Genomic DNA, 143792 nt, shown 5'->3' on the forward strand with positions numbered 1-143792 from the left:
TGTATTGTTCCAATTTTAGTATGTGTGCTGCCGAAGCGAGCACCATCCTAAGGTTTTACATGAACAATTTACACACTAACTCAGATGCCTAGGGTACATTCCAGGGAGGAAGGGGAGGTCGAGTTTCTGCAGTTGTCTCACCTCATCTCACTGCCAGCCAGTCGATTCTGGCTCATAGTGACCCTGTGGGACAGATGACAACTGTCCTAGTAGATTTCTGAGCCGGGACTTCTTTAAGGGAGCAGAAAACCTCATCTTTCTTCCTAGGAGCGGCTGGTGGTTTCCAATTGCTGACTATGCAGTTAGCAACCATGGGAGTCAGATGCTTTTATGCCAACTTGACAGTTTACGACAGTGTAGGGGTAGAGTCCAACCTGCCATTTAGGTCACGGCCTGCTGATGGCTCCTCAGAAGAAGAAACTGGGAACTTCTCTGTCTTTCTCTCTGAGACTCCACCTTCTGCTCGCCAGGACTCTGCCACCCAGCCCTGAGACTGTTGGTGCCGTGTTGTTTCTACCAACTTTGGATCCATGTGGCTCTGCACCCACCTGCCCGTGACCTTTCCTTCCCAGTTCACCATTCTGCATCACCAGCATGAGTCTGAAGAGGGACTCGGGGCCTATTATCAGACGTAGGGACATGAGTTGGACTGGGCTGGGATACTTTTTTTTTGGGATATAAGATTACCCGTTGATCTCAAGAAAGCTCTTTCTCATACACAAATGGACTTGTTTCTCTAGACAACCCGGATTAAGACACAGCCCCAGTAGTAATCCACTCTGTCACCAGGACTCCCTTTCTGCAGTTGCAGGGAGCTAAAACCTATCCACACTTGCCTGCTGCATTGATCACAGTTTAGATTTCAGCTCTGCAGCTGCGGGGCACTACAGCCTACAATGTGATCGATGCAGCAGGCATGTGGGAATTCATTAAAGATCCCTCTCCATTTGCACGAGGCCATAATGATGCCCAAGGCTTTACAGCTATACGTAGTCTTAAATAAAGCATGGAACACAAAGGAACCTGTCATAAATTCGTGACTCGTGGCACATCAATATGTCAGTTACAGGTGGGACGACAGAAGCAGGAACAGGACCATGATTGGGATGTACACAATATTATATATTAAATTGCTTAAAAGATCAGATCGGTCCCAGGCCTTCTGACCAAGGCACTCAGGGCTAAAGACCCCCAGTAGAGTGCTGTCCATCTAAGCCACACCCAAGCAAGCCCCACGGGAGACTGCCCCTCCCAGGGCTGCCTGGAAGTGGTGGGGGTGTAGATAATCCACTTTCCAAGCACTCTGCATGAGGGCAAGACTATTCACATCCTAGGTCCATGGCCAGAAGGAATTCAGTTGAGGCTTCATCCTTGTGGGGATGATTTCGGGTTTTCACTGTCCGAAGCTTTCTCTGAATGGAGTACACAGTGATATGAGTCAGTATCTACTCAATGGCCTTGATGTGTGGGTTTTTGCCCGTGATTATAATCCCATTTGAGCATGGGCTGTTATTATGAGGAGGAGACAGGATTATTGTCCAATGGTTTGAAACATTGTTTACAAAGATATGCCCCAACACCCATTGCCATGGAGTGGATGCTGATTCATTGTGAGACTGTAAATCTCTGCAGGACCAGAGATCCTCATCTGTCCTCTGAAGAGTGCCTGGTAGATTTGAACCACCAACCTTGAGTTAGCCTAACCTGCACACCTAACAGGGAACTGCCGGACGTTCAGGCCAGATTCAAAAGAGGATGCGGAACAAGGGATATCATTACTGATGTTAGATAGATCTTGGCTCAAAGCAGAAAATAACAGAAAGATGTTTATTTGTGTTTCATTGACTATGCAAAGGTATTTGAGTGTGTGGACCTGTGGATCACCTTGAGAATACCCCGTGGATGACCTTGAGAAGAATGGGAATTCCAGAACACTTCATTGTGCTCACGAGGAACTTGCACATAGTGCAGGAGGCAGTTGTGGGAACAGAACAAGGGGACACTGCACGATTTAGAATCAGAAAAAGCGTGTGTCAGGGTTGTATCCTCTCACCACGCTTGTTCAATCTTTATGCTGTGCAAGTCATCAGAGAACCTAGCTCATATGAAGAAGAATGTGGTATCAGGATTGGAGAAAGACTTAGGAACAACTTGCGATCTGCAAATGACACAACTGTGCTTGCTGAAAATGAGGAGGAATTGAAGCACTTGCTGACGAAGGTCAAGGACTGTAGCCCTCGGTATGGATTACAACTCAATGTAAGGAAGACCAAAATCCCCACAACTAGACTAATAGGTAGCATCATGATAAATGGAGAAAAGGTTGAAATTATCAAGGATTTTGCCTTGCTTGTATCCACAATCAACGCTTATAGAAGTGTTCGATATCTGGCGTGGTTTACCTCGGTTCTGGCATCTCAACACTGAAAGAATCATTCGGCAGAAACACTTTTATAAATCCAAGTGCCGTTTATGAGGGAAAGGGAAGTTTTGGTAGTACAGTCTCAGGTAGTATACCCATCTCTGGAAACTGGGCAAGGTCGCATGGCAGGGCCGTGGGAAAGTCCACAACCGAAAACGGCCACTTCAGGGGATCGCCAAAAACCACGTGGAAAAATGGCCCTTATGAGGAGTCCACAGAACCAAAGCGGAGTTCCAGAACCAACAAAAGAAAAGAGAGCGTTCAGACCCTGAGAGGGCTTGCTCATGCGCACCACGCACGTGGGGGAACCGCACGCTCTGCCTGCACGAGAGGGACCTGGAGACACGGGCGGCTTGCCCTCAGTCTGCCATTTAGCCCCTCCTGTCCCCACTGGCTGGGGAGGCGTGGTTGAGGGTATTGGCTGATCTTGTTGCCTGAGTTCAGGCGCACCTGTGTGACATCATATTGCTGGTGCCTAATGTGGGTGTGCACAGGTTGGCTTCCCCTTGGGCCTAGGTGGTCTGGGTCTGCACATGTCCAGTTTGGGTTTACCCATAAGTGTCTTAATGTGTCCTTGCTTTCTTTGCATTATTCTGGCATTTGGTGGAGAAAGCCCCTTTGTCCCTAATCTATCTACCTGACAGAAACACCAGTCAAGAGACCAAAAGACGCCTGCCATTAGGTAACCCTGCTGCACAAGACTTCTGTAGAGTCTTGAAGAGTAAGGGTGTTACTCTGAAGACTAAGGGGTGCCTGACCCAAGCAGGGTAGTTTTCATTGCATCATATGCATGTGAAAGTTGGACACTGAATAAGAAAGACTGTAGAAGAATAGACATATTTGAATTGTGGTGCTGGGGGAGAAAATTGTAAGGACCAAGGGCTACTAATCGGAGTGCGTTAGTCTGGGTACATTAGAGAAACTCGTGTATAAGAGAGAGTTTTATATAAAGGTTAACTGTGCATCAAGAAAACATCCCAACCCAGTGCTGTCCAAGCCCACAAGTCCAACATTAACCCATATGTCCAACACCATCTCACAAAACAGACGCAATGATGCCGACTGCAGGAGGAAAGCCGAGTCAGTGAACGTGTAAGCATCTTAGTGCTGGCAGGGGTCTCCACACGGCTGCTCCAGCACCCAGGGCTGCATCGGGGCAGGTCCATGTGGCTTCTTCTCAGGGACGTCCTGCAAGAAGTGAGCCTTGCCAGCTGAAGCAGGGAACTGGCTAAGGCACCTTGATCCGACCACCGGAAAGCAAGAGACCCAAGAAGTAGAAAGGCGAGGCTCACTGAGGCATTTATCCCTCCGCCCTTCAATTAACCCCACATGTGTTTATCAGCCAGGTTGGCGCAATAGACTAACTACCTCAAGGACACACTGATCTGTGGTAGAAGAAGTAAGGCCAGAGAGCTCCTTAGAGGTAAGGATGGCAAGACATTGCCTTAGATACTTTGGACATGTTGTCAGGAGAGACCAGTCCCTGGAGAAGGACATCATGTTTAGTGAAGTGGAAGGGAAGTGACAAAGAGGAAGGCCTTCAACAAGATATATTGACACAGTGGCTCCATCAATGGGCTCAGGCATAGGAACACTTGGGTGGCTGGTGCAGTGTTTCCTTCTGTTGTGTCTAGGGTCGCTATGGGTCAGAGCTGACTCAATGGCACCTCACAAAAACAACAAGGACAACACACACCGACCTCCAAGGATCTTTGAGATGTAAAAGAGATGAAATGCAAGCTAGCCAGCAGAGATGGGAGAAGAAAGAAGCCACATGAAGATCGCCCAGAAGCAGAAGCTCAGATGATACAAGAGCCGACAGAAAAGTCTTCCCTGAGAGCAGGCACCCTGAATTCAGACTTCTAGCCTCCTACACCGAGAGCAGGACCCCTGCTGGTGTAATGGGCTAGGGATTGAGCTGCTAACCACAGTATCAAGGGTTCAAACCCACCAGTGTCCCCGAAGGAAAAAGATAAGGCTGTCTACTCTTATAAAAGCCTCAGAAACCTAGAGGGGCAGTTTGGCTTTGTCCTATAGGGTCACGGAGTTGGAATTACCTCAGTAGCAGTGAATCTGGGTCTGAGAAACTGTGAGACCAAAAACTTTAGGTTGTTACAACTGTCTCCGTGTGGTATTTCTGTTCCAGGAGCACTAGATAGCTAAGACACTCCCTCTTCAGCTTCCTTTCTCTCCTCATTTGCACCCAACACACCCTCTCCAGAAGCAGTTCCCCTTTCTCACATCTGTACTTTCTCACAGAAAAATCTTTCTGCCTGGAATGTTTCTTCCTTGATTGCCTGGAAACTGACTCAACTCTATTAGGGCAGAGCAAAGCACTTCTGTTTGTGTGTGTGTGTGTGTGTGTGTGTGTGTGTGTGTGTGTGTGTGTGATATTTGCACAAAAACGGGCATTCTGATATAGGCTGTTTGGCTAACGGAATCAAAGCAGCCACAATGCCAAACCTCTACATCAAAATGTAGAAACATATTGCCTTGCAGCCAGCGTTGCCAGACAGGAATGCTGCCCCTCCCCTCTCCCCCCTTGTTCCTTCTGCTCATTCCCGATGGATAGAGATTCTTTTAGCCTCTAATGAAATGTCAGAGCCATTCCATAGGCGGCAGATACTATTAACAAGAATGAGATGTTTATGTCTGGCAGGGCATCCCATCTGAATAATCTGAAAATGGCAAGTCCGCTGTTGTTGATGAATGTCAAGATCTTGCACCGCTCCCAGTGGATAGAGCCAGAACGATGTTATCCTGACCTTTAGCACCTTGGAGCCCGACACAGACATTGCTCACCGTACACAGCCCCCTTCCTCCTGCTGCTGCCTCCCACCCGAGAGGCTGGGCAGCTAGATACATGATTTCCTGCCCGCCTTTGTAGCTCGGGGGTGAGCCATGTGACTCAGTTCTGGTGAATTGTAAGAGGAAGTCTGGGGGAGCTCCTGGGAATACTTTTGCTTTTCTGGTAAAAGGAGCAGCCAAGGATTGGGAAGCTTCTCTCCCCCTTTCCTGCACTGAAAGAGGCTGTGAGACCTGGGCTCTAGTGACCACCTTGTGACCAGGAGGTGATGAGTATGATCAGGGGTTCTCAAATCACCTGAGGGACTCTTAAAACCCAGATTGCTGGTCCCTATCCCCAAGACCCTCAAGGATGTGCATCAACAGAGTGTCTGCTACCTGGGCTCAAGCAGAACAATTGTGAGGGTGACGCAGGCCCGGGCAGTGTGCCCCTCTTTCCCACAAAGGATCGCCGTGAGTCAGAACTCACTGGCTGCCTCCTGGGAGCAACATCCCTAAGACTTTGATTTAACAGGTCTAGGGTGGGCTGGAGCATTTGCTTTCTAATACATTTCCAGGTGCTGCTGCTGGTCTGGGGTCCCAGAGGTTGGAGAACCCCTGCGCATGAAGAGGGGCAGCCAATGGCTCAGGGTGATATGGATTATCTGGACGCTGGTAGTCTTGTCAAGAAGCTGAATCAACATAAGCCACAGTCTTACCCCTGGGTTTCTGGTTCTGTGGGAAAACGGGCCTCGCTTTGTTTCAGCCCCAGGTAGCTGGATTTCTTGACTTACGTTGCCAACCATTCTGAACTTAGCGAGAAGTGGACGGGCGGTGGAGGGAAGGCAGAAGGAGAGAAAAGACCAGAGGAATGCTGACTCCGTGTGTAGTGAAGACGGCAGCGCGGGATCGGTTTTACCTCGTTTCCTAGTGCAAAGATTGCCATCTATTTCACTGCACACGGGCTGATCAATATGAGTGCATGGCTTTATAGAAAGTGAATTTTGCATTTTTATCCAAGTGAAACACAGGCGTAGTTTTCAAAGGCAGCGAACACTGCATGGCTCATAATGACAAACAATGTGGCCTGCCTCAGCCCCTCTCCCTCGGGCCCCCTCCCCTGAGTTAACTGTTTTCATCTCTTGAAGCTTTCTCTGGAATTTACACGTTTCCCTCGACTTCTCAGAGCGTGCGCAACGCTCCATGACTTCCCTGTGCGGGTTTGATTCTTTATTCCCTGCCATGGAAGATAAGGAGTTCGATTTCTCTAAAGACACATCCACACATTCCGTCTTTTCCCACTTTCTCCCAATATAACGGAATGGACCCTTTTGGTGATTGTTAAATTAATATTTAATGTTTACAATATTGTGACCGTAAATGTTCTCAGGGGCGATCGTGGTTCAGGTAGAACTCTTGCTTTCCATATGGCTGCTGTTCCTGGCCAGCCCAGCTCGGCGACGCCACCCGCCCGGTCAGGAGAGGCTATGTGTGTTGCTGTCACGCTCCACTGATTTCACTGGCGCTTTTAGACTAAGGAGAGCAGAGGAAAGACCTGGTGATCTCGTTCTCACAAATCACGAATGAAATACCTGTGGATCCTAAAGGTTCAACGCCACTGCCAGGAGTCAGGAGAGACTAGATTCCAGCTAACAATAACAACTGCTACGTACAGCCGCTTCTTGCTTCTTGTATTTATTTATTTATTCCTTTATGATCTAGTTAAATATCGTGTTGATCTCAGGGTCAATAATTCTTCCATTTAAAAATCTGATTCATAATCTATGATTTTAAAATTATTTTAAAATCAAAAGTTGTATTGTGACTTAAGTGGAGGAGGGTAAGCATCTATAATTTTTCTATGAATCTATGATTAATTCATCCCCAAGTCTCTGCCAGAAGAGAATGTCCTCTTAATCAGGTCAGATGCATCAGCTAAGCTATAAATTTCTTCCTTTTGTTTTCTTAGCACTTTCCACTCTGAAGTTTCTGCCCTCCTGCTCCCGTCTGTACCAGGCATTCTGCAACATGACAGTCACCCAGGAATTCCCTTCACCAGAATACTGGGAGTCGCCTTATCTTTCTCCTGGGCAGACGACTCTGTCTTCCAGATGTTGTTTTTCCCTACTTCTTGGTTTAATCTCTCACTTGTGATAAAGTGTTTATGGGAGGTGAGTCAGTCAGCAGTCCAACGGGGTAAAAAAAAAAACCCCAAACCCAAACTCACCGCCATGGAGTTGATGCCCACTGATAGCGACCTTATAGGACAGGTTAGAACTGTCCCTGTGGGCTTTCAAGACTGTACCTGTTTATGGGAGTAGAAAGCCCTGGGTTCCTCCCGAAAATGGCCAATTCCAAACAGGAAGTTGAAGAGTTTACTGAACAAACAAATCATTTTCCAAAGTGTGGGTAGGGTTAAAGAAAACCAGCAAGGGGCATAAAAGAGGAAGCCCTTATCCATGAAGTCTGAAAAGGGGTAAGGGGAGAGGCTGTTGTCAGAATCTAGCGTGAACCGTAGCTCTAAGAGACTGGCTACCAACAGGCACTCTGGCTGTCACTTGAGGAATGCAGAGGCTCTGCCAGGCAGGGAGAGAGCAGAGGAAATAAATAATCCAACCTCTCTCTTCTTCTGACCCCTGGTTTCCTGCTTATGCCTCCCATTGGCTGAATCCAGCCAGAAGCCAGGCTGTGAGGGAGCCTGGGTTGATGCAGTCCACGGATAGACTGATGTCGACTCTGCGGGCACAGAGCAGGATGGGAGGTGGCTCTTAAGATTTTGTCACTTCCCTCAGAGTTCTACTATTTCAAGATCATGCACTTTGGTATTTTTCTAGCATTATGCTATAGGGGTCCCTGGATTAGGTGCTGGACAGGTACACCTGTGGAATGCCTCTATGCCCCGGAACTGTAGACAATACTAACAAGTGCCCAGCCTCCTGCATCAGTACACGGTTGCATTAACAACTGTTCATGAAGGATATCCCAAGCCAAACTCGCTGCCATTAAGTCAATGCTGACTCCTAGCGACGGACCCCTGTGGGTTTCAGACTGTAAGAGTGGGTAGAAAGCCCAGTTTTTCTCCTGAGGAGCTGCTGGTGGTTTCAAACTGCCCACCATTCAGATCGCAGCCCAACTCATAACCACTGCTCTGTCAGGGTTCCTACATTCGTGAATGCTACCGGGCCGTTATTATAAACCCATGGCTAGTGCAGGAGTTGCTGGGTGGTGCATATGGTGACTGCGCTCTGGCTAACTGAAAGATGGGTCCTTTGAGTTCACTCAGAAGTGGTTCAGAAGAAGAGCCTTCTCAGCTACTTCTGAATGATCAGGCATTGAAACTGCTGTGAGGCACAGTTCTACTGTGACACTCAGGCTCCTCAGGCCCTTGCAATTGGACCTGAGCCCCTGTGGATAGAGCAAAAGGTACACATGATCCAAACTGCCTATAAGAAAGACATTGTGAGACTTCACAGGTATTTTAAATATCACATCACTCCTCTTTTAGAAATGAGCCAAATCCAAGTAATCTGCTCAAAGTCACACAGGAGGAAGTAGTAGAACTGAGAATTTAAACTCAGTCACTCCGCCTCTATAGTCTGTGTGCTTAACCAGCAGACTCTTTCTCCCTAGGCTGAAATTTTTTGAAAAGCAACATCATAGAAGACAGAGTCTTTGAAGTCTTCTAAGTGAAAGAGTGTGAGAGCATAATTCAACCAGCTTTCCACTGATGATGGTGGGAGGAACTGATTTAACTAGGGTTAGACCAAGACAAGGGAGCCATCTGCACAGTAAACAAGGAGATGAGGAGGATGTGAGTTAAGGCAAAACCATCACAATCAATTGGCTAATCTTGGGCCTCTGTTTCATTAACTGAAAAATACACGGAATATCTAGGTTGGTGGTTTATTCTGAGGCTTGCAGGAAGTACCATAAGCAAAACCCCTGACAATATTAAGGTTCTACTATCCTAGAATTGCTAGGCACATCTGCTACACAGACATCAAAGTGCTGATGAGCAAGGATGTCACTTTGAGAACGCAAGTGCTGTTGATTCAGACCATGGCATTTTCTATGGCCTGATATGCATGTGAAAGTTGGATCCTGACTAAGGAACACTGAAGCAGCTTTGATACATGCGAATTATGATGTTAGCAAGGAATAGGGAAACACACCATGAACTGCCAGAAGGAAAACAAATCTGTCTTGGAAGAAGTAAAACCTGGGTCCTCCTTAGAAGTAAGGATTTTGAGATTTTTGTCTCACATATTTTGAGAATATTGTCAGGAGAGGCCAGCCCCTGGAAAAGGAAAATTGAAATATGCTTGGGAAAATAGAAGGTCAGTGGAAACAAGGAAGCTCCTCAATGAGATGAGTGACACGGGACTGTGCCCACGGACTCACATAGAACAGCCACAGTTAGGACCTTACGGACAACCGGACAAGCCAGCGCCTCGTCCGCACTGGGCTCGACTCGACACATCTAACGACAACGAAAATAATCACAGAGAGCGAGGTCAAAATCCCAGCTTCGCCACTTACGAAATGACAGAGTTGTTTATTAACATCTCTAAGTTTTTGTTTGCTCATTTGTGATATGGGTATTAAAGTAAGAAAATTAAGTTAGTAAAAGAAAAAGAAATACAAACTGTGGGTTGAGATCATTGGTTTGGATGCCATCAGAATCCCTTCTGGAGAAAGAACTAAAGCTGTGTTTGAGAGAAACACCTTAATGACCTTGAGCATTTATGACAGTCAAGTCTCTCGGGGTATAGCTAGAAGAAAGAGATGGAGGAGAATGACATGGCTCTTCTTAATAAAGTAATAGACAATTTTAGCTTTCCTCTGATTCCACGGGGATTTTGAGATCTAGGAATCAAAGAGATGGAGTCAGGAACCATAGAGGTGCTGTGTGGCTAAGCATTGGGCTGCCAACTGCAAGGTTGGATGGAGGTCTGGGGTTCAAACTCACCAGGGACCTGGCGAGAGAAACATTGTCCCATTCCCTCCAGTGAACAAGAGGTAGACCTTCGGATCGACACAGCGGCTACAACAATGGGCTCATAACAAAAATTGTCAGGAGGCACAGGGCCCAACAGTGGTTCCCTCTCTTGTACATTGGCTCGCTGTGAACCCAACTCACTGCCATCAAGTTGATTGTGACTCATAGTGACTCTAGAGGACAGAGGAGATCTGCCCTTGCCTCATCTGTCTCCCATGGAGCAGCTAGTGAGTTTGAACTACTGATCTTGTGATTAGCAGTTCAACGTGTAACCAGCCCTTTGGCATAGTGGGTTACGAGTTGGGCTGCTACTGCAAGGTCAATAGTTAGAAAGCACCAGCAGCTCTGTGGGAGAAAGAGGAGGCTTTCTACTCCTGTAAAGATCAACAGTCTCGGAGACCAACCGGGGGCAGTTCTGCTCTGCCCTATGAGGTTACTGCTTCAGAATTGCCTGAGGACATTCATTTTGCTTTATGAGTTATGAATCAGAACCGACTTGAAGGCACCTGACAATGAGTTGCATTCTATTCCACGGCATTGTTTTTGTTGTTTGTTTGTTTTTTAGTAGATAGTCTTGCCATCTTTCATGATCCAGTCTATTTCTCCTGTGGCAGCCAAGGTGATCTTACAACCCTGATTATCTACCCAAGGTCTTCTCTGCTCCCTTAGTATAGTACCTGATGCTTTGACATTTCTTTTCTTTTTTGAGTTCAAGGGCTGTTTGTTGACCTTTAGGAGTATTTTCCAGTCAAGTCTGTTGGGTGCCAAGCCCTGACCCCAAAGTCTATTTTGGTATTCCCTGGGGACTTCGTTGCTCTGTTTCCTTGCTGTTCTGTTGTACACCCTTAGTGTTTTGTCTCAGTGTGGTGGGATCAGATAGGGCAGAATTCCCACACTGTGTCTCCAGTGTTTCCCCCTGTAGGGCTATGGGTCAATGAGGAATGTCACGTCTCATAGTGGTCTTCTTAGACACTTCTTGTTAACAATTTGTTGAGTGAATGAAGGGATGATTGCATAAACTGTTATTTAAACCCGATGACAGGTTGATTTCTAAAGAAAAGGACAGCCTCTGAGAAATTCTCCAGAGCAGGAGTGGCTTTGGACAAATATGTTTCCTTTTTGTTTTAAAGCAGTTGCCGTTCTGTGCTAAGCTGTAACCATGCTCTCCCCCCCCCCCCATCCCTCAGTAGCCTTCTGCAAAAGTCTCTGACTCATAACTGCATCTTTCTGGGGGGAAAGAAAGGGATGAGAGTGCCTAGAGCCAGGCAAAGCAATGTCCAAAATGCCAATCTCCAGAAGAGGAAAGCTAATGAATAGGACCACTCGCCGTAAGCGAGCGGTTACCAGATCATCTGTGGTGCTCTCCTTATTCTGGGTTAGTCGAGGAGCCCTGGTGGTGTAGTGGTTAAGCAGTTGGGCTGTAGCCTCAAGGTCAGCAGTTTGAAACCACCAGCTATTCTGTGGGCTGAAGTGAGGCTTTCTACAGTCTTGGAAACCCATGGGGGCAGTTCTACGCTGTCCTGTGTGTTGGAATGGACTCGGTGGCAATGAGTTTGAGGGTTTTGATCGTGGGCTCTTCTACAGGAAAGAGCAAGCTGGAGGACTTTGGGTTACCTGATTATTAGGTCACATCAGGTTACATAAAGGCTGATAAAGTTTTGAGGATTAACTGAGACAACGCACGTAGAGCGCTCGGCAAGGTGCCTGGCACATAGTAAGAGCTCAGTAGATGTTAGTTGTTGCTTTCCCTCCTTTCCTTTGACTCCCTCGGTTCCTTTTCTACCAGGCTCCATTCATTCTTTTCCAAGGACATGCTGGGGGCGTGTCCACTGCTCCCACCGCCCACTGGGCTAAGCCCCACCCCTCACTTCTCCCGCGATTGGCTCCAGAGAGGCGGAGCCCCGCGAAGAGCCCACTACAAAGTGGTAGGGGCGGGGCGCATGCGCGGGCCAGGCTGGGTGGAGGTGGGGAGGAAGAGCTGCCGGAAGTAGGCGGCGGAGGTGGTGGCCGAGCAGGCGGCAGCTGCCAGGGAAACCGAGCCGCCGGCTGGCGGACGGCACGACCAGCAGACCGGCGGGCCGGGGGGCTTCCCTGCGTCGTGCCCTCAGGAGGACCTCGCCCTTCGCCCGCGCGGCCGGTGCCTGGTCCAGCAGGCTGCTCGGGTCGCGGGCCTCCTCCCTCCGCCAGGGGGCGCCGCTCTGAGGGGCTGCAGCGTGGGGGTCGGGCGGCTGGAGCCAAGGCAGGGGCGCCGGACCCGTCGTGCCGAGGGTGCTCTCCCCCGCTCGGGAGGTGCCCCTGGGCGGGGGGCGCGGAGTCCTCTCACCCGGACTGACTGAGATAGGGGCATCTGGGGCGAGGAGGGCGCACAGCCCCCTGCCCCTGCCGGCACCCTGGCCATGACAGGCAAGTCGGTGAAGGACGTGGATCGGTACCAGGCGGTCCTGGCCAACCTGCTGCTGGAAGAAGATAACAAGTTTTGTGCGGACTGCCAGTCTAAAGGTAGCGCATCTCTCGGCAGGCGGGGGAGGGGTCCGGCTTCGGGGCCGCGCCGTGGGGGCGGGGTGGGTGGGGAGGGGGCTCCAGCAGCGGAGGCCGCCCCGGTCGTCTTTAAAGCGTCACGAGCTGCGGGGCTGGCTGGGCCGAGGTTCCGAGGGCGAGTGTGTGCGGGGGGCACGGGGGGGGGAAGGGTATGGAAGCGGCGAGATGTGTGTTGGCGAGAACGTCCGTCTGTCTGGAGAACGTCTGTCTGTCTGTATTTTAGAGCTCTGAAGGAGTTAACCCGGCAGTCCAAAGGTAGCCCCAAGCTTTTAGCTGCTCATTTGCAAACCTGGGGCTCAGTGTGTGTGTGTGTGTGTGTGTGCGCGCGTGTGTGCGCGCGCGCGTGTTAAGAAGGGAGGGGGAGGACGGAAGTGAGATGACGAGGACAAAAACTGCTTAGATGCTTTTCCAGGGAAGTGATTGTTGCTGCCTCGCTCTTTGGTTGAGCAACTACTGTCATGAACAGGATTGCGACCGCTAGCAGCGCGTACAGGGCTGTGTTCACAGGGGAGCTGCCTTATGCGGTGACACAGTGCGGATTTCTAGACAGTGTATGGGGAACGTTGGAGGCTGTGTGTGTGTGTGTGTGTGTGTGTGTGTGTGTGTGTGTGTGTGTGTGTGTGGCGGCAGGAATGAGCAGGGTTGCATTTAGTCGGTGGGGAGAAAGGAAGCCAGAGATGCACCCCCATGCGTTGCTTCATGGTGGCTGCACTTGTAAGGGTGAAATGGCATCATTGGAAACTGGAAGAACCATTGAGTCTGTTTTCTGTGCCCTCAAAGATTTCAGAGTCTAATACAGCTAAACATCATTATGATCAGAAAACCCGGTTATTAATTAAATGTGTGCATGCAAAATTTACTGCTACATAAATATCTTAGATACATATTTTGTTTCCTAAAGTCTTGCTGAATTCTTGGGTCTATATTGGGAGGTGTTGGGAAACCCCCCCCCTTTTTGGATGAGGAAAAGGGGAGAGTTATATTTTGAGGACTGTTGTCATTTCACTTTTGTTCATAATGCAGTGACTTTGCCCGGGTTCTTTGCCGTATAGCATAATGGGTATATGGCATCAAACAACAATTCAGATTTGTGTATTTATCTGTATCGAGAAAGGTGTTACACACTTAATATTTATCTGTAATCACCTTTCACTGCAGAAAAATAAGGTTACGCAAGGAGAATTGGAGAATAACACATTGACTCAGGCCCCTAACAGTATATTTTAGTGACCTCTGTCAATAGGTAAATGGCATGTGTCCAACAGAAAAGCAAGTCTCCAAGGCTTCTTTCCGGAATTTTTGTATTAGCAAGAATTCATTTTAAAAAGTAGTGTGGAGTAGACTAGGTTTTATGGTGACCAGGTTGGTTTCTTATAGCTGATTCTTATTAGATTTTATTCTAGATCTTTTGGAAAATTTGGCTGAGAATTTTAGAGTGTACTTGCTTACTCTCAGGTGGACATTCATAGAAGCAGCCCATTGGTGTAAGCATGGCTGCATTTGGAAAGTCAGATGCCATTTTGATTGGTACCCCTCCACCCCCCATTGCTGATCTCACGCTCATAGCTACTCAGCATATGGAAGCAATCGAGCATATGGAAGAGGGAGTTTGAGTTCCCATTTCTTCCTCCAAATTTTCCATTGCTCTTTATCAATGGCATTACTTAATTCTAACCCAAACACTAGTTAATCCTTAAGGAGAACTAGGAACTGCTGACTTGTAACTGTATTAACTGTTGTGATGGTAGAATCCTGGTACCCAGAATAATCTCTTTTCGAAAATCAGTTTTAAATTTTAGCATGTTGACTTCAGTGAGGTGACCATTATGTCAAAAATGAGATGACAATGCATTAGTCATTTTTTAGTTCAGTACATAAGACATCTGTTGACGTTGCTGTTCATACTGTTTGTGAATTGTCTAGCCCCTTCTTTCATTCTTTCAAACCCTCTGAATCACCCCCCCTCTTTCTAACTTTTGTTGTTGTAGTGATCATGTGAACAACTATCCTATCGTGTAAGAAACACTTACATTGATCAATTAAGTTACCTGTTAGGTCTGGTAAAAAAAATACATTTAGTTGGGACAGAACTTTTAAAACTATTGCTAAAATGAGACTTATATTTTAATTTATGTTTCTAATGTCCATTATAACTTAGAAAATTGAAATCTAGCTGTGGTGATTGATTGGTAATCCATTAAATCCGATGATGTACCCCTAGACTATAGACTGATAGACAAGTAGTTGTGTAATGTTCCCAAAATAAATCTTTGGCGGTGACTTTTCTTTTAAAAACCTTGCATTTATTTTAAGATGATATTTCTACTAAATGATTCTTCAATTTGAGCATCAGAATAAAAAAGAAATTTGTAGGAAGAAGAACAACAGAAAACATGGGGAGAGGGAGACAGTGATCAGTGTGAGAGATGAAAATAATAATAATGTATAATCTATCAGGGGGATTATGAGGGTGAGGGGGGAGGAAAAAAAGAGCTGGTACCGAGGGCTCAATAGAAAGTAAATGTCTAGAAGAGAATGAGGGCAACATATGTACAAACATGCCTGATTCCATTGATGTATGGATTGTGATAAGAGTTGCACGAGCCCCCAATAAAATGATTTTTAAAAAGAAGAAGAAAAGGAACATTTATTCTCTTTATGAGTAGACATTTTATTGGCTCTGGGGTGTTGGAGCCTTGCCACATCAGAAATACCACAAGTGGATGGCCTTAACAAACAAATTTATTTTCTCAGTTTAGGAGGCTAGAAATCTAATTCAGAGCTTCATGGTGGCCACACTTTAAAAGGTGAAATGTGTGGGGGAGGAGGGGAGGAAGAAAATGTTCTAAAATTCATTGTGGTAATGATTGTACAACTGTTCTTGATGTGATTGAACTATTGAATTGTGATATGTGGATTAAGTGCCAATAAAATTGTTAAAAATTCTTTTAAAAAAATAAAAGGTGAGATGCACTCCTAGGTGAAGGCGTCCTTTCTCTGTAAGCACCAGAGGAAGTTCTTTCTCTTCACCTACTTCTTGGTTCCTTAGAGCGCTCCAACTGTCATTTTCTATCTCACCCTGTATCTTCTTTCTCTTGCTTTTAAAATTTATTTTATATTTGAAGAGATTGATTTAAGATATACCCTACACTAATGCTGTATTCTGAACATAACAAAGCCAAACCATTCCTAAATTGAATTATAACAATGGACATAGAAGTTAGGATTGACCATACGTATTTTTTTGAGGACGCTATTCAACCCATACCATGGGCTTTTAATTTTCTTGGGCTCATCTGTTTTGAGACCTTTAAGTGGTCAGAATGATTCTAGTGTGGGAAGGAGAGCTATTTTGATAGAGCTTAAAAAAAGAAGATATCTCTTGCTCCCACCAGTCATCCGACGGTTTGTGGTATCGTGGTGGCGTGTGGGCTGCTATGATGGTAGAAGCTATCAAAGACCAGCAGGGCCACCCATGGTAGACAGTGAGCTTTAAGACTAACACAGGCGCCGGGCCTAACATAGACGTAAAATCGACCTCTGAAAACCTTATGTGCAACACTGGAACTGATACAGTGCCACAAGACGAACCTCTCATGTGGTCCACTGTGTTGGGGAGGACATGCCGAAGAGGAGCAAGGTCGCATTCATCATCAGAAAGAACATTCTAAGATTTATACTGAAAGGAAACACTGTCAGTGATAGGGCGGTATCCATCTGCCTATCGGAAGACGAGTTATTACAACTGTTATCCCGATTTGTGCACCAACTATTAATGTCAACGTTGAAGAAACTGCAGGCTTTTACCAACTTCTGCAGTACAAAGTTGATTGAATATGCAATTAAGTTGCATTGGTAATTACCAGTGACAGGAATGCAAAAAGTTGGAAACAAAGAGGAAAGATGAGTAGTTTGATCGTATGGTTTTGCTGATGAACATGAACCTGGAGATCATATGATCAGAGTCTTGCAAGACCAATTGCATCTTCATTGCAAATACCTTTTTATCAGAAGTATAAATGGTTACTATACACATGGGTCTTGCCAGGTAGAATACTCAGGAATCAAATAGATTACATCTGTGCAAAGAGACAGAGAAGAAGCTCAAAATCATTAGGCAGAATTAAGTCAGGTGCTGTCTGTGGAACAGACCACAAATTTATGAAAATTCAAGTTGAAATTGAAGTAAATTAAAGCGTCACATTCACAAATGTCCAAATACAACCTTGAGTCTAACCCATCTGAATTTAGAGACTATCTGAAGAATAGATTTTACACATTGAACACTAATGGCAAAGAACAGATGAACTGTGTGATAACATCAGACTCATCATATATGAAGAAAGCAAAATGTTATTAAAAGAAAGAAAAGACCGAAATGGATGTAAGACGAGCTCTGGAAATAGATTTTGAACATAAAGTAGCTAACACAAGAGGAAGATATGAAGTAAAAGAGCTGAACGGATGATTACAAAGGGCGACTTGGAAAGACAGTACTATAATGATCTAGAGTTAGAAACCACCATGGAAGAACATGCTCAGTATTTCTCAAACTGAACAAATTGAAGAAATAAAAAAATTCAAGCCTGAGTTAAATATTGATGGATCCTGTGGACAAAGTATTGAACCATAGGAAAGATCAAGAGGAGATGGAAGGAATGGCCAGTTATTACACCAAAAAGACTTGGTCACTATGCAACCATTTCAGGAGGTAGCCCAGAATCAAGAGATGATGTGACTGAAGAAAGAATCCAGGTTGCCCTGAAGGCACCGGCAGAAACAAGGCTCCAGGGATAATGGAAAGCAATTCAGAAGTTTTAATAAATGGTCCTTACAATGCCGAAAATGCTCACTCATCTGTGCCAAGAAATTTGGAAGACAGTTACCTGGCCAACTGACTGGACGAGATCCATATTGATGTCCACTCCAAAGGAAGGTGACCCAGTGGAATTTGGAAATTATCTAGCAATATCATTAGTATTATCCATAAGTAAACTGTTGCTGAAGATAGGATATATTTGAATTATATATATCTCTCTATATATTATTTACCTCTTACTTAAAAACATCAACAAGGAACTTCCAGAAACTCAAGCCAGAGTAGAAGATATAGAACGAGGGATCTCATTGTTGATGTCAGATGGATCTTAGTTGAAAGCAGAGAATACCAGAGAGATGTTGACCTGTGTTTTTATCAACGATGAAAAGACATTTAACTGTGTGGCTCTTAACAAACTGTGGCTAATATTGCAAAGTGACAACTCTAGAATACTTATTGGGCTTTTGAGGAGCATATACACAACCCAGAGGCAGTTGCTTGAACAGAACAGGGAGATCCTACATGGTTCAAAATTAGGACACGTGTGTTGGGTTTGTATCCTTCCACCAAGCTTATTCAATCTGAGCAAATGCTATAAATACTGAAGTCAATTATTTCATTTTACTAGGGTTCACAACATCCATGGAAGCAGAGGTCAGGAAATAAAATGACATACTACACTGGGAAAATCTGTTGCAAAAGACCTCTTTGAAGTGTTAAGCAAGATGTTACTTTGAGGACAAACCAGGGCTTTTTCAGTTGCCTCCTGTTTGTGAAAGGTGGGCAGTGGGTATGAGCCATCAGAGGACACGTGGTGTCTTTGAATGACAGCGTTGACCATCACACGGACTGCCCGAAGAACGAGTCTTGAGGGAGCACGGCCAGAATGCTCTGGGAAGGAGGAAGGCAAGACACTTAGGGCATGTTGTCAGGAGGGTCCAGTCCCTGGAGAAGGACAGCATGTTTGGCAGAGGGGCAGCGGCAACGAGAGAGATCTTCAACAAGATGCATTGGCAGTGACTGTGCCAATAGGCTAAAACATAGCAATGCTTTGTGAACATTGAACAAGACCAGGCGGCGGATGATTCTTTATCCACAGGGTCTCTGTGTGTTGGAGCTGACTGGCCAGTACCTAACAGCCTACCTAACAACAAATCACTTGCTCGAGGCCCACAGATGTCGTTTCTTCTTACTCAAAGGCCTCACATTAATGTGACCTTGGAGGTAAAATTTTTAACGGATTTAAACAGTGATTGAACACAGTATGAACATACTAAAAAGTTAAGCCATGTCAATGGTAACTCCGGCCCCTTAGTGGGATTATATTGATTATATTGCTCCATGGTTTGGTCTTTTTCTCTGCCACCCCAGATTTTATCCATTTGCCTGGAATACCTCATAAACAAATTCTTTTGAGACTATGGTTTAAACTAGACACTTATTTACCATTAAGGGATCTCTACTTTTCTCATGACCTGAATACTTGTGTCTCCTATTGGGATTGTCCTTTCTCGGTATCAAAGTTTGCAAAGAAATAAGAACTGTTAAACGAGCTAAGACTCAGAATGGAAGAAGCTTTGGTGGTCTTGAAGAATACTTCTTTCAGGCTGTGAAACATATGGGATTCTTGAGCCTAACAAAAACTTTGTACTAACTTTTCACTTGCCGCCTGTTCTACTGCATCCTGTCTCTGACCCGTCTGTCGTTTCACCTCAAATTACCTAACCGCCGCTTCTATTCCAGCTTCCATTAGTCCTGTTGAATTTAAATGTACTCTTTGATAAGAGCATACTTTTATGTAGTTCAAAATTCAGTAGGTCCAAAAGGGAATGTGTACAGTGAAAAGTGGTACACCTGTCCCACATCCTTAGCCACCATTTTCCCTTTAAGTTTTTTTTTTTTTTGGTATTTCAGAGGTAATCTATGCATATGCAAGCAACTATGTTTAAATATAGCCCTCTTCAGGGCTTTTATGCAAATAGCATATTACCCATATTCATTATACCTGGTGTTTTCAGGCAACAGTATCACATGGAGAGTTTTAAAATTTCCATGCGCACTGAAGAGCTTCTTCATTCTTTCACGATGTTTTCTAAGGCTGTTCTCAGGCTATCTTAAGTCGAAAGATGAATTTTATGAGGTGGTTAAGGGATTTGGAAGACATCTGTTCTCTCTGAGGGTACCTTAGAAAGTATCCTCGGTCCATCCAGAGCTCACAGAAACCCAGCTTTTGAAGTAGCAAACAAGGAGTGGGAGGCTCTGTAGACTTGTGTTGGGAATGTGCAGGTAAACTCTTACCGAGGTATAGCTGTGTGACCTTCAGCATACCTAACTCTGTTAATTTTCCTCTTTTGAAAAGTGAAAATGCCTTGTCAACTGTACAAATGCAAACACTATAATTAGCATGGTTGAGCTCATTGATTTTATCTTGATTTTTACTAGTTTCACATTCTGACATGCATTCTAATTTAATTCAGAGTGACTCTCTGGAGGTAACAAAGAACTTAGGTGCTGTAAGGTTTGCATAGCTCCTGTTGGCATTTTATTAACCCAATATGTCGTGGATGGAGATCTGGATTTTTGAAAAGTCAAATCGAGACAATGGGAGACTGCCCTTGTACCTGCTGCTATTATATTTAAAGCTGATGAAATAAATCAGCTCAACTTGTAGTTAAACAAACGGCCATCTAGCAGGAAAGCAACGAAGTCCACATGGAAGAAGCATAGCAGCCTGTGTGATCATGTGTCAATTGGAAAAGGTATCAGAAGTTCAAAAACAAGCAACCAAATTAGTGTGAAGGGGCAAGGATGTAGTGGAGACCCCAAACCCATCTGTAAGATCATTGGGCGGGTCCCCCTCTAAAAGGCCACATGGAAGGGATGATAAATCCAGGGTGTGATATAGCACTGATGAACCACATAACTATCCTCTAGGTCTTCAGTATTTCCTCCCATTACTGTTATGTTTTTCATTTGTCTTACCTCATTAATCATGTTATATTTACATAGGTTCATTTGTATATTTAAGATCGTTTGACACATGAAAGCCAAGATAAATAACCCTTCTTAAACAGTAACAGGAGTAATGATTCACTGAGGGTATGGGAAAGGTGTGTGTGTGAACTAGGGAGCTGATAGCATTGATGACTGTATAACCTATTAGTGGGATTGTGTGAATGGATATATTGTGTGTGAATGGATATATTGGATTTGTGTGTGAATGGATATATTGGATGTATAAGATGCAGCAAAAATATAAACGAATAATGATTAATGGTTCTTGGATGGTAGGGTGGGATTGGGAGGGGATAAAGGGGAGCTGATATTAAGGAGTTCAAGAAGAAAGAAAATGTTTTGCAACTGATGTGGTTGCAATTATACTGTACTGCTTGAGGTGATGGAACAATGGAATGTTACAATATCTGTAAGAGCTCCCAATAAAAGGATTAAAAAAATTCAAAATCAATCAGCTCACCAATTCAGAGCTTTGCTTCCCGAATGAATTTCAAATACAGTTTTAAAACCAGTTTATTCCCTTAAAATCCTCTGATTACTGAAAGCAGCACTTAAAATGACTGCCTCAGTAATTCCTTACTGTTTAAGCCCAAACCATTTCCTCTTGTGGAGGTTTGGGAATTTTTTGCAAGCATATATGGGGAACTCGAAGGTAGTCTCTGCGTGTTTGCTGACTCGAGACTTGTGCACCGATTAGGTCAGGGACTTCTTGTCTGTAGAAACTTTCTACTAGTAGTCCTGGATTTTAAATATTTTAACTTTAAATAATTTATGTATTTATTTAATCTTAAATGATTAATTTATTTTAGCTGTGCCCTTGGCACTTTTGGAGAGGAAAGGGGCAGGGGGCGGGGAAGCCATGAGGAGGAGATCTGCTTTCATTTCCCCCTTTCCCGGCCAAATCAAATCATTTTCTGGGATTTTATAGCTAGTGTGCTTTAAAGCTGACAGTTGTAGTGAAGTTGACACAGTTTGACTGAAATTAACTTTCCAAGTCCCCATTAGGTTGCCTTTTCATCTGTCAGTGAGTGAAACCCGTTCCCTGGGAGGTCCTTTCCCGTTTATTCCTGGGCTTTAAAGGTCATTTTGCGGCAGCAGATAGAGAACACAAAAGGCCATTTGCCTTTGCCCGTCTGAGACCCCACACCACTGATATTCAGAAACTGTTTCTTGAGCATCTGCTCTGTGTCAGACACTATCTCAGAAAGCTGCCACTGTCAAGTAGCTTCCAACTGCCCAGCCCTGTGCACAACAGAACAAAGCAGCCTCACAGTGCCGCTGGGATTGAGCCATTGTGTCAGTCCATCTTGTCCAGGGTCTTTGTCTTTACTGCTGGCCGTGCACTTGACCAAACATGATGTCCTTTTCCAAGGACTCGGTACTCCTGATGACAAGCCCAAAGTATGGAAGAGGAAATCCTACCACCTTTGCTTCTTAGGAGCATTCTGGGTTACTGCTTCCAAGACAGCCCCCAGTATAGTCCACGTTTTGTCCAATACCATACTTCCCTTGGTCTTCCTTTACTCATTGCCTCGCTTTTACCCGCATGCGAGGTGATTGAAACCACCATGGCATGGACCACCTTAGTGCTCAGAATGCCAGCCCTGCTTGTGAGCAGTTGTTTTTGTGGCAGATACGCCCAGTGTAATATGTAGTTTGATTTCCTGACTGCTGCTTCCATGGGCCTGCCTCTACCAGGATATATAGCTTAAACGATAGGGTCCTTGGTCTGAAGCATTTTACACATTAGCGAAGAAGCAGATGTGTAAACAGAAAAATGGTGCAGGAGAGGAATTATTATTACGGCGTTGTATACAGGGAGAAATGACAGCCCTGAAGACGGTGCAAGTCGACCTGGGAAGTCATGGCTTTCATGACACAATTAGACTGGATCTCAAAGGATGAACATGAGCTTGCCATGTTTAGGGGACTTTGCAATCTAGGCAGAGGAAATAGAATGTGTAGCGGCTCCAAGCAGCACTGTGTTGTGGTTGTGTGTGTGTGAGAGAGAAAATTCTTTAGTATATTTTGACTATATGTTGGGAAGTGACAAGAGGTAAGGTTTGACTGGTAGGCAGGAGCCAATAAGGGTAAAACCCTAGCCCTGCAGTTAACTTCTTCTATGGTATTGAGATTAGGAATATGCGCGGTGCTTTCGAGGCCTGTTATAGAAGACGCCCATAGCATTGGAGGTCCATTTGCTCCTCAAGTGTAATTTTAAGTATTACAGACCTGCAGTGCTTCCTAATTGCTGAGCAGTAAGGAAGGTCTAAGTACCATGCCCGCCAGATTGCCTTGGAAATGTCTTGAAAACCTCCCTGGGTACATTAAATTAGCTTAGAAAAATGTAGTGAAACGCCAGCAATAGATATTATGTCATCTGTAAAGTTGATTGGAGCCCTGGTTGTGTAGCGGTTACGAGTTGGGCTGTGATCCACATGGTCAGCAGTTCAAAACCACCAGCTGCTCTTCAGGAGAAAGACTGGACTTTCTACTCCCATAAACAGCTACAGTATCAGAAACCCACAGGAGATCGATCGCTATGAGTCAAAATTGACTCAATGGCAGTGAGTAAGTAGAGTTAATGGAGGAGCCCTGCTGGCGTAGTAGTTTGCATTGGGCTGCTAACTGCAAAGTCAGTGTTCGAAACCACCACCTGCTCCACAAAAGAAAGATGAGGCTTTCTACTCCCATTAAGAGGTACAGTCTTGGAAACACCCCACGCCCCCGGGAAGTTCTACTTTGTCCTGTAGGGTCACTGGGTCGGAATCCACTCAATGGCAGTGAGTTTGGTTGGTTTCTGAGGGACGTCGATGATGTTGATTTTGGAAGCTGCCCACCATTTTGTATATTCTTTGCATGGTCTTGGTTGCTCTGTATTTAGGATGCATGTGCAGTTGCTGGAGCCACATCTTCCAGTACAGTTTTCAGCAAATACATTGCTTCCATGTGTATCAGAAAACTCCTCTTGCTGCATTTTTCATCTGATGTAATTATGGTGTGTAGGTGGTAGCTTTCTTGGGCCCAGTTGTCCCTATAACTGTTTGCCTCATGAGTCATGGCTCTGCTCTTCCACCTGAAAACTCCATCTGGAAACAGTGCCATGCCTGTTGGTGACTGTAACACTGTACTCACATGGAGAGTGCTGCTGCATTGCATGCTGTGTTGACGGGTTCTCCCGGTGCCATCGAGAAGGGATAAAGGGACATTGAGCCAGACTTAACTCCTCCAAATGATATCCCCCCCCCTAAAAAAAGGGTACCAAGCAAGGTGCTGCCCAAGAACAAGGTTATATGGCCTAACTTCTATTTTCGTTTCTGCTTGATTCCTCATCACAGTGGTACTCCTGGTCGGGCAAGAGGCCATGTCAGTAGCTAATACCTTTGAAGCAGTTCTGTGTTGGTCCCGGGACTGTGATAGTTGAGCGACCACATCGAAAAGGGGGGAACCAAGTCTGTGTAGAGGAGAACATCCTAAAATACATGCTTCCTAATGGCTCTCTTGTTAAAGCAAGCTTCCTTTATTGGCTGATCTTTGGGGATTGGAATTTGCCACAACTGGCATGCCCACTAGAAAGCAAGCCCCACAGAGCAGAGGTTGGTGCCTGTCTTGTTCACAATGGTATTTCCAGCACTGAAATCATTGCTTGGTACTGAGCAGATGTTGTGTGTATTGATCTAAGTGAGTAGATTTTGTCACATGTAAATCTTTTGCTTCGCACCAGAAGAAGTTTTTTGCAGGGTACCTGAATAATTGCTTCATTCTTAGGAAATCTGGTGGTTTTCTGAAAAGCAAGTTCAAAATAGGTCAGGCAGGGAGCAGTCAGGGAGACAGAAGCCAGCATGGTTCTTAGAAGCAGATGGACTTTAAAATAGGGAGTAGAGTACTGAGGACTGGGGAGGCATCCAGGAGATTAGCAACACCTAGAAGCTGCTGTGCCCAGAACAAGAGAAGGTGCAAGCGCCACTGTAGGGCCAGGAGCCTGAGCCAGAAACAACAGGGGGGCTGGTGGCAGCTAGAGCCCAGGCAGAGCCAAAGTGGGAACATAAGGCGAGCATTTCCCTTCTTCCTGTGCTTTTTCCTCTTCAGTCCTCCAATGCCCCATTTGGCTGACACAGAAGTCGGTTGGCAAGGGGGCCTGGGAAATGTAGTTCCCTGCAATACAGAGAGAAGCAAGGGAGTCTGAGCACAAACAAACAAAGGCTTAAAAAATGAAAAGAACTAATACCATATTGAGTTGATTTCAACTCATAACGACTGGTCCTATAGGACAAGGTAGAACTGCCCCACTGGGTTGCATCGACAGTAAGTCTTTAGAGGAGCAGACTGCCTCATCTTTCTCCCATGGAGGCTGGCTTTGAACTGCCAAACCCACAGTGAGCAGCCCAGTGCTTAACTCACTGTGGCACCAGGGCTTCTTACAAAAATCCCTTAAGATGTAATTCTTTCTCCTTGTACTTGAAATGCCTTGGACAAGAGATAGGAGTTTTGGGGTTTATTTTTCTTTCTGGTCAGTACAACCTCACGTGCTTCTGAAAGATTAACTGCTGCTGAAACAATCATCAGTCCCAGGAAATACTATAACAACCTAGCTGCAGCCTATATAATTAGGTCTATATAATTAGCTGCAAATCGGCTTCTGTTAGACATACATTTGACTGTTGGCTGCTGTCGGGAGCAATTATCATTTGGTTACTCAGAAAATTAGTTCCCACCCTGTCAGTTCTGAGAAGCCTTAGGCACGATATAATATCTTTTTGTCCCATCTACTCCATCTGGACAACTGGAGTCAGTGACACATAAGATGTACAAGGAGAATTTTGACGATCGTATCCTTAAAACACAACAGCTCGGTCTTTCCTTGATAGTTAAAGTAGCTGAGTGAGAAGAAATATTTCTTACACTACATACCCTTTAACCCCTTCAGATAGGTTGGCAGTGGGAGAGGGAGGTGAGATTCTCGGGGGGTGGTTCTTCCACACTGGACCTATAGTGTGTTGTGCAGGAAGGGAGGTTGCTGCTGCTGAGTTCAAAGGCAAAGCTTCCCAAGTTGTTTCAGCGACCTTTCTTCTTGATTGTAAAACCGTGTAATGAATTAGATGATAGAAGTTGAGCACTTTCTAGAGTTGCTTTTTTTGTCAATCGGGTCACCTGCATCTGGGCCCTTGCTACGTTGGTAGAACGGAACTAGGCCAGCAAAGGATTTTGTGGAGTGTGAGTGTGTTTGCTTTTAGGCGATGCTTCGTGAAGGCCACAGAAGAGGGGGCGGCATGGTTTGAGTGAAGTTAGGAACTGTAAGCCGGGTAGAGGTTTCGTCATTTTCTTCTCCCAAATTAACTTCTTGGCAAGTTATATTTACACATATGTGACGTTATATTCCACAGATGTAATTACAATGCAATTGCTCATTTCAAAAGGCATATACAGCTGTTTCCCAGCACATCAGCCCTTTTAGCCAGTCTGTTTCAGCCGAGGAGGTACAGGGACGCCTTTTTGAAGCCTCGTGTCTGTTCCCATACTGAATTTGATGCTTCTCTTTCCCACACTGTCTCTGTTCCTACCCCATTCTTCTGGCTCCTGTATTTCCCCACAGGCTCTGTGGATGCTGGTCCGTTGGAGACTGAAGCAGGCTCCCCCCTGCCCACCTCCAGTGGGAAACCCCCTGAGAGGAGCCAAATCTACCTCCAGCTGTGGCCATCCATCAGTGTAAGGCTGCCCTGCCACTTCCTCTGTCCCCATGCTCCTCATGTGTGGCTGGAATTGCCCTGACAGCCCACCCTTGTCACATTTTGAGTAGTGTGGGACTTTACTTATTGCTTCTGCTTTTTACTTTCAATTAATGTTAAATGATTGTCTACAACAATGTTTCACTCACCACAGCCATCTTTCCCCCAAATTTGGTTCCTATCTGGTCATTTGGGTATTCTGTTTAGCTTTTCATTATATGTGGAATACAGTTTATGTATAGATTACTGGCTTTCATAAAAGGAGCCTTGTGGCATAGTGGGTTATGTGATGGGCTGCTAACTGCACAGTGAACAGTTTGAATCCATCAGCCGCTCTGTGGGAGCGCAGTGAGGCTGTCCGCTCTCATCAAGAACCCCAGAGGGCAGTTCCACCTGCCCCAGAGGGTCTCCCTGGGTTGGAAAGGACTCGTTGGCAGTGAGTTTGGCGTTTTTGACTTTCATAAACCCACTTGGAGAATGCTTTTAACTCTCCTCTGCCACCCCAACTTCCATTCTTAGCTTTCCAAATGAAATGTCTTAATCGAAAATAGTGAAAATCAAGTCTCCTCAGGCTTCAGGTTTGTTTCCTCATAAAAAAACAACAAAACAAAACAAGTATGTAAACGTTCTCATTTTGTTATGTATTGAAAACAGTGACGTGGAGGAGTGATGCCTGTCCTCCACTGTAGCTGATCAGCCCATCCTGGATTAGTAGTTTTGAGCAAATAGAGCACCTTTTCCTCTTTCAAGTTGCCACTCTGCCTTTTGCAGCAGTTGCTAGTGATTGAGAGGCCACGAGTCCCCAAGTCTCTAACCTAGAGCTTACCTCTTTATCTTGTTTCCTCCGGCATTTTACTGACAAAACTCACTCATTCCAATGTATCCTACAATTCTGCTGTTCAGTCCCCTTGGGTGGGGCTCTACAGTCATCAGTGCTGTCAACCGCCCTCTCCGCCCAGAGCGTACATATTTAGATGTGGTTTCATGCGAAGCCTGCAATAGTACCTCCCTCTTTGCCTGAGGTGCACACACAGTACACTTTTAACTTCTTCCTCTTTTCTGGCTTGCCTGGAATCCCCCAATGTGTGACTTTAGAATTGAGTTCTCTGCTGTTTTTAGCTTTTAGTTAAGAATTCCATCTTAAGATGTATTAGTTAGATGATTATTTTGTGTTCTTAGGCCTTTGAAGCGTAAGTTCTGAGAGAATTTTCCAGTAGAACGGATCACATCCGCTGCAGTGTGAAGTTCAGGGTGCTGGTTGTTGTGGTAACTTTTTTTTTTGACCCAGCTCTCAGACGAGAAATAGGAAGGAAACTCCTTGTTCTCACCGTGTTGCTCTTCTCTGTCCGCTCTTCAAAATAGCCGTGAACAACAGAGCAGCTGACTTGAGAAAGAAAGAATTGAGAGTCAAGCTGTTCGCCTGTGCTGAGAAGCATTTTCCCTAAAAGACTGGTTGTTGGAACTGGGGTTGGGCGTTGTCTTTCTGAAGGTAGGCACAAGTTTGGTGAAGAACAAGTCCTTCAGACCAACGTGAAATTTGAGAAAATGCCTGCCCTTCACATGGCATGATGGCTGGATCCGTCCCTGATGGTTGCTATCACTCTGTTCACGTGCACGCTTGCCAACTCTGGAGTATTTGGGGGTTTCCCAATTATAAACAGTTGTCAGGGTGACCCTCGAGGTGGGGGCCATATAGCAACAGTTGGTATAGGAGCTGTCGTTCCAAAATGCTTTATAGTGGGGAGCAGCTATTGGGGTAAGGAGTAGAGAGTTGGAGAGAGTCTAGTATTGATCATGAAGGACAGTTTTTGGGACATGATCACAACCAGGCGGGCCAGAACTCCCACACTACATGCCTGTGTGTAGAAGTAGTGTGCAGCAAATATTGCTGTGCTATATTGTTAATTAGTATCTTGTCTTGTCCACACAGGCTTCCTGCATTTAAATCCAGCCTGCTAGGACAGTCGATTCAAAGCACCCTGTGTTTGTTTTGTTTTATTTTTAGACAAAGCTTTCTTAGACTCTAAATTCCACAAGGACAGGAACCACATCCCGTGTGATCTGTAACCAGAGTGTCTGGAGCAGATCACCCGTGTTCCCTTCATAGAGAGTTTTAGTCGGCATGTGTGTTCAGGTCTGATTCTTTTGTTATGATTTTGACAGCCACTCAATTATGTTCATTCAAAGATTTGACAGGCCATGATGTTCCAGGAAGCTGGGCGGGTGGTCTCATAGTTGCTTGGTGGCAGTTGCCTCTTGGTGGCCATTCACTTGTGGGCTGTTGGTGTCTGTGCCGCATTGAAAGCTGGAGCCAGTGCTGGAGCTAGAGCTGTGTCCTCTCAGTGGGAGCTTGCGTGGTGTGCTACATCATCTTGGGAAAAAACTAGCAGGGAGTGTGAAACCGGAGGCCGAAATAGCAGCCCTTTAGCCCTTTTGTAGGATGGGAGTAAATATTTAGACACTGTTGTGAATAGTAGCCACCAGCAGCTCCGGATGCTGTCCCTGTACCCACTGGGACAGATTTGTTGAACTTGCAGAACCTTACTTTGGCTCTTTCAGAAGCTGTGATTGTTTTCCTAGACACCTGCCCAGAGCTCCTCTGCATAATGTTTCTTTTGCAGGATCTTCTGTCCACATGACGAGCGTCTCTGCCCCACTGCCTTCTGCCACATCTCCTGAACTTGCCTCTCACTGTACCCAACTCTGAAGCCCGTCCCTCTTATGCCAAGAAACACCTAGGTTTTGAAACATGTGGTGAATGTTTTCTCTTTGAAAGGGCAGGTAAGCTCCACCTTTGGCCCTCCTCCCGCAGCCAGGGCTACTTCAGGGACGGACATTATGCATGCCACTGTCCTTTGGTCCTGGATTTTGGCCTCAGAATCCATTTCTCTTCTGCTGTTTGTTTAGAAATGAAAGGTCTTCAGTTTGTTTGGCTATGGTGTGATTCAGCTAAACTGGCACTGATTTTTCAGACTGTTGGCCATGGCTTCCTCTGTTGTATCCGGAAAGCTACTGCAATCGTTGTGGGGAGAAGTTCACGTGGACAAGGGCTTGCACAAAGTCGGGTTTCCTGATTCGGAAGGTTTCATGAAACTTTTCTGCCTGGATGAAAGGCATGAACTTTCCTTGAAGCAATGGAAAGGCGAATTTGTCTGGCCACTGGTTACAAAGTAAGAGAAAAAGCCTCTCCACTCCACAGAATTGGTATATTCTTATGTACCACTTTTTGCTCACATGCTCTGAACTAAATGGCTTAACAGTGGTTCCTCTAGAGCAATGTTTCTCGACCCTGCACAATTGGTATGTTGGATAATTCTTTGTTGTTGGGGACTGTCCTGTATATTTTAAGGTGCTCAGAAGGGTTCCTGGCTTCTGCTTACTAGATTCCAGCAGTGGAATCTGGTTGTGACAGCACTGGTTGTGACAGGCAAACAAGTCTCCAGACACTGCCATTGCCCTGGAGGAGTACCAGTGCTTCCGAGGAAAGTACCAGTGCTTCCGAGCTGCCTTTAATGTCTGCATTGAGATCATTGCTCTACTGCTCTTTGCCTATTTATCAGCAAACATATTTTAAGTGCTGATGATATGTAAATGAATGCCAACACTTGATTATGTGGGAGTTTAATTATAATGGCAAGTTTTGAAATATCAGGTCCACCTGGCACACTGAAATAATTGCCTTGCAGTTAGCTGAGCCCTGCTTATCAGGGCTTCGAACCAGTTTGTACTGGTTCAATTATGGCTGATGAAGCAAAATTGGACAAAGTTTTTAAATTTGGGTGATCTAGAATGCTCATGGAAATGGGAAAAACTGAAGCCCTGGGATAAGAGATGCAGAAGGGGTATAGTGAGCTCATTCAGGAGCCTAGTGTGTGACACTGAATTGCTATCCAGCCATGGGGAGCAATACCCATTCCGAGCAGGGTAGTTGGCTGCCATCTTTGAGCTGGGCACCGTTTGGTACTTAGCCTGTCGAGAGATTTGGTTGTTATGCAATGAACATGCATGCTGCAGGGTTTCAACCCATAATTTTTCCCCTTTCCGGTTAGCATTCCAGTTTTCCCACATTTAACACTCGGGCCGTTCCTGTTGCTTCTTCATCTGCTACGGCCGGACTGAAACCTGCTGTTAGCTGTTGAGGTAACATTTGACGTCTATAAAAGCATTTACTTGTAAAGGTTATCAGGTCAGCCCCTGGCTTCATGAACTATGGACCAGGACCGAGTCTTAGACTTCTAGAATCTTCTCCCTTCCACTGTTTAGGAGAAGTTAATCCTGTTGTCAGTGTGACGAGGCAGGGTGGGGGTGCCTGGGACGGAGGATGAAGAGCACCTACCCTTCCATAGTAGCTTCTTCCAAAGATATGCACCCCTAAAGTAGGCAGCCCGGCTGACACAATGGGCTAAAATGCCGGCCTGTCAGGTTGGTGGTTTGAACCCACCAGTCACTCCATGAAGAAAGGTGAGGCAGTCTGCTTCCGTAAAAACCCTCTGGAACAGTTCTGCTCTGTGCCACAGGGTCACTGTGAGTCAGAATCAAGTTGAAAGTTAACTGAAAACAAATCTGGCGAGTGTTCCTTGTCCCCTGGTTAGCCCATGATATTTTGGCTCTAACCAGTTTCCTCTACGCAAAGATCCTGCTTAAAACATTCATGAATAAGCTAGAAGAGTAGCAGCTGAGACATGGCTTTTCTGGAAAGGGGAGGGAGGAAACAAACATAACTGCTTTCATTGGGGACAGGCAGGAGAGTTTTTCATTAGCAGCTAAACCATGAGACTGTCTCGGTATGAACAGTTGTTTGGCTTAAAGTCTCCATGTGGGCAGTTACTCCAGCAAAGGCCCAGTTGGGATGGGACTGAGAGCCTGTCAGGTCTCCGGGATAGGGACTGATACAGGCTTAAGTGTCTGACTCACACCTTTGGGACCCCAGAGCATCCTGGTAAGGATGCTCATAGAACATACTCTCCTCCAATCAGCAAATAGCAGCATTTTGAACTGGACCCAGTAGAGATGACTAGCTCAATGGCTAACAGCAGATTCTGGGGGGAAATAGGTATCTAGGGAGGGATTGCTAACACCTAGGAAACCATTTCATAGTCTGCATGGTGGGCCTGCCATTTCAGAAGTTGACCTTATTGTTAATTTCCTACTATAGTCCCTGGAGAGTGCAGATGTTGACATGCTCAACTGCTCACAAGAGATTTAAGTCCACTCAGAGATGCTTTGAAAGAAAAGACGAGCGATCAACTTTCCGAAACCAGCCATTGAAAACCCTGTAGAGAAGCGTTCTGGTCTGACACACAAGGAGTTGTCTTGAGTTGAAACTTATTGAATGACAGTTTTTTCTTCCCTTATCACCCATGGCCTCACTGTAGGTAACAGATGTTATGGTTAATAAAAGTTATTTTCTTTATCCCTTGGGCTATTTAATTCTTTACATATTTTAAGTTACTTCCAGTTAAAGATTTAACTTCCTCTTTGCAACAATTAACATCTACTCATAATCTGGGGGGAGACGGGAGGAGACTGAAGATGCAAAGTGATTGGCTCCCACTCAGAGCAACCCTACGTATGTCCAGCAGGACGAAGCGTTGCTGGTCCTGTGCCAGCCTCACGGTTGTTCTTATGTTTGAGCCCATGGGGGCAGCCACCGTGTCCATCAATCTCTTAGAGGGACTCCTCTTTTTTGCTGCCCTGCTACTTTACCACCATGATGTCCTTCCCTGAGGACTGGTCTCTGCTGACATGTCCAAATCCAGGATCCAAAGTTTCACCATCCTTGCCTCTGGGGTTCTACTTCGTCCAAGACAGATTTGTCTGTTCTTTTGGCAGTCCTTGGTACGTTCAATATTCTTCCCAAGCACCGTAATTAAAATGCATCGATTCTTCTTCGGTTTTCCTTATTCCATGCTCAACTTTCACATGCATATGAGGTCATTGAAAATATCATTGCTTGCGTCAGATACAGCTTATTCTTCAAAGTAACATCCTTGCTTTTCAATACTTTAAAGAGGTCTTATGCAGCAGATTTACCCAGTGCAATGCATCTTTTGATCTCTTGACTACTGTTTGCTTGAGCATTGATTGTGAATCCAAGCAAGACAAAAGTCCTTTACAACTTCAATCTTTTCTGTGTTTACCATGTTACCTACTTGTCCAGTTGTGAGTTTGTTTTCTTTTATTGAGTTGTAATCCAGACTGAAGGCTGCAATCCTTGATCTTCATTAGCAAGTACTTCAAGTCCTTCTATGACTTTCAGCAAACAAGATTGTGTCATCTGCATATCACGGGTTGTTAATAAGCCCTCTTTCAATCCTGGTGCCACATTCTTCTTCATATAAACCAGGTACACTTGTTATTTGCTCAGCATACAGATTGAGTAAGCATGGGGAGAAGGATGCAACCCTGTTGCACACCCCTCCTGATTTTAAGTCAAGCCGTTTGCCCTGGTTCTGTTTGCACAACTGCCTTTTGCTCTGTACAATGCTTAACGCACCTTTGTGTAATTCTCTAACAAGTGACTTAAAATACTCATATTAGTGTAGTATTGTGCTTTTGAAGTGTGCTAAAATAGGCAGCTATTCCCTTAAGGAGCTACCAAAAACAACAACAACCGCCACCCAGAACCCAAACCAATAGAGAGAACAACTCTCGGTGAGTGCCACAGAGGCAACACGGCGCCTTGGGAACCAAAATAGCAAAGAGAGAAGGTTTCCTGGAGAAAGTGGGTGGAGAAGATTTGAACAAAAAGACACTTTGCAGATAGAATAACTCTCAGAAAGCTATTTCTGAGAGATCCTAGGTTAATCAAGAAAAGTATAAGTAGCTTAGTTTTCCTTATTGGTCAAAACCTAGAGCCTCCAAGTGTGAATTCAGCTCGGAAAATAAACAAGGAGAGATGATCAGTTGACCAGTTGGCCATCCTGCCCTGCCCCTCTGCCCCACTTTGGGTTGCTCCACCTGGATTATTGATGTTTCTCTCACATTACTGCTTCTGCTCTAAAGCTGTCACTCATGTGAACACAAATGACCTCCCTGGCACATGTTTTCTTTAGGTTCATTGAGACCGTTCATTCATTCATTCAAGTACGAAGAGGGGACCAGGAAAAGGAATTTTCGCTAACTAGAAGAAACTGAAATGTTGACCCCCTTCTGCAGTCTGTAGCTAACTGTGCCTTAGGCTGCTCCGGTCCCTATTCCATGTCATGGTCCCGAGGTCTCTGCCCTAGCATTTCAGTACCAGTTTGCTCTTAATCTTGCTTGGTTCCTTTTTTACCTCACATCACGCCTTCCATATGAATGGTTCCATCTAATGATCTAGAAATGTATTTCCTGTAGAATTTTCCCTAAAGAAGCCCACCTGATCTTCCTGCTGTTTCCCACATCTCTCAGGCGATAGGCATGCAGGACTCTTCTCTGACTTAGGGCCCTGAGGAGGCAGCTCCTTCTCAGTCCCCTCAGGGAAGCATTTGACAAGAACCATGTAATGTTTCATTTAAGGAGGAACTTTTATTTTTACTGCATAAAATTTAGAAGTGCTTTAACAGCAACACGCGTTCTAAACAAGAGAACAAAACTTAAAGAAATGAAAAACCAAGAAATAAATGGTTGCAACATGTCAGCTCTCCTAAATTAATCTGTGAATTTAGAGCCTCACTGAGAAAAGTAAAATACAACTGTTTAAAATGGGTTGTTGTCCTTTTAGGTTTATTTGCTTTGCATCTTTTAAAAAATGAATCAAAACATATTGAGGTAAATATTCAGTTACTCTTTGTAGATTTCTTTTTTTAAAGATCATTTTATTGGGGTCTCGTACAGCTCTTAGAACAACCCACATATCAGCGGCATCAAGCATATTTGTACACACGCTGCCGTCGTCATTTCCTAAACATCACTTTCTGTTTGAGCCTTCTTTCAGTTTTCTAACAGCAGTTCTTTGCATATAAAATTATCCTTACTATGTATTTCAAGTGTCTCTTTCTGGTCATATCAACTTTCAATTAATGGTGTAAGTAATGATGGACCTTTTATTTCAAAGTAAATACTTACAGTATCCAATTGTAGAGGCTCAGATGAAGTACAAATGATCATGCTGTTTTATGAATTGCAGTAGGAGCAAATTAGTATCCGTTAAATGTCCTCAAGTAGACTAAAGAGAGAGAGCGCAAACTTCTTTTTTTGTAATTTGAAAGAAGCATTGACATACCATAGTTTAAAATTGAAGTCGAACACATTTTATAGATAAAGTGTGGTACATGCATACAGGAGTTATTCAGCCATAAAGAGAAAGTTCTGAACATGCCACCACTTGGAGGAACCCTAAGAACATGATGGCAAGGAAAGAAGGCAGAACAAAAGGACAGACATTATACACACACTTCCTTTTAAAGGGGAACGGGCAGAGGCATGGGGCCTTTTGTGGTTGTGGATGTTCAGAGGTTGGAGTGTGACCATGATGTCACTGGGGGTGATGTCGGTCAGTGTAAGACTCTCGGTGCCCCCTGACTGCTGGGCCTCTTTCTGCACCAGACCGTGCAGAATCCTTAATCATAGGATAAGATGTGAGAGAGTTATGCATCACTTAGTATTTCTTAGAATACTAACAAATTTTAAAGTATTTCTACATCGAATAACATTATTAATTACAACACTAGTAGTAACAGCAGAATTCCTTAAGAAAATATTTTTTCTCGTATTACTATTTGATCCTCCCCAGAGTTACAGATACAGGTTCACAAATAGTAATTGCCGTAATATTATTGCTGAACATGCAACAGTTTGACGAGCGCAGCAGCTATAAAAACATTGGCAGCAGTAACACGGACAGCTGATAGCATGGGAGTCAAAGGGGCATTGTATCGGGCAGTAATGACAGCTCTGGCCACAAAGCCTGTACATCTCACTGCTGCCCAAAGCATGTCAGCACAGAGGTTCAGCCATGTAGGTGCATTCGCACATGTGAGCTGAGCTGAACTGCAGGGACATTTCTATTTTAAAAAAGATGAGTTTCTGTCGCAACACTGCACAAGATTTTTCTGACAGTCATTTTGGGGTCCCTCCCCCTGACAGTGTCACCCAGAGCACACTCCCCACCACCCTGTGCAGATGCCGCAGCGACCCTCATAGCTGTCTTTGCTCCTCCCTGCCTTTGTGGGGATCGGATCATCCAGGAGATGCCCCCACCCTCTCTGGCGTCAGAGAGAGCAGGGACAAGAGAGCCTCTGGGATTGAAACTCTGCTTGAGCCAATTTTTGCCTCGTGATCATTTTTTTTAAGCTCCCTGAGCTTCCTCTCAGCCGACAGAGATGCCAACCAACATTCTTGGGCTTTTTTCTCATGGGACGGAATCTGATTTTGATAGCAGGACGTGGTTCCAATTCTTCCTCTGGTTTTTGGCTGTGTTTGTAAGACTCGTGTTTCTGGTAACTACTGCTGATGCTTTCTTCTGCTTTAGGAAGTTTTTGTTTTCTTCCCAAGCAGCAAGTCCCCTCCTTGAGTAACTTTCTACAGGTTCCCTGACATGTTCCTGGTGCGCTTCTGTCAGTATCTGGAAGTTTCAGTGGATGTTTTTCAGCGCCCTTTTCAGGCTATGCATTTTCAAACGGCAAAGATGCGTGTTCCCTTTGGAGCTTTTCGGTTTGACCTGAAAATAACCTTCCTTCATTTGATTTTCTTCAAATAATTAAAAAAAATGTTTCCCCTTCAAGACTTCTTAAGTGAACATTGACACTAACACCAGCAATGAGTTTTTCTTCATTTGTGTTTAATAGTCTAGGTCAGCGGTTCTCAACCTGTGGGTCGCCACCCCTTTGGGGGTCAAACGACCCTTTCACAGGGGTCACCCGATTCATCACAGTAGCCAAATGACAGTGATGAAGTAGCAAGGAAAATAATTTTATGGTTGGGAGGTCACCACAACATGAAGAACTGTATGAAAGGGTCGTGGCATAGGGAGGTTGAGAACCACCAGACTAGGTGGTCTCCATTTTCGGAATCACATATCTTGCTTAAATCCAGTTTGCTATCAACCAACAGGGCTTGGGTACTCTAGAGCCAACATGGAAATGCATCAACCCTGGCACAGTGTTAGCCCTGGGTGCTTAGCTAGCTCTCTTCATCAGCCTGTCCATCTGGGGGGTTGAGTTTTAAGATTTTTTTTTCCTCCTCCTCCTTCCTACTCTGTGCTTCCATCTTGCAGTTTCTTTTCAAAGCAGTTTTAACCTTTCTTGAAGAGGAGTGTTTCAACTATCCCATTATTTCTCTCTGAAGGCATTCTACATTCTTTTGAGATGCTTTTTAGGTGTTTGGGATTAGAGGGATATTAATGGATTTTTGAGTGACTTATCAGTCTGTAAAGGCAAGGAAGTCATCAACATTCAATGAAATAAATATTTAGGGGCTCATGTCTGCCCCTTTTTTGGGAGGCTACTATGGAAGTTTATTATTGGGGTCAGGAAGAGACACCAGATCTCCTTGGATGAGACAGAGTCATTGCTCTACTGGGACCGAGAGAAAACACCAGCTTAATGGAGAGAGGTTGCCCCAACCTCATATCTGGTTTCTTTCTTTCTTTTTTATTAAAATATTTTTAAAAATATTTTATTGGGGGCTCTTATAACAATACATACATCAGTTGCATCAAGCATATTTGTACATTTGTTGCCATCATTATTTTCTAAACATTTACTTTCTGTTGAGCCCTTGGTATCAGCTCCTCTTTTTCCCCTGCCCCTTGTGACCCCTTGATAAATTATTATTTTAATATCTTACACCGACCACTTTCTCCCCCATAGTTTCTGTTGTTCTTCCCCCTGAGGGGAGTGGTGGTGGTAGTGATGTGTTGATCATTGCAATTAGTTCCCCCTTCCTCCCCTCCTCTACCTACCTTCCTCTACCCTCCTAGTATCACTCCCATTCCTGTTCCTGGATTCTGGGCATCCTGAGTTCTTATCTCTTACCTGTACCTGTACACATGTAGGTCATTTTTGGAGAAGAGTTACAGTGGCCTCATGTGAAGAGGTGGACTTGCTCAGAGTTGTAGTAAGTGTTTCTACATAGTCAGTGCTTGTGATATTAGGAAACTGGCCACAGTAGAGAGGACTTGAGATCTTAATTGTCGTAGGTTCTCAGTCTCATCTTCTTGCTGACTTTCTGATACTCTTTAACCGGGGCAGGAAATCTTTTGGCTGGATCATTTTGTCTCCTTTAACTATGTTGGCTCTTGACTATAGAAACAATCATAACAGCATGTAACAGAATTTCCTGGGGAAACCTCAAGAGATTTGGGCTTTTTGTCAAGAGTTCAAATAGCACCACTGGAATACCATACAAGAGCTCCAGGATGGACGGGAAAGACATTTTCTCGTGGCGGCCAGGAGTTGCTCCATGACTCCAAAGGACACTGCAGTTCTGCCTCTGATTGTCAGTATCCCGGGGCCACAGCTGACCACCAGAACCCTGTGGAGCAGGCCACCTCTGACCCAAACAAGCGTTTGTTAAACGACCACCACACCAGCAGTGAGGCTGAGAAGGCCAGCTCGGTTCTATAGACTAATCTCTAACGTTGCTCTGCTTTCTGCACAAATAGAAAGTGGTAGTCTCTGGGCAGTGGTATAATTTGGGGAAGAGCAAAGGGCTGCCTGCAGCCAGAAACCATCTTGGCTGAACTCAGGCCATTCTAGGCCGTTTGGATATGGAGAACAGAGGCCCTGGCAAAGCTTGGCCGGGAAGGGAGGAGGTGGCCAAATGTCCTTAAGAAGTGAGGAGGGAGATTTTATTTTTATAATCTATTGATTTATTTTAAAAAGAAATGACCGTGCAGTTTGAAAGTTTATACCTTGGTTCTTAACTAAAACCATTCATACGTTGTTGGGGTGAAAACAAACAAAAAGACTGCAGAGCATTGTAGTTGGAACTCGAAGTTGTAAGTGGCAGGCACACAACTGGAAGTAGCGCAAGTAAAAAGGGGGGTTTAAAGTAAGACTATCGAGGTAGCCCACCAAATGGCAGATCTGCAGGATCCACGGCAGCCCCCAGATGCTTGGATTGGAATCAGGGATTCACCATGCTCAGAAGACTCTCTGTTTGTTGGTGTCTGTGGATCGGTAGAATTCGCCATCTTAGTTTCTCCATGTGGCAGGAACATACCAGCTTTCTTAGGGGGAAGGGATGTCATGTTGGCATATAGAAGTGAGAATAATCAGAATTGATTCTAGAAAGGCCTCGTTCATGGTGGCAGTGAGGGTCCAGTTGTGTGTCTCTGAAAGGGGCAGTGATATTTTGATCACATTTCTTTGGCAGAAAGACCTTTTCAGAATTTGTAGAAAATCCAGACTAAGACCTTGACCTATCCCTCCCAAAGTCTTCTGGGGAGCAGAGGTGAATAATAGTGGAGGAGGTTGTTTGGTGTGATAGTTCTTGGTCTACCAAAATATTGCATAGGTAGACCTTAAACCCAAACAAAACCCACTGCTATCAGGTTGATTGTGACCCACAGTTACCCTGTACGACTGAGCAGAATTTCCCCCTAGGATTTTCAAGACTGCAAATCTTTATGGAACAGCCGGCCACATGCTTCTCCTCCGGAGCTCCCCCATCCAGCTCCCTGTGTACACGTTAGTTACTGCTGGGATCGTCGAAAAGGGAGAGCTGCACTCCAGTTTACAATAAATCCCTCCCCATTACTAATAAACAGGGAAACAAGATTGGTGTTGGGCTAAAATTTACTGAAAGCTAATCTTTAATCATCTTTTAATCTTCTCAAAGGAGCTCGATGACTTCTAGAGATAGAATTGCTATCTTGATTTCAGAAGCCGTCTAACCAGGTTGCCACCACTTGCCTGTCAGTTTGTGGTCCTGTGGTAGCTTGCATATGGCCACGATGGTTGGAAGCTATGTCATCAGTATTCCCCAAACCAGCAGAGTCCCCCCAAGGTGAACAGACTTCATCAGAGCTTCCAGACTAGAGCAGACCATGAAACGGGACTAGTCTGTCCACCTCTGAGGGATTAGCTGCAGAAAATCTTACTGATAGTAGTGGAACCTTGTCAGATATCGTGAACAAATGACACGTTGTAGTGGGCACACCTGCTGCACAAGACCTCTTTCATGTGCTGAAGAGTAAGAATGTCACTTTGAATGGAGACTAATGTGTGCCTGACCCAAGCCACGGTATTTCCAGTTGCCTCACTGGACAGTGAATAAGAAAGTTCCAAGAAGAGTCGGTGAATTTGAATATAGTGTTGGTAACAAATCATAGGAGAGTTTCCAGAGCACAAACAAATTTGCCTTGGAGAAAGGGCAGCTAGGCTGCTCCATGGAAGTGAGAAGACAAGACTTCCGTCTCCTGTCTTTGGGACCTGTGATTAGGAGACATCATGCTGATAAAGTTGTAGGTCAGAGGAAAACACACCCTCAAGGAGATAGACTGATCCAGAGGCTGCAACAGGGTCTTGTCATTTGTGGTCCTCTCTTGCCCAGGGCTGAGCAGTCAGGGCAGATCCACCGTGTCAGCATTGGTAACCAAAGAAAAATGAAGACGGTCTTCCTTTCTTCCTCTAGACCCCAACTTGCTTCCTCTTTGATCTGAGTGTTACGGGCTTAGCACCTGTAGAGAAAAGCCATTTGAAGTCAGCTCCTGAGATGGCTTTAGATGTGGATTCATCAATTCTTTCATCACCCAATACTTGTAGCGTTCTATTTCAGTAACCTCTGTTTTCTGGTTACCTAGCACGTGGGTTATGTTGCTGTGCGTCATTTGTTCTGATGTGGTAGCACTCCAGTTGCTACATCTGTTATATCCAGGACTTCCAAGTGGTTTGAACTGGCTCAGACATGGCCAATGACGTGAAACTAGAGCCGATCGGAACTTTTTAAATGAGTGGTCTGGAATTCTAACTGTACAGGAGAACTTACTGGGCAGAACCCTGTGATGGAAGACTAAGAAGAGGTGTACTGAGCCCTTTTAGGAACCTGCTGCAGAACATTGGATTATTGCCAGAATTATAGAGGGTGGCACACATTTAAAGAGTTGCCGTGAGGACGCTCTTGAGCTGAGCGCCCTTGTTTTCAACTCAGCAGGTCTCGAGATATGATTGTTATGCAAAATGTGCATACTGTCCTTGTTTTATAAGAGAGAAATTAGGTGTCTACTCATAATTTTTTCTGTTCCAGTTATTCCAGTTAACTCATATTTTCAAAATTTGGGCCTGTTCCTTTGTTGCTTCCTTGGTCATGATGAAGCCCTGGTTATATCATTATCGCCTGCATTAAGCTGGCTCAACTGTTTTAGATTTTGGTTGAGTGTACGAGAAGTTGCTCTCCTGCTAGATTGCATAAGCCTCCATCTTAATAGTTTACACTTGGTATTTTATGTAAATATAGAAGAAGTGTAGAACTAGTACCAGGAAGTAGAAGCGGTAAGAAGACAGATGAGTGGGACTCTGTATAAGGAAGATAACTCTATCTAAGAGCTGAACTGCCTTCTGAAATGTGACCTAACTAACTTAACACTACAGAGATTCACCCACAGAAGGGGTGCCTTCAGTTTGTGGGAGGTTGGATTCAATGACTTCTAAAGTTCATTCTACCTTGACTTTTCTAATTAAAATTCTTTTGTAAAAGTAGTTACGTTTGTGTGAATTAATTTCATAAATGTCTAAATTTGCTTTGTCCCCAACATTAAAAAGCTTGTCTCAAGTTTTAAAACAACAATATCTTTTTTACTACACTCTTGCAAGATGGAGTGGATGGAAATGAACTTCTCTTGCTGAGCACTCTTAAGATCACAGTTTGATTGAGTAAGCTCTTAGTTTTGTCTCATGGTTCCTTAAAATGTTTGTCTTTCAGAAGTTCAAAGGATTGTTTACTATCTTAGAATAAGGAACTGGGTGAGTTTGCTCTTGGGTAGATGAAAACAAACTGACTGGTAACCCTACTTTTCAGCAGCCCTCTGTGCTTTCTCCACAGTGGCACTGGTGGTTCTGAGTATTCATCTTTGTGACGAATCAGGGAAGAACATAAGAGCTGAAAGAATTGAAAAAAGATTTTTAAAAACCAACCAATTTATAAATTATCAAGGGTTCAGGAGGGAGGGAAGGGGGAAATGAGGAGCTGATGCCAAGGGCTTAAGTAGGAAGAAAATGTTTTGAAAATGATGGCAACAAATGTACAAATGTGCTTGACACAATGGATGTATATATGGATTGTGATAAAAATTGTACGATTAAAAAAAAAAGAACTGATAGTACTGAAGGAAGAAGTCCAAGATGCACTGAAGGGAGGGATTGACAAAAAACAAAGCTCCGGAAATTGATGGAACATGGATTTAGATGTTTCAAAAACTGATACAATGCTAGAAAGGCTCGCTCATCCATGCTAAGAAATTTGTAAGACAGCTAGCTGGGCCAACTGACTGGAAAGGATCCATATATGCCAATTACAAAGAAAGGTAATTCAATGGAATGCAAAAGTCATTGAGTAATATAATTGATATTAAATGCAAATAATATTATACTGAAGATAATGCAAAACAGTTGCAGCAGTATATCAACAGAGAACAACAAGAAATTCAAGCTAGATTCTGAATTATGGTTTTGGTGAAGAACACTGAATTATACCATGGACTGGCAGAAGCACAGAGCAACTGATCTTGACGGAGGTACAGCCAGAATACTCATTAGAAGCCAAGACGAAGAGACTTGGTCTCACGTAGTTTGGATGTGTTATTCGGAAGGCTCGGTCCCTGGAGAAAGACCTCATGCTTAGTGAAATAGAGGGTCAGTGAACAAGAGGAAGGTCCTTAATGATACTGACACAGAGGCTGCAACAGTGGGCTCAAACTTGGTAGCAATTGTGAGAATGGCATCGGGCTGGGCAGTGTTTCCTTCTTTACTACACAACTCAATGGTACCTAACAACAGCACAAATAATGAAGAGCAAATGACTCAGTGTGTTTTGAGCCATAGAGAAGGTAAACCGTTATCCTACCAGAGGCCCTTGTACCGGAAGTTGAAGTGCGATAAGAGAATGGTGGGAGAAAGCCACGCCAGATAGGATGAATGGCAAGAGTAAGCTGTGAAGACATGAGTGCCTGGCATATTTTGGATCGATGACTCACCCAGCACTTATAAAGCTAAAGCACAGGCCTGGAAAAGGCTTCTAGATCATGTGAAGGAGTTTCCGCTTATCCTGTAGTCAATAAGGAACTCTGAAAGTTTATCTTGCTTTGAGAATGTTTACATTGTTTTTCCTGATTACAGAAGTAACACCAGCACATTGCAAACAGTCCACAGAGTATATAAAAATATAGAGAAGAAAATGTATATTTCAAATCTTATTCCCAGAAATAATAGCTTTCAATGTTTTATGTATATTCCTCTAGACATTTTGCTATGTATAGATGTACATGAACATTTTAAAACAAAAATATCATTACTATTTTAAAACTAGATAAAAAATTACCATATTGTGAAAATATTGTTCTATATAAGAGATTTATATATATTGTCCCTATTATATGGAGATAAAATTTCTACATACAATCTATTAATATTTCTAATTTTTATAAAGATATAATAGTTAAGTTGTCTAACATATTTCTCTCTGTGTTTTGGACTTGCTACCTCTCTAGATGAATTCATGTAAGTGGAAGATTTACTTACTTTTAACTAAATTTTGAACAAAATTTTCTTCCTGGCTATGGACAAAAGACTGTTATTAACCTGGGAATATGATGGTGAATGCACAGAGAAATGCCTCTTCTCTTAGGCATTTATATTTTAGTGGAATGAGATATTAAATGATCACATAAATAAATATTTCTAAATGTGGTACGAGTTAGGAAGAAAAGGGTATAATGAAACTTGATAAACTTTAAAAAGCTTTTATTTTTTGGAGATACAGGAAAGTTGAGAGTTTGTAGGGAAATGTAATGGAAAGACCGTGGAATCCCCACTCATGTTAAGGCCCTGTGCCTTCTGAGAAGGGCTTTGGTGGTCAGGGGTTACCTATCGGCCGGTGACCCTCACGGTCCGCAGTAGGAAACCAGCAGCTGCTCTGAGGGAGCAACTCACCAACAGTCTCAGGCACAGAGCAGTTCTACCCTGTCCTCCAGGGTCGCGAGGAATTGTCATCAACTCGATGGCAGTGACTTTGGTTGATTTGGTGCATGCTGAAGGCTTCAACAGATAAAGTGGTATGCTGTTTGAATTTTAATTCAAAATAAACCAGGGTGAAGAGGAAAAATTGCTGGAAATCTAGTTAAAACAAATTGACCAGGAATTGATCATTCATAAAGCTTGTGGTGCCTTATACTTTCATTTTATATGTTTGAAATTTCCCATAATAGTAAAAAACAAAAGAAAGACTGGAATCGTGGTTGAAGTCTGGTTTGGTTTGAGGTCGGCAAAAGGAGGACTTCATTGAGGAAGGAACGTTTTAGCTTATAGGACTTGGCTAGGCTTCAAGTGGTGATGGCGGTTGAGGGGGAGGGGGAAGTTCAAGACCTTGAGGAAGTAACACCTTGAGAGGCCTTGAGAGGAAATGAAAGAAGACTGGTGTCTCGGGAATGGAAGCTAGAGAAGTGGACTAGGTCAGAGCATATAGAAGGCTTTGGAGGGCACGTGAAGGAGTTTGTTCTGTTCCAGCAACAGTGGAAAGATGGCCTTCCACAGAAGAGTAGTGCTATGCAACACAAAGACGGTTGCTTGTTGGGCACCAGAGAGGAGTGAAAGTGGAGACATTAGGACATTCGCAACCCTAGTGATTTGGGATGAGAGAAATAAGGATATAGGGAAAAAAAGATACTAAATTTCTGATGGATGGAGATGTGATTTTCCAAGATAACTAATAATAGAGAAGAAGTATATTTTGCGCAAGAGATCAAGAGTTCAGTTTGGAATATTTAAAATATCTCTTCAGAAAATTTGTACCAATTTGTGATTACATGGAAGATTTACACTTAGGAACATGATCTGTATATTTGTGTTTTAGAAAGGTTATTCGGATGGGAGTATGGCGACGAGGCCATTACTAGTCTGTGGCTCTTTAAAACAGGAAATCTCATCTTTATTATCTCTGCCTTTGTATCCCGAGTACCTAGCACGCAGAACGCCTGGCCTATAGTAGATGTTCAGTAACTAACACTGAAAGAATGAATGCTTAAAGGTGAGAGATGAGAAGGTCTTGGGTGGACATGGAAAGGTCGTAGAATGATTTTCAAGGTAGATTCAATAGGACTTGGATATAAGATGGAAATTTCTCTCTCTTTCCCTGTGCCATCTCTGCCGAAGAGGTTGTCTACTGCTCCGTCATGTTGGAAAGTCTAAACTGGAAGTCCATAAGGAACTCCCACCCACAAAATGACGGCCTATTAAAGGAGCTCTAGTTATTGTCACAGGATCTTCAAGCATCTGAAACAACAGTTTTCCTCTTCTCTGCTGAGTTTCCAAGCCCACGACCCTTTTAAGTCTGGAAGCTCTATGATAGGGGAAGTTTTTATAGCAATTCAAATTTGTAGGAAAGCAGTCATGGTATCTAAAAGCGGTCTAGAAATTGAGTAAGTTAGTTATTATATATGGTTTTTTTTTTTACTAATAGAGAAGTCAGCCCCACAATCAACAGATTAAGGAAGCACAAGAAGGAGCTGGCGGTCCACTGTGAAAAGCTGTCCAGTGGCACCAGCAGGTTTTCTGTCTGACGCAGTGCTAGAAGGTGACTCTCTCGCGGGAAGACACCCAGAATACAACTGCGGAGGAGCTGCCCCTCAAAGTAGAGTTGACCTTAAGGGCACGATGGAGTGAAACTGTGGGAATCTTCATTTGCCGATGTGGCATAGTGCAAATGACAAGAATCAGCTGCAAACAGCCACTAAGAATTAGAACGTGGAATGTGTGACATACGAATCTAGGGAAACTGAAATTTATAAAACATGAAATGGAATAGGCATTCTAGAAGAGTGATAACCTAGGCTTCAGTGAGCTGAAATGGACGGGCATTGGCCACTTAGACTCAGACAGTCGTGCGGTATTGTGCCAGACAAAACGAAGAGGGATGGTGTCACACTCTTCATCAAGACCAGCATTTCAAGATCTGTCCTGAAATTCGTGCTGTCGGTCAACGATATGCCTTCACTAATGCCAAAGGGGAAGAAATGGAAGATTTTTATCACCTTCTGCAGTCTGAAATTGATTAAACCTGTAATCAAGATGTGTTGGTAATTACTGAAGTGCAAAAGTTGGAAACAGAGAAATATGGTCTTGGTGATAGGAACCTCAGGAAAGCACATGACAGAATTTTGCAAGACTAATTCCCTACCGGATATGCCTTTTTTTTCAGTGACATAAATAGCGACTATGTACACAGACCTTACTGGGAAAACACACAGGAATCAAAGCGACTGCATCTGTGGAAAGAGATGATGGACAAGTTCAATATCATCAGTCAGAACAAGGCCAGGGACCAGCTGTGGAATAGACTATCGACTGCTCACATACGAGTTCAAGGTGAAACTGAAGAAAATGAAAACAAATCCATGAGAGCCAAAGTATGACCTGGAGTGTATCCCACCTTACTTTAGAGACCATCTCAAGAATAGACTTGACACACAGAACCACCAATGTCTGAAGACAGATGACTTGTGGAATGAGATCAAACAAGAAGAAGCCAAATGTCATTTAAAAGACAGGAAAGAGGCATGCTACGCTCGCCCGCCAGACTCTTCCTTTGCCTTCTCTGCTCGCCCACTCTTCCTTGCCCACCATGGCCACCATTCAGCAGTGGAAGATGGCGCCTGGGAGACAGCAAAGGTTTCAATGAAAACATCGAGGAACTAGGAGTGGGACTGGCTCTTTGACAGATGGGTGCAATGGCCAAGCCTGACTGTGTCATCTCCAGTGATGGCCAAGTCCCCACCGTGAAAACGGAAAGCACGTTACAAACCCCAGGTTTCTTTAACTGGGAGAAAGGTGTGAAGAAACCACAGCTGACAGCAGAAGAGCCCAGACTGTCTGCAACTTTACAGATATGGTCCTTTGGCCCAACACCAGGAGTGGGGTGGGCAGGGGAGCATAGTAACAGAATACTGGAAGATGGAAAATTAGTGATGGCGTGTGCTGTGAACAATGTTTCCTGTACTCAGAGCTTTGAAGAAAGTAGAATACAAATTCTGTCCTCATTTGGACAAGAATTAGCTGTGAGAATGAACACGCTCAGTTCAATGAGCAAATCTTCGTACTTTAAAAAAATTTAGATCCCACTACTTCTATCACACACATTTTGCATGCAACTATTTCAAAGTGTTGATTTTATTAGGGTCATCCCATAGATTAATAAATGAATGTGTTTATGTAAAAAATAAAATAAGAGACAGGAAAGAAAGAAAAGACCAAAATGGATGTCAGAAGAGGCTCGAAACTCGGCTGCCGTAAGAACAAACGAATCTCCCTCGGGAGATCAGGAGAATGCTCCTTGCTAGCAAGAATAGTGAGGCTTTATCTCACATACCGTATATACTCGAGTATAAGCCAGCCCAAATATCAGCCGAGGCACCTAATTTTACCACAACAACGGCATTAAAAATGTGCTGAAAAACTCGGCTTATACGAGAGTATATACGGTAATTTGGACAGGTTATAAGGAGACAGGTTATAATAAGATCATTTTTTCCAGGGGCTTAAGTGGAGAGCAAATGTTTTGAGAATGAAGAGGGCAATGAATTGTATAAATGTGCTTTACACAATTGATGTATGTATGGATTGTGAGAAGAATTGTATGAACCCCTAATAAAATGATTTTAAAAAATCATTTTATTGGCTACTCTTACAACTCTTATTACAATCCATACATCAATTGCATCAGACGTGTTTGTACATATGTTGCCATCATTCTTTTCTAGACATTTACTTTCTATTGAGCCTTTGGTATCAGCTCCTCAACCCCCCTCCTGCCCCCATAACCCCTTGATCAATTATAAATTATTATTTTCATTTCTCACACCAACCACTGTCTCCATGTTTTCTGTTGCTCTTCCCCCTACCCTTCTGGTATCGCTCTTCCCACTCCTGTTCCTGGATTCTGTGCGTCGTGAGCCCCCACCTCTTATCTATACCTGTGCACATGCTCCGGTCTAGTAGTCTGAATTGAGAAGCAATACTGGGATCATGATGGTTGGAGGTGAGGGACAGGAATATTGTGTTTCATCAGTGCTTTACTGCACCCTGGTGACTCATCCTTTCCCCTCTGTGGGGAGATTGTTTCACTGTTTACAGGTGGGCTTTGGGTCTCTGCTCTAACCCCCCTACCCATAAATTTTTTGAAGCCTCCTTGTATGCACCTGTCATTTATGATTATGGGGTAGATATTGTGCCTATTGGTGAGTAAACTGAGGTTTAGGAAGTTTAAATAGTTCTCTGAAGGTTGCATAGCTAATCACTAATGGAGCTGAAATCCAAACCTTAATCTTTTGTGGCACTAAAGAATGTGCTGTTAATAACTCTACTATTTCCCTACATTCCCAGCCACATAAGTAACTTTGACCTCTTGTATGTTCCTCTGCTCTAGTTTCCAAATCTTTTATGTAGCAGGTAAGACACCCAGGGGCTCACAGTGAAAGGAGACCGAGTCTCAGAAGGAGCACTGTTACCAGATGTGAGGTGGGCTCGTCATGAGAATGCTGTTGCCTCTTTCTGTAATGAGGCCTGTCGGTGGCTCCAGATCACCCAGTCGTAGTTTTACATTCCTCAGAGACAACACTTACTGCCATCAGTTGATTCCGACTCGTGCCCAGTCTGTCTGACTGAGCAGAATGGCCTCATAGGTTCTCCAGGAAATGCTGACCTCTGGGTTAACGGTCAAGTATTGAACCACTGTGCCACCAGGGCAGAAGGCTGGACTCAGCCTCTGGAATGGGAGCCAGAGGAGAGATCCTGGGCTTTAGAAGATGGGGATTGCCTTCTCTGGACCCACGGCTCAGAAACAAAAAGAGTGACATTCCAAAGCTAGCTCTTCATTAATGTTTTGGCTTCTGACTTTGTTAGGCAACAAATATATTTTTAAAGATCATATCATGAGTTCTGTTAGCCTCCAGCCTTTAGAGCAAAGGAAAAAATGATAAAGAAATATGCAGCATTCATATTTGGCCCCATCTTCAAGTTTTAGAATGTAGATCTTATTGAAATTCTTTTAAGAAAAGTATAACCTAATACTTAGTGCTCAGCACAGTAAGAAAACGGGTTCACTTCTGTGGAGGTTTTTCATTTTATGTTCCCCTAACTCCCCAGAGTCTGCAGCAAGCATTTGAGTCACATGTGTGTTTTCCAACCATCGGGCAGAACTGCTGCGCAAGTCTGACTCAGAGGCACTGATGGATGGTCTTTAAAAAGGGGAACCTGAGCTTATGGAGAGAGTAGCAAAAAGAAGGAATCGAAAAAAAAAAAAAAGGAATCGAGATGAAATTTCAGGCCGAGAACACCACCTGGTGGTTGTAAGGAGGAATTATAAAGAGTTCTGTATTTGCAGTTTTTGCCACAGAACATGAGGGATATCTTTGTGGTGTTCCTCCACCAATTTAAATTTTCACTTACAATCTTCGTGGATTCAGATTTCGAAGAGTGATTTCCTGGCACATGAGCAGTCCTTCTTTAAAAACTATCTCAAGCCCTAAAGCTATGCAAATAATTGTCTGTCCTGTAGAAGCAAAGTCTCTGCTTTTTGTTGTTCCAAACAACGTAGAAAACCACTGCACGTCTTTTCACTGTTACAACCTTTACCTGTGATGTCATGCTTATTTCACGTGGCATATTTCTGCTTAGTGGGATGCTCAAGAAAGAAATGCTTCAGGTTTTCGGGAAGCTGTTGTAAGGATCATACAAAAGGAAGTCACTTTTTTCCATTATAAGAATTTTGGGAGGGAGGGGGGAAAATGAACTGATACCAAGGGCTCAAGTAGAAAGCAAATGTTTTGAGAACGATGATGGCAACAAATGTACAAATGTGCCTGACACAGTGGATGGATGGATTGTGCTAAAAGTTGTACGAGCTCCCAGTGAAATGATTTTTTAAAACTTTTTAAAAATAGGAGTTTGCTAATGTCCCAGAGTGATTTTTAGGATGAGCAAAATTGGTAGGGATGGATGATCTTGTAATAGTGGTTTGTTTTTTTTAATTAAAATAACATATCTAAAACTTGCATGGGGGTCATCTTTTTTATTAAGCTACCTTGAAGCTAGATATTGGAGCTGGGTAAGGTAGGGACATCAGCCCAAGGGGAAAAGATCCTAGTAAATTAATCTGGATGCATATTTTATAGGCCTGGGGGAGGGGAGAGAAGATAAACAAAGTTTTAAATTTCAGGTTGGCTGTATCTTTTTTCCTAGTAGGAAAACTGAATCCAGGCCACCAGAATGTGACGAAGTTTTGTACTGTTCTGGGATTTTTTTTTTAATCTGAGCAATTCAATATTAAGACATCTGGGTATCAACATGCTTTATCAGCTGTTGGAAAATCTGCTCCGTATACAAAAGCCCACGGAGGCATGGGAGTCACAGCTGACCTCCGGCTCCCATGACTGATCACCACAAGACAGAGGTCAGGCATGCCTCCACCCTCCGTCCCTTTTGCCATATTCTGCCACCAAGTGTCCCTCTAACGGCACTCTGCTTCTCTGGCTGGGCTCAGTAATCATTGCAATCGCCATACAGAACCTGCAGAAGGTGTTCACGATTATGGGATTTATTAGGAAGTTCTCACTGCCATCGAGTCGATGTCGACTCATAGCGACCCTATAGGACAGGGTAGAACTGCCCCTGTATGCTTCTGAGACTGTAACTGTTTATGGGAGTAGAAACAGCCTTTCTCCAGAGGGCTGGCTGATGGTTTCAAACTTCGAACCTTGAGGATCACCGCCCAACTCATAAGCACGACGCCACCAGGACTCCTATTAGGAAACTAACAGGTTACCATTCAGGTGAGAAATGCTCGGGATAGAGTTGTTCAGTCAGGATCGTTTCTTCTCTGGTGTGCCCACAGGCAGGCCTCGTTTAGTATGGGATGCAAAAGGGGTTTTCCCCAGGTTGTTGCTCAAATATATGCCAAACCTAAGATGCTGTTTGCTAAACTTAGTAAATGACTACACTTTGGAGGTCAGCGCAAGCTGCTTAGAGGTTATCTCCCCGAGGGTTATCAGCCATCTAGTGCAATCAGACTCCATAGTCTGTCCCACCCTAAGTAGGGCCCACTCCCTTCTGACAAGGGTAGTGGATTGTCTCCCTGAAGGAGAGCCCAGAGACAAGGTCGAGCCAACTTAAGGACCACCAAGGTTAGGCTGCCATCTTGAATCTAGGGTCCGCCCATCTTGTTACATGTGTACCCTTAGTACCGCCCCTTCTGATTACGTGTACACTACTAGCTTGTCCCCCTCCGATTGATGTATGCTGATTGTACAACCCCATCCCATTATGATGTAATCAGGGGGCCTGCACATCCCCGAAAGTGTATATATGCCATGATTGGAAATACAGCCAGTCCCCCCCTCTCTCTGCGAACCTGGCTGCTGAGAATCACAGTCGCCAGGGAGGTGAGTGCTTGCATGCTTTATAATTCAGTGGTTCTCAACCTGTGGGCTGCGACCCCTTTGGGGGTTGAACTAACCTTTCACAGGGGTCCCCCAATTCATAAAAGTAGCAAAATTACAGTTAAGTAGCAACAAAAAATAATTTTATGGTTTTGGGGGGGCGGGTCACCACAACATGAGCCACTGTATTAAAAAGTCGAGGCATTGAGAGGATTGAAAACCACTGCCTTATATTGCTTGATGTCTCTTTAATTTTACCCTGGTTTAATTACACAACCACCCCTTAGACCCATTCAGTTTTGGGGACTGGTAGCTCACATTTTAGGGCTGCCAGTAAATGCCCAAAGCAAAGTCCATGCCACTGCAGTAAGCCTCAACTCAAAGGCCCTCAGCTCCATCTCCGTGTGTAGGTCAACAAACACAGCTTCCCAGCAGCTAGCTGCCCCAAACCACTCAGCTTTCCTTGCTCTGGGGCCTGGGAAGTCCATGCTGTCTCCTGGGTCTGCTGTTGCTGCTCCTTCTGGATCAAGAAGGTTCAATGCACAGGAGTCTTGAGGGTCCCAGAACTTTGCCCACTTCTGGTTCTTCTCTCTAGCTGGTAGTGAGATTCTCCTCCCTACTTCTGAGCAGGTTCGCCAACAAGATGGCAGTCACAATTAATCCTATTAACCACTCACAGCTGAATCATACTAGCCAATCAGTATCTTCCCCCACCTTCTTACCCAGACCCCACAGGAAACAAAAGTCTTTTGATGGGAGTAGCGTAGGCTATGGCAAGACGAGCCATATGAAACAATTCACTGCATTGCATCCACATATTATATAAGCCAACCCAAAACCAAACCCATTGCTCTCAAGTCAATTCCGACACACAGGCTGTAAATCTTTATAGGAGCAGATAGCTTCAACTGTCTCCCAGGGAGAGGCTGGTGGATTTGAACTGCCAATCTTGCCATTAACCTTTCAGTACCAGCTGGGCTCCTACATATTGTAAGGCTCAATCATATGAAGTGTCTAGAAAGGCAAATCTATGGAATCAGGATTGTTACCAGGAGCTAAGAGTGCCTGCTAATGGGTAGAGTGTCTTTTTGGGGTGATGTAAATATTCTGGAATTAAATATTTGGTGTTGTTTGCACATTGTATAAATATAATAAATGCCATGAATTATACACCTAAACACTAAAAAAGTCAACAAAAAGCTCCTCATAGAAGAATCAACAAAACCAGTCCAAGAAGATGTGGTAACAGTCGGTCTCGTCTGTTCCAGCAGAAATGCTATTTGATCATAGTCTCCTCAGTTGGTGCCTCGTGTTTTGCAGGGTGAACAAAGACTAGTACAGCTTGGGCCTGGAGAACTTGTCATTTGTACTTTATTCCCTCTTCCTGACATCCACAGGACCACGATGGGCCTCCTGGAACATTGGTGTCTTCATCTGCATCCGATGTGCTGGGATCCACAGGAATCTCGGGGTGCACATATCCAGGGTAAAGTCCGTTAACCTCGACCAGTGGACTCAAGAACAGATCCAGGTACTTGCACAGCCACTGGTCAGCTGCTGGCATGTGTCGCTGTGGATGAATTTCACTTGGGACGGGTGTTGGGCAAAGGTGAAGATAAAGGAACTTTCTGTTGTTTCATACATAAATTAAGGGCGCCCCATAGTAAAGGACATTTTAAATCCTCTTTTGTTTTTCTTTTTAAGATGTGAGTTACTCTGCTTAGATTTCACCTCTTTCCAACCCTGGAGTGTAGTCTAGTACCCGTGGGCCCATGCAGGTATTCAGGAAGCTCTTTGGATTACTTTCGAAGACCTGTCGCGTTTATAGGCTTACCATTTTTAGTTTTAGATATTCACAAAGAAAAACTCACCCAAAGCATAGGCTTATAATAATATTTGTATTGCTAAAATACGTGTATGAAAGGTCTTCAAAAAGCCCCTGGAAAATAGTATTAAAAGGTAATGGAATTTTTCCACGAATTGAGACCTTCTCTTATGAATCTGACTTGCTATTGGGTTGGTAGACTGGGAGTGAGTCACTCAAGCTAGTGAGTGAGTTCAGCTGGCCTAAGGTCTGCATCTGGTAGCTTCATCGTTCTCTATTCTATTCCTGCATTTCATTTTGTTTAAAGTGATTTAAAAAAAAAAGCTTTCTTTTTGTGGGAGGAAAGAGAATCCAAAGAAAGCTAATTGCTTAATGTTGGTGATGGAAAGACTATCACAAAATGATGGTCAGTAAAGATTCTAAAAGGTGACTTATATTTACAGGTATACTTTACTCTCTCTTAAAAAGGAACCCATCGGGTTACTTGAGAATTTGATGATTTAAAAAGATCTTGAATTTTTTTCTTCATGAAAGTCCAGGGCTCTACCGTATGCTAACCTAAAGGGTGGAGGCTTGAACCCACTTAGCAGTTCTGCAAAAGATAGGCCTGCTGGACGACTTCCATTCCGGTGACATCCCAGAAAGCCTTCTGGGGCGTTGCCACTCTGGACAACATGGGGGTGGGGGGTGTCATCAAGAGTCAGAATTGACGCCCGTGGCAAACATTTTGCTTTTCATTTAAACATATTGGCAATAGATCTGAAGAGGTTAATGAGTAGTAGAAACTCTAATCGTAATAATGAGTATTGCCTGACAGTTTCATCACTTGATTGGTAGCTGTGTGTCTTGGATTTCCAAGTGAGATCTTAGCCTACTGTTAAATTAAATAAAATAATCTTGGTAGGCAAATCTTTCCATGCAAAGGGCCCCTGGAAGAGAAAACAAAATAACAAGAAGACAGCCGTGGAGGTAAATGGTTGAAGAGTTTTAGTGGAGTAGAGAGAATCCTGAATTGGACATCAGAATCCACAGGTTGAAATCTTGGTTCTGCCACTCTCTCGATTGGTTCTTGTCTGTAGAAAGTGATGGGATTTGGTGAGAACTTTTCAGCTGCTTTTAACCTGACATTTTCTTTGTCTACAGTGCATGCAAGAGATGGGGAATGGGAAAGCAAACCGACTTTATGAAGCCTACCTTCCTGAGACCTTCCGCCGACCTCAGATAGACCCGTATCTTTTCTGGAGCAATCTAGAGAGCTGAGTGGTCATTGGGTGTTTGAACAGGGTCACACAAGACTTGTCACCTGTGATCTAATCTCTGTGTGGATCAATCAAGGTCTTTGCATTTTTCCCCTCATATGGTGTACACACGAAAAGTGCATGCATACCTCCGCATGTCATAAGTGTCACGTGGCATCACATGGGAAGACTCATTTAGGAATGAAGACTGCAATGGTTCCACTGTGTGTTCTTCTACAGAGCGACACCTCCCAATCTCCCACAGTTTTTGGATCTCTGAAACTATTGTCTGATGAATAGTTCTCTGTGCTTTGTTGAGCCCTGGCAATCAGCAAAGCCACCATCCATTGTTATTGCCCATCCACGCCCTGTGTGAAAGAAGTAACTGTCACTGGTCACTGAGTAGTTTATTGATAACTTTATTCTCCTGCCCCTCACAAGAGATGGCACCCAGCAAACAAGCCAACTCCCCAAAGGCATTCTTTCTCCACATGTGATCAATAAATCATTTTGTCAGAGTTTTCTTTTTGGTGGGTGCAGTTAGAACATATTAAAAAATGTAGATTTGGGAACTTTCTGACAATGGGGCACAAGAGTGTGCATGTTTTAGGGGCACTCGGGCCCCTTTGTTTGAGACTCTTCTGCCCAAATGCCTAAAACACACAACTGACTGCTTGAGTTGTATTCTAGAACAGCTATAGCTGTCTCTAAGGTCAAAATTAAGGATACTCCTTTTGTTGCTGTCATCATTCCCATGGAAAATCATGGGAAATAATTATTCGCTGTGGTCCCTGTGAGAGAGGCATTCCAAAGTTTTGGTCAGAGAAATTGCATATGAGGTGACCTGAGCCAAATAGGGACAGCAGGTGAGAGGGCAGGGAGAACAAAGCTTAATGGGATACAAATTGACCTTTTTACTCATATTGTTGGCAAGTGTATTTTTTTTCATCCTTAATAAGCTTTTCACAGAGCTGTTGAAGGATTTATCCGAGATAAGTATGAGAAGAAGAAATACATGGACCGGAGCCTGGACATCAATGCCTTTAGGGTTAGTTGTAAATCTTCCAAGTTGTGGTCATAAGAGGTGGTTTGCCTTTAAATCAAGCTAGGGAAAGAAATGGAAGAAAAGCTGCCAAGATACTATAAAGACATTTAAAAATTACTAACGTGTAAAAGAGCCAGTTATTGAATCAAGACCATAAGATATCGTGGAAAAAGTTCTACCTCAGGGAGTAGCAGGGCAGACTATTAATGAACTCTTTGCCTTGGTCTGTGTTCAAATGATGTTAGTGATTCCTAGTGACGACTTACTTACTTACTGACACGGACATGTTGGGTATACTCGAGCCAATGGAACAAGATAGGAAGAGGTTTCAAAAAGGTAGAAAAAAATGGAATGAAAAGGTATTGGAGAAAAAAAAAAGAAAAGGTATTGGAATTTCCCGACTGATTTTTTGAAAGCCTTGATATATGTATAAGGTATATGTGTATATGTGTACCTGTTTTGTTTTTCTTTCTGTAAATAAAGAAATTCAGATGCAGTTAGTCACTTAAGTTTCTTCAGTTTGGGCAAAGCATACCTGCCACACCCCACCCACTACACTGATGAGTTGATTGGCAACAGTTGTCAAGTACACGGTTCATCCACGGCGTCTTGGACAAGTCCAACACATGATTTTTGGAAGAATAAAATGTGATGGCTGAACGAGAACCACTAAATGACTATCTTATCAAAGGACTATTGAAACAAAGAAGAAAGCTTTAGTTAGGGCCTTGATGATAGAAATAACACCAAATTTCTTGATGAAATACCAATAGAAATGTTTCAACAAACTGATCAAATGATGCATTGCAGTGGATAAATCTGCACTAGACTGCTTTAAAGTATGGAAAATTGAGTATATTATGTTGAGGAGTAAAGTAGGCCTGGCCTAACCATGATCATTTCAGTTGCCTCGTGCATGTGAGAGTGGGACATTGACTAAGGAAGACCGAAGAACAGTCGATGAATGTGAATTGTGGTGCTAGAGAAGATTAGGAGTATTATGGACTGCCAAAAGAACACACACAAGGACAAACCCAGAGGCGAGGATGATGAGACTTTGCCTCATGTACTTTGGACATGTTCAGGGAGACCATTCCCTGGAGGAGAACAGCGTGCTTGTAGAGTAGAGGAGCGGTGTGAAAGGAAGGCCCTCGACAAGATGGCTTGACACAGTGGCTTCAACAATGGGCTCAGACATGAGAACAATTGTGAGGATGGCACAGGACTGCGCAGTGTGTTTGTTCTGTTGTGTGTGGGCTCACTATGAGTTGGACCCAACTTTAATGCCACTTAAGATCAGCATGGATCGAAGGACACTGCTGATGTTAGATGGATCTTGGCTAAAAGCAGAGCATATTAGAAGCATATTTACCTGTTTTACTGGCTGTGCAAAGGTATTGGACTGTGTGGATCATAATAAATTATGGAATGGGAATTCCAGAACACTTAATTGTGCTCAGGTAGAACTTTTACATAGACTAAGAAGTAGTTCTAACTGAACAAGAGGTTACTGTATGACTTATAATTAGGAAAGGTGTGAATTATCAGAGTTAAAGTCTTTCGTTATACTTATTCAACTTTTATGCTGGGCAAATAATCTGAGAAGCTGGATTATGTGGAGAATAATGCACCAGGATTGGAGGAAGACTTATTAACAACCTGTGATGTGTGCATGACCCAACCTTGCTTGCTGAAAGCAGAGGAGAACTTGAAGAACTTACTGATAGTCAAGAACTACCACCTTCAATATAAATGAATCACATGTCAACATAAAGAAAACAAAAATCCTCCTGCCTGGACCAGTAAGCAGTGTCTTGCAGAACGTACTGAAGTTATAAATGCAGAGAATGTTGAAGTTGTCAGCGATTCCATTTTACTAGGAACCACAGTTAACGCCCATGAAAGCAGCAGTCAGGAAGTCAAAGGGCACGTCTGCTTCAAAAGGGCTGTGTAGTTTCCACCCCCTCTTGTAGAGTTACTTTTTGGAGGGCCATAATTATAAGAGTTACATAGAATGCCCTCTGCTTTTATTCCATTTAACATCATCTATTTACATGGTACTGATGAGGTTCTCAAAATTTTAATTGTCGTACCATCTTCCATTAAGTGGCTTTTCTCTGGTCCAGGTGTTTTGTTTTTAAGTTTTCCTGTAGTGATCTAATTGTAGGATGAAATTCTTGATACATCTCTTTCTGCCTTTTGGATTAATTTCTGGAGGTATATTTTCAAGGTCAACACGTTTCCAGATTTGTCTCTTCCTGCCTTTGCCGATGTCCTGTTCAGGAGTTTCATCCTTTCGCTCTGTTTTGCGTTGCTCTCCCTCCATGTGAGAGTGCTGGCTTCATTTCAGCCCCATCGGTATTAGATGATGGGGTGCTATTTAAATCCTTCTGACACCCCAAAATGCATTTTAAATTATATGTTTGATCATTAGCAAGGTTGAACATTGTTTTCTTTTGTATGCTATCTTGTTCACTGCAAATTTTTGTTTTGTTGTTTAATTTTTAAGAGACTGGTAATTGAGGTTTATTTTCTGGCCTTTTTAAAAGAAGATGAAAATGGAGAGGGCCTGTGGTTGAATGTATAAAATTATAAAGGTTATGTGCTAAAAGGAATGAAGATGAGCTTTTTCACCAGCATCCCAAAATATAGGGGAGAAGCTCCACATTTTAAAGGACAGAAATAAACTGGGACAGAAATGGGCAACAAATGAGTAAAACTCCTTAACCTCTGTAGATAGCTTAAACAGAAAATGTCAGAAAACACAAGTGGGTGAGACAGAACCTGGAGTCAGGTCATTATGGGTTGCTTAAGGTGCTGGCCCCCGGCAATGGTCCCCCTGATGGTATAGTGCTTGCTTTGGGCTGCTCACCACAAGGTCAGTAGTCTGGAAGCACCGGGCTCGGTAGAGGAAGATGGAGTTCTCTACTACTAGGAAGAGTACAGTCTCAGAAACCCACAGAGGCAGGCCTGCCCTGCCCTAGAGGGTCATTATGTGTCAGAATCAACTCAATGGCAGTGAGTCTGTTTTTGAAAGGTGTTGTCATGCCTCTGACAGCATTGAGGCTAATGTGGAAATGATCACCCTACACCACAGACACCCCAAGTTTGTCACACTCTTATATCACGTTAATAGGACTTTTTTTAAAATCCTTTTTGGGCCCTTGGAGCCCTGGTTGCATAGTTGGTGTAGTAGTTATGGGTTGGGCTGCTAACTGCAAGGTCAGCAGTTCGAAACCAACGGCTCTGCAGGAGAAAGATTGGCTTTTTACTTCTACAGTCAGTCAGTCTCGGGAACTCACGGGTCATTCCGCCTTGTCGTACAGGGTTGCTATGTGTTGGCATTGACTTGATGGCAGTGAGGTGTTTTGTTGTTTTTTGGCTGGGGGCACATTTGGGATTATAAGTTATTGAACTGTTAGTCACCAAGGGACTTGGGTTCTTTGTCTCATTTTTTTAATTAATAGAAAGAAAAAGATGACAAGTGGAAAAGAGGAAGTGAACCAGCTCCAGAGAAAAAAATAGAACCTGTTGTCTTTGAGAAAGTGAAAATGGTAAGTGAGAAATTGTACCATGTGGCTGGTCTGGGGGATATTTATCTATGTGGGGTAGCAGGTGAGAGGGCTCTGTGCAAGTGTGAGGTGAGGGTGATACCGTTTTTCACCCTGACACCCGGTGCTAAAGGGTGTCACATTTAGATTAAATTGCCTGCTGCCATTCCCGCTTGCTTCCCATGGCCTTGCGACTGCCTGATCTGCTCTGTAACACCAGGGTCTGGGGCCAGAAGGAGCTTTGGTACTGCATCTGTGTCATCTGAACCAGACGTGTTCCATGCCACAAGGCCAAGGCCCATGCACAGCGTGGCACCTTCTGAGAAGCAGCCACCCCACATTAGTCCTCGTCTGTGTTGGGCTTTTTGTACTTCAGTCCCGTTTGCATTTGAGAACAGTTCAGCAGCTAAGCCACACGAATGCATTGTAAGTGATCCCTTCAGGTGTCCTGGCTTTGTGCTACTGAAATGGACACCTTTCTTTTTTCGCAAGAGATATTGGGGCTGTAGTACGGAGATTCCCTGAAATAAAAGCTTGGAATCTTGGGAGAGAGGACTTGATACTGTTGCCCCAGGACCGAGTCGCACTGTGTGCAGAACCCAGGCATTAGCGATCTGGACAGAGTGAAGTTAGGTTATCTTCAAACTGATCTCCCTGTGTTGGTATGAAAATAAACAATGTTCTAACCATTGGGAGATTTGTTGGCTCCTGGCTTTTTGTGCCATGAGGTACCTGTTTATGTTTTTGGCTTTTCCTGAGACTGAAGGATGCTGCCTCTTTTGATCCCCTGATGTGTAGTTGTCATGGTGACAGAGCCAAGTAAGCACAGATGATTTTCCGCTTTTCACTTTAGGGTTGCTTTATGCACCTGTGCTGCCTCTCTCGATTCTCCCAGCTTTCTTTTGACGCTCCTTGTTCCTTGGTAGCTCTCTTTGGATGAAAGCGCTTAGAGCACACAGCCTTAGAGAGGGGAGGGGAGGGGAGCAAAAGTTCAAAAGTGCCTGCTTATTTCTTTCTGTAACACATTTCCACCGTAGCCACAGAAAAAAGAAGATCCACAGCTACCTCGGAAAAGCTCCCCGAAATCCACAGCACCTGTCATGGACTTGCTGGGCCTTGGTAAGAGTTGAAGCTGAACTTTTCAGCTCCCGTCTTTTTGCAGTTCACAGTGAAGTCTCAGTGACCCCTGGGAAGATAGACATGGGCTTCTCCAATGGGTGTCTTCTTCACTAAGCATCTTCTCTCACGGTCTTCCAATTTAAGAAGTTGCTCTGAGAAAGGGTTTGGTGTTGACGCTGTTTCAGCGCAGTTGCGAGTGAAGTTTTTGAGGCTGTGGGTTATCTCGCTTAACCTCTGAGCATCCATGGCCCTGGTCTGCACAGTGAGGATGGTAATACTCTCGACTTGGGGGGTGTTGGAAGGCTTACATGAGAGGATCCTCTAAAGCTGTCAGCCCAGTGCTTGGCCTGCTAACCGCTCAGTAAACCAGCACGTGAGGGCCATTTCTCTCTACACCACCTCCTGCTCCCCGCCCCTTTCATTTTTCATGTGTGTGACCCGTTTGTGGAATGGCCTCCTGGCCATTGTCCTCCAAACTGTCGAGACTGGACTAGAGATTCTGCTCCTTTCAAAACAGAGCCTCCCCTTTCACAGTACCAATGGCTTGTACCTGGGCCAGTTCTGTTGATTTAGGTTATTGCTTCCAATTTAGCTGCCTTTCTTTTCTCTCAGAAAATGAATCCTCCACAGCTCTGTCCCTCAAATAGCCAGAAAAGAGCCAGCCAGCCCCACCTCCCACGGGGCTGCGCTAGCCTTCAGGCTTGGGTTTCTGTTATTTTGTGCCTGCTCACTGGCTGCAGGCCTCCTTCAAAGCACTCTGGGAAATGTGAGGCGCGGCTTCTTGAGAGACTTCCTGTAAGCCTGCTCCTGATTCGGAGCTCTACCTTCTTCTGGCTGCTTTTCCGTTTAGTTCTGAAAGCAGGCATGGGCTTAGCGACATTCTAACGTTGCTCTCTCTTTTCAGATGCTCCTGTGGCCTGCTCCATCGCAACCACTAAGACCAGCAATACCTTAGAGAAGGACTTGGATCTTTTGGCCAGTGTTGCATCCCCATCTTCTTCGGTTTCTAGAAAGGTGAGACGTGTGGGCTTCCCAGGACTAAAGAACATTCTGGAAAGGAGGGTTTTCATAACTTACCCATGGAACCAAGTGATGCTTCCTTGGTCACTTCGGTTTTGTTTGGTTTACCATTTTGTATATTAAATCCTGACGACACTCCTGCAAAATAGATAGTTTCTTGATAAGGAAACACTGGCTCAGAAAAGTTCTATGAGTAGCCTGGGGTCACACAAGTAGTAAGTGGCTGTACTGACATTTAATCTCTGCTCTCACATGTGGAGTTTTGTTCTGTTTGCTTTGTTTTGCACCAGACCATGCTGCTGTGTCGAGCAAAGACCTAGACCAGAGCATAACTATCAGGGGTTAGCAGGTAGCTGTTTGGAGTGTCAGGATTGAAGTATTACTATGAGCCACTGATTCTTCCTGCAAGTACTGGAAGCAGCAGAGATGTGAGGGAGAGGCCCCATGAGGACTGTTCCACTTCTTCTCCCGCCCTCTTTGTCCCAAGGTTGTAGGATCCATGCCGACTGCAGGGAGTGCCGGCTCTGTTCCTGAAAACCTGAACCTGTTTCCTGAGCCGGGAAGCAAATCCGAGGAAACAGGCAAGAAACAGCTCTCTAAGGACTCCATCCTCTCCCTGTACGGATCCCAGACGCCTCAAATGCCTGCCCAAGGTACAGTTCACGGGGGAAAGTGCAGGTAGATACCCGAGCATTCGCACGCAGGGGTGATTTACTCTATTAGAGTGCTATTGCTGTGGGAGCCAGGACATTACCCCCACACAAACCTGAACGTGACATTTCCCGTGAAGCCACAAGTGAGGACAGATAGGAATGAGGGTGACTCAGAGCCATACTTCTGTGGGGTCGGGTGTCACAGGGCTACAAAGTCTGATGCATGGTCTGGATCTGCACCCTAAAAGGGAAGTGGCTCGGACAGTGACCTACTGGCGAGCCCTAGTAAATCCTGTAGGAGACCCATCGGGCTGCTTGGCTGCGTAGATGAGGAACTACAGGTGGAAGGAGTGGCTGGCGAGGTTTGGGTTGACTGTGAACTTCCCTCTTTAACAGGTCTGTCTGTATGTTTTCTTGGCAGCAATGTTCATGGCTCCAGCTCAGATGGCATATCCCACAGCCTACCCCAACTTCCCTGGGGTCACGCCTCCGAGCAGCATAATGGGGAGCATGATGCCCCCACCAGTGGGCATGGTAGCTCCGCCAGGAGCTTCTGGGATGGTTGCTGCCCCAATGGCCATGCCTGCGGGCTACATGGGGGGCATGCAGGCGTCAATGATGGGTGTGCCAAACGGAGTGATGACTACCCAGCAGGCTGGCTACATGGCAGGCATGGCGGCTCTGCCCCAGACCATGTATGGGGTTCAGCCAGCTCAGCAGCTACAGTGGAACCTTACTCAGGTGAGCTGCCTCCTTTCACTGAGGTCAGAGTACTGAGCCTTCTGCAAAACTATCTCATGTCTCTGACCATTTGTGCCCCTCCTTTATCCTTTGAGTCTTTCAGTGTAGATGAGATAATGCAGGTTTGCTTCTCTCCCCCCCCCCCCCAGCCAAAAAAAAAAAGGCTTATCTAAAGTCTCACTTTCTGGAGCATTCTAGGTTCCTATAAAACAATGGTAGCTGCCTAAATTGACATCTCACACATTCTTAAAAGAAACCACACTCTATAAATAAACGAGAACAAATAAAATCATCCATAGGCCACGACCACCACATCTACTAGACAGAATCCTACAAACTTGAAATTGTATGCCAGTAGCCATAGGAACACTCCTCTCGACCCCAGCAACGGAGGGAAGAGTTTGGAGGAGCCCAGTGAGAAGAGGGAGAGGGAGTGGGGACCAATATGGAGTTCCTCACCTCTAAAAGAAAAGAACCACCTGAGTGGATACATGTTGAGAACTGCCCGAGACCTGAGAGGCTGGAACTCTGGTTCCTTGGGAATCAAAGTAAGGGCCTTGAAATAGAGAAGATTAGAGGCGGTAGCTTGCAAGAAAAGTCACTTCTGGGGGACCCGAGGGCGCCCGTAGAAGTAGGTGCTCCTTGGCTTGCTGGTGCTGAAGGAAACAAGGAAAGAAAAGCGAACCCCAGAGCCCAAGATGAACTATCCTCCTCCCTCCAAACAAATATTTACCATACTAACAGAAGAGGATACTCTTGTAGGGCTCTCCAAGCCCTCACATTTAAATGATTGCTGATTCAAGAAATAAGGCAGTATAAAATAAACAGAAGGAACAGATAACATTAGTATAAAATTACTATGAGAAAAAAATAGAAATAAAAACATTTCAAGTATGTCAACCATTGTCACAAAGGGGAAAAATGTAAAAAGTGTTACTGTTGAATGGAAAACAAATTTACTTTGTAAACTTTCACCCAAAATACAATTTAAAAGTTTCAAAAATATTTTTAACAGTTTTATTGGCATGTAATTCACATATCATGCGTTTAAACAGTTTAATCATACTCAGAAGAATTGTACAATCACTATAATTAATTTTAGAACATTTTCTTTTTTCTTATACTCATTGTTATTCACCCCCATTACCTCCCAATTTTCATGCCATACCCCCAATAAACCATTAATCCAGTTACTGTCTCTATAGATTTACCTACCCTAGATTACATATACAGGAAATTGTACCCCCAAAAGCAAAACCACAACAATAAGAAAATAAAACAAAAAAAACCTTAATCAAAAAGAAAGAAAATATTAAGTAGTGAAACAAATTTTAAATGTGACAAAAGAGAGATCAAATAATAAGGTCTTAAATTTTTACTTACTGATTGTGATAAGAGTTGTATGAGCCCCCAATAAAATGATTTTTAAAAATAAAAGACAGTTATTGTCTAGAAAATAATGATGGCAACATGTGTATAAATATGCCTGATAAAATTGATGTATGCATTGTTATGAGAGCTGTAAGAGCCCCCAATGAAATGATTTATTACATAAATAAATTTTAAAAAGGAAAAAAATGTTTTATCTACCCTCTCTCTCCAGTGCACTCTGCATGTAGTAAGGTTGTTCACATCCCTGGTTTAGGGTCAGAAGGGATTCACCAGAGGCTTAATCCATGTGTATTATTTCTCCTTCACTTTAAAATTTTTATTCATTCTCTCTCACTTATTTTTAAATGGAAAAAACTTAAAATGGGTCAACAGGGAGGTCAGATAAGATATGACATGCTAACCTCACTGCCTCTGCCAATATCAAGTTGAAGTTCACAGCGCTATCTGTCTGATAACAAGGCTGTTCACATCCCTGGACTGTGGTCAGAGGGATACACTGGAGACTTAATCCATGTGTGGGTCCTGCAAATGCATTTTGGAATTCCACTGTCATCCATAGCCTTCTGGAAACCAGGTGTTCACAGTTTAGGCCCTGATACAATTCCCTCTTTTGGATTTGGATTTTATTATTTACAATCCTAGCATTACACAGGCTGGTATGCTTCTTCCACGTGAACTTAGTTGATACAAACAGTTTTTCAAGTAATAAATATTTCTCCCTATCAAGAAGTAACACAACAGAAGAAAACAGCTACAAAATCTGTCAACTTGAATGAAGTGTACTTACACAAGAATTGGAGGTACATACAATGGGTCAAAATAACAAGTAGTTACAGGAAGAGCTCCAGGATATAGACAATCTGAGTAGCAGCCATGGGATGGAGGTAGATTCCGTGGAGAAAGAACCACCACTTCGTTGTCCAAGCCCAGGGTGAGGGTGGCCCAGGACCAGCTCCTGAAGCATCCCCGGCAGCTAGGACTGAAGGACAGAGAAGTCTCGGCACCCGCCAGTCCAGTTTCCGGCCTGAGCAGGCAAGGGCATTCCTCTGAAGAACATGAAGCAGAGGTCTCACTCATTGGCTTGGTCCTGTCTGTGGCCCTGGACTTGGGGGCCACATGATATGCACATATGCAGGTAGGGGCACGGGCAAGGGAGAGACCTGGCTTGGCAAGAAAGGGGCTGGGGGTGTCCTGGGTGGTCCCTTCTGGAAAGGTCTTGCAAGGTTCTGGGTGTTGGGTCCTCTGAGAGCTGAGGGAGGACTCTAGCTCCTGCGTCCTCAGCACTGGTAGTCATCCCCTGGGACAGCTCCTGCCCCACCTCCATGCATGCCTATCTATGTGACAGCGGAGAGCGGCGGTCCCCTCACAGGAAAAAGTTAAGGACAGCCCCTCCCCCCCCCCCCACACACACACACCGAAACATAGGCTACAATGAGTACGTGCACTGTATGGTAAAGCACATCAGAACATCATTATTGTGCTCGTATGTGCTCTGTACCTGGGAGTATTTCTTTCATGTTTTTATGTGGAGAAAGGTCAGTGCATGGTATGGTAAGCACTGACATTGCATACAAACTGCCCTAACTATTGTGATACATATCCAGCCAAAAGACAGAGGTAGAAATGGGTCCCTTTTATCGTCCAGAGACTGCTGGTAATAAACTAACAGACCAATACTAGGAACTTGAGAAAGGAAAAAGGAGAAGGGCATCGTAACAAGGATTGGTGTAAAGTCACCGTCAGAACCAGATGTGTTTCTAAATTTCAAAAGAATATTTTTTAAATCAAAGAAATTGGAATACATAAATGAAGAGCTAGTACAAGTAAATGAAAACTGGTAAAGATACAATACTGTGGAATTGAGACCAAACTTAGCAGTCCTATGAATAGGCTTTGCTCTCATAATTTAAGAAACACTTTTTAAAAGTTCAAATGGTCTCCTAAAGGAACACCTAACCACAACCTTTAGGTTACAAGTGCAGCTCAAACTGTGTGTGCCAACCCGGCCCTGACTTGAGGCTGGATACTCAGTGGTTGTGAGTGTGAAATGAAGAGTTCGGCCGAGGACTGTCAGGCGAGTGTTGCTGGGTACCTGCTGTCGGGGTCACCATTAGGTATCAGTGCTTCATGTTTTCCTTTTTTGTTACATGGAATAATCTATGTAATTGTGTTCTTTGGACATTTGGTGGCATTACTCTGTGAAATTCAGTGGGCTTGTTGTGTTTTGGTGCAATAATTCTTTGATAGCACCCCCTTTTTTTTCTATGGAAACCAATTTTGGGAAATGTAATTTACCTAGATTATGCATTTCATCTAGGTTTTTAAGCCTGTTTGTCAAAAGTGGTGCCAAACAGTCTCATAATCTTTTTAAAATGTTCTGTTGTGTTAGGGTTCTCTAGAGAAACAATACCAGGACACTTAACGATTTTATTTATACACAGCAGTACAGAGGGTACAGTTTAACACACTTCTGTGGAGAACAGTTAAAATACTGGGAGTCCTTCAACTCATGTGGACTGCCGGGTCCAAGGTCAAGGAAGCATACAGCAGAGTCCTCCCTGGGACAAGGCAAACAGAGTCTGCCCATAGACAGCAAGCAGCAGGGTGGGTCACCAACAGTCAGTGGGTCTAGAGCTTAGTGAAGCAGGCCCGAATGGGATATTGAATGCAAGCAATGCAAGACAAAAGGATCCACCAGCTTCAAGCTCTATCGATGTATGCAGCAGCAGTGTGATGAAGCAGTTCTTGAAGGAGCTCTAGTGACACAATCCACAGGTTGGCCTGACCCACAGGTAGTGCAGCTCACAGGTTGAGGCAGAGAACTAGCTAAAGCAGCAGCATGCTCCAACCACCAGACAGCAAGAGACGGGGCAGACCTTGCAGAACCATTTATCTCTGCCCTCCAATCAAACTTCGACCTGATTAGCCACACATGTTCCTATTGGCCAGGTTGGCACAATAAACCTACCTGTCACACCTGTTTCAGTAGTTCTTTCTCTTGGCCAATTCTTACTCTGTATGTTATGCAGACCCTCCCTGCTCTCCTCCATCCCCCTCTTTTTTTAAAGGCTAGCTAATAATGTATCTGTTTTTGGTAACTTTTTCAAAGAACTAGAATTGTAATTTATTAGTTTTGTATTTTTCCATTTTAGCTCTATTTCTGGCTTATTTGTATGTTTCTTTCCTGTGTTTCCTGTTTATTTTTATTTTCCTAGTGCTCTGATTCTTTTGTTTTTATTGATGTGATGAAATGCTGTAAAACTGATGGAAACATGTCAAAAGGACATAGGAGCCAACTTCTAAAGGCTTCTACTGGCCAAATGGAGAGCCACTTGAGCATCAAAAATAAAAATAGTGCATTATAACACAGCAAATACGTTTTTTAAATGCCCAGAATGATTTAAAAATTGAGTATGGGATGGAGAAAGGGAAAGAATGCCAACCAGGAAGCACATGGTATTCATACAGTCTGAAAGAAATACTTGGAGGTTACGTATTGATTTCAATGATAAAAATCTGATGGATACTTCAGCCGATTATTCCAATTTAACACCACCAATAATTGCACACCTTGATATCATTTGCTCTTTGATATCTTATACTAACAAGAACACAAGTACACATAGAATTCTTGTTAAAAGTATTTAACCTGGATCTGATCGTTAGGAACCAATGGCATAGATGCGCATTAAGGGATGTTCTACAAATAAGTGGTCTGACTCAAAAATGCCAATGTTAGGGGAGAAATGGCAGCAGAACTTTTATAAATTAAAGGAGACTCAAGACATGTTTTTTAGAATACTATATTAAATTTCTTGAGGATATTTATTGTATTATAGTTCTATAAATGTTCTTATAAAAGAATTACTGATTTAGGAAGGGGTAAAATATCATATTATGTACAATTTACTCTTTCCCATTGGACCATGTTAAGTATGTGTGTAGATTAAAACCAAGCCCACCGCTACTAAGTTGATTCTGATTCATAATGACTGTAGAGGGTTTCCAAGATACTCAGACAGCCTTCTCCTCCTGTGGGATGTCGGGTGGGTTTGGATTCTGACCTTGTGATTGGCACCGTTTCCGAGGGCATAAATATATTTGTAGAATATCCCTCATTGTGCATCTCTTCCATACATATGGAGCCCTGGTGGCGTAGTGGTTTGGACTGCGAACCTTGAGTCGCAGTTTGAAACCACCAGCTGCTCCTCCAGAGAAAGACAAGTCTTCGTCTTCCCATAAAGAGGTACAGTCTCAGAAACCCACGGGGAGTTCGTCCCTGTCCCGTAGGGTTGCAGTGAGTCAACAGCAGTGACACACACACACACACACACACACACTATAATATATGTGGGGTGAGACCTGGTGGCACAGTGGTTACGCATTTGGTTGCTAACCAAAAGATTAGTGATTTAAACTCACCAGCTGCTCCCTGGGAGGAAGCGATGTGGCAGTCTGCTTCCATAATGGTGATGGCCTTGGAAACCCTAGGGGCCAGTTTGACTGTGAATGTACTCAACAGCAATGGATTTGGCTTGGTGTGTATACAAGGGGTCTTCAACAAGTTTATGGAGAAATGGCACTAAAAAATAATGGGAAAGTTCCACAAACTTTGTGAAGGCCCTGTATAGATGTGTGGAGAGGGAGAGGGATGTGACAAAATGTTAACAGGTGAATTTAAGGAAGAGCTATATGGCTTTGTACTATGCGAAACAAACAAAACCTATGTAGAACAATGCATGGGGCTCAAGAAATATCAGGTGTTTCCCCACACAGATAGGCTTGTGATCACAGTCAGGGGCTAGTCTTTCAATCCTCATAAAGAGGCCCCTATTCCACCCTTCTACCCAGGCCTGCGCCCACCCACTCCTCCCCCAAAGAAACGTTACTTGCCTTGTTAATTCTGATTAGTCTAGTTTGCCCTCTCTCTCTCCCTCCCTCTGCAAATGAGCATACACAAGCTCTTTCACCGCCAGTAGTAACTCGAGCGGGGGAAGGGTGACTGCAGGGGGCTGTTGTTATTGTTGTTGAGGGGGCTGTTCCTTATGCTCAGGGTGGGCAGTGGCAAGTTGAAGATGAGGGGCTAGAGAAGGAGAATACTTTCTCACGCCGTTTCTACCTTGACTAGATCCCAGATTTCTCCTTTCTCTCCCTGAGCATTAGTCAGTCAACATCGTACTTGTGAAGAGTCCGGCACTGGCGTGGCGTCACGTCCTTGCAGGGACCGGACTGCTGGTTCTGCCCTTCTATAACCAAGCATCCCTTTGTGTCATTCCCATCAGCGACACAAGGACTCTACCCTGCCTTTTGCACTAACTGCCCGAATGCCCACAACCTGGTCTGATCGTGCCCTCTCCCTTCCAGATGACCCAGCAGATGGCCGGCATAAACTTCTACGGAGCCAACGGCATGATGAACTATGGACAGTCAATGAATGGCGCAAACGGACAAGCAGCCAATCAGACGCTCAGCCCTCAGATGTGGAAATAAAAACCAAGCACCTGTATGGCTACCACTCTCTTCAGCCCTCCCTTTCCTGCTCTCTTCTATCCCCAGCTCCTCCCACCCCATCCCATTTTCCGGCCTCTCTCTGTTTGGTTTAGAAATCACAGAATAAGTCTTTGGGGGCTGGCACTCTGCCCATCCCTGCCCCTCCCCAACCCTGCAGACCTCTGTTGCTTTCCGTTGCACATGCCCCTTCGCCATGCTGACTTATCTCCCGGGCCCCGCCCCTAGCCGTCTCCTGGCACCAGCACCTTAGACATTGTTGGCAGAAGGCACTTCGCTGAGGGAGGAATGTGTATGCTTCTGAGGTCCTCCCTCAAGGATAACCGTGCCCCAGACTTGAAAGGCCTGGAGGACGTGTGTTGTAGGCCGAGAAGGGGAGGACTTAGAAGTCCCTTCATATGTGTCACTAAACTGTTTCTAAGTTTAAAACGTAGGGGTGAAGAGGGAGGCATCATGCTCCTATGATTTATGGGAAAGAAGAAAGGACTGAAGGCAAATGAAATCCTTCTTGGGTCGTGGATCAAGTTGTCAGTAGCCCCAGGGTGAGGTAAGCTTCCTCCCAGGAAAGTAAAACAAAAATATCTCCGTCCTGAGCAGCTTTCTGCATCTGAGGTTTCAAGGCCTGCTTCAGTCAGCCTCTTTCAGCACCAAAGACTCCACGAAGGGCCCGCTCTAACATGCAGCCTCCCCAGTCTCCTCGCCTGCAGAGGGAGATGGTCCCATGGCTTGAGAACCAACCCCTGGAATGGGAATGCACAGCTTAACGTCTGTACTTCGTGTGTGTGTGTGTGTGTGTGTGTATACTTCGTGTGTGTGAGTGTGTGGATTCTGCCTCCCACCCACTCCCCATCTGCCCTGAGTGGTTTTTGTTGGTGTAGTTTTAGGTTTATAAGAGAGAGCAGTTAATTTATCAACAGCTTAGAGGTGTTGATAATTTTTCTTATAGTTAAAAAAAATGCAATCTCAGTTATAATTCTCTTTTCCCTTCCCGCTCTCCTATCCTGCCAACCACCTTTCCTGCCTCTGTGTCCTGGGGTGTTCTGTTTCACCCCCAGCCTTTCCAGGTGTCTGAGGCAGAGAGCCTGGACAGCTGTCCCATCACTTTGTTCACCCCACTTGAAAATTAAAGCTAGAAAACTTTGCTTCAAAGATTTCATCTGAGGGAACCACACTTCCTGGTTGCCTTTCTCCTGTGTCTGTGTAAATTCCTTAATAAACATTGCAGGGAAGGGCTGTTTGGTTGGCTCTTTCTTTCTTAACTGTGCGTCACTTTCAGAGGAGGGTGGTTTAGTGGTGCTTCCTTCACTCCCTGCACTTACAAAACTCCTGGACTGAGCATGTGCAAGAGCTCAGGCCCAAGTGTAGGGAATCAGAAAGGGGATAGCCACTGCTGTGTAACGTGAGCTGAATATTCTAGACAGAGAGTAGGTAGTGGGTGAACAAAGATGTAGAGAACCCCATGAACATCTGGGGAAGGAAAAGCATGCCTCTGTGTTTCTGAGGTGTGGTGGTTGGGTGTTTGTTGTGAGGGTTGGCATCTGTGTTTCTGAGGTGTGGTGGTCTGGTGTTTGTTGTGAGAGTTGGCATCTGTGTTTCTGAGGTATGGTGGTCGGGTGTTTGTTGTGAGAGTTGGCATCTGTGTTTCTGAGGTGTGGTGGTCGGGTGTTTGTTGTGAGAGTTGGCCTCTGTGTTTCTGAGGTGTGGTGGTCGGGTGTTTGTTGTGTGGTCGGGTGTTTGTTGTGAGAGTTGGCATCTGTGTTTCTGAGGTGTGGTGGTCGGGTGTTTGTTGTGAGAGTTGGCATCTGTGTTTCTGAGGTGTGGTGGTCGGGTGTTTGTTGTGAGAGTTGGCATCTGTGTTTCTGAGGTGTGGTGGTCGGGTGTTTGTTGTGAGAGTTGGCACTAGGGAAGGGTCACCGACCAGATCATAGGCGCTCCCCGTGCCCTGAAAAGGAGAGAGCTCCAGTGCTGGAAGCACCGGAATGGCAGGGGCAGGATTCCGTTTAAAGGAGCTCCCCCTTGCCTCCCTGGGAAGAAGGCCCCGAGGGAATAAGACCGGAGCTCTGAGAACAATGGGCGGCAAGAGCCGAGTCAACCTGTGGTAGTAAACCTAGGGGACAGCAGAGTGGCGACAACAGAAGAGCAGCACTACACGAACTGCTTATGACACGCTGGTAGGTGTTCCACACACAAAAAAAAGGCTGCTTTCGGTTTGGGAAAGACTGTTCTGTCACCTCCCATACGAAGGGATTCAGAAAGTGTGTGGAAGAATTCAAAGAGAACACCCAAAGCAGTAACCTTTATTTCTCAACGTGAGTTCCATCAAGGCCAAGACACTTCCAGCGATGCCCTCAGCCATTTAGTCTATCCCTAAGGCACTGAGGGCCCTGGGAATTTAATTGTCGTTGTGTCATTTTTATATTGCTAACCCCAGAAAAGGGGATGCCCTTTTAAAGATTTTTTTCACATTAAACAAAAGTCAGCAGGAGCCAAATCGGGACTGTAAGGTAGCTAGATGCCTAATGGTGCCCTATCCAGTTGAATGTGGGGCACAGCAGGAGCACTGTGGAGGAGAAAGACGCTGGTGAAGCTTTCCCAGGTATGTTTTTGTTTCGTTCGAACGCTTTGGCTAACTTCCTCAAAACACTGATAATAAGCAGATAGCATGGTTCTTTGACCCTGCAGAAAGTCAGCAATGAAAATACCTTGAGCATCTACCAAAGAATTGTTGCGATGGCCTTTGCTCGTGGCCAGTGTGCTTTTGCACTGACTGGACCACTTGTGCCTCTGGGTGGTCATTGCTTTGATTGCACTTTGTCTTCAGGATCGCACAGGTGAGGCCACATCTAGTCTCCTATTGAGTTCTTCCAAGAACTATTTCAGGAGGTTCATTCATCTCATGGAGAGCGCAAGGAGTCTTGTCCTGGAGCATAAGGGCAGGAACCTATTCCAAACAAAAGAATGGGGGGGGGGAAGATGAGATAAATATGAACTATAAAACAAAATAAGTATTAAAAAATACACTTTTAGAAAGAAAACATTATTAGAAATAGGATCTTTATATAATAAAAATGTCAAATTCGAAGACACTCCTGCTCTCTCAGCCCGTGCTGTGCGTGGACCTGGCTGGTAAGATCACGGCCATCCAGGAGATAGAATGAAAATTCTACAAAGATACGGGTTAAAAGGAAATTGTCACATGGTTACATTTCAACTTGAATTTCAGATTCTGGAAACTGAGAATGAAGAGATTTTATCTTCTGTTCTTACCGACCTAAATAAATAGTGAAACCCACAGATTATGCAGAATTAAGTGAATTTGTAGAGTGGGAGGAAGGAGATCTTTTCATGTTTTTCAGAAGCCTACACTTCTGTGGAGTGGTGTGAATATCGCAAGTGCATATCTAAGTATTTCAAGGTGGAACAAAAAGAAATCTGCCACCCCACTCTTAGGATCTCAGTTTTAACCTAGGAATCCAGCTAGACCAGAGTAAGCACACTGGTACAGATAAGACCTTTGATGCATGGAATCCAGGATAGATAGACCCCTCAGGACCAGTGGTGAGAGTGGCGATGCCGGAAAGTTGGAGGGAAGGTGAGGGAGAAAGGGGGAACAAATTACAAGGTCTACACAAAACCTCCCTGGGGGATGGACAACAGAGAAGTAGGTGAGGGGAGATGTCGGATGGTGTAAGATATGACTAATAATAATGTATAAATTATCAAGGGTTCATGGGGGAGGAGGGAACAGAGAGGGAGGGGGAAAATGCGGACTGATACCAAGGGCTCAAGTAGAAAGCAAATGTTTTGAGAATGATAATGGCAGTATATGTACAACTGTGCTTGACAATTGATGTATGGATGGCTTGTGATAAGAGTTGTATGAGCCCCTAATAAAATGATTAAAAAAAAGAACCCAAATTATAAGAAAGTTGTGAAAACAATTTTTAAGGTACTAAGCATCAATGAAATAGAAAACTATTAAAAATAAATAAATCATTAGTTTTTAAAATGTTCATCTAACAAAACAGAAAACACACTGATAAAGATTTCATCTTTTTAGCATTCTGCTGGAAGTTGACAATCATTTGCTAAACAAAATAATGTAGGAGGCTCTGTCATAGTAAGTAGGCATTGGACCTCTTTGTCATTATTGATATTGGTGATTTCTTTATGATACTATCATGAAACATTAGTGAAAATAATGTGCCTAAAGATGAAGGCTGAGGACTGTAATGGAAATGTGTACAACGTGCATGGATAAAATGTGCCAAGTATGACAGGGAGAACCTGCGACCCAAATGTGCACAAATATCAAAAGCCTTACATTTAAAACCTACCAAAGCTGTTGGAATTGTCAGACATGTAGGAGTTGGTGGCTGCCTGGAAAGTTGTCTTAAGACCAAAACAACAGATTCGCCTAATTTGTCAAGCATGTCCTCTTTGAGCATTATGTTCTTTGAAGATCTATCTACATGCAATCAGAGTGACAACAGCATCTCCAAAGGCAGATGGGAAACTTAAGAGGCAGTGAGTTTATGTTCACGGGGAAGGGACACTCTCTGTGATAATGAGTTAGGTTCCTCTTGTGGTTTGAGTGACCTAGTTATCAACTCATTTGATCTGCTCTCTGAAACCTTATCTTGAATTGCTTGAAAGACTTGATGAAAATTCTTCATCTAGTGTTTCCTGAACCTAATGGCATAAGTGTGTCAATAAGGCGTACCTTTCCTAGATCTTTATAGACACACCGAAGTATTTGACAGTTTGAAGAGCAGATTCTAGATAGTGTATTATCATGTTCTTTGAAGCTGTAATTTATTAAAATTTTCTCACAATTTATGCTCAGATCTAGTCTAGCTCCAGAGAATTTTTTTTTTGCCCTTTTCACACTATGTATCCATGACAGTTAAAATCTCCAGTGGGGTTCCATATCAAAGCTAGAACACAGAAGGGTCTCATTAGCCCAGCCACGCATCTCCTCAAAAATAAACGGTGTCAAGCCAAATATCTCCTTCCTTTTAAAGGGATTCCCATCCCCTTCTTTCCATTGAGAAGTCTCTTTCAGAGATGGATGTTTGCAAACTGAACTTATTCTTATAATTTTAATATTTTACTTCAAGTGTTAATTTCTTGGATTTGATATTTTTGCTTTCTTTTTATGCAATGATTTCCTATTCACTTTTAAATATTTACTAAAATTAAAAAAGGAGTTGAGAACCTCATTACAACGTAGCTAGCAACATGTAATATAGGTCCCCAATTCAGGCTCACAGGGATCATGAAATAATGGCCTGCTTTGGATTATTTTATTTTTTTATTAAAAAATCATTTTATTTGTGGCTCTTACATCTTTATTACAACCCACACATAAATTATATCAGGTAGATTGTTTTAATTTATGCACTTCAACAACATAGTATGTGTTTCCTCTATATCTAGGTAATTCATACTCAGGAATATACATATTGGTAGAATCACTGTTAGTCTGAAACATACGTACTGATCCTCTGTGTGTCAAAAGGATTGAATATCAGTAAGTTCATACAGTTTAATGCATAAATCTTTCTGCTACTTGTATCTCACACCTTAAAATAGCTCACGGGATAGTGTGGCTCTAATTGAGTCCTTCTGAATTCTTCAGACTTGGCCTTGCTGTGAGTATGTCATCATTAGTCAGCAGTTCCTGCAGGTGGGCTTTGCTTTGCTGTGCTCCACCAACAGGAGCAGTTCTGCAGTACCCTCCCTCGTACAGCGGGCCTTTGCAGCAGTGCTTTTGTTCCAAAGGGGTAGATAGATTCTTGGGAGGGGGATGGCTTTGTCAAAGACGTGCACAACTTAACAACCAAAAGCCAAATAATGCAATTTAGCAAATGGGCAAAGGGCTGGAGTACACATTTCACCAGAGGATATTCACATGGTAACCAAACACATGAAAAGATATTCAGCCACTGGTCATCAGAAAGATGAAAATCAAAACCACAATGAGATACCATATCACTCATACTCAGATGGCTACAATCAAACAAATAAACAGAAAATTATGTGGGGAAATTTGAACCCCTATCCATTGCTGGTGGCAATGCAAAATTGTTAGAGTCCTTATGGAAAACAGTGTGGCGCTTTCTAAAATTAAAAAAAATTTCAATAGAGCTATCATGGGACTGGAAATATACCCAAGAGATTTGAAAATAGTGATGTACGCAGACATTTGTTTACCAATGTTCATTAAAGCATTATTTACAATAGTAAAAAAGCAGAAACAGTAAATGCCCATCAGCACATGAATGGGTAAACAAAATTTGGTACAAACATACTCATGAAATACTGTGGTAGTTACATAATCTGGTGTCAGTTTGAGGATTAAGAGAGTAGGGGTGGAGTCTAGCCTGTCAATCTGGAGATAAACAATGAGGCCTCTGTGTGGGCATGGCTTTCTCCTAAGAAGTCTGGGAAATCTGGATTTAACTCCTTGGAGACATGAGACATTTTCTCTCTGCTGACTCCCTGAAAGACATTGCAGCTGGCAAGCCACATGGAACTATGCTAGTGCCCTGAGCTGGAGAAGCCACATTGATGCAACCAGATCTCTCAAGCTGGAGAAGCCACATAGAGACCCCTGCTAGCACTGAGATGCTTACAACACCACTGGATCCAAAGACTTTCTGCCTACTGGCCTGTGGTCATCCTGCATTTGGTGTCATTGCATGTGTCTCAAGAGTCTGAAGAGGACTTTATAGATTGGTATCAGACATATAGGCTAATATTGGACTTATGGGCTTGGACTGGACTGGGTTGGAATGCTTTCTTTTTTTATTGTTTATCTTTTATTTCATAATCATAAACTTAACTCTGCTTTCCAGCTGGACTCAGGGAGATTAAGGAAAGTAGGAAAGTCGAAGAACTGGAGTGAGAGCACAAGATGAAACGATACTGCAAGCACATTGGGAATAGAAGGGTGATTTCCCAAGCTACACAAGGAATGGTCTGGTGCTTAAGATAAAACAGAAAATTCTGATCACATTTAATTAGAGTTGTCCACAGTCAGCAATGGTGATCTTCTTGCTGGTCTTGCCATTCTTGGAACCACAACGCTCCACGGCTTCCACGATGTTCATGCCTTCTTTCACCTGACCGAAGACCACGTGCTTGCCATCCAACCATTCAGTCTTAGCGGCGCAGATAAAAAACTGGGAACCGTTCGTATTGGGTCCAGCATGTGCCATAGACAGGATGCCAGGACCTGTGTGCTTCAGGATGAAATTCTCATCTTCCAATTTCTCTCCATACATGGACTTGCCACCAGTGCCATTATGGCGTGTGAAGTCACCACCCTGGCACATAAACCCTGGAATGATTCTGTGGAAGCAGGAACCTTTGTAACCAAAACCTTTGTCCCCAGTGCTCAGAGCGCGGAAGTTTTCTGCTGTCTTTGGAACTTTGTCTGCAAACAGCTCGAAAGAAACGCGGCCGAGGGGCTCGCCATCAGCGGCTATGTCGAAAAACACAGTAGGGTTGACCATGGCTGGGCACAGCAAGACCAGACAAGACTACAGATTCAGGCGGCAGCGTCTGCAAAGCCTGGAATGTTTTAATGTACAATTGCCCTTTCTATAAAACTCTCTCTTATACACATATGAGTTTCTGTGGATTTGTTTCTTTAGTCTACCCTGACTAACACAACTACTCATCCAGAAAGAGAAATAAAGTCTTGATACATACGATAATATTGATGGAGCTTGAAGACATTAAACTGAGTGAAATAAGTCAATAAAAAAGGACAACTATTGTATGACCTCGCTATGTTAAAAGACAATGAACAAGCGCATAGACACCAAACTTTCTTAGTTGCCAGGGGCAGGAAAAAGAAAAGGGGGCAGTTATTGCTTATGGAATACTGAATTTCAGTTTATGGTGATGGAAAAATTGCACTGATTAAGGGTAAGTGTTTCATAACCAATTAATGCAATTGACACCAATAAGTTGAGTTGGCAATGTTGTGTGAAAGGTATATTTACAACAACAACCCCCCCCTGCAAAAAACAAAAAAGAGTAGTCATTGAACTGATCTTGTACAACCAAACATCTCATGGAAATGAGGTTTGGTTTGGAAGTTTAAGGTTAGGCTTCATGGAACAACACAGTTTATTGTGTTAATATTGTGCTTAGTGCTTATGTTCTTTCTCCTAGTTTGTTATACTGTGTCGTCAGTCCTAAGAGCTTCTAATCAGCCATCCAAGGAACAACTGTTCTCTATTTTCCTGGAGCAACAGGGGAAAAAGGAGCAAGGAACAGAAGAAGAAATGTAATAGGTAGCTAATTGACTCTTTTGCCATGAGGCCAGAACTGGGTGGTGCCAAGATCCCATGAATAAACATTTTGATAAAAGATTCTACAGAAGAATCCTAATCAAAAGGGGTAAAATGTAGAGCAGAATTTCAAGTTTTCATAGACTCTGGACTTTCTAGAGCCATGGAGGTCACATGAAAATCATGTCTATTGCCCTGACATATCTTTTAAGTCTTAGACCAAAATATCCCCGAGGTCCTTTTTCCCCCTCCACAATATGTCAGCATTCTCTTTCATCTTTTTAAATAGTTTTATTGGGATACAATCCACATACCATGCAATTCACTAGCCCAATCGTATCCAGAAAGAGTTATACAATCGTCACCATAATCAATTAGAGAACTTATTCTTCTCTCTCATACTCCTTGTTATTAGCTCCTCATCCCCCCTCCCCCAGCCTCCCCTGAGATATCCTAAAAAAATCTTTAATCCAGCTACTGACTAATTAGATTCTCCCATCCTGGATTTCATATAGCAGAAACATACAAAAACAAACTAAAAAGCTAACAACACAAACAAAATAAAATAGAGGAAAGTCCTCAATCAAAAAGAAAGCAGAAAGATTAAAAACTACAAAAGGCTAAGAACAGACAGACAGTGAAGAAGGTCTCAGCCCCCACTCTGGAGGGAGAAGCCGCTACAAACCTTATGCAGAGTGTGAAATTATTTTCAAATACAGAAAGCCTGAACAAAGGAAGAGAACACTGTGGAGATGCTGCCCACTTAGGGGCCCTTGAGGGCCCAGAGCACTCAAAATGTGACTGATGAGAAGCTGATTTCTTGGAGGGGCGTCAATGGTGGTGACCTGAGTCAGGTACAGCCTGTGAGAGTGGCGCCTTTGGAATCTTCTTTGGTTAGTGGGCATGACTCAAGGTCAAGAGAAAGAGCTGAAAAGATCTTCTAATGAGTAAAACCTGGAATGAGCCAAGTATGAATATAGGAAAATTGGAAGTGGCCAAAAATGAAATGGAACACAAGAAGGTCGATATTCTAGGCTTTAATGAGCTGAAATGGACTGGTATTGACCATTCTGAATCAGAAAAATCATATAATTTACAAAACCGGGAATGACATAATCAAGAGGAATGCCCTGCCGCCTTTGTGGGAAAATGTGACTACAGTGTTTGAAAGAGAAGGTAAGAATTGGACTGATAGGTTGGAAGGAAGAAAGGCTATCTCCAAATGGGTGAGGAGGAAGGTAAGAAACTGGGATGGAAGCGTCTGTTGGGAAGACAGTGGGAAAAAAAGAAGAGCTCTAGTATTTTTTTTAACATTTTATTAGGGAATCATACAACTCATATCACAAGCCATACATATACATACATCAATTGTATAAAGCACATCTGTACATTCTTTTCCCGAATCATCTTCAAAGCATTTGCTCTCCACTCAAGCCCTTTGCATCAAGTCCTCTTTTTTCCCTTCCCTCCCTGCTACCCCCTCCCTCATGAGCCCTTGATAATTTATAAATTATTATTTTGTCATATCTTGCCCTATCCGGTGTCTCCCTTCACCCCCTTTTCTGTTGTCCGTCCCCCAGGGAGGAGGTCACATGTAGATCCTTGTAATCGGTTCCCCCTTTCCAACCCACTTACCCTCTGCCCTCACACCCCTGGTCCTGAAGGTATCATCCACCCTGGATTCACTGGACCTCCAGCTCCTATATGCACCAGTGTACAACTTCTGCTATCCAGACTTGCAAGGTAGAATTCGGATCATGGTGGGGGGAAGCATTTAGGAACTGGAGGAAAGCTGTATTCTTCATCGGTGCTACATCGCACCCTGACTGACTCATCTCCTCCTCTAGACCCCTCTGCAAGGGGATCTCCAGTGGCCGACAAATGGGCTTTGGGTCTCCACTCTGCACTTCCCCCTTCATTCACTATGGTAAGATATCTTTTTTGATGATGCCTTATACCTGGTTCCTTCGACACCTCGTGATCACACAAGCTGGTGTCCTTCTTCCATGTGGACTTTGTTGCTTCTGAGCTAGATGACCGCTTGTTCACCTTCAAGCCTTTAAGACCCCAGACGCTATCTCTTTTGATAGCCGGGCACCATCAGCTTTCTTCGCCACGGGCTCTAGTATTTTTTATTAGAGCTTCCGCTCTGCGGTCTTTGTGGATGGCTGTGGCCAGTTTAGTTTAAAACCATTTCTTTCTGTGCCATGGTCTTATGTGTTATTTTTCATCTTCCCCATGGGCATGTAGATCAGGGAGGACATGCCTGAGTATCCTTGTTACAGTGAGGAAATATGAACCTTCCCAGGGCCATACAGGTACTTGGACAAAAGTAGAGGACAACACTGAAATTGCCAGGTGAGCCTGGAGGTATTTTATGCCAGAAAATAAAGAGGAACTCAAAGGCAAATAGGAATTTATGGAAAAAAATATATAGAAGCCAAGTTCAAGAAGCTCTCACTGGACAAATTTGGGGGACTTTAAGTACCCAAATTGATAACATCTTGAATAAATAAAAGTTCCCAAATTTATGATGGCATTTAAAGTAAAGAAGGGAGGGCAGCTCATTTGTTAGCTTAGGAGGTGGTTAATATACGAATCCCTTAGTCTGAAATGAAAATAGATTATTATGGTAATGATGGTGCATCTGCCCTGCATTTTAGTTCACCTCCCACTGTTGAGAGCAGGCACTTTGCAGAAAATCCTGTCAAAAAATGTGGACAGAGTGGTATAAAAATTCATTGTAAATACAGTGATTGATAGGTTCATTGGGAACAGGATATTCATATGGTGTCAAGTTATTTCCCCCATGAATGACTGGATAAATGTAAAGAAAATTGCTTGTGTTTCCAATGATGAAATCTAGGGAAAGGATCTTAACTAAGTACCCTAATATAAACAACCTGATATTTTCTGCCTTTCGAGTGATAGAAAGTACACAATAAAGGGTTGTGGGGAAGAGACAAGCCAGTCAGGATGCAGTATAGCACCGATGAAACATACAACTTTCCTCTAGTTCTTTAATGCTTCCTCACCCCTACTATCATGATCCCAATTCTACCTTACAAATCTGGCTAGCCCAGAGGATGTACACTGGTACAAATAAGAACTGGAAACACAGGGAATCAAGGACAGATAAACCCCTCAGGGTTTCTAATGAGAGTAACCAATAATGAGAGTAACAATAATGAGAGTAACAATACCAGGAGGGGAAGGGGAAAGTGTGAGAGAAAGGGGAACTGATCACAAGGATCCACATATAACCTCCTCCCTGAGGGAAAGACAACAGAAAAGTGGGTGAAGTGAGATATCAGACAGTGTAAGACATGAAAAAAAAAGATAAATTATCAAGGGTTCATGAGGGAGGAAGGGTAGCTGAGGGAGGGGAAAAATGTGGAGCTGATACCAAGGGCTCAAGTACAAAGAAAATGTTTTGAGAATGATGATGGCAACAAATGTACAAATGTGCTTGACACAAAGGATATATGTATGGATTGAGATAAGAGTTGTACGAGCCTCCAATAAAATGATTTTAAGTAAAAAAGAAGCCACATTCAATAGTTCTGCTTGTGGAATTTGGGGGACCCTGTTCCTTCCATAGCTCTGACTTCTGAGGCTGCTGATGAGACCCAGGAAGGAAGTATAGAAGATAAAGGGACCTTGGGGCCCCAACACCAGAATGCCAGGTGGGTTTGAGTTTCCTGTCATTCTCTTGAAATTGTTTCTCAGATATTGAGTGTCCTGAACTTTAACTTTCTTTGACTCAGCTCGCTAAAGTGGATTTTCATAGCTTGACATTCCTCAGGAAAGCAAGTGACATAGTAAATCAAGTAATTTCACAAATAATCCTCCCTCCCCACTGCTCTCCCTCAGCAACTTTCTTATTCTAAGTCAAACCCTGCCATTTATCCAAAACATTGTGCCACTTTTTGGGCTGTCTGTTAAAAAAGAGAATGCAATGTATTTTTTGCTTTTAAACAAATGGATGTTACTTTGTAGAAAGGAAAAATTCAATGTAAAATATTTTAAGCAATATTTAAAAATAAGTAGTCAAGTTCAAATATTCTTGGAGATGCATATCTTTCACTAATGAACCTTTAAGAAAGGACTTTTGATTGCATCCTGGAGCAAAACTCAAAACTGTAATTGCAAAGAGCAATGAGTTGGGAAGATAATGACGGGTCATGAAGAGCACAAACTAAATAGGCTGAGAGGAAAGGCGGCATCCAAGAGCAATTTAATAATGCTGTGTATCATAAATAAGCTAAACAGAAAACAAGTGCCTATGGCAAAGATCTACTACCACCAAACCCTAGAAGCATAAGTTATTGAGAAAACCTGTATGTTATCTTATGGATTGATTTTGTCCCCCCAAATATGTTGTTAATCCTAAACTCTATACCATGGGTTATAATCTCATTTGGAAATGTTATATTTTGCCATTCCCCATCACAATTCATATGATCTTCCCGGTTTCTTAAAATCAACCCATGTACTTGTAATAGCTTCTTCCTTCTCACCCCTTTTTTCTCCTCTTTCATATTAACTCTTTTTTTTCATATTAGCTCTTTAGGCAAAAGGATAACATTTAAAAACAGTCCAAACCTCCTAAACCTAGTATATGTTACTTTTTTTTTACCTCCCATAACCACTATGGAAGTTTGTTTTTAAGGTTCAATGAATACCAGTAATTTATATTTTTTAAATTTTCTTTCAGATTTAGAGAGAAAATCAGAAACTAAAGGGTCAACCTTAAAGAATAATATTTCATTGAAAGAGTTACACTGCTGCCAGATGATGCAGAGGTCCACAAATGGGGGAGTGCAGGTACTCCTGATCCACAAGAAAACTCTGTCTCATGAGAGGCCACAAAACTAACAGATTTGAGAAAAATATTCATTTAACCCAAAAGTTCTTCCAGGGCCAATAGATGCTCCAAGAAAAAGAAATCACGAATATGACACATCTGGAAAGACAAGCAGATACAATTTAGGTTTAATTAATCATACGTAGAGTTTTAAAAAAATGAAAACTTTTAAATGCAATATTTGTGAAAAAAAATCTTAAAACAGCTCATTCACCTTACCGACCACAATAAAAATTCATACTGGAGAAAACCCTTTCATATGTAAGGAATGTGGAAAAGCTTTCAAAGTTCATCTCTTATTCCCCATTAAAAAAAAAATCCACACTGGAGATAAACCCTATGAATGTAAGGGATGTGGCAAAACTCTCAGGCATCCTTCATCTATTACTCAACATCATAGAATTTACCCTGGGGAGAAGGCCTCTGAATGTGTGTATGTCAGAAACCCTTCAGCCAGAGAACTGGGCTGATCGAGCATCTGAGAACTCATGTTAGAGAGAAACCTTTTACATTAAAAGATTGTGGGAAAGCATTTTGCCAGATGAGACACCTTAGCCAACATGAGATTGTTCATAGTGGTGTGAAGCCCTATATTTGTAATGTATGCAATAAAACCTTCAGCCATAGTACATATCTAACACAACACCAAAGAACTCACACTGGAGAATGGCCATATAAAAATGCAAGGAATGTGGGAAAAGTTTTAGCCAGAGAATACATCTTTCTATCCATCACAGTACATAGTGGAGTGAAACCTTATAAATGTAGCCATTGTGGGAAAGCCTTCCGGCATGACTCATCCTTTGTGAAACATCAGAGAATTCATACTGGAGAAAAACCTTTTGATTGCAATGAATGTGGGAAAGCGGTCAACTGTAGCTGATCACTTATTTGACATTGCAAAACACATTTAAGAAGTGCGTTCAGCAACGATGCATAAAATATATGCAATATCAAAGAATCTACATTAGAGAAATATTTTAAGATGATTTGACACAATGCTTCCCACAATAAATGTTGCCACATTCATCTTTAGTTTTGTTATTTCATTTCATTATAAACTAATGAGAACTTCATCATTGATGACCATAAATCTGTGTGTTGCCTTTTTAAAAAAAATTAAAAGATCATTTTATTGGGGGCTCTTACAGCTCTTATCACAATCCATATATCAATTGTATCAAGCATATTTGTACATATGTTGCCATCATTATTTTCCAAACATTTACTTTTTTTGAGGCCTTGGTATCTTCTCTTTTTTCCCTCCCATGTCCACTCCCACCCGCATGACCCCTTGATAAATTATAAATTATTATTATTTTCATATCTTATACTGACTGCTGTCTCCCTTCCCCCACAGTTTCTGTTGTTTGTCCCCCTGGGGTGGGTGGTGGTAAATCACAGTTTTAAATATCCCCTTAATAATTTAGAACCTGTTGCCATCCTTTAAATTTTGAGAAAGGGCATAAATAAATTTAGTTGACTCATTTCTAGAAGAAATAATGTGCAAGGGAGTTTCCTAAGACTGATAAGCTATACATGAAATACTTTATTTTCTGGTTTCTTACAGAACTATAGGTGACAAGCTCTCTGCTAGGGTCACATGGTAAATATGCTAGATATTACAAGCCATGTGGTCTCTTAACAGACATTTAAATCTGCCATTCTCAGCGTGAGTGATATCTAGTCTATTGCTTAAAATACCATTTCTTTGCTAATATCTGCCAAAGTTTTGTGTCTGGCACAGACCTCTTTCCTGCCTCACTCTTGCTTTAGGTCCTTGGTACTAGCTGTTCATTTAGATGCCCTACTCTCTTACCTTCTCACCTTTGCGCAAATGTTGCCTCCCTCACCGAACCTACCCTGACCATGTTATTTACTGTTGCAATATGTTCTTTTACCTGAAACTCTAGCACTCCCAAATTTCCCTAATGTGTCCACTTCCCCCCCAAAAAAAACATACCACCTAATACTTTACATATTTACTATGTTTATTGCTTACTAGTCTTCCAACATAATAGAATGAAAACTCCAGAGGGCGCAGATTGTTATTTTGTTCAGTGAGATATTACAAATGCTTGGCACACATTAAGGACTCAGTAAAATTTTGTTGCATTGATTTCAACTGGACTACATATCCACAATAGAGGAGACCAGGTGGCATAATGGTTATGCATTGGAAACTATCAACCACACCTCAGAAAAAGATGAAGCTCTCTGCTCCCATAAAGACTCACCATTTTCAAAACCCACAGGGTATTTTCTACTCTTTCCTATAAGGTTTGTATCAGTTGGAATTGACTTGTTGGCAGTGAGTTTTTTGTTTGAGAAATGGAATTTCCATGTTAGCTAGATTTTATAAATGAGAAAGCCTGAATTTTTGTAGATTGTCCTTGCAAACGGACTGAGATTTGTAGACCTCCAAGAACTGAAAAAATCATAGCTGATACAATTTTAAGATGGATGGGTATTTTAATTTGAGAAAAAGGAAAAAGTTGATTAATCACATGAGTTTTTCTTTGTTTTGTAAACATGAGTTTATTTTTCAAAGGGAAGATGAAAATATGAACATATGAGTAATGGGCCCAGCAGTAACGCTATGGTTTTCAGCCATCACCAATGTCTGTAAACCTCCATTCCCACAGAGCCTAACGTGACTCCTTGCCTTCTCGACCTCTCACAGAAATCTTCCCCCACATACACACCTCTTCACTGTTCTGCTGGTGCCAAATTGGCGGGGGTGAGTGTGGGTGGATTGGGGCTCCTTTTAGACATAATTTATTTCTGTCCCAATGTTTATTAACATGGGATTCCTTTGTTCTTTCTCTCTCTCTGAGTTTCTTCACCTTCTCTTGTGGCCAGTCTGTCCCTTTGTCTCGTCTTCTCTCGTGCTCTCCCTTTCTGACTTTCGACTATTCTCTCTTCACTCTGTTTTACAATATTCCCTGCCCCTGCCCCTTTTACTCTCATTCAATGCTAAACACCTGGGCAGGTCGTACTCAAATAAAAACCTGTTAATTAAAACCTACACCTGGGTCTGCTTTCCTTTTATTCCCATTCTAACAATGAGTCAACACAAAATATGAATTATTTTTTGGTAGTGAGAAAACAAGTGGTGAGTACTTTCTAAGAGCAAGCAGAACAGCATAGTTCACAGAGCAGTGTGCACATCCTAATCTGGTGAGGAGTGACTGGGTTCTTCAACACCGGTGAGCAGTGGCAGTAAAGTTGAAAAAGATTGTGAATAGATCACTCCAACTGTTTCTCAATGGTACAATGAAGAAGAGTCCGGTAACTTAAGGTCAATGTTACATCTGACACTTTTAAGTATTGTATTTTAAGATCGTTCCTTTTGCTTAACATACTTTCTGACTTTTAGATAATCTAAATTTTGCATTGGTTTGTAAGTTTTCCACTTAAGTATATATATATATATATAGTAATATATATTACAATGATCTGTCTTGGAAGAAGTAAAGTCAGAGTGCTCCTTAGCGGCAAGGATGGCAAAAGTTCACTTTACATACTTCTGACATACTGTTAGGAGATATCAGTCCCTGAAGAAGGATATTATGCTTGATAAAGTGAAGAGGCAGCAACAAAAAAAGGCAGCAAAGAAAGCCATCAAAGAGCGGAATTGATACCCTGACTGCAACAACGGGCTCAAGCATAGGATCAATTGTAAGGATAGTACAGGACCATGCAGTGTTTCATTCTGTTGCGCTTAAGGTCACAATGGGTTGGAACCAACTTGGTGGCATTTAACAACAACATTGATTAACCATGATCCTATAAGGTTTTGTCATCTACAGGCAAGCTTTTGTGTTGTACACGCCATACGATATTTGACTAAAATTGTCTACAAAAGAGACATAAAAAATGACTAATATTTTGAACTTAGAGCCCATCAAATAGAATCAAGATTTATAAAACTCTGAAGAGTGACAGTGTTTGTGAATTACAACTAATAGAAATTAGCAACTAATAGATTAAATGATGGTATTTCTTTAAGTTCTTTATGTGAAAATATTGTGAGCATTTTAAGAGGCTCCTCTGTGGATAAGTAACTACTTGAAAAGAGTTTATTTGGGGAGCTGATATCAGGGGTTCAGGTGGGAAAAGAATGCTTTGAAAATTATAATGGCAGCATTTGGACACAATGGATGAATGTATGGATTGTTAAAAGACATGTAAGAACCCCCAATAAAAGTAATAAAAAAGTTTATTATAATTTAATCTATTTAAGTCTGAGGCAAAAGCTATTAATTCCCGGAACACTGCAGAATTCTATGCAACGATGAGTGTTTGTCTCTTTAAAACTTTGGCAAGGAATCCTAGTAGATTAGTGCAGTTAAGAGCTGGACAACAGCTAGGAGGGAAGCAACAGATCCCACATGGTGTCAACAGGATCAGATATCAGGCATCAGAAGATCCAAAACATATAATCATACTGATGTGAATGAGGAGGGTCAGAGTGGAGACCCAACACCCATCTGTATGCAACTGGACATCCTCTCACAGAAGGGTCAGAAGGAAAGAACAGGTCAGCCAGGCACCAACAAAACACACAACATTCCTCTAGTTCTTTGATGCTTCCTCCCTACCCACTCCCCCCCCCACTATCATGACAGTTTTACCTTACAAATTTGATTAGATCAGAGCATGCTCAATGATAGAGATAAGAGCTCTCGACACACGGAATCCTGGACAGATAACCCCCTCAAGAACAAGTAAAGGGAATAGCAATACCATGAGGGTAGGGGAAAAGTCAGGGGAAGTGGGGGGAGAAAGGGGGAACTGATTGAAATGATCAACATATAACATCCTCTCTTAGGGGGCAAACAACAGAAACTTGGATGAAGGGAGACAGCAGAAAGTGTAAGATATGAAAATAACATTTATAATTTATCAAGGGTGAGAGGGTGGGGAGCTGAGACCAAGGGCTCAAGTAGAAAGAATATGCTTTGAAAATGTTGATGGCAACATATTGCACAGATGTGTGATTGATACAATTGATGTATGGATTACAATTAGACAGTTTGACCTGATAGATATTTACAGAGCTTTTCATCCAAATACAAAAAATTTCACATTCTTTTCAAGTCCTCATGGCACATATTCGAAGATAGACCACATGCTGGGGCATAAGGCAAATCTACATAAATTTAAGCACATTGAAATAATACAGACCTCTCTCTCTGACCACTGTGCCATAAGACTGGAAATCAACAAAAGGAAGACAAAGAAAATAAGAGCAAATAATTGGAGAATGAATAACTCTCTACTGCAAAAGGAGTGCATACTGGTGCAGATCCGAGACGAAATCAGGAAATTTCTCGAAACCAACGAAAATGAGCACACGACGTACCAAAACTTATGGGACACAGCAAAGGCAATCATCAGAGGAGGTTTCATAGCAATACATGCACACCTGAGAAAGAAAGAGAGACTCATGATTGATATGCTGGCACAAAATTTATAACAACTAAAGCAGAGTCAGCAGGAAAATCCTACTAATAGAAAAAGAAAAGAAATCATAAAAATCAGGGCTGAGATTCAGGACAGGGAAAATAAGAACACTATGGAAAAAAGTAATGCTACTAAAAGTTGGTTCTTTGAAAGGATAAACAGAATTGACAGACCACTGACAAACCTAACCAAAGGAGGGACCAAATTTCAGTAGCAAGAATAAGGTATGAAAGAGGGGACATTACAACAGACCCCAATGAAATAAAAAAGATAATTACACAGTACTACGAAGGATTGTATTCCAATGAATTCAACAACTTGGAAGACATGGACAAATTCTTGGAAAAACAATCCCTCCCTAGGCTATCCTTGATGGACGTCAAGAATCTCAACAGACCCATAGCAATAGAAGAAACAGACAAGGTTTTCAAGGGATTACCAACAAAAAAAGTCCCCGGGACCATATGGCTTCAATGGATTATTCTACCAACCATTTAGGGAAGAACTAACACCAATCCTACATAAACTCTTCCAGACATAGAAAAAGACAGCAAGCTCCCGAACTCCTTTTATGAAGCTACTATAACTCTGATATCAAAACCGGGCAAGGATCCCAGAAGAATTGAGAACTATAAACCAATATCCCTAATGAACATCGATGCAAAAATCCTTACCAAAATAGTAGCCAACAGAATACAAAAGTATATAAAACAAATAATTCACCAAGTGGAATTCATACCAGGGATGCAGGGATGGTTCAACATACAAGACCATTAGTATCATTTGCCACATGATAATATCGATAGGTGCAAAAAAGCATTCAACAACATTCAACACTAATTTCTGTTTAAAACACTTGAGAAGCTAGGAATGGAAGGAAAATTCCTCAAGACAATACAAGCTTTACATGAAAACCAACAACCAATATGATAGTCAATGGAGAAAAAACTAACACAATCCCACTGAAAAAGGGGACCAGACAAGGATTCCCCTTGTCCCTACTCTTATTTAATATCATGCTAGAGGTTTTAGCTAACAGCATAAGGTAAAGAAAGACATTAAAGGCATTTGTCTGGGGAAAGAAGAAGTGAAACTATCATTATTTGCAGATGATATGATTTTATATCTGGAAAATCCCAAAGCTCCACAATAGAGGAGTTTGGCACAGTGGCAGGATGCAAGATCAACAAACAGAAGTCCATCAGACTTGCTATACATATCGGATAAGACCACAGAAGAGGAGATCAAAAAGGTGATACACTTCACAAATTGGAAGACTCAATATAATCAAGATGTCAGTTCTGTGTAAGGCACTAAATAAGTTTAATAATATCCCGATACAATTACCCTCATCTTTCTTCAAAGAAATGGAAAAACTGATTGCCAACTTCATATGGAGAGGGAAGAAGCCCAGAATTAGCAGAGAACTCCTCAAGAAGAAGGACAAAGTGGGAGGGCTTCTTTACCTGACTTTAGCACATACTATACAGCCACATTTGTCAAAACCGCATGGTATTGGTACAATGACAGGTACTCAGACTAATGGAAAAGAACTCAAAACCCAGAAATAAAATCATGAAAATACAGACAACTGATCTTGGATAAGGGCCCAAAAAAATATCCAATGGGAAGCCGATGCCCTCTTTTACAAGTGGTGCTGGGGAAAAAAAATGGATATTTACCTTCAGAAAAATGAAGCAAGACCCTTATCTCACTCCATGCACAAGAATAAACTCAAGGTGGATTACAGGCCTTGAAGTTAAACCCCAAACTATTAGGGCCATCAATGAGGGAATTGGGACCAACTTGAGAACTTTGGCACAGGGAATACATAGGCTATCAGAAATAGGGAAGGACACAAACACAGAGGAGGCACAAATTGACAAATGGGATATACTGAAGATAAAATACTTGTATATATCAAAAGAATTCACCAAGGGAGTAATAAAAGAGTCCACAGACTGGGAAAACATCTTTAGCAATGACACATCAGACAAAGGCCTTATTACTAAAATCTACAATACTCTGCTAGCCTCCAAAAAGAAAAAAACCAATTGCCAAACTGAGAAGGTGGACAAGGACTTGAACAGAAGTTTCAGAGGGGCAGAAATCTGAATGGCCAACAAACAAATGAGAAAATGTTCCCGATCTTTAGCTATAAGAGAAATGCAAATTAAAACAACAATGAGGTACTACTACCTAACACCCTCAAAGATAGCCCAATTCAAAAAATCAGAAAGCAACTAGTGTTGGAGGGGTTTTGGGGAGACAGGAACTCTCATCCACTGCTGATGGACTTGTAAGTATGTACAGCCACTATGGAAATCGATCTGGCGATATCTAAAACAGGTGGAAATCAAGTTACCATACAACCCAACAATCCCCCTACTGGGCATATACCCAGAAGAGACAAGAAACAAACCAAGGCCAGACATCTGTGCTCCAATGTTCATTGCGGCACAGTTCACAATTGCAAGGAATTGGAAACAACCCAAAGTTTCATCAACTGACGATTGGATTAAAAAGCTGCGGTACATACATACAATGGAGGAGTACGCATCGCTAAAAAGCAATGATGAATGTATAAAGCACACCGCTGCATGGGAAGAACTAGAGGAAATCATGCTAAGTGAAGTAAGCCAAGCATAAAAGGACAAGTACTACATGAGTCTGCTGAGGTAAGCTTTAAAAAAAAATGCAAAAGGGGCATAGGGTAAAAGCTACTGTATACAAACATTCCTGGAGTGAGGACCAGGCAGTATGGCAGGGACCAGACCAAATCAATGGATACATATGGTAGCCAACTAAAAAGGAGGTGGGGAAAGGAAAAAAAACAATAAAAAAGAAATGGGTAGGGGGGGCACAGGGCACTAACCCCCCCCAAGAGGAGGGTATTGTTTATATCTCCACAGGGAACGAGGGACCAAGCTTCAACCCAGTGTTCCAAGATGTGAATGCAACATGCCGGCATGGAGTAGGGAACCAATGGGGAGGTCTGAGGGGCCCGCCCAAATCCCAACTACTATGTGGAAACCTGCTCCTCCCCACAGAAGAATTTATTTCAAAGGACGGCACTGAATCTGCAGTTCTGGGAGAGGGACATATCTGATCGGAGCACACGGGAGCAAATGAAGGGGAAGGAGAGAGTGGAGCACATTCTGGTCCACCAGGCCTTGAGGACAGTGTTCCTGATTAGAGCAGGCAGTCCACAGAGAGGACCACATGGCCAGCCCCACTATGTGACACGACATCCCTCACTGACCCATAGCCCTACAGGGGACAACACCAGAGACACAGTGTGGGAATTGCGCCTGATCTGATCCCGCCACACCGAGGCAAAACACTGAGGTGCAACAGAACAGCAAGGGAATGTAGCGGTGAGGTCTCCAGGGAATGATGAAGGTAGACTTTGGGGTCAGGGCTTGGTGCCCCAACAGACTGTTCTGGAAGACAGTCCTAAAGGCCAACAAACAGTCCTTGAACTAACTACAAGCTTTTCTCTCTTTTTTTTTTATTGGTTTGTTTTTGTTGTTTTGTTGTATATTGTTGCTTGGTTTTGCTCTGTCTTGTTTTTGTGCATGCTATTATCTCCGCAGGTCTGTCTAAATAAGATAGGCTGGATGAACAATCTGGAGAAAACAACAGGACCGACAGTTCGGGGGGGGGGGGCGGGGGGCATGCGATGGGGGAGGGAGAGGGAAAGGTAGTGATGTTAACAAACCCAGGGATAAAGGAACAACAAGTGATCCAAATTGGTGTTGAGGAGGGTGTAGGAGGCCTGGTAGGGCGTGATCAAGGGCAATGTAACCAAGAGGAATTACTAAAACCCAAATGAAGACTGAGCATGATAGTGGGACAAGAGGAAAGTCAAAGGAAATAGAGGTAAGAGCTAGGAGGCAAGGGGCATTTATAGAGGTCTAAATAAAGGTATGTACATATGTAAATATATTTATATGAGTATGGGGAAATAGATCTATGTGCATGTATTTATAGGTTTAGTATTAAGGTAGCAGAAGGACATTGGGCCTCCACTCAAGTACTCCTTCAATGCAAGAATACTTTCTTCTATTAAATTGGCATTCTATAATGCTCACTTTCCTGACACAATCGCTGAAGACAAAGCGAGTGAATAAGCAAATGTGGTGAAGAAAGCTGATGGTGCCCGACTATCAAAAGATAAAGCGTCTGGGGTCTCAAAGGCTTGAAGGTAAACAAGCGGCCATCTAGCTTAGAAGCAACAAAGCCCACATGGAAGAAGCACACCAGCCTGCGTGATCACGAGGTGCCAAAGGGATCAGTTATCAGGCATCAAAGAACAAAAAATCATATAATTGTGTACTCACCTCCCTAATACAATCACTGAAGACAAATGGGTGCATAAACAAATGTGGTAAAGAAAGCTGATCGTGCCTGACTATCAAAAGATAGACTTTGATCTTCATCAGTAGGTCCTTCAAGCCCACTTCACTTTCAGCAAGCAAGGTTGTGTCATATGCATATTGCAGGTTATTAATGATTCTTCCTCCAATCCTGTTACCACATTCTTCTTCATAGTCTGACTTCCCAGATTATTTGTTCAGCACACAAACTGAATAAGTATGCTAAGAGGATACAACCCTGACACACACCTTTTCTGATTTTAAAACATCCCTTATCCCCTTATTCACTTTGAAAGACTGTGTTTTGGTCTATACATGGTTCCATGTGAACATAAGAGTAAGTGTTCTGAAGTTCCATTTTTAGAACTGTCATCTAAAACTGGCCGTGGTTCACACAATCAAATGCCTATGCAGTCAATAAGACACAGTTAACGTCTTTCTGGTATTCCCTAATGCTTACTGACCTTTAAACAAATTTCATAATGCAGTTAAAGAAATGTTTTTCTTTGTAGTCAGGCACATACGTGGAGTGTATCCTTTCAGAGAAATATCCCATGAAAGCAAATGCCAGGAACATGTGTGCCTTCAGGATATCTTAAACATCTATGCTTGGGAAAACTATCTTGGGACAACCTGTTGATTACCCTGAAGACCCCTAATGACCACAGACTTTTGCAATCATGTACTGTAACCAATCCCTGCAACCTACAAATATTCTATCAGCCAATCCTAGCAACAAACAAAAACGAAAAATCTTCTCTGAGGTGTCCTACCTCTCAAGTTGTGTTTATAATCATAGAATTGTAAACTAAAACGCCTGATTTAACCCTATTAAAATGTGTTGGATGCCGTGCTGCCTTGGGCTACTTGGTTTAACCTTGTTAACTATGCCGTTTCTGGTTAAAATCAAAGCCAACCTTGACAAATCTCTTTACAAGTAGTCCCTCATGAATTCTGACTGTCCAGCACGTATTCTGATAATTCTCTGCTAGCTTGTCATCTCTTAGACATAAAGACACTGAAAATATATTTCAGATGTTTGTTTTTAAACATTTTCTCAACCACTACTAACTTTCGTTCTATAAAAGGTTCGCATCTTGTCTGTGTGTTTATGCTTCCACGCAGTTTTATTTCTGCTCATCAGTGTCTAAGTTTACTGATGATGTTCTTGAAGACCCACACGGGCATAGGCTGTCTTTACAGTAGATCGGAACTTCACCAGGGAGCAAAAGGACCTGGAAGTTCAAACAGTTCCTAACAGATCAGATGCAGCTCATGTCAGTGTATTTATTTATAAGGAAGATAAACAGCAGTGTGTTAGAAAGTATAATTGAGCTTGAGTTACTAGAGTTTTTACAACTTGAGAGGGCATTTGAAAACACTGATCTTAACATTGAAATATGAGGTGGTTGCATTATGTAAATATTTCAAATATTAAAATGTATACGTTAAGATATCATTTTCTGAGGCAGATTGGAAGCCCTGCCGGCGTAGTGAGTGACATCTTGAGCTGCTAACCGCAAGGCCAGCGGTGGGAACCGACCAACAGCTGCGGCGGAGAAGGATGAGGCTGTCTGCTCCTGGAACGTTTAGTCTCACAAATCCAACTGCGCCCTGTAGGGTCGCTATGAGCAGGATTCCACCTGATGACTGGGTATACAACGTTGGGATCGACGGGATGGCAGTGCGTTCGGTTTTAGTTTTCAGGTGGATGGAGGTAGTGCTCAGCTGCTAACCAAAAGGCAGCAGTTTGAGCCTGCCACCCGTGCTGCGAGAGAAAAGGCCTGGCGGTCCCCTCCAGTCAAGACTACAGCCCTGGAGGCCCTGTGAGGCTCTGCTGCTATCAGGATCCCAGCCCTGACCCCGAAGGGGCCCCACCACCACGGGCTTCCCGTTCGCAGGACACACTTCAGTCATCCTGTCTAGTCAGTCCATCTTTTACCACCCGTTCCGTCTCACCAGAACTAAGTGGCCCGCGCGCAGGAAGTGCGGCTAGCTCGCCGCGGTCGCCTCAGCCCGCGGGACCCGCGGCCCCCGGGAGGCGCTCGGCAGGGCTGAGCGGACGGCGCAGAGGGGGCTCCTCACCGGAAGCGCCGTGTGGCCACGTGGTCTGGACGACCCCCGTCCGGAACGCCGGGCGGTGGGACTGGCCGAGCTACCCCGCGGGGGCGGGGCGCGTGCTCGGGGACCCGCCTCGCTCCTTTCCGGGCTCCGGAAGTCGCGGGGGTCCGAGTGCCCGCGAGGGGGCGGGCTTCCCGGCGCCGCGTGGGCGGAGCTGGCGGCGGGCCGGCGGCGCCCCCCGGAAGCCGCGGCCGCGCGGGGCCGTCGGAGCCGGCTCGCGGTGCCCCGCCAGGCTGCGGCGGAGAAGGGCCGCGAGCTGCAGCCGCAGGGGCGGAGCGGACGGCGGACTTGGGAGCCACCAAGCCGGCTGGGGGACCCCTCCCCATGCCCGCCCCGCGGCTCCGCTCCGGAGGGGCCGGCTGGGCAGCCCCGCCTTAGCGGGGGGCCTGGAGCTTGCGCCGCACCCGCCACCTTCTGCTGGTTCTGGGTGGGCATTTGGAAAAGATTCCCGGCCGGTCCGGAGGTCAAGCTTCCGAAGCCTACGTGCTCGTTGGGCATGTTGCGAAGAATGGTGGTGCTGAGTGCGGCTCTGATCTGTCCTTAAAAGACCGGCACCGCGGGACCCAATCGGTTCCCACCGAGGCTTGTTCTTACGGAGACACTGGAGTTTAAAGCTTCAAGAACGACTCCTCACGGGTCCTACCTGCGAGTAAGGCCCATCTGGTGAGTAGGCGGCCACTCGGTCCCCGTCGGCGGTCTGACCGAGGCCCAAGGGTGGCATGTGTAGGAGCCCCATGAGAAGTGGCATCTTGGGAAGGATGCTCTTTCGCTGTCACCCATCGTGTTGTGAGATTCAGTGGTTGCTCCACTTTGGTCCGGACATTTACTTCTTTGTGTATTGGGGCAGGATTTTTCCTCATGGTGCAATCACTGGGATGCGGCTCCTTTCGCTACCAGGGAATCACAGCGGACCAAAATCTTAATCAGTCCATGTAAGCCCCATGTGCCTCCTAGAAACTTCCAAAAGTTGGGCTCTCCCACTTTCTAGGGAGCTAGGATAAATGGAGTTGGGCCAAGCCACTGTAGAGGAATTGCTCAGGAGCTGGGGTGGGGGTGGGGTGGGGGGTCCGGATGGCCTGATGGAATTAGATTGTTTCCAGCGCTTCCTGTTAGAAATCATTCTTCAACAGCCCTTGTTGTAGGGAAGTGCTGTATTTCCGCCGTTGGAAGGCAGGTCTCTACCATTGTTAACCTTCCTGAAACTAGGATGCATTTTCTCCAGGAGGTTCAAGGAAATTTGCCATCTGCTGGGTGCCGGAGTGGGTAGTGATGTGTCTGTCTGCCACTGCTTGCTTATGTGAAAATAAAGCCATGTGATATGTCATCAGTTGAGAAACTGGAAGTGAATTTTAAATTAAGGACTTCTAATTATTATAATTTTTAATGACTTTAAAAGATAATGTTAGGATGCAGCATTCAAACGAAAGGTTTGTAATGTTTATTAAAAGGTTTGCCTTATCTCATTTAATCAGAATGGCAACCCTAGGAAGTACGGTTTTTATTCCCATTTTATAGATGAACTAAAATCTCAAGAGAAGCGAAATGCCTTTGGGTTTTTCTGTGCCAGGATCAGGATTCTAAAAGGAACCGAGGTGGTGTAATGGTTAGGTGCTCAGCTGCTCACCTGCTCACCAAAGACTAGCAGTTAAAACCCATCACTGTGCCTCCGCCGGGTAGGGGGAGATATAGGGGCGGCGGGAAGACCAGGCGATAAGCTCCCGCTCCTGCTCCCATAAGGATGACCACCCAGGAAATCCTGTGGGGCAGCTCTGCTCTATCCTTTGGAGTCTCTCTGAGTTGAAAATCAGTTCATCTGCACACAGCAGCAGCGGATTCTAACCTGGACTGTCTGATCTTACAGCCTGTCCTGTGAACCATGTAACATACTGACTTCCCCAGTCTGTGTGCAGACAGGATGCAGGCAGCTTTCAAGAGAGGAAGTCAGGGGAGTCTTTCTATGTGTGTATTTTTGTTTGTGTAGGGAAATGAGAGAGAGCACCACATCCAAGGGCACTGATTATACTTATTCCTGCCTTGATGCCAACTGGTTATCTTTGGATCTTTTGCAGTTTTGAATCTATCCCTGGGCGTTCTGGAGCTCTGGTGGTGTGATAGATGTTTCTGAAGCCCTTCGGCCCTTTTAGAGGCAGGAACTCAAACCTACCTTGCCGGCCGCCTCCTGAGATGGTACTTAACCTAAGAAGGGAGTCAGTTTTTCAGACTTGTTGAAGTGACACTGCCCTCCAGGAGCCTCCAGAAACTGGTACTGAGGGACAAGCCAGAGTCCTGAGGGCAGGATACCATGGTCAGAGGAGGCCACACAACTGTGAAGCTTCTCATATGAGCTGCTGGCAGTTTCCTCATCAGAAGCAGATACACCCCACTCTGCCTCCTGGGCTGAGACCAGAGAAGCCCCCTGGAGTGGGGCTTCATCATGCCACAACAGCTCCTGATCACCTTGCCCTAGGAGGCCAGCACCTCGGTGAAGCTGCACCGAGACCACAGAAGACCAAGAAGGGGGTGCCCCCGCGGGAGGATTTCACTACAATGCTCCAGGGAGAAGGTGAGACTAGACTGATGGCGGGTGAGGGAAAGAAGAAGGACGTGTCCGTTTTGTGTAAAAAGTAGGTAGATATGTCATTCAGGGGGGCTCTGGGGAAGGTGTCCCTGAGCCAAGCCATGAGGTTTTCATTCGCCGTATATGCATGCAGAAGCTTGTCAGTGAAAGAGGAGGGCCCAGGAAGGAGTGTTGATGAAGAATATTGACTACCAGCAGAGTGAACAAATCTATCTTGGAGGAAGTACAGCCAGAAATGCCCCATCGAAGTGAGGATGGTGCGAGTTGGTCTCACTCTGGATATGTTACCAGTAGGGTTCCCGGAGAGGGGCGTCCTGCTTGGGGGAGGGGGTGCCGAAAAGAGAAAGCCCTTCAACACGGTGGGCGGACACAGTGGCTACACAATGGGCTCAAACTGCGCAGCGCCAGCTAGTGTTTCTTCTGCTGTATGAGTTAGAACCGCCCCAGTGGCACCTAACAAAAGCAATTCGGGGAAGCATTAGAGGCGGGCAGGCTTTGGGGAAGAGGGTGCTGTGAGAGCCAACATCAGGCTCTTAGTGCGCCGTGGCCTCTGTCCCGTGCTCAGTTCTCATCTTGGTTTACATCATGCAAGAGGAAGACCGAGAATATGCAATGTTCCCCACTAGCTGCTCCGGGGTGTGTTTTCTTGAGGGGACACTTAAATATGTCTGCCCCTTAAGCCAGCTAGCAGTTTTCCTGCACACATTTCCCTCATTTTAGCCTCAAACCATTAGGGTTTAACCTTAAACTTGCTTTTCGTCTTATTCTGAAGGTTGAGAGGCTGAAACACTCTACCAGTTACTCTTGTTTTACCTTGACATAAATGGGTTCAGTGCCGGAATTACACATTGCCTAGGTGGTTTAGTCAAGGATGGTGGAGGAATGTGATCACTTGGTCCATGCCTTTAACACTTCAATTCAATACTTACTGTGTTCTAGCTATGGTAAGTATTTTGGCAGATAGAAAAAAATGAATAATTATCAGTAATAGTTCCTTTTATTATTTTTATCTGGGTATATCCCACTCCCATTGAGTCAATTCTGACCGATAATAACCCTATCTCCATCAAATAATAATTTGTGTTAGATGCCAGCAAGTCACGACTGATCCATAGCGGCCTTATGCACAACAGAATGACACACTGCATGGTCCTGTGCCATCCGTATAGTTGCCTGAGTCCATTATTACAACCACTTTCTTAGGCTCTGGCTCCTTAGAGGCAAGGAAGGTAAGACTTCATCTTACCTACTTTAGACATACTCTCAGGAGAGACCAGTCCCTGGAGAAGGACATCATGCTTGGTAAAATGGAGGGGCAGCGAGACAGAGGAAGGCCCTCAATGAGATGGGTTGACACCATGGTTGCAACAATGGGCTCAGGCATGGGGACAATCGTAAGGGTGGTGCAGGACCACACAGTGTTTCGTTCTATTGTGCATAAGGTCACTATGGGTCCTAACTGACACCTAACAACAATTACTGATGGAGATAGGGTGAATGTGAGTCAGATTTGACTCCATTGGAGTGAGTTGGAAATGGAGAGGTACCCAGGTAAAAGTAATAAAAGATAGCCAAAAAAAAAACCTATGGTGAAGCACTTTTTTGGGAATACGTTGCTCTTGTTAGGTGCCATCAAACTGGTTTTGCCTCATATGAACCCTCCATATGAACAGAACAAGACACTGCCTGGTGCTACACCAGCCTCACAACTATTATGTTTGAGCCCATTGGTTTTGGCATCTAGGGGCCAGGAGACTTTCTTTTGTACTTAGCCTGAGAAAATTTCCCAAAGCTAATTTTGAGTTGGAGCTTGAAAAATTTCTTACTTTTTTTTAAAAACATTTTATTAGGGGCTCATACAACTCTTATTAGGAATTTTGAGTGGAGGTGGGACATAAGTAGAGCTGTTTGGGGAAGGCCAACCCTAACCACCGGGACAGTGTCAAATCCCCATGCTCTTATCCTCGAGGGAGGCCTTGGGCTGCTCTTGAGGTCCTCTAAGTTTCTGTCTTTGTGGGTATGTTGGGAGGGGAGTCAGAGTCAGTTGGGGGTTCTCTAGTTGGGGAATTTGGGGAGATACAAACCTCCTGGCTCTTTGCCTTCTACAGCTCTGCTCTCTCAGGATGCTGATGTTAACCAGAGAGAAAGCTTACAAGAGGCTCTAACCGCAGAATCCAAGGTGAGTTTCCTCTGGGGTTCTTGATATTACCTTTTGGTGGATAAGATGACAGCCTTGCCTTTCTTGTGGGGAGAAGGTGAGGGGCGGGGAAAGAGATGAAGAACATTCCATCCAGGGAGCTCAGTGTAAATTACCATTGTATCCAAAACTGGACCTCAGTGCTGGCAATTTCTCTGCTCAGTCACCTTTCTTCATGTAGCTCTTGTTTCTAATCTGCATATCCATTTTACATGGTGCTAACTTCTGTAGAGAAAGCAAATGCATTCTAGTCCCCAAAGCTAACAAATATCACGTGGGAAATAAGATCAATACTAATAAACTACTCAACAGCTAAATATTTAGATGAGAAGAAGGTTCTGATATTCTTGGAGTTGTAGACATAATACTTGTGAACTTGGAAAGATGGCTCTTGGTATAGTACTGGGAGCAGAGGTCAGATGGCAGCCAAGGGAGAAGCGAGTAGAGAAGAAGAGGCAGGCGTCCCAGTGCACTCGAAAGCCAGGAGACACAGAGCAGGCCTCGTAGGTGTCAGATGTGGGATGAGCCTCGAAACCTGGCAGAAGCCAACTGTTAGCAAGGGTGTTCAGGAAAACATGACTAGGCCCTCTCAGCACATAGACAAGGTCAGACCAACTTGAACTCTGGCTGAAAAGGAGCATATTTGATGTTGTAGGGTCTGTTCACCTTCAAAGACATATCTGTGGACTTCACCCAGGAGGAATGGGGGCAGCTAGCCCCTACTCACCGGAATCTGTACCGGGAGGTGATGTTGGAGAACTATGGGAACCTGGTCTCAGTGGGTAAGTATGGGCTCTCTGGACAACCAGAAATCTTCCCACTGCAGGCGAGTTGTGATTTTTTAAATCATTAAACGTAGCTCCTTTGACCTTGGGCTGTGTATCGGCAGTGCCTAGTTCTTTGGAAAACCAAGCCTGGGCCCATCTCGCTCTCTGTTGGAGTAGCGAGTTTACTCTTTAGAGCTAGAATGAGGAAAGAGGGTCTGTTCTTTTCCGTTACCAGAGCTTAATTCGGGGATGCCTATTAGGCATCAGCAGAAACCTGCAATCTCTCTTTTTTTTAATCTCCAAGCAGGGTGGCGCTTTTCCAAACCTAGTGTGATTGCCCAGTTGGAGAAAGGAGAAGCACCATGGCCAACAGAGAAAGAAGGTCCAGGAGACGTTAATTCAGGTGAGACCACCTCTGACTATGTACCAGGCTGCGGCCACTCAGCCACTCTCCAAGCCAAATTTCGCTCCTCCTCCCATTACCTTTTTCATTCTTGTGAATCCTCGCAAAAGTCTCTCTGGAGTCGGAGTGAAGCAAGGACTTGATTTGCTCTCATTAAAATTAAACTTGATCTCCCCTCTTTTTCTTCAGTGTCTTAAGGCTCTGGTGACCAACGGCTTCTTCCCTGAGATATGTGTAACCTCGTCAGCATTTCACAGATGTCTCCTTTTCCCGCTTTTGTCTGTTTCCACATTTTACCAACCTTACCTTTACAGTTTCAGCTTCGACTCTTGTACCCTTTTTAACAACAGCTTTATGACAATTCCCACAAGAGACATTTCCACAAGATTCCTTCTCACCAAATTCATTGAGGTTTAACTCTCTCCTTAAACTTCGCCTTTATTGGGAAATTTTTAAGGTATAGGGAACAATTGTCAGAAATTCCTTTATAGTTTCCCTTAGACGGAGATAAACAGAATTGAAACTATAATGCCCTCCCCACCCCCTCCCAGATGACACACTTCTAATTTTAATTACTGTCATCCCCCTATGGGTCTGTCTTTTGCTCAATATGTGTATACTATTCTTAAGCACCATGTAGCATTATATTTAAAGTTCTTAATCATTAAATAAATGGTATGTATACTTCTTGAACTTGCTTTACTCACTCAGCATCATTGAGATTTATCTGTGTTGTTCTAGTTCATTAATGTCCATTTAATTAATAAACTGGAATTTATTTATTACTTTTCCCATTACTAGATATCTACACTGTTTTTAAATTTGGGAGTTATAAGAAATGTGGTAGTGTGCTCGCTTCGGCAGCACATATACTAAAATTGGAACGATACAGAGAATATTAGCATGGCTCCTGCTCAAGGATGACACGCAAATTCGTGAAGCGTTCCATATTTTTTAAAAAAAGAAAGAAATAAAAAAGAAATGTGGTAGTAAGTCTCTGTGTACATCTTCTTTTGTGTACATGTACATGCTGGTGGTCCTGCCTGTAGCAGACATATAATTGTTGGGTTGTAGGGTACACACAACTTCACTTTGCAAGGTGTTGCCAAATTGACCCTAAAGCAGCTGCACGAATGTCAGGTTTGTGAGTTTCCAAAACAACATCTTCATCAGTTCTTGCCACTTGGCAAACTGAATTTTTTGTAAATCCAGTGGGATAATGTGATACCTCGGTTTCTTGCATTTTCCTGGTACCTAGTGAGACTGCACATTTTCATGTTTATTCACCATTTATTTTGTAAATTACCTCTTTATATATTTTTTGCTAATTGTTCTATTGGCTTGTCTTTTTTTCTTAGTGATTTAAGAGAAAAAATACATGTATGTATATATTCTTTATGTATATATAATGGGTACTAATCCTTGCTAGCTTTATGTACTGCAAATATTTCTTAAACCCGTGGGCTTTTTCTTTTTAAAAATAGTGTCTTTATATATGTGTGAGCCTTTATGTTTAATATTGAATTTGTCAGCATTTTTTCTTATTGTTTGTGTTTTATGTGTATTAAGAAACCCTTTTCTACTCTATCATCTTCAGTTTATATACTTTTATGTTTTAAATTTCACAGTTGGATGAATCCAGTTAGAACCTATTGTTGTTTACTTGGGTCAGTTCTCGGTATTGTTTTTCTCTTCCTTGTCTAATGCCCCGAGCCAGAGCTACTGCCAGTAGGCTGATCCTGACTCAAAGCAACCCTGTGTCTACGATACTTGAGACCATCAATTCTATGTTCCCAAGTTTACTTGGCCTACTGCCCCCTTTGCAGAAAAACAATGATTCGGTGACCCTTGCCAATTAGGAATCTTTTTATGATAGCCCATACTCCAGGATAAAACGTACGGTTCTCCTTTTGCTCCCTGGGAGCCCTGGTGGCATGGTGGTTACTCGGTAGACTGCTAACCATAAGGTCAGCATTTCGAAACCAACAACCCTCCACAGGAGAAACACGAAGCTTTCTACTGCCATAAAAATGACAGTCTCAGAAGCCCACAAGTGCAATTCCACCCTGACTACATAGGGTCTCTGTGCTTTGGAGCGAGTTTTTTGTTTTGTTTTTATCACCGCAGTGCCCTCAGTGGATGCTTTCTCCCACTTTGGGATGCACCGCTGTAGATCTTTACAGAAGCAAACAGTTTATCTTTCTTTCACAGAATGGCTAGTGAGTTTGAACTTGCTGTTAGCAGCCCAATGTCGAACCCACAATGCCACCGTTAACTATATTCGATATTAAGACTTAATAACTGGTAGAAGTTGCTCACTTGCCTTTTTCTTTATAATGGTCCAAACTATTCTTAGCCTTCTCTTTTTCCTTATAGATAATATAATCAAACTACATACAAACAGACGCAATGCTGGCATTTCTACTGCCATAGAATTGAATTTATAGATTAATTTGGGGAAAAAATGGACACTTTTATGACAGTAAGTTCTAAGATCAAGGAACTAAAGAGCCCTGGTGGCATAATGGGTAATGTGTTGGGCTGCTAATTGCAACGTCACCAGTTTGAATCTACCATCTATAGGATAGTTCTAAGTCAAAACCAACTCAGTGGCAGTGGTGGGATCCAGAAACTAGTATCATTTATTGATATTAATTTTGTTGTTGTTTTGAACTTGTATGTTTATTTGTTTTTAATCATTTTATTGTGGGCTCCTAGAACACTTAACACAACCCATACATCCATCCATTGTGTCAGACACATTTGTACATTTGTTGCCATCATCATTCTCAAAACATTTGCTTTCTACTTGAGCCCTTGGTATCAGTTCCTCATTTTTACCCCTCCCTTCCCACTCCTCTCTCCCTCATGAACCCTTGATAATTTATAAATTATTATTATTCTGTCATATCTTATACTATCTGACGTTTCCCTTCTTTTCTGTGGTCCATCCTCCAGAGGAGATTATATGTAGATCCTTGTAATCAGTTCCCCCTTTTTATCCCACCTTTGCTCCACCCTCCCACTATCGCCACTCTAACCACTGGTCCTGAGGGGTTCATCTATCCTGGATTCCCAGTCGCTATCTGTACCAGTGTACATCCTCTGGTCTAGCCAGATTTGTAAGGTAGAATTGAGATCATGATAATGAAGGGGAGGAAGCATTTAAGAACTAGAGGAAAGTTGTATGTTTCATTGTTGCTACACTGCATCCTGACTGGCTCCTCTCCTCCTCACAACCCTTCTATAAGGATATATTCCAGTTGCCCACAAATGGACTTCAGGTCCCCAATCTGCACTCTCCCCCATTCACAATGTTATGATTTTTTTGTTCCTTGATGTCTGATACCTGATCCCTTTGACACCTTGTGATCACACAGGCTGGTGTGCTTCTTTCATGTGGGCTTTGTTGCTTCTGAGCTAGATGGCCACTTGTTTACCTTCAAGCCTTTAAGACTCCAGATGCTTTATCTTTTGATAGCTGGGCACCATCAGCTTTCTTCACCACATTTGCTTATTCACCCATTTGTCTTCAGTGATCATATCGGGAAGGTGAGCATCATGGAATACCAGTTTACTAAAACAAAGTGTTCTTGCGTTGAGGGAGTACTTGAGTGGAGGCCCAATGTCCATCTGCTACCTTCATACTAAACCTATAAATATATACACATAGATCTATTTCCCCATCATCTTATATAAATATATTTTCATATTTATATGCCTTTATTTAGACCTCTATAAATGCCCTTTACCTCCTAGTTATTTCCTCTATTTCCTTTGACTTTCCCACTATCATGCTCAGCCTTCATTAGGGTTTCAGTAATTCCTCTCGGTCACATTACCCTTGATCACGCCTTGATCGTACCAGGCCTCTTACACCCTCCAAACCACCGATAATAATTAAATAAAGTATCACAGGTTTTCCCCACAAAAGGCTTGCCTGTGTAGCATATCTTTTGTTAGATTTTAAATTATGTTTCCAGTTTGTTGCTGAGATTTAATAATGTAACTCCTTTTTAATATTGAACTTGCACCCAGTCATTTTATTATTAGATTCAAAGAATTTGTACATTTGACTGGGTTTTCTTCCCCTATTCAGAACCAGGATCAGGGGCCAGCAAAGTTTATTATTACGTCCTACCATTTAGAGCTTTACATTTGTATGTACCAATTGTCCTTCTGTGACGACCTAAAATAATAATAATAATAAAGTTTTACAAGTAGTTACAACTTTCAGGAGTAGAGAGCTATCAATGGAAACATTAGCAGTGGTACGACAATTGACAGTAAAACTTGTGAAAACCAGAGCCTATGCAAGGCAGAACCATAATCAGAGAAGGAAACTGAGAACATTTTGCACTCAGAGGAGGGATACAAAGGTAAGTCTGCACCTGTCAGAAGCCAGGAAACTTAGAAGGCCGTGGGAACAAGGCAGCCCCACCAGGTTCTGGCTTTCACAAGCTTCACTGAATTAAGAAAGCCAAGCAGGATTTTAAAAGTTAACCATCACAGGACATGGTGACAGAGCAGTGTGAGTTTTCGATAAGGCTTCTTTGTGACTACCCTTCCAGGGATAGATTAAACACTACAGCAAACAGAAAGTATGTCAATGTTTATACAAACTTTGGTAAAAGACATCTTAATGTTCTACAGTTCGAATGTCCTGTATGGGCCTCAGCTGTCACAGCTCCATGAGCCTGGCTTTGGGTCTGGTGGTGGTGGTGACCCTGAGCCTGGCTGCTGTGGTCCTGGGCTTTGCTAGGTGGCAGTGTACAATCTCCTACCCTGTGCTGTGTCCCGGGTATGCTTCCCAATAAAGAAAAAGCAACCTATTTTTTAATTAATAAATAAAAATGAATTAGTGTCTCCCCTGCCGCTGCTTGAGTGGGGGCAGGGCTATCTTCTCTTTATCCTTTGCAAATGGTCTTCCAAAAGTAGAAAACTCATATTCTTTGGAATGTAGTTATGAAACTTCATTACTTAGTATTATTAGAAGATTATTAGAAAGATCAAGCCTGCAAGGTCCAAAATTTATTATAAAAGGCAAAGGAAGATTTCCCTGAATAAAGTAAGAACAGGGCATGTATGACTCTTACGCCACTTTGACAGATGTCCAGTTGCTGACGTCCAGTGACTCCCATTGTGTCTCTTCTAGGGGCTGTGGGCAAGTGCCTTCCCTCAGACGTGGGCATTGGCAGATCTCTCTGGGTCGCTCGGGCTGGGCTTTACTTCTCTTCTTACAGCTCTTGTTGTTTCTGGACCTTCTGGGTTTTTTGTTTTTTCTTAGTTTCTACCCTGATTTGCTAGAATAGTTCCTTCAGTAATGTATGTATGAAATAACTGCATATCAGAGCCCAATCTGCCTTTATCTTATCTATAATATGAAGGATCTAACAAGTTTGTGGGAAAATTCCATTACTTTTCATTACATTTTTCCATGAACTTTTTGTTTGTTTTGGAAATGTCTTTTATTTATTTATTTTTATTTATAATACTTTTATTGGCATATCTTAACACAATCTTACATATCCATTCACATATAATTCTGTTGTTCAATCCCATTGAGTGGAGGTATACAATCATTAATGGTATCAGCTCCCCATTCCCCACTCCATGAGTGTCTTGAAGCTTCCTCATGTTAACCCTCACCACCCTGCCCGCTTGCTATTACTCTTTCCACATGCAGCTCAAATTCATAGATTCGCTCCCTTCTATACAATCCTCCATCTAGATATATAGTGACACTTTTAACCTACTCACAGTGTCATTACCTTTCCAAGCTGTGTGACATAATACTTTATGCAGTGTTATTTTTAAAAAATTTCCGTTCCATACCCATCACAGTAATTGCTTTTTCAAAGCAATGAATATGCTATTTACCTTTTTTCATTTCTTTCAGAATTGAATTGTGAAACAGACATCAATGATTCAACCACAAAGGCTCACATTCCAGAGGAACCGCTCCATCGTGGCATTACAATGGAAAGGCTCATGAGGGATAATAACATTTATTCCACATTGAGAAAAGCCTCCAGTTCTGATAGTGAGATAAAAAGACAAGAAACCTATGGGAGAGAACTGAGACAAGCTATTTTGATGAACAAGAATAGCAGCCAAAAAACTAACAAATTTGTGGAAAATATAGTGAGTTCAAATGTTATCATGGATGAGAGACACTATAAATGTGACACGCCGAAGAGGAGAAAATATAATTTAGATTTGATTAATCACCCAACAGACTATATGAAAACAAAAACCTTTCAATGTGACATATGCAAAAAAATCTTCAAGCAACCCATTCACCTTACAGAACACATGAGGATTCATACTGGTGAGAAACCTTTCAGATGTAAGGAGTGTGGAAGGGCTTTTAGCCAAAGTGCATCCCTTAATACACACCAGAGAATCCATACGGGTGAGAAACCCTATGAGTGTGTGGAGTGTGGCAAAGCCTTCAGGCATCGCTCATCTCTTAATCAGCATCATAGAACTCATACTGGGGAGAAGCCGTACGTATGTGATAAATGTCAGAAAGCTTTCAGCCAGAACGTTAGCTTGATCCAGCATTTGAGAACTCATTCTGGAGAAAAACCCTTTACATGCAATGAATGTGGGAAAACCTTTCGACAGATTCGACACCTCAGTGAACATCTAAGAATTCATACTGGAGAGAAGCCCTATGCATGTACTGCATGTTGTAAAACCTTTAGCCATAGAGCATATCTCACACATCACCAAAGAATCCATACTGGGGAGAAACCCTATAAATGTAAGGAATGTGGGAAATCCTTTAGGCAGAGGATACACCTTAGTAACCATAAAACTGTTCATACAGGAGTGAAAGCATATGAATGCACTCGATGTGGGAAAGCCTATAGGCATGATTCATCCTTTAAGAAGCATCAGAGACATCACACTGGAGAAAAACCCTACGAATGTAATGAATGTGGAAAAGCCTTTAGCTATAATTCATCACTTAGTCGACACCATGAAATCCACAGGAGGAACTCCCTTTCCAAATAATGTGTAAAAACAGATTATTCAACATTAGAACAAAAGCTAATCTAGACTTAAATTTTAAGACTCAGAATTCATACATAAATTTGAAGGATTTATATAATGTCCACTTTAATTTGACCACTGTGTAAATAAAAACTACAGTAATTGCTACTATCTACTAACAGCACACAACATACTTAAGAATAAAAGATGATCTTTCACATTAAGTAAGTTACAACATTATGAAAAATCCATTGTCTATTAACAATTATTTCTTTATGGGCATTCACTGATTGATAAACCAACATTTGCAAACCAATATTTAAAATGTCACCATGACTGCTTTTTTAATTTAAAAAACTTTTTAATGGAAAAAGCCTTCACATGATATGAAAGTCAAAATGTATAGAAGGTTATATTCAGTGAAAGCCACCTTTCTCTATCCCCATAAGATCAAATTCTGCCCAAAGACAACCACTTTTTCTTTTCTTTCTTAGTCAACCACTTTTTCTGCGTGTGGACCTTAAGAAAGATTTACACCCTCAATGCTAAAAAACTCAATTCCAAATCATAGCAACTCTATAGGACATTAAACTGCCGCTGTATAAACTTTCATGGGAGCAGAAAACATCTTTCCCTCTGAGTAGCTGCTGGGTTTGAACTGTCAACCTTTGGTTAGCAGCCCAGTTTATAACCTGCTATGCTACCAGAACTGTGTAGTACCAAGAGAATACAAACATAGTTTTATCTTTTTAGAATGGTATGTCACCCTCTTAAGAAATGTGCCTGCATGTGTTATTACATCGTGGAGGTCACACGACATCTACCTGTAAAGTGCATTATTCTTATTTGCAGCAGCATCGTGTTCCATGGCATGTATATATTTTTTCATTTCACTATTGATGGACTTTTAGGCCATTTTCAATTTTTTGTTTATACAATATTGCAAGGAATAATTTTTATTTTCTTCTGTGATACCTTTAGCTATATATACAGAATCAATTCCTAGAACTGGGATTTTTTTGTTAAGAGGATATCTGTATTTATATTATGGATATTTTTAAATTGACTGTAGAGGCTGGATCACTTTTTTCCTCACCAGCAAGCTAGGGAGCTGTAGGGGCCGATACGTAGTGCTGAAGAAGCCCCTGGAGCAACAGTTCTGTCAGCCATCAGTGAAGCACAGTCAGAACAGCACTGGCCAGTCTTGCAGCCAGAGGAGCATCTGCATATCTTCGCGAATAGCAGCCAGGCCTACCAAAGTCCCAGCTGGAGGACACGCCTCCTCACCACCTTCTGCAGTCCCTGGCTTGTGAGGCTGAAACTATCTGATGAGTCTCTAAAGAGACCGAGTCACCTGTCTTAGTGATAGAACCTTAGATGCCGCTCCTTTCATGGGAATGGAGAACTGACCATTGAAGTAGGATACTTAGGGTGGCAAAGTCTATCAGAGATTGATTGGCCATATGTAGCCTGTGATAGATGGTTGTTTTAGCTAGTTATAATTATCACTTGAAGGAAGACAGGAATGACATGACTTTCTAATTAATAGACATTAATTAATGAACAGGCATTCACTAACGTTTCTTACGTTGTAGCTCACCACCAAGGCCAGTGGTTTTTATACTGGTTTCTTTTATTAAGTTTTAATGTTTCTGTCAAATGTAAAGGGAATGCCCCTCAGCTCTATACGCACAGCTACTCAACATGGGAGCACTGTGTAAGACGTTAGGTCGCAAATAACAAGACAACCTGGACTAGTTTTTGTCTCAAAGGGGGACATTTGAGGGGTGCTGAAGTATCAAATCCAGGGGCTGTAGTGCCTGCCAAGAGTGGGCTAGCACCATGGCCTGAAGCACTTTGATGAAACAGGATGTTTTCCCTACTTTGCTCCTCTGCTCCTATTTCATTCTGACTTTTCCCCCTCATGCCTCATAGTACATCACAGCTCCAGAGTTCACATAATATTCATTTAGCACCATCCACATAGAATCTTTCTACTCTTTCTTACTTCCAAGCTTTAAGTGATACGAAGGTATCTTAGTGTCCCAGCTGGGTCAGGTGCCCACCTCTAAACAAATCAGCTGTGGAGTTCAGCAGTTTCCATGGGAACCATATGGATGGAATTGTGTTGAGACAGGACACAGGACAGCTTGTCTGTGAAGGTGAGGCTACTGTTGGAGGTCCAAATTCTACTGATTTTTTAATGCCAGTTAATGGGATCAGAACTTTATCATTGGAAAGGGTCTGAAAATTCACCTAATCAAAACATTTTATAGCTGAAGATGGAGAATCCCCTTCTTTAATTCTGTCCTTTTTTCCAAGGTCACATTTTTTGGCTTTTTCTCTTTTTTAGCTACTTCTGAGAATTCACTAGCCTAGCTTCCCACACATCTTCCCTTCATATCTGAACATAACCACTCTGACATTATGAAGGGCTTTCCTCCAATCTACTGCCCCAGGAGATCGTCATAAGTTATGTTCCAGAGTCTCCTTGTTGACTCTGCTTCCTCACAGGTACATCTCCCTCTGTTGATCACATAAATGCCCTTCCTCAAGGCTGTGTCTTTAGGCATAGTGTTCTCAAACTACTTTTTATTTCTTACATTTACAGCTGTAGCCTAGACTTGCTTTGAGCTCTAGAACATCAATTCCAGATGAAACTCATCAGCTGAAACTCTTTTCTTTCCCCCATCACCTCCAGTCACCAAATCCTTCATACTCGTCTATTTAAAGATCTCCTTTCCCTTGCCACAATACTTCCTGTTTAAGTACAATCCCAGCTGATTATTTTATATCTAATTTGTACTTAGCTTTCTACCCTCATTGCTGCTACAGTGATCATTCTAAAATACCCATCTAATCAAACCACATTGTTTCTGAAAATCCCTTCGTGGTTTTTCATAAACTGAAGATAAAGGTTAAATTTCTTATTAAGAGCACTTGGCTTGTAAAGTCACTTGGCAGTGGCTCCCAAAATATAGACAAGAAACCCCTCAGGGACACTGCCCTTCACTGCTGGCTGGAGAGAGGTCACTGCCATCGAGTACATTCTGACTCACAATGACCCAATACAGGACGGAGAACTGCCCCTGTGGGTTTCTGAGACGGTAACTACAGGAGTAGAAAGTTTCATCTTTCTCCCAAGAAGTGTCTGGTGGTTTCACACTGCTGCCTTTGTGGTTAGCAGTCCAGCACAACCACTTATGTCACCTGTGCGCCCTGCGCGTGAGAGGTGGGTTGGGGGGTGACGGCCATCCACTTTCCAGTGTACTCTGCTTGAGGACAAGCCTGTTCTCATCCCTAGCTAATGGTCACAGGGATCCAACAGAAGCCTAATCCACGAGGACTCTGGAAATGGATTTTGGATGGTCATTGTCATCCACAGCCTTCTGCAAACGGGTGCTTAATACAATGTGTGAAACCGAAGGTCTGCAGTTACTGATATGGCGGCCTGGTTGTGCTGTCTTAGATGTTGGGCTGAACTGCAAGGTTCATGGTTCAAACCCAGCAGCTAGCTATTCGCTGGGGGTGAGGCTGTCTGCTCTGGTAAAGATTTACAACCTCCAAAACCCAGTATATGCACTACGTGTAGGAATCCACTTGGTGGCAGTGGATTTGGTTTGGGGTTGCCCAGTCCCGGAGTCGGCCTGCTGCAGACTCGCGAGAACCGAGCGGCGGCGCGGAGGCCCCTGGGAAGAGGGGGGTCTTGGGGCTGCTCGGCTGACGCCCAATGGCGAAGCCCAGCATAAAGTTGCATGCACCAGCGCTTCCTTCCCCGCGCCCTCAAGCTTGGTAGGAGAGAGTCCGGGAGCAGATCCGAGGCCTCAGCAGCACGGGGTGGGGTCCAGGGTTCCGCGGAGCGATGGAGTTTAGGAGAAGGCTGCTGGATAATGTAGGGACTCGGGGGGGGGGGGGGATGCATTTCCGAGCCCAGGGGTCTTTCCGCCGCTCGCCGCCTCCCTTCAGAGCCCTTCCTGGAAGTAAGTCGCTCCCAGGTAGAGCGACAGCAAAGGAGCCCAGGTTGACTCGGTCCTCGCTCCAGGAGGGATCGCTCGGGAGACCGCGGCTGGCGGTGGCGGACAGGTCCCTGCCCAGGGGAAACTCGGGGTCCCCGCGTCCGGCCGTCTCCGCCTTCGCTGTGTCCACGGTGCGGGGAGAGGCAGTCCGCAGGCCCCTGGAGCCCAGCAAACGGAACCGCCTGAGTGCTGGCCCGAGGCTGGAGCTGGGAGGACGCTGGGGGGAGGAGTGATGGATTTATTTCTCACTCTTACTTTTCAGAGAGCAGGCCGTGGAGCGGCGAGGTGGGAGGGAATCGTCTCTGGCGAGGCGGAGACGGGCGCGCGTTACCTGGGACCCGGAGGGCAGCGCGGAAGCAGAGGCGGAGACACCGTGGAGGGCGTGGTTCCCAAGCCCCGCCTCCCCGGGCAAGCCCTGCTCGGTGAGCTCAGCATCACGCCCTCCCCGGCGAGCCCGAAGTGACTCCCAGCCCGAAGTGACTCCTAGCCCGTGAGTTTGGTGGTCCGCTTGTTTTAAAGAGGAAGATCCCAGGTGAGAAGGAATTTATCAGAGGTCTAGATACACCGTCTTCTTCTTTGGGAAGGGGGCAAGAGACACATGCACTTAATGCGAATATATATATAATGTTATATATAATATATATTATTTATATAATGTTATCTTTTGAAGCTTACTCAGTAGGAAAGAGTACCTCATTTTATAGATAAATACACGAGGGAAACGAAAAACCGGCCCAAGATTACTCAAAGGGCAAGAAACATACTAAATACCACTCTCCAAGTCAGGATCCTGCTCAGAATCCAAGTCTGTGGGACACCCAAATGACACCGTGCTTGTGTTTTCCAAATAAGACTTGAGTGGCTTAGTGGGTTCCGTTGCCAGTCAAAAAGCCCACCAGCTACATTGTTCCAATAACGATTTCCAGCCTTGGAAACCCAAAGAGCTAATTCTGCCCTGTCAACTGTAGGGCAGTGAGGGGGGGGGGGTTGTTCTTTTTTGGGTGGATTGGGGGTGAGTGTGTACTACAGGTCAGATCCACTGACAGCTCCTTGGGAGCAAGATGAGGCTAACTGCCCCAGGAGCCCCGACCCCCTACAGAGCAGTTCTTTTTCTTTCTTTCTCATAGTCTCTGAGTGTGAATCAACTCCAAACAGCGAGTTTGGCTTTTTAATATACAATCTGTATTGTTCTTCTCATAGGTATGTTTACTTGATATCTATTTAAAACTCAAACTTATCCTAAGAAACAGAAAACTTGTTTAAAAAAACTATGAAATTAGGCATTTGTTGAACACCCATCAGAAACATTTAAATCTACCGTGGAATGATGTATAGCGAGTATACAAGTATTTTAAACATGTGTTGGCCATGGTACCATGTGAAATCATCACATATATCAAACGGATGCAGACTACAGCCGGCCGGGACACCATGCCTTGCAGCATGCTCTCTACGCTCCTGTGTTTTTTTCTGCAGAGGGAAGACCAGCTTACACCTTTGCATCTAAGCTGTTTGTCCTAGGATATGGTTAGCTTCTTTTAAGTGAATAATTACCCAGAGAATGTCTCCTTTTGTGTCTTCGCCATGACACATTTCACCTGTTTAGAGCTATCCTGTTCTCGATGTTGTAGCAAGTCTGTGCTTGCTGTATGTTTTAAATCTGTGCAGTCCAGTAGGTGCCTCCTAGCCACATGTGGCTACTGAGCATTTAAAATGTGGCTAGTGTGACTGAGGAAATAAATTAAAATTTTTATTTATTTCAAATTGATATAATCACATGTGACTGGTGGCTACTATAGTGCACAACCTCAGTCTCGATATTTGACAAAATATTTTCAAGTGCAAATTGATTTGGATTTATTTCCCCTTTTGCCCTAGACAAGAATAAAATATACATAGTAATTGCCACTTAAGTTTCTGGGAGGAGCAAAGATTCGAACTTTCAGAGACTTCCAAGTGCAAATAAAATTACTCAATTTGAAACTCGTTGAAATTTAAAGCACATTTATATTTTAAGACACTGCAAATGTACTTTGTGTTTTATTGCTTTGAAGTGTCCTGTATGCCAATAACTTTATAGAATTATAAGTAAAAGTTCTAGCATTCTTTTATTTTTTGTTTATTGTAAATAACTAACTCTTCTGTATACATTTTCTTTTTTTAAAAAAATCATTTTATTGGGGGCTCGTACAATTCTTATCACAATCCATACATAAATCCATTGTGTGAAGAACATATGTACATTTGTTGCCATCATCATTCTCATACATTTTCTATTCCATTAGTGACATTGAGACTCATAAAATCAGTGAAGTACAACCACAATGAATAGTAGTTCTCAATTGTTAGTGCATCGTTTCTTTTTTTTCCCGCTGCTCTTTACTACTTTATTTTTTAAATCATTCTATTGGGGGCTCGTACACTTCTTATCACAATCCATACATACATCCATTGTGTCAAGAACATGCGTACATTTGTTGCCATCATCATTCTCAAAACATTTGCCTTCTACTTGAGCCCTTAATATCTGCTGCTCATTTTGCCCCTCCCTCCCGACTCCCCCTACCTCATGAACCCTTCATCGTTCATAAATTATTATTATTTTGTCATATATTACACTGTCCAACGTCTCCCCCTGCCTTCTTCTCTGCTGTCCCTCCCCGAGGGAGGAGGCTATTCGTAGATTCTTGTAACCAGTTTCCCCTTTCTACCCCACATTCCCTCCGCCCTCCAGGCATCGCCACTCTCACCACTGGCCCTGGAGGAGTCATCTGTCCTGGATTCCCTGTGTTTCCAGTTGCTCTCTGTAGTGCATCATTTCTTAAACTTTTACACTGCAAGTCAACATATTCAGCTTTGTCTCTATAGTGGCAAAGAGACACTTGGCTCCTAGTTACCTGGTTACGTTTTCAATTCAATCTCAAGGCTTTAATTTTCCTGGCACCTAAGTCAACTAGCGCCCTGAACGGATCTGATCTGTTTTCTCTGTATCTAAAGCTAAACTCGCGAGGTTAGAAAGAAGTCTAAATCATTTGCCTAGTCTCTTGAGCTTTAAAATGTTTGAGAGGTAATGCGAACATTTTTATGGGCATCCTCCACTCTTTGAAAGTCCACTTTATGCCACTTCACTTTTACAAATGATTGATGTAGTACCTGTTTTCAGTAACTGAAATCTGAAGGTAAATTTTTCCTTTGATGAAAAAAGGGGATAAAACTAGTGCTCCCCATCAGTTTGGCAGCACTCCGTTAAAGGTGGCAGCCCCGCTACCCGCAGTGAGGCTGACTTTGGCAGGGGCCTGTACGTACAGGGGTTCCATTTGAAATAGGCTGGGTATTTCTCACCTCCTTCCTGCTTTGACTTTATGTTAGCATTATTTGCGGTCTGTGTGTTAGTTGGTATGATTTGATAGGTTATTTGGGGTCTCGGAATGCCCTCTACATATTCATGGCAATCACATCCTCATTGCGTGCTGTTTGGGCCTAAGAAGGGTTTTTGAGGAAACACTCTGCTTTCAGATAGCAGACGTAACCTGCATGTGGTCTGTTTCCTTGTTTACAAAAACCTACTGTAAACATTCCTAGCACGGTTGATGACCTTTGAATATGGACTGGGGGGTTAGAGAAATATTATTAGATCTGTTAGATGTGACACTAATGTTATGATCATGTAGGAGAATGGCCTTATTTGAAAATATCTGCTGAGTATTTAGATTTGATGTACTCTGATGTCTGTAATTGACTCTTAAGTCGTAAAGCAAAACACAAAGATACATAAACACGTGGAGACAACACAGCGTAATGTCAGCAGTTGTTAACCTCAATAGTGTGTGTAGGGGTGTTCTTAGTCAAAAGTATTTTTTATAAAAGTAACAGCCCCCCTCCCCCCCAAAAAAAACCCTCCTCCTGGAGGGTAGTGAGATATTGGAAGTGAAGCACTTAGTTTAATGTTTAGCAGCTGCACAATATGTACTGACTACTACTTACAGCCAATTAGGGTGAGTTACACCCCACCAAGAACCTTTTCTCTTTGCAATGTTTAGAATATGGCCAAAAGGTCATTGATCTCCCCAGGTTGCTTTGAGCATCCTCTCATTGCTTCATGTTACTACCTAATGTGTGAGTAGAGCTATCTGTCTAATTAGTCATTGACTTTTGCCGCATGCTGGATTTAAGAACTGGATTTTAATTGAGGTTGCTTTTGCTGGTCAAGGACCCTCTCTTGAAGGATGATACAAGTCAAACAGAAAATTCAAATATTGCTCCAACATTTACAAAGATGTCTATTCACTTAAAATAACGAAACAGTAATTTGAAGGAGAAAAGGCAAACCACCAACCTTTAAATCTGAAGAAATTGAGACTAAGGCAATTTGCTTAAAGTCACATAGTGTTAGTGGCAGATTCTGAAATAAAACTACGGTATCTTTCCACTTAAAAAATTTCACCAACCAGCCGTAGATAGATAACGCCAAAAACCAAGACCAACCCTGTGTTAGTCTGGGTTGACTAGAGAAACAAATTCATAGACACTCAAATGTGGGTAAGAAAGAGTTTTATCTAAAAGAGCAATTACATATTGAGAAAACAGCCCAGTCCAAGTCAAGTCCATAAGTCTGATATTAGCCCATATGTCCAATACTAGCCCACAGATTCCTCTTTAGGCTCATGCAGCACATCAGCGATGCCGAGTACAGGAAAGATCACAGGCCAGTGGGTAGAAAGTCTCGTGGATCCAGTGGCGGTGGAAGCATCTTCGTGCTGGCACAGGTCTTCATGTGTCACCTCCAGCTTTCTAAGTGTCTCCACAGCAGGAAAGGGAATGGAGAGAGAGAGAGAGAGAGAGAGAGAAAGTATGTGTCCTGCCGCCAGGGAGGAACACACGAGTTCCCAGAATGCTCAGGAGAAAGCCATGTCCACACAGAGGCCTCATTGGCTTATAACCTGATTGACAGGCTAGACTCCACCCCTTTGCACAAGCTGACAGGAGATTATGTAAATGTCGCAAACCCATTACCATTGAGTTGATGCAGATTCATGGAAACCTGTATGTTACAGAGTTAAACTGCACAGGTATTTATTTTTAAGCTAGCATCTATATGGAAGGAGATTGACAGGCCTTTCTTCCATGGATCCCTTGAACGAGCTCAAACTGCCAACCTTAGATTAGCAGTCAAGTGCAAACTGTACCACCTATTGACCCTGATGGATGACACAAAATATCTTAGTATAAAGTACATCTTCAGAGTGTTCCAGCTCTATGGCATTCCTAATTGGTCATAAATAAATAGGAGCCTCATAAAGAACTGTCCCTGAGTCTTTCTACCTCCTTGGTATTTGAAAATGATTTTGACGAATGTTTTGTTTGTGTGATATGTTTGTTTTTTCAGCCTGGTATGTACGACCTTCTTTGCCCAACCCAGAGGTGGCATGGCTGAGACTGGGGCGGCGGAGAAGGGGTCTGCAGAGGCCTCAGGCTTCTCGGACATGAGTGACTCCGAGTTCTTGGACCTGGAAGATAATCAAGCGCCAGATGCTTCACCCTGCAAGCCGGGTCCTTCTGAGCTCTTAGGAAAGGATGACAAGCCTGTAACTTTGCAGACGTGGAAAAGAGGATTGGCTCTCTCATCACCCATGGAGCGATTCCAATGTAAATACTTGTATGTCACTGACTTAGCTACTCAGAACTGGTGTGAACAGCAAATGGTATATGGGAAGGAGCTTCCTGGCATCCTGGCACCCGAGCAAGCAGCTATTTTGGACACTGGTGCCAGTATCCACCTAGCTAAGGAACTGGAAGTTCATGATCTTGTGACTGTCCCCGTCACCACTAAAGAAGATGCTTGGGCGATAAAGTTTCTGAACATCCTGTCGATGATCCCCAGCCTGCAGTCCGAGGGACGCGTCAGAGAGTTTCCAGTGTTTGGGGAGGTGGAGGGCGTGCTGCTCGTCGGTGTGATCGATGAGCTGCACTATACAGCCAAGGGAGAACTGGAACTGGTGGAACTCAAGACCCGCAGGCGTCCTCTGCTCCCTCTGGAAGCTCAAAAAAGGAAAGATTGTTTTCAAGCGGGCCTCTACAAATATATCTTTGATGCCATGGTGCAAGGGAAGGTGACCCCTGCTATTGTAACCCACCACACAAAACTGAGTCCTGAAAAGCCACTGGGCCCCGCAGTGCTGAGGCATGCCCAGCAGGGAGGCTTCTCTGTGAAGTCCTTAGGCGACCTTATGGAGCTGGTCTTTTTGTCACTAACACTGTCTGACCTTCCAGTCATTGATATCCTGAAGATTGAATATATCTATCAAGAGACTGCCACTGTGCTGGGTACAGAGATAGTTGCTTTTGACGAGAACGAGGTGAGAGGCCAGGCGCAGCACTATGTGGCTTACTGGATGGGCCACCGAGAGCCTCAAGGGGTTGACGTTGAAGAGGCTTGGAAGTGTCGCTCATGCAACTATGCAGACATCTGTGAGTGGAGGAAGGGGGGCTGGATGCTCAGCTCTACACTGGAGCCTCACGCCAAAAGAAACAAATGAACCCCTGGTTTGCCTTCAGGAACTGTGTTTCCCACTCTTGACATACTCCAGAGAGTCAAAGAGGAGCAATATCTGCGCTTGGTTTTCCTGAAACTTTGAAGACTTTTTCTATTTCTTCAACGCAAATCTTTCTGAACTCTGGGAGCAAGGCTCGGGGATGAGTGGGACAGGTCTCCCTGCCGCTTTGCCACGGACTGCCTAGAATACAGGTGCTCACCATGGTTAGAGCAAGCGTGCCCTTCATCCTGTATGCTTTCCTAAGGAGATGATCCGGTGTCTGAGAACTCCCTTTTTCTCAATCAAGGTTTCCTATAATTTGCATAATAAAATGAAATGCTGTTCAGGACAGTTAACTGATATTTTATTTTGTTTTCCATAATTCTCAACTCTTTAGAAATAGACTATAAAGAGTTATTTCCATAATCTCAACTCTTTATAGAGGTTATTTCTAAAGAGTTATGTATATTACTATTCAAATCTTTCAGTACATTTGTTGTGGTTAGTTGCCCTTGAGTTGGGTCTGGCTCATGGCAACTTCTGAAGCAGAATTAGTATAATAGATAGACCAAGAATTTAAAATAAGCATAATAACCATTCTCAAATAAGCAAAAATAAAGCAGGACAGCAAAATCATAAAATGGTTTTTAAAACAACCATTAGATGTAAAAAGTCTAATACGTGAATGAAAAGTAGCATATCAGGCTGAACATTACCACAGCCCCACTCCTAGGTACGTACTCAGAGAAACACTTTTCCATGGACAACAGGAAATATGGACCAGCGTATACATGGTAGGACTTCGCAGAAGAGCAGAAACCGAGAAACTACCGAGGTGACCATTAACAGAAGAAGTGAGACAGCAGCCAAAACCAATGGGCTACACTCACCCACCTATGTGGTTGGGTCCTTGTAGGACATGAAGTGAAAAGAGGCCGCTCCCAAAACAGCATACAGCATGGTACCCTTTCTACAAAGTGAAAAATTAAACATTTAAAAAATAATCAGTCATGGAGAGGAATCTCAATGTATCGTAGAAGCCCTTTGCTACAGATAGCACTAAAGGGCCAAAGGCAAGAATTGCATAAATACAGCTTGTACGTCAAGATTTTTTCAGGAAGACACCTTGAATTCAAACAATGAGTGGACTAGGAAAGGAGCTGGTAAGGGTGGAGTTTCTGTAATAACTGGAAGGCATAAAGGCAGAATAAGTCTGGTGAAAGGATTCAACCCTACAAGTATCTTTAAATTATTTCCAGTAAAGTTTTACTTGCATATGATATTAGTGATAATTTCCTCATTCTGTTGGATCACCTTTCTTTGGGAATAATTCTTTAATTCCCAATGAGTGCTTCATCAGCCTGTTGAGACATTTCACTGGGCATTATGTCAATTCCTGGACTCATGTTTTTCACTAATTCCTTCAGCACAGCTTGAACTTCCTCCAACTAAAGTAATGTAAGAGGCCACTAGTTTTCAATCAGATTCTACTTTTTGAAATGGTTGAATGTTGACTAATTCTTTTTTTTAAATTTCAACAATTTATTAGGGGCTCATATAACTCTTATCACAGTTCATACATATACATACATCAATTGTATAAAGCACATCTGTACGGTCTTTGCCCTCATCTTTTTTTGACTCATTCTTTTTAAGGTAGTGACTACTCCTTTCATCTCCTTTTGATGTTTTCTGCCTCGGTCAGTGTTGTGTCCACAGAATTCTTCACCATTGCCACTCGAAGCTTGGCAGTGTCCTTCAGTTCTTCCATCTTGCATGCTGAGCAGACTCTTCCCTTTGGGTTTTCTAACTCTGGGTCGTCATACACTTTATTACAATGCTTTACTTTCTTCTTGAACTGCCTCTTGTACTTCATCACTTTTTCCATTTGCTTTAGTTACTATGCATTCAAGAGCAAGTTTCAGAAATTCTTCATACATCCCCTCTCCTCTTGTCTTTCTATCCTGTCTTTTATTCTATTTTTTATTTTATTTATTTATTTTTCTATCCTATCTTTTTAGTGATGTCTTTCTTCAGTAGGATGTTCATTAGGTCATCCCACAACTACTGTTCCTATATACTGTTCCTGTATCTTTGTTTCCAACTTGCACATTCCAATCACCAGTAATTATCAATGCATCCTGATCCATTTTAGAATGAAGAAGCTGGTAGAATTCTTTCATTTCTTCATTACTGGCTTGGGACATAAATCTGAATAATAGTTGTGTTAACTAGACCTCCTTGTAGGCATGTGTCAGGGTACCTGCCCCTAACACATCATCATGGGTCCGGTAGGCACAACTGTACAGCGGTCATAAGTAAAGATTATAGTAAAGTCACAGAGAGCATGAGAGATAGAAGAGAAAATAAAATAATGGAGTCAGACACATGGTATCTATGCTCAGCTCAGCCTCACTTGGTGGTCCATGTAGAGGGAGAGAGGAAGGGAAGGGGAGCAAGGGGAAAGGGAATAGGGGAATGAGGACAGGAGAGGAGAGGGGGAACAGCCCAGAGGCCCAGGGAGGAGCAGAGAGAGAGAGCTTTTTATTAACTCCAGACTATATACCTCTGGGGGGAGTGTGCAAGTTCACTAATTACAGGTAAAGACATACGTCACAGGAAGCGGTTGCGTTATGGGTTATACAGCAATGATAGGGGGACTCTCTAGGGGTATACATGCAATAGGAAGAGGAGGGATTAGGGGTATACATGTGACAAGATGGGCGGATCCTAGATTCAGGATGGTAGCCTAACTTGATGTCACTGAGTGGGTTTGATCTGTTCTCTGGCTCAACTGATAGAGACCATTATCAGTAGGGTACAAACCCCACCTACAGGAACCAACCTAGTGGTTACAAGCCTCAGGGAGAAGTAGCCCATTGTCCCCAGCAGCAAGGAGCAGGCCCACCATGGTGGGATGAGACAGCAGTCTGGCAGCTGATTGTCTCCAGGGAAGTACCTTTTACCATTAGCTGCAAGCAGTGTCCTGAGTCTAACATATTTGGGGGAGAAAACGGGAGAAATCTTTCTGTTTCCCACAGGCATGTAGATATTATCCTATCAGAGATAGCATTGTACTTCAATATAGATGTTGAAATCATTTTTGATGTGTGAAGCTTTTTCTCCTAGAATATGCCATTTTGAAGTAGTTCACTATGTGATTGATTCAAAATGGCCAATACTATTTCATTTCACCTCATAAATGCCTTGGATGTTGGTCTTTATACATTTCGTTTCTGACCACCAACTTCCAATAATTTTCCTAGATTTATATTCCGACTATTGATGGATGTCTGCAGCTGCTGCTTCGCATTTTGAGTCATAGCCTTTCAGCAAATGAAGGTTCCCAACAGCTTTGCTTCATCCACATCATTATTGTTGACTCAGATTTGAGAAGGCAACTGTCCCCCAGTCATATGTTGATGCCTTCCAACCTGCGTGACTCGTCAGCGGGCACTATTGCAGACTGTTCCCCTGCTGGTCCTAAGGTTTTCTGTGGCTAATATTTCAGACATGGGCTGCCGCTTCCTTTTTCTTAGTTTGGAAACTCCACTGGAACTTGGTCACTGTGAGTAACCCTGCTGATGTTTGAAATACGGTGACAATCGCATCCAGCTTCACAGCTCTATTCGACAAATTTTATAATAGAGAAACATTTCAATAGAAATTATAATTGTATCAAAAACATTAAATACTTGATACAAAAATAATTTAGAAAAATTAACACAAGACTAGTCCCACAGAAATGGCACAGAGGCCATATCTGCCCGGCTCTGGCACACAGATGAATTAATTGATGTGCACATCTGCCCAAGTCAGAGTGCCACAAGGCTGTGTGGGCAGACAAGCCTTGACCCTCCAGTTTTCTTTACCTACTCTGGCACCAACCATTTCTCCCACGACATTTTCTGCCGGCTTCAGTAATCTGCAGTGACCACACAGAACTCACAGACACTACGACTGAGGAGGCGTATTGGTGAAGTGACAGGTTACCACAAGGCAAACCAATAAGCAGTCAGACCCAGTCTTAGAGCCACAGCAGCTCTTCTCAGCCGGTAGCCGAGTGTCTCCAGTTCGCGGCCCCCCCGTGGGCAAGGGCTCTCGGTCCCTGCTGCTCTGCCGCACACTCTCAGGGTGGCCCCTTGGTTCCGTCTGCAGGTCTTGTGCTTCAGCATCGGGCTCCTTTGCTCTGTCTTCTGATCTCCACATCGCAGCCACTGGCTTCATTCTCGCCTCTTCAGACCTGAGCCAGCTCCACCGCCAACGGCCCTGAGGCTCCTTTCTGTTTCTTCCTGATGGAGATGGTTCTTAGTTGGAGGAATGGCCTTAAGGTGTGTTTCTGATCTTTCAGCAGACCAAACAAAGGAAACAAAGAGTGTTTTCATCCACCATAATCCTGCTCATTAGCATAGCAGGGAACTCCCTCCAAAAGTGGATCCTGGCCATGGGCACAGAGGCCAGACTTTACAACACCTAAGGGATTACGGCTAGGAGCACCTTCTTAATGGACTACATTTCAGGTCTCAGTGAGGTGGAAATTGAAGATGTCACAAGTGTCTGACTTTTCCAGCATACTGTACCACATTGTCGTCCCTGATACCAACCACAAGCTCTGCCCTTAGCATAGACCCTCACATCTCAGAGTTCCACATTTCATTTCAACTTCTCACAGAATTCAAGTGCCACTAAGGAAATGGCTTCATGGTTGTGAAGGCTGGCCAGTTCCAAATCCAATGTTTAGACCCTCTTTCTGGATGATTGCACTCATTCACACCATTTTAAAGTTCAAAAGAGACCCCCCAGTCTCAAATACAACTAAAGGAGTACATTTAGTAAGTCCTAAAAAGAGGTAAGACAGCGCAGTGACACCAAGACATCATCTGGGTGAGGTCAAATGGCATCCCAGGATTCACAGACGCACACAGCTTAAGTAAGGCACAGACCACAAAGGGAACTGTCACAGGTTCATGATTAATGAGAGAGAACTACAGCACAGTTATAAGTGGGACTACAATAGCAGGCACAGGTCATGATAGGGACTCATACATTGTGTAAGGTAGAGGGCTTACAAGATTGGGCTAGTGTAGAGGGAGGTCAGATGCTTACAGACATCCTTCCTGAAGGCAGTCGCTGCCAGACTGCTGTCTCCCCATACCACAGGGGTGGACCTGCTCCCTGCTGCTGGAGACAATGGATTACTTCTCCCTGAAGCTTGCGACCATTAGCTTGGTTCCTGTAGGTGGAGGTCGCACCCTACTGATAATGGTCTCTCAGTTGAGCCAGGGAACAGGTCAAACTGATCTGTGACATCCAAAGTTAGGCCGCCATCCTATATCTAGGATCCGCCCATCTTGCCACATGTATGCCCCCAATCCCTCCTTTCTTATTATGTGGATACCCCTAGATCACCCCTCCCATTACTGTATTACCTATAGCACAACCCCTTCCTGTGATGTATGTCTTCACCTGTAATTAGGGGACTTGCATGTCCCCAGAGAATATAAAAGCCTTGGTCAGCATTAAAGATTCTCTCTCTCTTCCTCCACATGGACCACCAAGCGGGGCTAGGTGAGCATGCTACCATGAATTGTGTCTGACTCCATTTATTTAAATTTTTCTCTTCTATTTCTCATGCTCTCTATAACTTTACTATAATCTTTACTTATTATCGCTATACAATTGCACCTACAGGACTCATAATGATGTGTTAGGGGCTAGTTTTTCCTGACAGGCTAGAGCAGCAGTTGTCAACCTGTGGGTCACGACCCCTTTGGGGTTCGAACAACCCTTTCACAGGGTCCGCCCACATGCAGATATGCCCACATACAAGTACCTGGGGGTGAAGGCTGTTACCCATGCTACACCATGCTTCAAGACAAAATGTCATTGATTTGTCATTAGAAATAAATATTGAGGGGGGAGCAGGGAGGGAGGGGAAAAAAAAGAGGACCTGATGCAAAGGGCTTAAGTGGAGAGCAAATGCTTTGAAAATGATTAGGGCAAAGAATGTACAGATATGCTTTATACAATTGATGTATGTATATGTATGGATTGTGATAAGAGTTGTATGAGCCCCTAATAAAATGTAAAAAAAAAGAAAGAAATATTGCACAGTATATAATTACATATTGTTTTTGTGATTAATCACTATGCTTTAATTATGTTCAATATGTAACAATGAAAATACATCCTGCATATCAGATATATTTACATGACAGTTCTTAACAGCAAAATTACAGTTATGAAGTAACAACAAAAATAATTTTATGGTTGGGGGTCACCTCAACCTGAGGAACTGTATTAAAGGGTTGAGGCATTAGGAAGGTTGAGAACCACTGCTCTAGGGTCTGTTGGTAGCTAGTTGGGGGACAGGGGGTTGTCCCTCCCATGCCTGCAAAGACCCCCATAGAGGAGGTTGGAAAGAAATCAGGCAACCATTAGACACTTATGAAGGGGCCAAACTGAGGCTCATACTCAGGCCGCCAAGCCAGGTGGGAGTTACACCTGGGCGGTCCAAACTAGGTCCAGGCTCATCACCCAGGTGGACTCAACCCGGGCAATGGGTCAACCAATACCATTAACCACAACCCCCCAGCCAGAGGCTTAAAAGATCTTGGCTGTGGGAATACCTCACTCCCTCTTAACCTGTTCCTGGTCAGTGGCAGGTCGGAGGGTGTTGGCACACATGTGCCACCTGCCTGGGGATGCCCCCTCAGGGCCCGCTCTGGGCCTTCTTGGGGTCCACGTGTGTCCATGCCAGGCATACTCAGGGCCCACAGCTTCTCTTGCCCCAACATGCTGGCCCTCTCACTCTCTGGCCTCCTCATCCTCCTGCCCCTTGCTCCCTCACCCCTTCTGTCCCTCAGATTCCCCCACACCCAAGTTCTGCACATGTGGGTGCTCTTTTCCACAAGGCTGCTCATGCCCAGTGTGAACCCCTTTGATACTGTAAAACCTGAAAATAGGCCTGTCCTTCATAAAAACCCACTTGGAAAACAAAACGGGCATCGGTGTGAATTCTTTCATCATGCGAAGCCAAGAACTGAGAATTAGCCAAGAACCAAGTATTACCCACCCGAGAAACCTAACAGGTCTCCTAACAAAGGAGTCAGGGCCAGACTGATAGGGCATGGTTCACAACTATATGACCCCTTGTACTGTCCCCTGTAAGCTTGACCTCCCATCAAGGACACACCCAGGCAAGCCCCTTTAGAGAGACTGCCTTGGGTTGGCAGCCGAGGACTGGAGGTCATCTATTTTCCAAGGCAGTCTGCGTGAGGGCAAGATTATCTACATCCTTGGTTAATGGCCAGAAGGAATTCAGTAGCGGCATAATATATTGGGGGGATCCTGCAAATGGATTTTGGACTGTCACTGACATCCATAGCCCTTTGCAAACCGGGGTGCTCAGAATTCAAGCTCGGCTGCACCACCAAACCAGTGTCTTTGATCTGCAAGGCTGGGGAAACAGGTTTTCAGGTAAGGCAATAGCCCATCTGCTCCCGTTCCAGAACGAGTTCAGGGGCCAGACACAAGACTGAAAGCAAGAGGGTGAACTTTCCCAAAGGCGGCCAGTGAAAGTGAATGAAGGTCTTGATTGCCGGTCAAAGAGGCGTACTGGGGACTAATGTCATGTTGGCTACCAAGTCCTGCACTGTTAATAGACTATAATTTAATCTATTAGTGAAAACATGCATATGTTTACTTTGTAAACAGTAATGGAGCTGGGCCCTTAAGATCTGTGCCCAAGTTGTTAGGCACCTCCAAGCTGGTTCTGACTCACAGCAACCGTGCAGAATGAAGCACTGCCCAGGCTGCACCCGCCTCACAGTGGTTACATTTAGGCCCATGTTGCAGCCACTGTGCCGATCCACCTTGCCAAGGGTCTTTTTTTTCTCTGCCTCTAGTTTTCCAAACGTGATGTCCTCCAGAGACTAGCCTCTCCTGAGGGAGAAAGATGAGACTTTCTGTTAGGCTTAAAAAACAAAAACAAACCAAACAGTCCAAATCAGTTCCCTGGCAGTGAGAACTTCTCCTAAGCTTGTGCTGCTTCTTGCTTCTCAGGAGCATTCTGGCTGTACTCCTTGCAAGATGGGCTTGTTTGTTCTTTTGGCAGGCTATGGTGCCTTCGAATTTTTCCCACACCTTGATTCAAATGCATTTGGGTGCTTAACTAGATGAAAGTACACTTCAAATTTTAAAACCCAACCAAATCTATAAACTGCCCTAGTTGTCTAGTGCTAATGTAAAATACACCGATAGGTGGTTTTAATGAACAGAAATTTATTTCTCTGTTTAAGAGGCTAGAAGTTCACTTTCAGAACACTGATTTTAGCAGCAGGCTTTCTCTTTCGGGGGGGGGGGGTCCTTTTCTCTGTGGAGCTGCTGTTTCTTTACGCCTTGGGGGTTCTTCATGTAGGCCGTCTGTCTTCCCCCATCTCTGTTAGGTGCTGGCAAGTCGGCTGCAAGTCCCAGCGAGCCTGTGTGCATTCCCTGCACCATGAGCCCGTTGTTGGGGACGCTGTATCAATCCATCTTGTTCAATCCTCCTCCTTTTGCCAGACCTGCTGCTGCTTCCTGGTGAGAAACACGGCCTTTCTACTCCCCACCAGTCAATCTCGGAACCCACAGGCGCAGTCCTGCCCTGTCCTCTAGGGTCTTTAGGACATGGACTCAATGGCAGTAAGTTACTCCTCCTCTGTGCTTCCTTGCTTGGGTTCCTAATCTTCTCTATCTCAAAAGTGATTGGCTTACTGTGGTCTCATTAATATAACCAAGTGTGATGGTTAATGTTGTTTGTCAGTTGGACTAGATTGCTGTCCTGAGTCCTGACAGAATTGTGGTTACACGTTGGGCTGGTAACCGCAAGGTCAGCAGGTTGAAACCATCCCTCACTCTGAGGGAGAAAGAAAAGGCTTTCTGCTCCTGGAAAGAGTTACAGTCTCAGAAACCTACAGGGCAATGTGTTTGGTTTATAGTTATTAGTAGGAGCTCCGGTGGTAAAGTGGGTTTCATTGTCTGCTATCTACAAGATCAGCACATCAGACCACCAGCTGCCAGCTGCTTCTTGGGGAAAGACAAGGCTTTCTAGTCCCATAAAGAATGAAAGTCTCAGTTTAAAATAGTCTGTTCTATATTTTTAAGCAGCATTTTTTATTTAAAAGTGCATTTTGATTTATTTATTATCTAGGAAAGTTGTAAGATACCAATATAATCTCTAGAATAATAAATTTACAAAAATTTAACCAAAAAAAAAAAGAATTAAAGTCTCAGGACCCACAAGGGCCAGCTCTACCCTGACCTATATGGTCTCTGAGGCAAAGTAACTCCGTTTTGTTGACTGCTAGATGGCCTGTCCACTTCCCTGTTGTATCTTGGATAGCCCGCTGTGATTGTTTTTAAAACGTACTCATGCACCTGATGCAAGGGGCTTAAGTGGAGAGCAAATGCCTTGAGAATGATTGGGGCAGGGAATGTATGGATGTGCTTTATACAATTGATGTATGTATATGTATGGATTGTGGTAAGAGTTGTTTGAGTCCCTAATAAAATGTAAAAGAAGAAAAGAGAAAAAAATGATTAGGGCAAAGACTGTACAGATGTGCTTTATACAATTGATGTATGTATATGTATGAACTGTGAAAAGAATTGTATCAGCCCCAATAAATTGTTAAAAAAAAAAGAAATATGGTGCTAATAAACTTGCTCAACTAAGGGTTGCCATAAGCCTTCAATTTGTAAGAAACACACTATCTTTAGAGTATAATAAAGCAAAGCACAATAAAATGAAAAAAAAATGTACTCATGCATGCCTGGGATCAGAACGTTGCAATTAATATTGTTATTCTTTAATATTGTTCTTTTTTGATACTGTAATCAGAATGTTATAAATAATCTTAAAATAATAATTTATGAATGGTGAAGGGTTCATGAGGTAAGGGGGAGTCAGGAGGGAGGGGGAAAATGAGCAGCAGATATTAAGGGCTCAAGTAGAAGGCAAATGTTTTGAGAATGATGATGGCAACAAATATACATATGTTCTTGACACAATGGATGTGTGTATGGATTGTGATAAGAATTGTACGAGCCCCCAATAAAATGATTTAAAAATTAATCTTACTATTCTTATTTTGTTAACCAGATGTTATACTCTATCCTGCTATTATGGGTGTTTTGGTGGTTTTGGTGACCTATGTACCCTGCTTTGATATATACAATGTTAACATTAATTCTGCTAATCTTGTTGCTGTCACCCCTGCTTGCTGCATAGGAAAGCCCATGGTAAATGATCTTTGTGGTCGGTGTCTTTGTAAGCTGGCTAGTAATTTCTCTGCTGCTGCTGCAGCTTAGGGAAGTGCTGTCAGCTTCCTCACAAACCAGCTAGAGCTGAATAAAGACGCTTATACATTTTCAAGACATAATGGCTATCATTTATTTGAATCTGTAACATCTCTATGCGTTGGAATTGACTTGATGACAGTGAGTTTTAGATGCCTGAATCGTAGTGGTTTGGCAGATACTATGTAGTCCTCTTCCTCTGTGATCTGATGTGAGCAGCCGATCAGCTGGAAGGGGTGTTTCCTTGGGACATACATCCAGTATAAAAAAAATTAATGTTTGGGCAAAGCTGTACACTCTCCCTCCCTTTGCTCCACACTCATTTCGGTCATCTGACCTTCAGCTCTTGAGACAAGAGAAGGGTTCAGCCTTCCACGTGATGTGAAGATGTTGGATTCATCAGCTCCTGTCATTTGAGTCAGAAGAAGCCTTCAACGTTCAGCCTGATTGATGGATTTTGGGCTAGTCAGGTAAACCTCTGGAAAACCAAGCGTAAAACATGGTGCTAAGAGAAGTCCTAGAGAATGATGATGGCAACAAATGCACAAAAGTGCTTGACACAATGGATGGGTGTATGGATTGTGATAAGAGCTGTACGAGCCCCCAATAAAATGATTTTTTTAAAAGAGTAGTCCTAGAAGAAAAAGAATCTTAAAGATAAATTTTCTTAATTGGTTTTCAAGTCTGGCTCATCTTACATGCACCAATTCCTCCAGCAGTAAAGACGACACTGCTAATCCATGGTGCAAACTGACAATAGATAAGAGAAATATCACCATTATTGGATCATATATTTGTGGGCAACAAAGCTCTGTTTGTGTGTTTGGTACCTTTCAACATTTTTGTCAGACTAACAAGTAGACATTAATCTGTTGGTCCATCTTTTACTGATGTGTAAAGAGAAGCAGACTGGCCCAGGGTTCTGGACTCACATCTCATGCACTGCATAAAAGACTTGGGCTCTCTGGCTTGGGACTAGTTTGCAGCAAAATGGCCAAATGCACCAAGAAGGTCGGGATCGTGGTCAAATAGGGGACCCGTTACAGGGCCTCCCTCAGGAAAATGGTGAAGAAAATTGAAATCAGCCAATATGCCAAGTACACTTGCTCCTTCTGCGGCAAAACCAAGATGAAGACACACGCTGTGGGCATCTGGCACCGCGGTTCCTGAATGAAGACAGTAGCCAGTGGGGCCTGGACCCACAATACCACCTCTGCTGTCACAGTAAGGTCTGCCATCAGAAGACTGAGGGAATTGAAGGACCAGTAGAAGCTCCACTATCTGAAACCTCTCTGGCCTGTAAAAAATGGGTTAATAAAAAAAAATTTTTTTAAAGACTTGGAGGAGGGAGTGCGTGATGGGGACCCAATGCCCATCTGTAGACAGCTGGACATCCCTTGAAGAGGGGTAGTGGGGAGGAGATGAGTCACTCAGGGTTCAGTGTAGCAACAATGAAACTCAAAACCTTCCTCTAGTTCCTGAACGCTTCCTCCCCTCCCAATTATCATGACCCCAATTCTACCTCGCGGACCTGGTTGGACCAGAGGATGCACAGCGGTGCAGTAGGGATCTGGAAACACAGGGAATCTTGGAAGGATGAACCCCTGAGGACCAGCGGTGGGAGAGGCGACACCGGGAGGGAAGGGGGTGTAGAAAGGGAGAACCGATCTCAGGGATCTATGTGTAACCTCCTCTCTGGGAGATGGGCAATGGGAGGGTGGTTGAGGGGAGACGCCGGGCAGTGTAAGATAAGATAAAATAATTATTTATAAACTATTAAGGGTGCAGGGGGGAGGGGAGAGCGGGGAGGGAGGGGGAGGGAAAAAAAAAGGAAACCGAGCTGATTCCAGGAACCCAAGTGGAAGGCGAATTTTGAGAATGATGAGGGCAACGAATGTATAAGGGTGCTTTACTCAATTGATGTATGTATGGATTGTGATAAGAGTTGTATGAGCCCCAATAAAAAGATTTATTTTAAAAAAAGACTTGCCATGTTTCTGTTTCTCTGGCCTCAGATGGCCAAGTATAGGTGTGAAGTGCCCTGAGGGGGCCTGTGTAAAACCTGAAACTTCTTCCGCCCTTCATAAAAACTTACTTGTATCACAAACCAGGCTTCGTTGTGAATTCTTTCTTTTGTGAAACCAAGGACCGAGATATTTCCCACCCCAGGAATCCAACAAGCTTGACCACTGGAGTTCAAAATAGTCTTTTATTTTGCTTAAGAGAGCAGCCCGTGTGTAGCTACTTACACTTTACAATTCTACACAAAAGCAGTTCACCTATCCCATTGTAATCAATTCTACAGTTTTACACATGGCGATTAATTAAGCATTTTCCACCACCAGCGCATCTTTAAAACGGTTTACTGCCCTCACATTCCTCACTTACCAGTTTCTGAGCTCTGCAGGATGTCAGGTGTCATGCTGAGCATTCTGTTTTCTTAACATGACATGCCTTTCATATGGCATTTACCTGCCTGACTCAAGAGAATGTTTACAGATAGCATTAGTTAGGCCAGTGGTTCTCAACCTTCCTAACCCCAAGACCCTTTCATACAGTTCTTCATGTTGAGGTGACCCCAACCATAACATTATTTTCGTTGCTACTTCATAACTGTCATTTTGCTACTGTTATGAATCGTATATATCTGATATGCAGGATGTATTTTCAGTGTTATAAATTAAACAGCATTAAAGGATTGTGATTAATCACAAAACATTATGTAATTATTGTGAAATATTTATTTCTAATTGCTTGGGCCAGGTCCGAACTAGGCAGCCCCCATCTCCTCTCCGGCGCCTCAGGAGGATAGAACTTCAAGGCCTCCCTTTCCAGCCTCTCATGAAGACAAATGACCAGTTGAAGTCTGCATCTTCTGCCCCAACATTCCAAGGAGCCTATCTCTCCAGACCAAGGTTGTGCAGCTCCTGTTCCAGCACTCCAGGGAGCAGGTTGGCAAACAACAAAGGCACTTCCCAGGGATCGCATCCCGGCTCAAGGGCCTGCAGCTGCAAGCAAAAAATCTGCCATTTTGTTGTCAACGTACCTCCCTAGCTTGAACCCTATATATTCCCACTGCCTCATGGATAAGCTGTGGTTTCCCTGACCTACCTCGTTGGGTCTTGGAACCCACCCAGGAGTTCAAGATGCTCCTGTCCCTCTCTCTGCTATCCCATCCCTCGCACAAGCTCTTTCCTTACCTCTTAACCTCACATTCTTTGTCTCAATCCTATTTCCGTTCAGTGTCTCAGTGTTGACCTCTCACTGATGACAAATGAAATTTTGTCTGAAGCATGGGGTAGCGTGGGTAACAGTTGTCATGCCAGGTTCTCCTATGTGGGCGTGTCTGCATGCGGGCAGACCTGCCTGGAGACGATAGAGGAGCAGTGTCTCTTTGCCTAAGACCATGGGAAATAGGTATTTTATGATGGTCAATTTAGGCGACTCCTGTGAAAGGGTCTTTCAACCCCCAAAGGGGTCACAACACACAGGTTGAGAACCGCTGAGTTAGGCCTAGAAATACTTACAAGAGCAACACTGTTAGGCTTGGGTTGGACTCAGTTTCAGCAGAGCTTCTGGACTAAGACAGACTAGGAAGGAGAAATAGACTACACCTTTGAGGGATTAGCCACCGAAAGCCTTATGGATCGCAGTGGAGTGTAACAAGTAACAGTGCCAGAAGATGAGTTGTCTCAGATTTTAAAGCACTCAAAATATGAGTGGGGAAGAGCTTCGTCCTTAAAAGTAGAGTTGATTATAAATGATGCAGATCAGTGGTTCTCAACCTGTGGGTCTTGACCCTTTTGGGGTCAAATGACCCTTTCACAGGGGCCATCCGATTCATAACAGTAGCAAAATGCAGTTATGAAGTAGCAACGAAAATATTTTATGGTTTGGGGATCACCACATGACATAGTTAAAGTTTATTCTGCCAAACTGGCTGATAAACACAAGTAGGATTAACTGAAGGGCAGAGGGATAAATGGCTCGGTGAGCCTTGCCTTGCTTGTTCTGTGCCTCAGTTTAAAGGGGTACACTACCTGTGGGATGCCTAGCCTGTGGACTGTGTCGCTGCAAGTTGAGGTCCCTTTAATCCCACACGATTGGAATGTTCATCTCTGGAGCTGGGGACCGACAGTTGGTGACAGTTGGTGACCTGCGTTGCTGTTTGCTGCCTGGGTATGTATATATAGCCCAGCTCTCTCTACAGAAGGGGACTGTCAACTGGCGGCCACAAGCCTTAAAGGACTGCTAGTGTCTCACTGCTTTATAATTTAACTGTTAATTTCTTGTATTATCTATCTGTATATAATTTAATGGTTCATTTCTTGTATTATATATCTATCTTTATAAATATATTTATATATAATTACTAGCAATCTGGTTTGTCTCTCTAGAGAACCCTGTCCAACACATTTTGGTGCCAGGAGTGCTTCTAGAGAAATAAACCATAAATATGGGTTTCTTAAATTGGCTTTCCAACCTGATTAGTCTTGACATGGATACGTCTGCTACCATGCTAATCCATGGTGTGAAATAGCAAAGATAATACCTAAAGTAGCACCACCGATAGATGAGGTGCTGGATAAAGGAGATGCTCTAGGTGATCGTATGTTTGATATTTTCCAGGAGTTTTGTGATAAGGACAAGTATAGGGAAGCTGCTTGGCTGGTCCTTCGTACAATGGAAAGTGTGATCAAGGAGAGGGATGATCTCAGAGCCTCAAAAGCACGCCTCAGGTGCAGACTAACAGATTTGAAAACTTCCATCTGTGTTACAAAGGAGAGCCTTCTCTCCTCTAGTAAAAGAGCTGACATTGCTGAGAACCAGGTCCAGAGTCTCATTATACGAGTGGCTGAATTACAATGGCAGCTGAATTGCCAATCTAGAGTAGTGTCTGAAACCAAAGTAAGGGCATTAATTGGGAAAAGTTGGGACCCTGAAACATGGGATGGGAACATATGGGCTGATGATCCAGAAGAAGAGGATATTGAGCCCTTAAAACACCTGAGCAGATTAGCCAAACTATTCAAGTTGATATGCCAGGTGGGGCTGCATCAGTAGCATTACCTGAGGAAGATGCCTCATAAGATATTGCTGAGAGCACCCAGGAAACACCCTCACCACCCATTATTTCCGCTAGACCTGTCACTAAAGTTAAGTCTCAGAAACCTCCTAAAGGTGAGGTTGAGATGATTATCCAAGAAGAAGTGCGCTACACACATAAAGACCTGCTCGAGTTCTCAAATACGTACAAGCAAAAGCCTGGAGAATACCCCTGGGAATGGTTACTCAGGGTGTGGGATACTGGTGCACGAAATGTAATATTAGACCGCTCTGAGTTTCTGGATATGGGACCCCTAAGCACAGACTCTTCTTTCAATGTCTCTGTGAGACAGGCTAAAAAAGGATCTAATTCTTTATTTGGTTGGTTCAATGAAGCATGGACTGCAAGATGGCCTAGATTAGACCAACTTGGAGTAACTGACCTACCTTGGTACACTGTAGAGGAAGGCATCCAAAAGCTTAGAGAAATTGGTATGTTAGAATGGATCTATCAAGATATACCCATAGACCCAAAAAGGGGGTGTCCTGAGGACATACCCTTTACCACAACCATAAGGAACAAGTTTGTGAAGTGGGCCCCAGCATCTCTTAAGACTCCTGTAATTGCTATTTTATGTGCACCAGGATTAACAGTAGGCACTGCCCTAAGCGAACTCTGACATTTGCCCACAATGGGGCTGATTGGTCCCCGTGATGGTAGAGGGCAGGTGTCAGCACTAAATCAACAGAGACAGGGTGGGCGTGGTTATAATAGACAACAAGTTTTCAATAATAATCAAAGCAACCTGTCTCGTGTGGAATTATAGCATTGGCTACTTAGCCACGGTGTCCCTACGAATGAAATAGATGGTAAGCCTACTAAATATTTACGTGATCTGTACAGGTGAAAGAATGGTAGATCAGGTGAACAGCAGAATAGACAGTCACGATCGCTCAATCAATTCCCAGACCTGAGCCAGTTTACAGACCCACAACTCCTTGAATGAAGGGGAGGCCGGGTCCCTTGAAAGGAGGATCCTGCTACACCACTGAAGGTTTATACTGTTAGTCTTTCTTCTAGCCTTCCCCAAAGGGACCTGCGGCCTTTCACAAGAGTGACTGTTCATTGGGGGAAAGGAAATAATCAAACTCTTCGGGGATTACTAGACACCGGCTCAGAACTGACACTAATTCCAGGAGACCCAAAATATTTCGAAGGCCCACCAATCAGAGTGGGGGCTTATGGAGGTCAAGTTATCAATGGAGTTTTAGCTCAAGTACGCCTCACTTTGGGTCCAGTGGGCCCCCAGACCCATCCTGTGGTTATTTCCCCAGTTCCAGAATGCATCATTGGAATAGACATATTTAGTAACTGGCAGAACCCCCATATCGGATCCCTAAAATGTGGAATAAGGGCTATCATGGTAGGAAAGGCCAAGTGGACACCATTAGAACTGCCATTGCCTAGGAAAATAGTAAACCAAAAGCAGGACCGCATTCCTCGAGGAATTGCAGAGATCAGTGCCACCATCAAAGACTTGAAAGATGCAGGGGTGGTGGTTCCTACTACATCCCCATTTAATTCACCTATTTGGCCTGTAAAGAAGACAGATGGACCCTGGAGAATGACAGTGGATTATCATAAACTTAACCAGGTGGTGACTCCAATTGCAGCTGCTGTCCCAGATGATTACATTGCTTGAGTAAATTAATACTTCTCCTGGTACATGGTATGCAGCTACTGATCTGGCTAATGCCTTCTTCTCCATACCAGTCTCAAAGGACCACCAGAAGCAGTTTGCCTTCACCTGGCAGGGGCAACAATATACTTTCACAACTCTCCCCCAGGGGGTATATCAACTCTTCTGCCCTGTGCCATAATTTAGTCCGAAGGGAACTTGACCACCTGTCTATTCCACAAAATGTCACACTGGTCCATTATATTGATGACATTATGCTGATTGGACCCACTAAGGAGGATGTATCAAAGACTCTAGATTCATTGGTACAATATCTGCATACAAGGGGTTGGGAAATTAACCCAACAAAGATTCAGGTACCCTCAACATCAGTAAAATTTCTAGGAGCCCAGTGGTGTGGGGCATGTCGAGATATTCCTATTAAAGTGAAGGATAAGCTATTACATTTAGCTCTCCCAATGACTAAAAAAGAGGCACAACGCCTAGTGGGCCTCTTCGGATTTGGGAGGCAACATATTTCTTACTTGGGTGTTCTACTTCGACCTATTTATCAAGTGACACGAAAAGTCTCTATTTTTGAGTGGGGCCCAGAACAAGAAAAGGCTCTTCAACAAGTTCAGGCTGCCATGCAAGCTGCTTTGCCACTGGGACCATATGATCCAGCTTACCCAATGGTGCTAGAGGTGTCAGTTGTAGATAAAGATGCAGTGTGGTGTCTTTGGCAGACCCCTATTGGTGAATCACAGCGTAGACCATTGGGATTTTGGAGTAAAGTCTTGCCATCCTCTGCAGACAACTACTCCCCCTTTGAAAAACAACTGTTGGCCTGTTACTGGGCCTTGGTGGAGACTGAACGCCTCACCATGGGCCACCAAGTCACCATGAGGCCTGAATTACCTGTCATGAACTGGGTATTGTCTGACCCACGTAATCATAAAGTTGGACGTGCGCAGCAACACTCCATTGTGAAATGGAAGTGGTATATACGAGATCGGGCCAAAGCAGGACCTGAAGGAACAAGTAAGCTGCATGTAGAAGTGGCTCAAATGCCCAGTCTCCACTCCTGTCACATTGCCTCCTTTCTCTCAGTCTGCACCTATGGCCTCCTGGGGAGTTCCTTACCGTAATTTAAGTGAAGACCAAAAAAGTCATGCTTGGTTTATGGATGGCTCTGCACGATATGCAGGTGCCACTCGTAAGTGGACAGCAGCAGCACTGCAGCCCCTTTCTGGGATCTCCCTAAAGGACAGTGGTGAAGGGAAATCTTCCCAATGGACAGAACTTCTAGCAGTGCACCTGGCCGTTCAGTTTGCATATAAGGAAAAATGGCCAGATGTGAGACTATATACTGATTCATGGGCTGTGGCTAATGGCTTGGCTGGATGGTCAGGGAATTAGAAGGACCATGATTGGAAAATTGGTGACAAGGAGGTGTGGGGAAGAGGTATGTGGAGAGACCTCTCTGAAGGGGCCAAGAAAGTAAAGGTAATTGTATCTCACGTGAACGCTCACCAAAGGATTACCTCTGAAGAGGAGAACTTTTATAATCAAGTGGATAATATGACACGCGCTGTGGAGACTGGTCCTCCTCTTTCCTCTGCCAGCCCTGTTATTGCCCAATGGGCACATGAACACAGTGGACATGGTGGCAGGGACAGAGGTTATGCTTGGGCACAGCAACATGGACTTCCACTCACCAAGGCTGACTTGGCCACTGCCACTGCTGAGTGTCCCATTTGCCAGCAACAGAAACCAACATTAAGTTCAAGATATGGGATCATTCCTCGGGGAGATCAACCAGCAACTTGGTGGCAGGTTGATTACATAGGACCACTTCCATCATGGAGGGGACAGGGTTTTGTTCTTACTGGAATAGACACCTACTCTGGATATGGATTTGCCTTCCCTGCACGTGATGCTTCTGCCAAAACTACTATTCGTGGACTTACAGAATGCCTCATCCACCGGCATGGCATCCCACATAGCATTGCTTCAGATCAAGGAACTCACTTCACAGCAAATACAGTGCGGCAATGGACCCATTCCCATGGAATCCACTGGTCGTATCATGTTCCTCATCATCCTGAATCTGCTGGCTTGATAGAACGATGGAATGGGCTCCTAAAGACACAATTACAGCGCCAACTAGGTGGCAACAACTTGCGGGGCTGGGGCAATGTTCTCCAGGAAGCTGTATATGCTCTAAACCAGCGGCCAATATATGGTGCTGTGTCTCTAATAGCCAGAGTTCACGGGTCCAGGAACCAAGGGGTGGAAGCTGGAGTGGCAGCACTCACTATTACTCCTAGTGATCCCCTTGCAGCATTTTTGCTTCCTGTCCCAGCAACCCTGTGTTCCTCAGGCCTGGAGGTCCTGGTCCCGAAGAAAGGAGCTCTCCCACCTGGAAACACAGCACGGATTCCACTGAACTGGCAGCTGAGAATGCCCCCTGGGCACTTTGGACTTCTCATGCCTTTGGATCAACAGGTCAGGAAGAGTGTTACCGTACTAAGTGTTGTGATTGATCCTGATTACCAAGGAGAAATTGGACTGGTACTACATAATGGAGGTAAAGAAGAATATGTCTGGAATCCAGGAGATCCCATAGGCCGACTCTTAGTGTTACCATGCCCTGTTATTAAAGTAAATGGTAAGTTACAGCAACCCAATCCTGACAGGACTTATAATGACCCAGAGCCCTCAGGAATGAAGGTCTGGGTCACCCCGCCAGGCCAAAAACCACAGCCAGCTGATGTGCTTGCTGAGGGCAAAGGTAATACAGAACGGGTAGCAGTAGAAGGTAGTTCTACCTATCAATTACAACCACGTGATCAATTACAAAAGCGAGGCTTGTAATTGTCGATGTATTTTCTTTGTATGTGATTATTGCATATATTTCCTTTGTTCAAGTATGATATATCAGATATAATTTGACTCAATGTGTTTTCATTTATATGTATGATAGATGATTGATGATAAGTATAAGTGTGATTTCATTAATATCTGGAAATTATATAAGTATGTATGGGTAAAGAATTGTGTACAGGTGCCAGGCTGGCAAGGGGTGGATTGCTATAGTTTATTGTGCCAGCCTGGCTGATAAACACAAGTAGGATTAGTTGAAGGGCGGAGGGATATATGACTCGGTTAGCCTCGCCTTGCTTGTTCTGTGCCTCAGTTTAAAGGGGTACACTACCTGTGGGATGCCTAGCCTGTGGACTGGGTCGCTGTAAGTTGAGGTCCCTTTAAGCCCACACTATTGGAATGTTCATCTCTGGAGCTGGGGACTGACAGTTGGTGACAGTTGGTGACCTGCCTTGCTGTTTGCTGCCTGGGTATATATAGCCCAGCTCTCTCTACAGAAAGGGACTGGCAACTGGCGTCTCACAAGCCTTAAAGGACTGCTAGTGTCTCACTGCTTTATAATGTAACTGTTAATTTCTTGTATTATCTATCTGTATATAATTTAACGGTTCATTTCTTGTATTATATATCTATCTTTATAAATATATTTATATATAATTACTAGCAATCTGGTTTGTCTCTCTAGAAAACCCTGTCCAACACACTATTTCACTGAGAAAGTAGAAGCACTCAGAAGAGATTATCCTCATTTTCCCAATACCAAGTCTGTTTACTAATTTGCATCTGTACCAATATACACTGTCCTTTTTATTTTAATGAATGAATTGTTCAAACTTCTACTCTGAACTGATCTCTTCAGCTTTTTATGCTATAGCTCTTCTCTCCTCATGAACTTTATCTTAGAAATCTCCTGCCTCGCTTGTTTTATCAAAATTTCCCTCTCCAAAAACCAAACTAATTGCCATCGAGTTGGTGCCAACTAATAGTGACCATCTAGGACAGGGTAGAACTTCCCCGTGAGTTACTGAGAATGTAATTCTTTACGGGAGTACAAAGTCCCATCTGTTGCCCTTGAAGTGGATGGTGGTTTTGAACTGCTGATCTTTTGAATTGCAGCCAAACAAGTAACTACTATGCCACCAGTGTCCCTCCGTTAGGATATAAACATGCCATAATTTCTACCACCTTAAATTAGGGGAGAAAAAAAAATCATCTTGGCTGGGTCAGGATTCCCAGTCGTTTGTCCTATTAATCCCTTATGTTGTGACCTAATGTAATGTAATGAACTCTGAGAGCATTTGCTTTGATTGGCCTAGTAGTTGTGAGAGGTTGGAGGTGGAGTTGCAACCCTCAGGGCAGAACCCTGATTGTTTGCTCCGGGATATAGTCTATTTCTTATACAAGTAGATTTTGTAGGCTTGTCTACTTCTGGCTGGTCTGGGTCCTGCATGGGGCTCATTGATCTCCAGTTCTTTTTGTTTATTGATCTCCAGTTCTTTGGATTTAAGCATTGCCTGCTGTTCCAGCCTGCCATTTGACCTGCCATCCTTGGAATTGTACTCTGCAGCCACAGACTGACCTTGAATTTGCTGGTCTTTAATCCACCAGTCTGTTGTCTTCCTGCTTCCTCAGGCTCCCAGCCACTCAAGTCAGGAGACGCATTCTGTTTTATCATCAGACTCACTGACTTGAACTGGATTGGATCTCCCCCTTCTACAACTGTGTGAGCCATTTTATTTACTTATTTTTAATCATTTCACTGGGAGCTCATACAGCTCTTGTCACAATCCATCTATCCATCCATTGTGTCAAGCACATTTTTACATATGTTGCCATCATCATTTTCAAAACATTTGCTTTCTACTTGAGCCCTTGATATCAGCTCCGCAATTTTTCCTTCCCTCTCTCATGAACCCTAGATAATTTATAAATTACTATTGTTTTTTCATGTCTTACAATGACTGACGTCTCCCTTCACCCACTTTCTGTTGTTCTCCCTCCTGGGAGGACATTGTGATCATTGTGATCAGTTGCCTGTTTCTCCCCCACTGCCCCCTTCCTCTCCTGGTTTCACTACTCTCATTATTGGTGTGGGGGGGGGCATTTTCCAGAAATAAAAATCTCTATGTATCTATTGACCATTTAGAAAACTAAGACTGTGGGATTGGCTTTATCTCCATCCATCTATCTATTTATTGTTCATTTTTTTTATGCCATCATGTTACTTGTAAGATATGTGTGGAGTTTAACCTGTCAATCAGGTTGAAGCCTGCTGATGTCCCTTGGAGGTGTGACCACAATATTTAGCTCTCTGGAGGCCAGTTTCTCTCCCGCTGTCATCACCTTCCTGCTTGCTGGCTATCCTAGAGCTGCTGGGGCCCCGTCATGATTCCATCTACATTGGGTCCACATGAATGCATCCACAGCCCTGTGATAGTCCTGCATTCTGCATCATTGCATGTGACTTCCTGAGTCCGAAAATGGGGCTTCTGGACTGGCATCCGCCTTCAGTTGGATGGGGCTAGGACGTCTCTCAATACGTCATTACTTACTGATGTCAAGTAGTGTGATGCGCTACACTGTCACTCTACGGGAGTGGAAAGCTGTCTTTTCTGCAAAACTGCTAGTGGTTTGACAGGCAGGGAAGATTTAAGCCTATGCTAACTGAAAATTAGCTGACCATGTACAATAAAGGGTTTGAAAAAATCAGGCATACATTAGAAACCTATGGGGAAGATCCAAAGCTGGGCATGTGTAGATCAAGGTCACTTAGACATACTGATGGAAGGCCAAGTGGGCATTCACACTAGCAACCAACACTTCCATAGATATGCCTAAACTCAGCCTCTAGAACAGACAATGCCCTCAACCACTTTCCCCTCAAGGGGGAGTAGAAGGGGATAAAAAGCAGACTGAGGGCAGGCCCTCTCTTTTTCAGTTCAGAGGGCGGGGTCCCCTTCAATTCTGGAGCTCACTGGGGTGCTCCCGTTGGCAGTTCTGGTACTACTCTTTTGGTTCCCCAGACTCTTCCAAAGCGGCCATTTTCGGTTTCCAACTCTCCCAAGCCTCCCCCCGACAGCCATGCAGTCTTGCTTGCTTTCCAGGGAATGTTTGTACTATCTGAGGCTGTATTACCCGGAACTTCCCTTTCTCTCCCATAGTACTTGGACTTACAAAAGTGCTTCGGCAAGTGAATTCTTTCAGTGTTGGCAAGCAAGAACTGGGAAAACCATCCCAGAAACCTAACACTTTCAAACTGCTGACCTTGCGAATCACAGTCCGACGAGTAACCACCTCACTACTTCTATAAATGATAACTATCTTAAAAAAATCATTTTATTGATTTATTATTCTTACAGCTCTTATCTACATCCATCCATCCTGTCAAGCACATTAGTACATGCTGCTATAAAATCATTTTCAAAACATTTTCTTTCTACTTGAGCCCTTGATATCAGCTCCTTACTTTGATAATTATCTTTTTTTTCTTTTTTTACATTTTATTAGGGGCTCATACAACTCTTATCACAATCCATACATATACATACATCAATTGTATAAAGCACATCCGTACATTCTTTGCCCTAATCATTTTCAAAGCATTTGCTCTCCACTTAAGGATAATTATCTTTTTAAAAGAAAATTATACACTTAAAAACCAGCGCGGTTTTCAAGGTAGCTCCAAAGTTAGCAAGCCAACACCGACCCCGGGCGCTTTCCGGAAATGAGCTCCACGGGTCTTATGGGAAATGTAGTCTACGGTAGCTGGCTTGTCACCGGAAGGAGGCTGGGAACTTTGGGTAAAGTTACTTCCGCACACGCGCATTAGCGCTGTCGTTGGTATAAAGTCTTCTGCCGGGGGTTGCGGCGCTGGAGTGTGGAGGCATTCCCCCAGTGTCCGTTCCTCTGCGCCGCTGCATCCCTGTTCAAAGCCGGAACTGGAGTCTGGTGACCAAAGGGTGGCCGGAGCGACTGCAGGACTTGGACAGAGGGAAGGTCAGGGAGGAAAGCAGAGACTGGCTTGTGGATTTAATGGATCGAAGGTAAAATCTTCACACTCCCACGAGGGTGGGTGGCTTCGTGATTGGGTGTGTGGGTCTGTCAGAACTGGACTACTTAGGAGAAAACGTGAGCTGGACTGAGACTGCCTCTGGCGAGCACACGTCACCTAGGTGGGGGTGGAACAGGCTCTGTCTGCATTCCTGCCTCCGTACAGGTCAGTGCGTGGGAATCTGCCTATCCTACCGTGCCTTTTCTGGTTCCAAGAGAACCATTGACCCTACCTGAGCCTGCGACTGGGTTTCTTATCCTCAACCTTTTGTAAATTAGGTGGGAGCTTACATTTCTGATAATCAAGTTTGTATTCATCTAAACTACTAATCAATTACCCCAATGTCTTACTCTTCACCCGATTCTTTTTCGGCTTGTTCTGTTTGTTTTCACCCGATTCTTGATAGCTTTACTCCCTCTTGTGGGTTACATATCTTCCAGTACATCCGCGTGACCACCGTCCCCATCGCCCTGTTCCTCCCGTCCTTGGTAGTCCCCAAAGGCTGTTTGTTTTGGTGTGAATGTCTTTATCTTTATCTGTATCTTTGTTTTGAAAAGAAAGTTTATCATCCTTACCCGCCTCTTGCCCTTTTAAGATTGAGGAGCACTGGGGGCATAGTAAATTATACATTGGACTCCTAGTCGTGAGGTCAGCAGTTTGAAAGCGCCGGGTGCTCCTTGGGAGAAAGATGAGGCTTCTACTCCCAAGAATAGTTAGTCTTGGAAATCCACAGGGACAGTTCTACTTTGTCCTATAGGGTCCCTATGAGGCAGAACCTAATCAACGGCAGTGTTTGGCTTTGGTTACAACTTCCCTCAGCATAATCTTCTCCAGGTGCATGTGTTGTGACAGGGAATTTTAATCATTTAAGAATAACAACTTTTTTAAATAATAAAAAGTAATAGCTTTCAGGTGCTCTCTCAGCCATTATCTTAAGTATATGTGATAGGTTTATTGTACCAACCTGGCCAATGAACACATGTGGGATTACTTGAAGAGCAGTTTAATTGAAGGGCGGAGAGAGAAATGGCTCACCTTTCTGGTTCTCATCGCTTGCATGCTGATGGTCAGATCAGTTGCGGATGCTTTAGCTAGTTCTCTGCCTCAGTTGACAAGGCTCACTTCCTGTGAGGCATCCCTGAGGAGAAGCCACATGGACCTACCTTGATGCAGCCCTGGGGGCTGGAGAAGCCTCATAGAGACCCCTGCCAGCGCTGAGATACTGACAACCGCCACTGGATTCAAAGACTCTATCCCCTGGCCTGTGATCATCCTGCATACGACGTCGTTGTGTGTGTTTTGTGAGTTTGTGGAGGACTTTGTAGATCGGTGCTGGGCTAATGGGCTTGGACTGGACTGGCTTGGGATGTTTTCATATGAATTAACTGAAATTCAAGAGAAGTTACACAACTTGCTAATTAGTAAGTGGAAGAATTGAGATTCAAACTCAGATGAATTAATTTAATTTTGTTTTATAATTTTACACCCTTTCTAAAAGTTAGGTTTGTCCTGGTTTTGAAATATCTGAGCGATGAAAAAAAATTTGAGGGATGAATGCAATTTTTGGTCTTATTTTTCAGGTCTTATGATGTATCTCCATATATTTCAGTAAAGTCGACTGAATGAATGAGTCCTTCTTGCACATATTTACCTCTCTAGGGGCTCAGCAATGCCCATTAGAATTCCAAATGGCTCCATTTGGGCTAGTAGGAGATGCTGAGTTCCCAGAAACAGGAAACCAGATAAATTGTTCCTGGGCCTTTGGATCCAGCAATCCCAGGAATGCCTATGCTAATTTTAGTTCTCTTACCCTAGTTTAAGTACAGATATCTAAGAATCACTCTTTCACTCTCTCCATGCCATTAAGTTGGTTCTGACTCTGTAGATAGGGCAGGGTAGAACTGTCCTTGTGAGTTTCTGAGACGGTATCTCTTTACCGGAGCTGAAAGCCTCTTACTCCCATAGCAGAGAGAATCACAGGAAGGAATAATTTCTATATAGAACTGTTGGATTGTAGAGACCAGGATCATCTTTAATCTCTTAACTCATCCATTATTTCCCTAGGGTAAATTTCTAGGAAAAAAAGATCACTGGTTCAAAAGTTAAAGGCGAGTGATATGATCGGTAGGACAGAAATGTAGCGTTTCCTTGCCCAAGTTCTGTATATTTATAATGGAATCATGGTAGAGAT

General features: G+C 43.6%; 4 protein-coding genes, 2 non-coding genes and 2 pseudogenes across 11 annotated transcripts in view; 6 read left to right on the plus strand and 2 right to left on the minus strand.

Moving 5' to 3' along the window:
• LOC142438181 (U6 spliceosomal RNA) overlaps positions 1-43 on the minus strand; it is a 107-nt gene extending 64 nt beyond the window's left edge. The window contains exon 1 of the small nuclear RNA XR_012782608.1: positions 1-43. This exon is cut by the window's left edge and continues 64 nt beyond it. This is a non-coding gene — a small nuclear RNA (U6 spliceosomal RNA).
• Positions 44-12159: 12116 nt separating this feature from the next.
• Positions 12160-68967, plus strand: SMAP2 (small ArfGAP2). 2 transcript variants are annotated; one of them, XM_075554430.1, is made up of 10 exons: positions 12160-12704; positions 52269-52402; positions 53840-53925; positions 54904-54982; positions 58447-58533; positions 59568-59649; positions 60554-60663; positions 61157-61322; positions 61744-62063; positions 68820-68967. In XM_075554430.1, the coding sequence occupies exons 1-10, from the start codon at positions 12602-12604 to the stop codon at positions 68943-68945; spliced, it is 1293 nt and encodes a 430-aa protein (XP_075410545.1). In that variant the 5' UTR covers positions 12160-12601; the 3' UTR covers positions 68946-68967. The 2 variants fall into 2 exon arrangements, with proteins under 2 accessions (XP_075410545.1, XP_075410554.1); XM_075554439.1 differs by lacking the exon at positions 12160-12704 and adding an exon at positions 29066-29084.
• A 6817-nt stretch (positions 68968-75784) lies between these two features.
• Positions 75785-76495, minus strand: LOC142434682 (peptidyl-prolyl cis-trans isomerase A pseudogene; annotated as a pseudogene).
• A 1733-nt stretch (positions 76496-78228) lies between these two features.
• LOC142428877 (uncharacterized) lies at positions 78229-83076 on the plus strand (annotated as a pseudogene).
• An 11190-nt stretch (positions 83077-94266) lies between these two features.
• ZFP69 (ZFP69 zinc finger protein) lies at positions 94267-107853 on the plus strand. Of its 4 annotated transcripts, none has more exons than XM_075554479.1 (6): positions 94267-94768; positions 96175-96668; positions 98792-98862; positions 99536-99662; positions 99955-100050; positions 100240-101370. In XM_075554479.1, the coding sequence occupies exons 2-6, from the start codon at positions 96446-96448 to the stop codon at positions 100245-100247; spliced, it is 525 nt and encodes a 174-aa protein (XP_075410594.1). In that variant the 5' UTR covers positions 94267-94768; positions 96175-96445; the 3' UTR covers positions 100248-101370. The 4 variants fall into 4 exon arrangements, with proteins under 4 accessions (XP_075410594.1, XP_075410587.1, XP_075410577.1 ...); XM_075554472.1 differs by having other exon boundaries at positions 94271-94768; positions 99952-100050; positions 100240-100743; XM_075554462.1 differs by lacking the exon at positions 100240-101370 and adding an exon at positions 105950-107853 and having other exon boundaries at positions 94275-94768.
• On the plus strand, positions 100899-101005 carry LOC142438172 (U6 spliceosomal RNA). Its single transcript, XR_012782600.1, has one exon. It is a non-coding gene; the product is annotated as a U6 spliceosomal RNA (small nuclear RNA).
• Positions 107854-110713: 2860 nt separating the features above from the next.
• Positions 110714-117952, plus strand: EXO5 (exonuclease 5). Of its 2 annotated transcripts, none has more exons than XM_075554491.1 (3): positions 110714-110844; positions 111331-111600; positions 116455-117952. In XM_075554491.1, exon 3 carries the CDS (start codon positions 116495-116497, stop codon positions 117602-117604), a length of 1110 nt encoding a protein of 369 aa, XP_075410606.1. In that variant the 5' UTR covers positions 110714-110844; positions 111331-111600; positions 116455-116494; the 3' UTR covers positions 117605-117952. The 2 variants fall into 2 exon arrangements, with proteins under 2 accessions (XP_075410606.1, XP_075410615.1); XM_075554500.1 differs by having other exon boundaries at positions 110751-110889.
• Positions 117953-141459: 23507 nt separating this feature from the next.
• The window catches only part of LOC142453311 (uncharacterized), a 16109-nt gene continuing 13776 nt past the window's right edge, over positions 141460-143792 (plus strand). The window contains exon 1 of the mRNA XM_075554514.1: positions 141460-141593. The gene's annotated coding sequence lies outside the window, so the exon portion shown is untranslated. The remainder of the gene's footprint in view (positions 141594-143792) is intronic.

This window comes from Tenrec ecaudatus, chromosome 1 (genome assembly GCF_050624435.1).
Source record: "Tenrec ecaudatus isolate mTenEca1 chromosome 1, mTenEca1.hap1, whole genome shotgun sequence".
Classification (NCBI taxonomy): domain Eukaryota; kingdom Metazoa; phylum Chordata; class Mammalia; order Afrosoricida; family Tenrecidae; genus Tenrec; species Tenrec ecaudatus.

Bases quoted from the DNA above. Each gene is read 5' to 3' on its own strand.
- SMAP2 (XM_075554430.1), top strand. From the start codon at position 12,602: ATGACAGGCAAGTCGGTGAAGGACGTGGATCGGTACCAGGCGGTCCTG. The intron at 12,705-52,268 runs GTAGCGCATCTC...TGACATCCACAG, and splicing joins TGCGGACTGCCAGTCTAAAG to GACCACGATGGGCCTCCTGG. The intron at 52,403-53,839 runs GTACTTGCACAG...CTTTGTCTACAG, and splicing joins GGACTCAAGAACAGATCCAG to TGCATGCAAGAGATGGGGAA.
- ZFP69 (XM_075554453.1), top strand. From the start codon at position 96,446: ATGAGCTGCTGGCAGTTTCCTCATCAGAAGCAGATACACCCCACTCTG. The intron at 98,863-99,535 runs GTGAGTTTCCTC...TTGATGTTGTAG, and splicing joins CTCTAACCGCAGAATCCAAG to GGTCTGTTCACCTTCAAAGA. The intron at 99,663-99,951 runs GTAAGTATGGGC...TTAATCTCCAAG, and splicing joins TGGGAACCTGGTCTCAGTGG to CAGGGTGGCGCTTTTCCAAA.
- EXO5 (XM_075554491.1), top strand. From the start codon at position 116,495: ATGGCTGAGACTGGGGCGGCGGAGAAGGGGTCTGCAGAGGCCTCAGGC.